Source organism: Scardinius erythrophthalmus (genome assembly GCF_964197995.2).
Source record: "Scardinius erythrophthalmus genome assembly, chromosome: 19".
NCBI lineage: Eukaryota > Metazoa > Chordata > Actinopteri > Cypriniformes > Leuciscidae > Scardinius > Scardinius erythrophthalmus.
The window spans coordinates 18,653,865-18,775,760 of record NC_138239.1 but is presented as its reverse complement, the minus strand read 5'-3'; the positions used below and the strand labels follow the sequence as shown (position 1 = coordinate 18,775,760).

The 121,896-nt window shown below is 39.4% G+C and overlaps 3 protein-coding genes across 11 annotated transcripts; 2 read left to right on the top strand and 1 right to left on the bottom strand.

Moving 5' to 3' along the window:
• Positions 1 to 1,739: 1,739 nt before the first annotated feature.
• exo1 (exonuclease 1) lies at positions 1,740 to 12,128 on the bottom strand. Its single transcript, XM_081348079.1, has 14 exons — positions 12,008 to 12,128; positions 11,410 to 11,634; positions 11,170 to 11,289; positions 10,963 to 11,086; positions 10,631 to 10,768; positions 7,829 to 8,041; positions 6,109 to 6,296; positions 5,854 to 5,956; positions 5,158 to 5,380; positions 4,809 to 5,040; positions 4,016 to 4,559; positions 2,974 to 3,057; positions 2,635 to 2,822; positions 1,740 to 2,019 (listed from the first exon to the last, which is right to left on the bottom strand). The coding sequence occupies exons 2-14, from the start codon at positions 11,568 to 11,570 to the stop codon at positions 1,929 to 1,931; spliced, it is 2,409 nt and encodes an 802-aa protein (XP_081204205.1). The 5' UTR covers positions 11,571 to 11,634; positions 12,008 to 12,128; the 3' UTR covers positions 1,740 to 1,928.
• A 401-nt stretch (positions 12,129 to 12,529) lies between these two features.
• Positions 12,530 to 15,935, top strand: yipf4 (Yip1 domain family, member 4). The gene is made up of 6 exons (XM_081394202.1): positions 12,530 to 12,954; positions 13,204 to 13,357; positions 13,453 to 13,624; positions 14,552 to 14,629; positions 14,719 to 14,832; positions 14,922 to 15,935. The coding sequence occupies exons 1-6, from the start codon at positions 12,897 to 12,899 to the stop codon at positions 15,057 to 15,059; spliced, it is 714 nt and encodes a 237-aa protein (XP_081250328.1). The 5' UTR covers positions 12,530 to 12,896; the 3' UTR covers positions 15,060 to 15,935.
• Positions 15,936 to 16,365: 430 nt separating this feature from the next.
• birc6 (baculoviral IAP repeat containing 6) lies at positions 16,366 to 117,668 on the top strand. Of its 9 annotated transcripts, none has more exons than XM_081347621.1 (74): positions 16,366 to 16,768; positions 21,574 to 21,755; positions 25,756 to 25,893; positions 31,800 to 31,993; positions 32,512 to 32,623; positions 34,438 to 34,520; positions 34,687 to 34,909; positions 34,995 to 35,164; positions 35,263 to 35,321; positions 35,439 to 36,932; positions 38,760 to 38,909; positions 39,344 to 39,569; positions 39,851 to 40,011; positions 40,138 to 40,269; positions 40,367 to 40,498; positions 40,748 to 40,914; positions 41,221 to 41,354; positions 41,790 to 41,951; positions 42,035 to 42,166; positions 42,316 to 42,413; positions 42,982 to 43,129; positions 43,271 to 43,407; positions 43,512 to 43,646; positions 43,879 to 44,066; positions 44,163 to 44,465; positions 44,688 to 44,787; positions 45,541 to 45,755; positions 45,885 to 46,093; positions 46,770 to 47,116; positions 47,225 to 47,444; positions 48,828 to 48,964; positions 49,046 to 49,183; positions 51,341 to 51,471; positions 51,617 to 51,748; positions 51,913 to 52,128; positions 53,358 to 53,541; positions 53,635 to 53,835; positions 54,260 to 54,393; positions 54,974 to 55,133; positions 55,219 to 55,335; positions 55,708 to 55,865; positions 55,988 to 56,114; positions 56,715 to 56,825; positions 57,067 to 57,197; positions 57,270 to 57,421; positions 57,528 to 58,093; positions 58,430 to 58,605; positions 58,910 to 59,006; positions 59,086 to 59,280; positions 59,392 to 59,592; positions 59,768 to 60,047; positions 60,172 to 60,428; positions 60,634 to 60,742; positions 61,301 to 61,525; positions 61,885 to 62,773; positions 63,990 to 64,133; positions 65,664 to 65,793; positions 67,886 to 68,017; positions 68,422 to 68,583; positions 69,052 to 69,225; positions 72,687 to 72,883; positions 73,037 to 73,337; positions 75,404 to 75,621; positions 78,207 to 78,371; positions 78,453 to 78,618; positions 99,797 to 100,013; positions 101,120 to 101,265; positions 104,088 to 104,198; positions 105,308 to 105,525; positions 106,943 to 107,104; positions 107,539 to 107,616; positions 108,244 to 108,432; positions 116,523 to 116,657; positions 116,733 to 117,668. In XM_081347621.1, the coding sequence occupies exons 1-74, from the start codon at positions 16,567 to 16,569 to the stop codon at positions 116,910 to 116,912; spliced, it is 14,802 nt and encodes a 4,933-aa protein (XP_081203747.1). In that variant the 5' UTR covers positions 16,366 to 16,566; the 3' UTR covers positions 116,913 to 117,668. The 9 variants fall into 9 exon arrangements, with proteins under 9 accessions (XP_081203747.1, XP_081203746.1, XP_081203745.1 ...); XM_081347620.1 differs by having other exon boundaries at positions 43,512 to 43,658; positions 44,166 to 44,465; XM_081347619.1 differs by having other exon boundaries at positions 43,512 to 43,658; positions 51,620 to 51,748.
• Positions 117,669 to 121,896: the final 4,228 nt, after the last annotated feature.

Genomic DNA, 121,896 nt, shown 5'->3' with positions numbered 1-121,896 from the left:
TTCTATAAAATACAGGTTCATTTAATCGGCATGAAGTATAAGCATGAAAAACAATTCTACACTTATTTCTGATGTGGAAGCTTAGTGTATGAGGCCAGTGCTTGGATGAGGCCAACAAGGATCCGTTAGTATCAGTATTGTACCACTTAAACTGGTTTGATCTTTGTTTGAGGAATGTGAGTGCCAGATAACTATTTGTACTCAAAAGCACCAAGATTCTTCTGATAAGTCTCTAAGACAAGTGTTTCTTTATGAGCACATGCATTTTTTGTGAAACAGACTTGATAATGTGAAGTGTCCTTTGATGTCCTATCCTAAAGGAGGATTGAGGCATGAGGCCTAGCATTGCACCGGAGGCACGTGTTCACTTCTACACAACATTCCGGAATCAGCCTAATAATGTTCAACCCACACACATTACAAATACACTAAATTATTCATTTAATTGGAATTCAAGTGAAACTCCAATTCCAAAACCGTAACATATTTCACATTGCACATATATGCATTGCTGCGTATGATTATAAATATTTCCTTTAATTCACAAGTTCACCCTTACATATAATTGGATATAGAAAAGGTATGCAGGTGTGCTGTTTGAGGGGAGGGCTCCAAGCTCGGAATTTGGCCTGAACCCATAGTGCCCCACCACTCCTGGTTGGGATAGGAAATATTTAAGAGTGAGGAGTTGAGGGTGGTGGGGGAATGCTGGAAAACTGTCGTGTGATAGGTCAGCTATATATATATATATATATATATATATATATATATATATATACAGTATATATACTTTCTCTCGTGCTAATTAAGTTGATTATCTGAACATGCTCCTTCCGAACTTTGTAAATAAAACATAATTAAAGGCTATAAATTATAACAAGATGGTTATCCAGTGAGATCTTAGGGGGGGAAAAACAGCCTAAATTTGGCTTTCAGTACATAACAAGGGGACATCATATTTACATATAAATGGTAATTAATTTACATACATTGGAATCCAAATCTCAAACCATATAGGTATAAACCGAGTTGGACCCCCTTTTGCCCTCAGAACTGCCTTTGTGGCATACGATTCAGCAAGGTGCTGGAACACAGATTTTGTTCCATATTGGCATGAAAGCATCACGCATTTGCTGCAGATTTGTCGGCTGCGCAACGATGAAGCAAGTCTCTCCTTCCACCATATCCCAAAGGTGCTCTATTGGATTGAGATCTGGTGACTGTGGAGTATACGTTGTGTAGATGTTCTGGTGCGACATCACAAGATCAACAAGGTGCTTGGAAGAAAGGCAAAAGAACTATCAAAATGGTCAGAAACTGGAGCTGAAAAAAAAAACTTATTTTGCCAACACGTTAATTATTTTTCAGCGCATAGGCCTTCATCAGGGATAAAAAGTATACTATACACTGTGGAGTATAGTGTACAGTGAAATTGTCATGTTCAAAAAACAAGTTTGAGATGATTTGAGCTTTGTGCGTGTTTATTTGAGTTACTGTTGCCTTTCTATTAGCTTGAACCCGTCTAGCCATTCTCCTGCGTGAAATATGCCTTGTTGATGCCAGAGGTCAGAGAACTGCAGCTCACTGGATATTTTCTTTTTTTGACCATTCTCTGTAAACCCTAGAGATGATTGTACGTGTTGTACCATGCCATGTTCAAAGTCACTTAAATCACCTTCATTCTCAAGATCAAAATCCACTGAATTAGCACATAATCAAAAAGCAAACATGACCACGGTAGAGAATCATGTTTTTTTTATTACTAGAAATAAAACAAAATTCACAATTATAATAAAAAATTTATTTGATTTATGATAAAAAAGCATGAACATACATAGTATGTTTGAAAGACTGGCTGTTACTCTTAAGAGAAACAATTATTTGATTGATAAGATGACATCATTCTCCGACGAGAATCTCTATCTGCTTCAGTAGTTTCCTTCAGTCGTTTCCATCACATTCTCCCTGACTGGTGACATCGGCTCTCCTTTCTTGGATGCACTTAACTTTGGATTGTCCCTTAAATAAACACATGCACAGACATTTAATTACATTCACATCAAAGCATGCAGCCACAGACAACTTAACGTGCTATATTCAGTCTGTTCCTATGTAAAGCTAAAGCTATCATGAAACTTTAAAATAAACCACATAAGTCTTAACTACTTTTCAAATGCCAAAAATTGAGAGACGCAGCAATCAGACATTTCTCCAGTTTCTCTTCAGCCCTTAAATTGACCATGTTTATTTCATATGTTGATTAGCCCCTCCCCCTTCAAGCCTACCTCAGGCCCTTAATATTCATCTCAAGTCTCAGCATTGCATAATGGGAATATATTTCCTTTCAGAGTGAAATAAACACCACCCTTCTCTAAACTACTACAATGACTCTCACTTTACCCAAACAATCAGTAACACCTCTGTTGTTCACATAGAACTAATGGGAGTCGTGCAGTAACCCAGTTGATGTCTCTTTGTGTTAACATGTTTATCCTGCTGCCTCTGCTGGCCGCAGCTGGTACTAACAGCCATGAATCAACAGTAAAAGATGAATTGGAAAGTGTGAGGGCTTGTCTTCAGCCATATTGAATCATTTAGTTACATAAACACATACTTACAAACAGGCTAACTTACTTCTTGAAGCTGAAGGCCCCCCAGAGGCCGCTGATGGTGGCCTGCAGGCCTGGACTGTTCTCATTGTTGACAGTATTTTTTTTCCCACTCTGTTTCTTCCTCAGACCGCTGGGCCTGGCGGGAGCGGAGGTCTCAATTTTACCACTTTTACCCTGCCCACTTGGACGTTTCCGGGACAACCCTGAGACCTAGAACAAAGGTGTAGGAAGTCAGACTGAGGGTGGAGGTGGGGAAAATTGCATCAATGTTTAATTTTTTTCCCCTCCACTCTACTGTATGCAAGGTGTCAGGAAATGGAAATGCAGACTGTGGTTTTGGGTCATGATTAGACGGACGTGCCTTTGTTCTGTTCAGAGCAGGCTTCAGCTTGTCTGTGGGAGAACTGCTTGCGCTGTTGGAGACATCTGAATCGCTATCCTTTTCCTTTAAAGAGAATAAAAAAGAAAAGAGATAATCAGATTTTTATCTGAGTGGTGTTTGCCTGTGGAAAACCTCTATGATGCTGGGGGTGTTGTGGGTGGTTGCAAAGGCGTTGCTGATAAACTATCATCACGCTATATAAACTATATTATTTACACGCTATGATATATAATTGATAAATGGCAGATAATAAAATTCTGTACTATTTTGTCTAAATATATTACAAATAATACACAAACTAAAAATCAATCATTTTAATGATATGTGAACTCTAAGTGGATTTAGGCATCACATCATTATAATGTACAGAATAAAAATGAATATTCATTATGAGATGTGCTAAAGACACATTTAACAGTGTTATTAAATTAGTTTTTTGAAGATGAACTTTTTAAGTTAACATCTGACAGCAAAGGTAATCTAAAAAGTAAACGAGCAAATGCACAATTAAATATCCAATATCAACTTAAAGAGATTATAAATATATCATACATCCCTAATATTAGAGAATAGAATAAAAATAATAATAATACTTATTCACTATTGAACTTTTTATGATTTCTCTCATTTCTATGAAGTTTCCAGACCTGCACAATACTAATTAATACACATTTTAGCAAGCACATTAAAGGGATAGTTCACCCAAAATGAAAAATCTGCAATCATTTACATTTGCGATATTTCTTATGTGGAATATAAAAGACATTTCAAAGAATGCTGGAAACCAAACAGCTTTAGTTACCGTTGACTTCCATTGTATGGGAAAAACAAACAAACAAAAAAAGACATTTCTCAAAATATCCTTCACGTGCCACAGAAGAAAGTCATACACGTTTGAAATGACATAAGGATGAATAAATGATAACAGAATTTACATTTGTGGGTGAAATATATCTTTCAAATATATAATTCCAAATATGAATGAATAATAAAAAATAAAAAAACAAGGACATTTACTCACCTTATCAGACTTGTCCTCTGTGACTAGGGAGTCCTCCACACCAGCAGAGATGCTGCTAGACTGAGAGAAATACGCACTGTCCTGAGACGGAGGAGACCCAGGAGATTTCTCTGCATTCTCTGTGCCCTCTACAGGAGAGGACGAGAGAGAAAGCCCAGATCCTGCACAGGAGAAGCTGCCCTTCTTTCTGTGGAACTGCTGCAGGGTGGACAACCCTGAAGGTGTGGAGGATGACCGGTGTCTGTCTGTGGTGACGGTGGGTGGATGTGAAGCAGATTTACTGAGTTCTCTGGTGCTTCCTGACCAGCTAAAGGCTCCAAGACCCAAACTAGCAGGCCTGGCAGAGTGAGAGGGAGATGCAGGTGGGCTGGACAACTCATCTTTGGCATGATCTCTCTCTGAGTCAGGGTCCTGACACAATGCTGGTGTGTCTTCTCCAGATTGTGAGGCACACATCTCTAGAGACTCCACAGACTGAGGTGAATCTTGTTTTGGCGAGTCTTCCTGTGCCTCTGTCTTATTGGATTCACCATGACAGAAGAACCTGATGGAGATGTCAATCATTTCATTATTGTCAGCAGAGGTTAAACTGGGATTTTGGAGGTGAAGGAACAACCAACAGGTTTCCCAATACATGTAGTACTACATATTTAATGCCGTTGTGCCACGTGACAGTCAGGCCCAATTTAACCCTTGATTGTGTGTGTAATGAGAAAATTAAGGTCTAGCAGTAGTTATTTGTGATAGCAACAGTATACATTCCTTTGGTAAGTTTCCCATCATGCTCTTGTACCTGCTGCGCGTGCCCTGCTCTCCAGTGCCCTCTTCTGATCGGTTCCTCCACTGCAACAATGTTGCAAAACGATTTCGAGGGCGAGATTCTCCAGCAGTGCTGTCACACCCCTTCTCCTTAGAGACACTTGTATGGGTGGCCAGAGGCTCAGTAGTGGGCGGAATTTCAGGACAGCGTCTCTTTACACCTGCTGAGTACTGCCCTAACAGGTCGTCCACAGATAGACTTGTGTCTTTCCGAAGGAAAAAAAAAGGACAGTTTTACATATAAACATGTCCCGTCTGGTGTCTTATTAAATTAATCAGTCCCATCCGTAAGACTCATATTCATGGCACTGAGGTCTGCTTACCTTCATGAGGTCTTTTAACCTGTGATGCTCTTTGGGGCAATTTTAGACTCTGCACGCTGATGATCCTCTCTTTGCCCCTGGTGGGAGGGGGTCTTTTGGGGGAGGAAGGACTCTGTGTCTGGGAGCCACCTGGTTCATAGTTCTTGCTCCAAATACTCATCTGCAATGAGCCACTTTTGTCACATCTGTCATTCCAAGTACTACTGCGAGCAGCTTTAGAGGGCTGGAAAGGAGGAGAAGTAAACCCCAGGTATTATGCTACAGTGTTGTTATTGTTAACAAAAACTAAATTGTTTGAAAAGTGAAATCAGAAATAAAATAAAAAAACTACGAAAATTAAAAATGTTACATAACTGAAATAAGTTAAAGTACTAAAACTGCTAAAACTACAACAATAAAAGCTAGGTAACACTTTATTTTACAGCATCTTTGTTACACGTACTTACTGTACTAGAAATAAGTACAGTAAGTACATACATACATACATACATATATATGCTATTATAGGACTTAATATTTTGAATTAGCTTTTGGTTACACTTTATTTTGTGTATACTATTATATTTATTTCTTTGTTACAGCGTAATTCACATTGTTATTTTAGCTTAATATATATTTATAAAGCTAAAATAACACTGTTTCACTGTGAAATGAACCAAAAGTTCAAGCAAAAACACATTTAAGGGACCACGTTACCCGAGTGTGAGGTGCGTCAGGGTTGAAGTCATCTATCCTTTGCATTGTGTTAATGTCTAGATTCCCAAGAGCCATTTCCAGCCCACTCTCATCTCCTACATTACTGTATTTACTTGGTTAAGTTAGAAACAGAGCTTTGTAACACAAACAAAAACATTTACAAAAGTTTAGAAACAGCTCCAGCATCTGTAATGCAAAAGCAATTAAGTGAAAATGTAATGTTTTTTTTTCAATTTATGACGGCATAAAAGATACGTTCCTGCATAGCTGAGAGAAGCAGGGTCAATGTGATCCGGGTAAGGGTTCAAAGGAACCACCTTCCTCTTCAAGGGGTCAAAGACCAGTTGATACAGAAATGTGTTGTCGGCTTTTGTGAAACCCTCAATGTACTTGTTTGGCACAGAGATGTCCATCTTCAGGTACTGGCCCATCTTTTTTATCACCTGCATAACAGATTTAGTTGGTTTAGTTACATTGAATCGTGCTCAAATGCTCACAATTCTGCATTTGTTCCCATAATTAAAAGGATGTTCAGGTTCTCCACTAAAATTTGTTTTAAAAGCTGGGAAAATAATTAAGTGCATTTGTGTGTGATAGGGATGCACTTATCATGATTTTTTTATTGCCGATTTCGATTTTTTTACAAGCAGATTGGCAGATTCCAATGTCGGTTGCCATTTTTTTTCATTAAGCAAATTTATTTGTTGTTTTGCACTTTAACATGCCAAACTGAACTTAAACAAAAAAAATCTCTTTAAAAAAAATATCTAATCCCAACAAAGATGCTGCACACATGTAGCATGAGCAATTGTTTTTGATTTACATTAGATTGTATAATTTCAAGATTTAAAGCAAAAACAGAATGGTCTGACTTTCGATTTGTGAAATTATGCTACATAAGACACACCTGCATAAAACAAAAACAAACAGTGAGCTTGGTGTGGTACAGTATTTGCTCTACTGGCGCATCTGTGTTCTTTCTTTGTGTCCGTATTCAACGTGTTCTGTCTCTGGCCAGTGTTAACATCCTGTTTACAGACTTAATAATATTTCCACACAAATTACATTTTGGGAAATGATTGCAATGCAGTTTGTGCTCAAGTCCGGAATAGAGATCGGCCAAAATAAAATAAAACACGATTCCGATTTATTATGCCTGACCAGTCATAGTCTGAATATGAAATAAGCTTCAAACTATAAGGTGGTTAATTGAGCATAAACTAAAGATGTCCTGAGCCGATCTTAAAGATTGGTATTGGGGCCGATTAAACTTTTTTTTTTTTACTGAATGATATCAGCTATCCCAAGCCTGATCCTTTATTTTACATCAGCTGTCATGCCGGTGTAATGCAGTAGGTGGCGGTATGCACTTTCAAGTGGGTTTGCCAACCAGCGACCGCCATTACAAGGAAAAGAAGCTCAAATGTGCCTGTGATGCACAAGAACCAATGAGGTCTGTTCTAGCGTGTCATAAACAAACATTCAAGCTTCCGTGTTTAGTGTACTCGATGCACACTTTTGTAAGAAATACAATTTATATCAGTAGTCCCATATGCAACAGTCTGTTTACAATATCTACCATTGTAACGTTTACATATCCCAATGTCTTTATACAGTGTGTGGATACTCCCCTGAGAAACTTTCTGCACAGCACTATATACACTGGATTAATTTTAATAACTTTAAATGTACTTGAAGTGTGCACCAAGCACTAAGAAAATACAAGTATCAGATTGGGCCTCGGTATCGGCAGACACTCAATATTCAATGACTTGGATCAGAGGCACAAAAAACCTGATGGGACATCCCAAGCATGAACGCAGAGTGTCACTTTGAAATCTTGCCAGAGCAAGAGGGACGTGATAAAACATACCGTTTCAGTAATATGATCAGTAGAGCAGAAATATATGTGCACATATGTAACTATTTGTTGTGGCAGCATATAAATGTTTCTAACCTATTTTTTTTCTCTCACCTTCAGAATATCTGGGTTATTTGCCATCCTGAGAAGCTTGCATGCCTTTCCGAGACCGATGCCGTACAAAGACGGCAGATAGTCGCAGCCAGAGAGGATGCACATGTAACGGAACTTCTCCTCTGTGAAGATGTTGCCAAGCGACTTGCAACGGCCCAGGTGACACTGGTCAATCTCCAATCCATTACCCTGTTTATCCATCTTTAAAATCACCTGCAGACAATGCAAATAAACAAATAAAACACTGAAAACTAAATTAAGTCACTGTCCCAAATGTCCTCCAGCATGTCAGTCAGCATCCCCCAGTGATTCAAAGGTTTATAATTCAAGTTAATTTTTCTAAACCATACCAAATCTTTTTGTTGTTGTTTTTTGTTTGTTTTAAGCATAACTAAACAAGTCTCCTTAAATATTTTTAGATGCTTAAAGTATGGTAACCCTTTAAAATAAGGTTTCAATAGTACACATGTACTATCATTTTATAATCTTAGCTTGTGTTCATTTCATAAATCAAAAGCTGTATTTGTTCAAATTAATGGATCTGAGCTCACACAAACTAACAATAAACACATTTATTTTTTAATAACTAAAGCTCAACAAATACAATAAATCAAACAAAGATAAATACATACAGTAACAAATGATTTAATATTATTATAAATTAATTTTATTTAATGCACTAATCAAAATTAAATAATAGGACCTTATTGTAAAGTGTTACCAAAAGTATATATTATATTTACACATATACACACAGTACCGTTTAAATGTTTGGGGTCGTTAATTTTTTAAAATGTTTTTGAAAGAAGTCTCAGGAATGCAATAATACAGCAAAATTGTAAAATACAGTACAACAGCAATATTGTGAAATATTATTACAATTTAAATAACTGTCTTCTATTTTAATATGTTTTAAAATGGAATTTATTCCTGTGATGGCAAAGCAGAATTTACAGTAGCCACTTACTCCAGTCTTCAGTGTCACATGTTATTATCTTAAGGCTGAAATACACTACACAACTTTTATGGCTCGTTTCCACCGAGCGGGACAGTACAGTACGATATAGGACGGTAAACCCTGATCCGGCTTGCGTTTCCACCGCCAACAGTACCCTTTTTTTTGTACTCAGTTGTTTTGTCTATGTTGTTACCATCAATATATGAATCACTGTTTACATTTAATGTAATCATTAATAATCAATCATTCGCAACTATTGACATTCAGGCTAATTTTCCACTTATCCAGGACAAGTGTCAATTTCAAGCCCTGGATAATGAAAGAAAAATTAATTAATCAAGATTTACCTCAGAATGTGGTCTGCTAACGATCATTTACCTCAGAATGTGGTCTGCTAACGATCATGGTTGGTTTAGCTCTGATGCGATTGTCGCCTGTCTCCATTTCTTCTCAAACTTTGTGACTTCGTGCCTTTGATTTCTATTGGCTAGTCAGTGTATGTGACTGTACTGTAATGTACTGTATTCAGTAGTAATGCGTCATACACATTATGCGTTCTAAAATCGGCTCAAAATATCAAACATGTTTTGATATCCGCCGACTGCATGGAATCAGTCTGAAGCTAAAAAAAAATCAAGAGTCTGAGCCGATCATACACTACACTATTTTCTATTAATTCTGTAAACTCCAACTGTCCAAAATTTGCAGACTTTAGGCAACTAATGTCGACTTGTTCAGACAGCAAATCGGGTCAAAGATCTGAGCAAAAGTCGTGTAGTGTATTCCAGCCTTTAGACAAATTGATCATGTTGTAAGGATGTTTAGATGCTTTAAAAATACTCTAATTAAAGGGATAGTTCACTTTGAAATTAATTTTTGATATGTTTTAGCTTACCTCAAGGGCATCCAAGATGTACGTGTCTTTGTTTCCGCAGTAGTTTCAATTTTGATATTTTTAGGTCAAACCGTTCTTGTCTGTCAGTCATATAATGCAGGTCGATGGTCACTGTCTCAAAACACAAGCACAGAGTCCAAATTAAAACAATTCCCCATCGTCCAAATGAAACAATTCCCCATCATAAGTACACATTGATGGCCTAAGACACGAAACGAGCGGTTTGTGTGAGAAAACGAACAGTATTTATATCGCTGTTATCTCTTGAAAACAGCACACGTCCAAATGATCTGACGGCGCGGGCGGGTATAGATATATACATAGATGTTGCCTTGGCTACGGTTTCGTTCCAATGAACTGCAGTAGCGAAGGCGACATCTAGTGTATACATCTATACCCGCATAGATATATACACTAGATGTCGCTTGGCTACGGTTTCGTTCCAATGAACTGCAGTAGCCAAGGCGACATCTATGTATATATCTATACCTGCCCGCGCCGTCAGATCATTTTGACGTGTGCTGTTTTCAAGAGATAACAACGATATAAATACTGTTCGTTTTCTCACACAAACCGCTCGTTTCGTGTCTTAGGCCATCAATGTGTACTTATGATGGGGAATTGTTTCATTTGGACGATGGGGAATTGTTTTAATTTGGACTCTGTGCTTGTGTTTTGAGACAGTGACCATCGACCTGCATTATATGACTGACAGACAAGAACGGTTTGACCTAAAAATATCAAAATTGAAACTACTGCGGAAACAAAGACACCTACATCTTGGATGCCCTTAAGGTAAGCTAAAACATATCAAAAATTAATTTCAAAGTGAACTATCCCTTTAAGACAAATTAGTTTTTGCTATTCAGACTTGCATGACACCAGCCAGTGGTCACAAGTCATTGCAAGTGTATTCTTTATCCTCAATCAAGAGCCTCTGCACTGATACCTTTTTGCAGCCAAAGGCCAGCAGATCTGAGTCCTCTGTGATCACTGCCTGAGCGATATCAGATTTGTTCAGGAAAGCTAACTGGGCGTCTGCTTCATATGGAGCAACAACACAGTCCACCCCACGAGTCCTGGCGGCCTGAAAAACAGCAAAAAGATGCAAATGAAAAGATGCCAACAAACAGAACAAGAGAGGAAAATCTTCATTGATCAGTTTCTAACATTGTGTTATTAATTACAACATTCACTATTAAAAAATTACTTCAATAAATATGTTATTTGACTGATTCCAAAACAAATATTGTTAAAAAATATCAGGTGCAATGGTCTCACCTTAATGACATCATGTGCCATGGATGGGGTGATATTAACACTGCGGGTAAAACATTCTCTGGCTTCTGATAGCTTACCCTCCCGCAGCAGCTGTTTGCCTTTCTGCAGATTTGCCTGTCGACGCCTGTTAGTAAAATATATATGAAGTAATCTTAATTGTCAACTAACTTAATTAACTTTTCTCTCTGTATTTTGCTGAGTTCTTACTCGCGCCGGGACTTCTCCACATCCTGTTTGGAGGGCAAGTTGCGTCCGTCAAACACCAAGATGGGCTTCACACCAAAAGAAAGCAGCATGTCCACAAACTTCATACAGTAGGATACATACCTGATGGACACACACAGAATGTTAAAATGAAAAATGCACATTTTAACCTGCAAAATTATGTTAGGCATCACCGAACAACTTAATTACTTATATTGCATGCAAATAATTGAAACAACGCACTGATCTGTAGGTTCCCCTTTAGCAAGTTTCTCTGCACATGAAAAAGCTCCTTTATGCAGCCAGCAGTATGTGTCCACAGCCACTGTCTGTCCCCGATACTTCTTCACACTTATGGGCTCCGAAGCGTCTTTGATGAACTGCAACAGGCCTTGAATTCCCATGTTGTCTGTCTGGAAGGACAGGTGTCTGAAGATGTTGGTTTATCAGAGCCCAGTCTGAGCCACTCTATCAGATGAAGAAGAAAAAAAATAAAAAAATAATAATAATTCTCATTGATGTAACGTTATACAGTAAAACATAAACATCCTTAAAAGTCAACAGAAAACATTCCCCAACCTCCCAACTGCGACGACGTTTGAAAAATGAGAACCATTTACATACAAAACCGTTTAATACATTTAATATGTTTAACAGTTAATTCATCTGTCCGAAAGAAACTAACCGCCAAATCCCTCCAAAACAAAACACACTAAAAATTCTCGCGAAACTAAACCGATTAAACTCCACGAGGAAGAATCAGGGCGCTGTAGCTAACACCTTAATCATTTATAAATTAAACCATTGAAATTTTAGTTTTTAATGTATAATAAACACTTACCGAAAGCTTTTACTCGCGCTTTAGTGTCTGACTGTCGTTCCTGCAGAGCTTCGACTTTAGCGGCAAAACGTGACATCACTGCACAGGAGCCCTATTGGTCAGCCTGGCACAGACAGCCAATCACAGACCAGAAATGTGGAAGAGGCGGGACAAGGAATTTCACAACATCGGAACTCTCGAAAATTGTCGCGTAAATGTATTTATATATTTTATTTGGCAATATTATCAATAGGTCGTTAAAATCATATTCCATTAAAATGATTGCAAAATAAGTCAGCTTGGAATTTGATGAAAAAATTGTAAAATTGTTTTTGAAAAAAGTTTATTTTATAATATACTTATATATTATGTGTAAATATTATTATATATTAAAGTATCTGACTGACGTTACAGGGGTTCGACTTTAGCGGAAAAAACGTGACCACTGCACAGGGGCCCTATTTTTATTACTTATACTTTCGCATCGCCAATTTGCCATTACAATCTCACAACTTTATAAGTTAAGTCCATTTAAGTAATACAGAAAGATGTGACACGGTCAGGCAGGCATATGTCTCAAGGTGAACTGAGTGTCATATGTAATTCTAATTTTGCAAAAGGGTCACGTGGTGGTGCTGTCCGTCTCTGTGCTTTATATGTTTGTTGTTGGTGTCGGTGCTCATTTCTGGCGCTGGGTGGAGCGCGTGACTCCCCGTTCCGCTCTGCTCCAGGATTTGACGTGTCGCTTGTGTTTTTTCGGAACTTCCTGCTTCCTCCATGACTGTTTTGAGCCAGCAGTAGTCCGAGAGCTGATCGGTAGGAATCGTTAAACGTGGCAATGGTGTGAAGGTGCGCGATCGGCGGCGGTGTGTGATTGTGAGTAAAGCTCGTGCTGTAATCGCTGTCAGCCATGCAGTTCTCTCCCACCAACGGAGATTTTACCTTCGTCTCCTCGACGGACGCTGAAGGTACAGTAGTTAAAGGCCCCAAAGCATCCATACATCTCTGCTCTGATATGTAAATCGGATTCATGTTGAAATGATGTTGGTTGTATTTGTGTGTTGTGTGTATGATGTACACATACATTAATGCAAATATCCCCCAGTATGTGTATGGTCAAGCTTCTTAATGCATCATGACATGGGTGTTGTTTTGTTGTTCTCAATACGGATGCAATAGTCAGCTTTTTTAACCTAAAACAAACTCTTATCCACCAGAACTCAGCGGGACCATCGATGCACCAGATATCACACTAAATATGGGCCCTGAGGCCAGCAGGGACACCTATGCCACCACTTTCCTGAGGCAGAGGGGTTATGGATGGTTGCTGGAAGTGGAGGAAGAAGATTCAGAGGACACTAAACCACTCCTGTGAGTTTTTAGGACTCGATTTCTGATGTTTGCTTGATCTCACAATTGCTTTTAGAGTTGATGGTTGAATTTGTTGGTTTTCTCTGTTTGTGCAGGGAAGAGTTGGACATTGACTTAAAGGACATCTACTATAAGATCAGGTGTGTGTTGATGCCCATGCCATCACTGGGTTTTAACAGACAGGTGGTGAGGGACAATCCTGACTTCTGGGGCCCGCTGGCTGTCGTCCTGCTGTTCTCCATGATCTCCATCTATGGACAGTTCAGGGTGAGTCAAGGGTGTAGATTTAGTTTCAAAAAGTATTTTATTTTTTTGCAAAATTTTTGGTTTTGTAGTAGCTTATAACGCATACATGCTAAGATGATTACTGCAATTAATCATTCCTTTTTTTTGCATGGATTTGCATTCCATTTAACAGAATTTTCTACTTCAAAGTGCCATGGGACGTCTAACTTCACTTTACATTTTGTTCTATTGAAAGTGCTTATTTCCTATACTTTTAACATAAATTGTTTTCATCTCATCGGGCTTTTAATGAAATATACAGTCTTTTTGGATTTCAGAAAGCCAGGTTTTTCCTAATATCAATCATCATTAGAACAGAACTTCGTTTACTCAGAGAAAACAAGCATGGTCTATAATTCATGAATGTCTTGACTTTAAGCTCTTGATACTACTTTGTGCTTATATATATATATATATATATATATATATATATATATATATATATATATATATATATATATATATATATATATAATATTGGGGGGTTAACCCTGGTCCCACCCTGTAAACTTTGCCCCTTAGGTGGGACAGTCTTTGTATCTTGACCATGGGTGTGATATGTATGTGTATTCATTATGCTTGTGTACATTCTGCCATCATAAAGCAGTATCTTTTAATTATTTCCATATTACTCTAAATATGTGATTAATTTATTGAATGCGTTTATTGATTGAAAGCCCTAGAAATGATTGATAATTAAGTATTAAGTCTTAAGAAAATAAATATAGTAGTTTGCTATGCAAATAACTTTGTACTAAAGTAGTTTTCAAGAAGGTATGAAGATCAGAGTGTAATTGTTTTTCACTTCAATATTACTTTGTCACTTACATGATTTAATTAGTCAACAGAAGCAGAAATGCCCCAAATTTGGATTATCATTTTGTCATATACCCTGTTTTGACCAATCAGGTTGTTTCCTGGATTGTTACGATCTGGATATTTGGATCACTGACGATTTTCCTTCTTGCAAGAGTGCTGGGTGGAGAGGTATTTATATCTTGTAAAGCATCAGATAGCATATTATTTTTATGAATGGAAAGGGATATCCACTCATGGTTTTAAATGTTTTTTAATAGGTGTCTTATGGGCAAGTTCTTGGAGTTATTGGCTATTCTTTGCTCCCACTCATTGTAATAGCTCCACTTCTTTTGGTCATTGGGGGCTTTGAAGTCGTCTCTACACTCATAAAGGTGAGAATTAAATGTGTAACAGAATGAAAATAGTTTCTCTTAAATGTAAAAATATGGATGGATGATTTTTTTTTCCTTTTCTTTTCTAGCTTTTTGGAGTATTCTGGGCTGCATACAGTGCTGCCTCTTTACTCGTCGGTGATGAATTCAAAACGAAGAAACCCCTTCTCATATATCCCATCTTCCTTTTGTACATTTACTTCTTGTCTCTGTATACTGGAGTCTGAATTGACCACAGGATTTGATTGGCTCGTTGCTTGGACATTTACAAAGAGCACTGAGGAGAGGTGTGCAGAGATATTCCATGAAGACTGAGAAGGAGTTGGCCGTTTCTTTCTTTTTTATTTTATTTTACTCTGTTTATAATCCTATATGCTTTGGGGGATTGAGGTGTACAGACATTAGTATATTTAACTGCTTCCATTAATTTTGCACATAATAAAAAGCTGCATCTTTTACTGTGGAAGCCCTGTTTGCAGAGATCCCTCTGCCACTGAAATCTGGAGTCCTGGTTTTCCATATTTGCAAACCTCAAAAGGAAAATAAAAATGAGAACTTTATATTGTAAAAGACTATGTTAAGCATGATAGTCACATAACAGAATTTATGTGTCACCACACGTAATGGTGAAAACTTGGATTTTGTTGTTGTTGTAGGCTGTCCCAGTACATTCACATTCATCTTATCAGTTTTTATTTTTAATTTATGAACTCCACATGGGAAAAAGAGAGTATGCAGGCAATATAGATTGGATTAAATGTGTCTGCTAAGTATGGGTGCCTTGAATTGGTTGTTTTATATGGCTGTGGTGTATATTATTTATGTAAATGTAGCCAAAAAGGAAAGACTTGTAGAACACTCAATTAAAAGCAACTTTCTACCTGGTAATGTGTATACTGCAGACATATGTTACCATATTAGTTTAGCTGAAACAATTGAGTCTGGAAATCGTTATAAAATTCATACACCATGAATCAAATTAAAAATTATTGACACTGTAATTACACTCTTTGTCATGAATCTCTTTAATTTCTGGGAATAATGTTACTTAATCGCATGATTTATTGGTTGATTTAATATTCATTAAAATGCTTGGTTATTAGATGTAAGTAAGTGCTTCAACCAAAAGTGATTATGTATAGTGATTATTTCAAGGACACAAGAGTGTTGTCTTTATAATCTACTGTTAAAAAAACAAACAACATTGCAGCAGTTAGAGCTTTGCTGACCATAGCTACTTTCTTGTTCAAACTAAGCATTGTAGTATCTATCTATCTATCTATCTATCTATCTATCTATCTATCTATCTATCTATCTATCTATCTATCTATCTATCTATCTATCTATCTATCTATCTATCTATCTATCTATCTATCTATCTATCTATCTATCTATCTATCTATCTATCTATCTATCTATCTATCTATCTATCTATCTATCTATCTATCTATCTATCTATCTATCTAGTCACAGCGCCCCTTGAGGTTCGGCGGGCGATCACACAGTGACTACGCCAGTTCCGTTTCCCTGCTGAGAGTGTGAGCAGAAGCAGCCGCTGGTTTCCGCTCCGCTGATGGTGAATCGCTGCTCCTGCGGTATCGGGAGGAGGTTTACAGCCCGCAGTGGAAGCGCAGCGGTACTTCGGGTTTCAGCTTTAACGTTTTCTCGTCGAGTCGTGTCCACGGAGGTGCTACTGAAAGAGGAGGGAAGGCAGGAAGGGAAGCTAGTAGGAAGATGGCGGCGGCGGCGGCGGCCTCGCCAGGCTCGCCGGACTGGGTCGTGCTGAGGGACGGCTGCCTGCGCTGCGATGAGGAGGGCCTGCGGAGTCTGTCCTACCACCCGGCCCTTAACGCCATTCTGGCCGTCACCAGCCGGGGCAGCATCAAAGTCATCGACGGCACCTCCGGGGCTATTTTACAGGCCTCCGCACTGCACGGTGAGTTTTGGTTCGTACGGGTTCTGAGAGATTTATCCCGGCCGACCTGGATCTTATCACAACTGAATCCTGGGCTGGATCTCCTCATAGAGGAGGCTTATGGGAGATCCTTTCCTCACATAGCTCGTGATGGAGGTGGAGAGTGTCAAAATGTGCGTTTGGTCTTTTGATGGTGCAGTGTTGCGGGAATGACTCCTCTGTTTGGATTCCCGATGGAGGACTGTGTCCAAATGTTCTGTACCTTTTGGGGCTTGTTGATGGAAAGGCTTGTGCGATGAAGGACTGTTTGATAATGATCCTTCACTCAAGGGCCTCCTGATGGAGCAGTGTTTTAATATCAACTCCTTACTATTCAGGCCCCCAATGGATGGTCCCTCACTCTTGATGGGTCTGTGTGATAATATAGAGACTTTTGTGAGAATAATCGTTCGCTCTTGATGCAGTTGTTGTTCTGTCAGTGATCCCTCAGTCTTTGGGCCTCCCGATGATCCTAACTGTTTAGGGCCTCCTGGATCTCTTGTGCTGGCGGATCACTGTAAACATTGCCACGTTATTCACCAACACACAGTTTATGTACATATCAGTAGTGTTCATTTACATTACACTTATTGTCTTTAATAGTCGAATAAAACTAAATCAAGACATGATCTAAAATCTGATATGATATTGGGGGTAAAGCGGTACCAAAGCTAATCTAAACATTAGCAAATATCAGCTCGTAAAGGTGTGTGTCTTTGTCGAACTTGGTGTTAGTGAAATCCAGCCAATGTCTTAATACATGTCAGTGGTTTATTGTGCATATTATCATAGATTTCCACTGTTAAAGAAAACAATTTATTGATTTTGGCTCTAAATTAGCTGACAGAGGTTTAGCTAATCATGCTAACCGTAGCCTAGCGGTAGCCTAGCCTGCTACGGATCAGTAACACTGCTCATGTTTATGTCAATCCTGACAGGTGACAGCTGACTGTAAAATTGCTTACTACACGGATATTTATACTTATTGATTAGTTTTGTAATCTTATGTGTGGTTTGAGAAGGTTCGAGTGCTTTCTGTGCCGGTTTGTAGTTAAGCATATCATTTTGAGTGTGAGATTGACTGCTTGTGTAACGTTAGTTGATATTCGTGTAATATACACTTGTCAGACTAAGTGGTTTTATATATATTTATTTATATAGTGTGTGTTAAATGCTAAAATTGCATAATGATATAGATACATAATTACACTGGAGTTATGTATTGTTGCCCGAAGCATTATTATTCAAATGGGTTTAAACAGCCTCTCTTTCAGACTAATTTAGTCTCCCTATAATGTTTATTTAATCAATATAATTTTGTTTGTTTCATTGCTCATATGAAATATCCAGCTCATTAAATGTATAAGATTGCACGGCGAAAAATTTTAAAGAAAGGACAACTGGAAACTAAATGATGTAAACAGTGTCTTTTCGGTGACAAGTCTTTGAAGGTCTTCTGTCAAATGTTTATGTGTTTAACATTTGTGAATGTACCTTTAAGGTGCTTTTCAGATAAAACTTTAGGGCCATATTTAAAGTGTTGAACTAGAAGTTATGAGAGTGTAGGACTAATCTGAAAAAGACAACTCACCATCAGAGTTTAATTGAATTTATTTTCCCAGAAAGCGGTGACAGAAATGAAACAAGTGGAGATGTGACTCTCATCTTTCTTTAGTGTACTCATCTTTCTTGAGTTAAAACACCCATTTATTCATGGATGTTTATGAAATGCAAAGAATGATCGGTAACATCGTAGGACATTGTGATTCTTTGCTGGAAATCCCCTGTGCGCAAGAACAACAAGGCTGTATCTTTAGGCAGAAAGTAGGGACTGACACTAGTGATTTGCCTACATTTATAGACTTATTTATATGGTTGAATATTGCTGATTTGCAGATATCATGCTAAACTAACATGTTTGTTTGGAATTGCAATCAAGTTATTTATTTGGGAGTCTCGCACAGAGAGTTGCTAGCTCAGAACAGTTGACTCATGCTTGAATATGGATAATATTGATTGGAGAGGTTTTCCCTTTTTTCTCCCCTGAGTGTGTAACAGCCACTTGGGAGCAGATTTAGGGTATGGCTCTTGTTTCCTCTTTCCTCTTGTTAAGAAGTGATTTAAAATGCATTAAAGTAGACTAAATGTTTGTAGAGATTGCTTGTGAATACAGCATTTAGGCTATGTGATAACCCGCCATCAACTCTTTCTACTCATCAGAATTCAGTCATATTTTGAATACAGCGTCCTGTCATTCATGCATGGTAAACATTTTAGAATGTGATGCCAGCGTGACACGCTGATGCCAGTGACCTTTCTCACTTTTTCTTGTTTAGTGTCGGTGAATGTTCTGGATGTAGGCTATGTGTCTCAGTTCAGATTAGTCAAAAACGAGGTTATAGCTCAGAACAAGTTTAGTATTTCCTTATTTGCATTCTGCATGCGCTTCTATTCATTCATATATTTTTTTTGTAAGAAAAAAGTATTTCAAATATACCCTACCTTTCAAAAGACTTTTTTCTTAATTTTAAGAAATGTTTCTTGAGCATCAAATTAGCATGTTAGAATGATTTCTGATGGATAATGTGACACTGAAGACTGAAGTAAAGATGCTGAAAATTCAACTTGGCATTACACAAATAAATTACATTTTAAATTATATTAAAATAAAAAAAATAAAAATTACATTGTAATGTTATTTCATAATATTGCTGTTTTTGTTGTATTTTTGTTTAAAATAAATGCAGCCTTGGTTACTACTACTTTCAAAAATATTAGAAAAATCTTTCCAACCCCAAACTGTTGAATGTAATGTACATTGTAAATGTGGTTGCCTTTTAGACATTGTGAATTTTAGATTGTCATTGGCCCTGCAACTCCTTTAGTCGCTGCCTTTAGTGTCTTATTCCCTTTATTAAATTAAATAGTTTTTTTAATTAAATAATTTAAATCAAATGTAGGACGCATTTTTCATTTAATCATTATTTTATTAAGCCGTGGCATCTTTTGTCACCTACGTTTACATGGACACCTCTTGAATGAAATCATATATACAGTGAATATGTTGAATGTTGAATATGCAGTGTTTTCTGCCGTTGGCACATACTACTTACTAGGGCTGCCACTAACCATTAGCCTATATTGGTAGTAATCAGTAAATTATTTTGACAATTAATCGAGTAATCAATTAATAAATATAGACCTAAGTGAACAATAACCATTAAAATGACTTATAATTTGTTCAAATAAAGCATCAAAAGCAATTAGTAACGAGGTTTTATTGAATAACACTGTTAAAATACATAATGTAGTAGAAATATAATCAACTGTACATAACATAACAAATGCTTGCAGAGGATGCCAACGGCCTGGTGATTGTTGTTGTTACACATACAGCATGATCAAATCTTTTTAAAGACTCTTTTCCCACCATTGACAAAATTTTCCATCATTTATGAGACAATGCTTCCCCGCCATTGACAGAATTTTCCAGCTTTCTGTGTTTTCAATGTTTTACGGTAGGGGGGTCTATTATGCATTTTCTGAAAGAGTAGAAAATCTTCGGATCAAAACACTGACAAAAAAGGAGCAGAAACAAGCGATAAAAGCATTGCTTATGCACGTAGTCTTTGAGGGGAAAAAATGTGATTTTCTCAGCTTTTTTTTTCAAGATGTTGCATTTTTAATGAAACTTTCCCATATTTAGGCTAAATGTTAATAAAAAACCGGTGACCGGCCGGTTAGTAGGGGGGTCTATTATGCATTTTCTGAAAGAGTAGAAAATCTTCGGATCAAAACACTGACAAAAAAGGAGCAGAAACAAGCGATAAAAGCATTGCTTATGCACATTGTAGTCTTTGAGGGGAAAAAACGTGATTTTCTCAGCTTTTTTTTTTAAGATGTTGCATTTTTAATGAAACTTTCCCATATTTAGGCTAAATGTTGATAAAAAACCGGTGACCGGCCGGTTAGTCTCACGTACTGATTCCAACCCGGTCTGTTTTTTTTTTTTTTTACCAGTGGCACATGCAATAACGTCAGCTTCGTGTTCTTTCTCTCTTTTTTCCGACGGCTAAGTTACACAGTACACACACCCGCCTCATCTCACTCACTCGTCTCATTCGATCTGGTTCAATAGTGCTTGTATTGCACATAACTTGACTAATTCCCGCAGGTTTCGTGCTCACACCAAAAGCGCTTTTCCACTGCATGGCTTGGCTTGGCATGGCACTGCACGGCATGGCTCGGTTTGCTTTTCCACTGCAGTTTAGTACCGCTTCAAAGTGGTGGAATTATAGACTGACATACCACTTCACAGACGATGAGTGGAGTAGATTTTTATATTGACACAACAGCCATTTATGGCTCTATATTCAACAACAACAACAACAACAGCTCGTTCTGTGAGTCATACCATACATCATTACACCATTTCTATGTCGAAACTTTCCAGTTTCGGTTCTTAATCTGGTCAAGTGTGTTTACATGTCCTATCGAATGTATTAGAAAAGGTTAAACCGCCCGTTACAATCCGAATGAAGTTTCAGTCGGATTTGTCCAATTCATTACGATTGATGTGGTTACATGTGACTTTTTTGCCCGACTGTGCTACTGTTCCGATTACACACGGATTATTAGGGTCCATGTAAAAGCAGCTATTGTATTACTTGTTTAATTTTTTGACATGCATGTTATAATAGGTATAATGTAGCAAAGCATCATGATCTAAAGATTGGCACTAAGCGCTAATGATCATCCTCTCTCCTTCTCTGTGTGTTTTTTGACAGCGAAACCTGGGGGCCGAGTGAGGTGTCAGTACTTCCCAGCTGTGGATAAGGTGCTGTTTGTGGACGATTACGCTGTCGGCTGCAGGAAAGACTTGAATGGGATTCTTCTTTTGGACACGGCTCTCCAGGCCCCTGTGTCCAAGCCAGAAGATCTGGTGCAGCTGGAGCTGCCCGTTACTGAGGTAAGAAACCCAGCAAATGGATTGATTGTATGTTCTTTACGCTAAATAATGGGATTTGTCTTCATAAATGAGTGAGCTGTTATGCATTGCCTGACCCCTATCAGTAAATAGTGACCATCAATTCAAGCCTAAACAATGAGGCAGTCTGCGTTTTTAACTGCATGGAATCAGTTTATTCAGGGTCCCAATTGTGTTTGATACAAAATCAATGGTTCCGGTATTCACCGGGCTATGGTAAAATAATGACGCAGTTACAAGGTGTGTATAATTTAAACTACTTAGTCAACACTAACAGTAGCTGCTGTTTGGTTTTCATACTGCTGCTCTCCTTCTAGTCACTTCTGAACTTGATGAACCTGACACTTCTGAACTTCTCTTGATTAAAGCTCCAGGTGACAGGTTGCCAGATATCGCAAAACATATAAATATCCCATACAAAATATCCCTCTCAGTGCCTGTGCACGCGCGTGTCTTTTGCATAAGTAAAATGCATAAGTAATTATACATAAGAGACGCAAAGATGCAGATAACTATACATTATTTAAGGTTATTTCTATTCGTTACGATATTGATTCCCCGTTGCGATACGAACGTGCACTCCTCTAAACTGTAGCCTACGGGTGCTGCACTGCTCTAGCTGACTGCTGCGCCTTTTCCCCCTAAAATATCACGTTAACAACAACCCTTTAGAAAACGTAATTCCTTTGTGGATCCTCTTGATCTGCTTTCTCCATGTTTCTTTGTCAAATCTCAGTGTCTCAGTCTGCACGTGAGTTAACCACACCCACTTATTTACGCGGTGACGATATATACCGTCATACCTACCAGCCCTATCATACGATGTGACTATTGCAGATGCACTATAGTTGATTTACACTTTTGACTGGCACATCACTGCTTGACAGCACACAATGTTTAAGTCATAAAATCGTAATATTTTTCATGACTGTCTTTGAAGAACATATAAGTACAGGTCATCTGTCAGTCTTGTGCTAAGGTCAGTGTCAGTATAGCGTATAACACAAGTTTTTGTCCCTCATCCATCACTGCACAACATAAATGATCATGCACTTCCTTAGTTTGTGGTGTACAAAATTGTAGTTGTTTGAGTGCACTTGTTGATTTAGCGATCGCATAACCAGTCTGACAAAGAATGCTATGCAGACAGACTGGTCTATTGTGTCCTAGGACACTTTGAAAACAAAACTCCCAGCACTCACCACTCCCTGGCCACATACGCTAATGTGTGAGAACCAATGGATCTTGTACACTAATGGGCACACTTACCTGAGATGGTCTGAGACTCAAGTATAATGTTGTTTTTACAGTTAAAATGAAATGAATTGCTTAAAAAATTCATCCGGGGGTTGTCATTTCAAGAGTATGCACCATATGATGTAGTGGAAACAAGGGTCATGTCAAGCATGCTTGATTTGTCGTTTGATTTGTTAAATTGGATACATTTGTGGATGTTGAGGCTTGGTCTTGGCTTTATGGGTGATTTACCATGCATTTTAAGATCTGGTTTGTGTTTGAAATATCATAAGGCAGTCTTTGATATGCTGAAGTATTCTTCCCTACAAATTGCATCATAAATGTTTGTGTTTACCACTTCTGTCCAACATATTTGTTTAACCTTATTCTAGATAATATCACGTCCACACGTTAGTTCTGTACCATTTAATTAGTATTAGACCACATCAGCATTGTTTGTTGAGATTACCTGCCTGATGAAATGATAAAATTAGATAATTAATTAGATAAAGTATTTTTATTGAATATTGTGCAAAATAAATAAAGATAAAAAGAGATACACTACTGTCCAAAAGTTTAGTTGTTTTAAAGAAATTAATACTTTTATTTACTAAGAATCCTTGCATTAAATTGATCAATGCTGCTTTTTGATCAGTGACATTAAAGACAGTTATAATTTTAGAAAATATTTCCATTTCAAATAAATGTTCTTTTGAACTTTGAATCCTGAAAAAAAAATTAATCAGCACAGCTGTTTTCAACATTTTTAATAATAAGTAATGTTATTTGAGCACTAAATCAACATATTAGACTGATTTCTGAAGGATCATGTGACACTGAAGACTGGAGTAATGTCTGCTGAAAATTCAACTTTGCCATCACAGGAATAAATTACATTTTAAAATAAAGAAATGGTAATAATATTTTACAATATTTCAGTTTTTACTATATTTCAATCATATAAATGCAGCCTTAGTGAGCATTAAAGACTTCTTTCAAAAACATCTTGCAGACCCCCAACCTTTAAACAGTATAGTTATCTACATTGTCGTCTGCAGTTGGTCGGCTATTAATTCATTATAATAAATCCATTGTCTCTGTTTCTTTGAGTGACTGCTTTTTAAAGAGACTAGAAATAAACATGTGGCAGTGACATAAGTATCATTCTTCTAATGCTTGAAATCCAGTTTTGATCTATGTGTGTATTTGTCTGATGATATTTTTGCATACACAGAGGCTATTGATGTCAAAACAGACTTCTGCAGGCCGCGAGCTGTTCCTCTAAGCAGCCAGATCTGTTCTGCTAGGTCACATGAGTTAACTTAGGAGTTCCCTAGTCTCAGTCATGTGACTCAACTTATTGCTGTTCAGAAAGGCCATTCATAAACGTGTACACTGAAATGTGAGAACTGAAGTGTAAACGTGAGTCGTCACCAAAGCACTGAAAGCAAATCTGTTTGTATAGTTTTTTTTTTATATATATATAAATACCATAATGTTGATTGTGATTAGCTTATTGTTTATGGTATTGGTTTTGATATTGACATGGTAAAATGGATAAGAGAGAACGTCTTATCACACGAGACTGATACATGAGGCCTGCCTTTATGTTCAGTCTTTCTAAGCTCTGGGGCGGTGTTTTACTTCTGCAGTTGTCTAAAATTACATTGCCGTCATGCCATTTTTACGAGTTGTTTTTTTTCAACTTGTAAATTTTTCAAGTGTTTCGACACACACACATAGCCTAAATAGTTGGAAACTGCTAGGTGGAACCAACAGATACAGTATTGTTTGATATGTCAGCCGTACATCTCTGTGATGTGCTTTATTTTGAGTAATGTAAGCTGTGAACTTCCATCTGAGCTCTCAGTAAAAGATGCACAGCGTATTAAGGCGATTTGTGACAACGTTCCCCAAGTGCTTTGAACTCAGTGGAGTGAAGGATACAGTGATACCCATGGTGTCAAGATGTGCTTAACATTTACCCATTTAACATTACCCATTTGACATTTACTTGACAAGTTACCCATTTAGACTTTGCATAAAAGTACACCACCATTCAAAAGCTTGGGGTCGGTAAGAATTTTGTTAATGTTTTTGAAAGAAGTCCTTGGTTCATTTTATTTGATCAAAAATACATTTATTCCTGTAGTGGCAAAGCTGAATTTACTCCAGCATCATTACTCCAGTCTTCAGCGTCACATGATCCTTCAGAAATCGTTCTAATATGCTGATTTCCTGCTCAAGACACATTTCTTAGCACAGTTTAAAAAAATTGTGCAGCTTAATATGTGGAAACATGAAGTTCTTTTCAAGTTAATTCTTTGAATTAAACATTCAATAAACAGCATTTATTCGAAATGGAAATCTTTTTATCGTTATAAATGTCTTAATTGTCACTTTTGATCAATTTAATGAATTCCTGCAGATTTGGTTCTGTAACATCTAATGTTTCCTGCAGTAAAAAGCAGCATCATTCCTGTGCTATCGGTCCATTGAGATCAATATCCCTTAATGATTTGAAGGAGTCTAATGGTCATTTGATATCATCATGAGGAAATACAGACACGAGGAGGCCATTCACAGTGCAGTTGCTTTGAGTGTGACGGATTGTCATGTTTAACTCCTTTCCTATGAGTTCTCTGCTCTCTATTTAGGTGAATCAAATGACTTGATGGTTATATTCTGTGCCTCTGAGGTTTGGGCGGTAAGCATGAAATGAAATGTTCCTCTTGTTCCCCTGCAGGCCCAGCAGATGTTGTATGCTTGTATGGAGAAGGTGGATGTTTCCAACACAGAGGGCTACGATCTCTTTCTCACCCAGCTTAAAGAAGGCCTGGAGAATACCTCACATGAGACGGCGGCCAATCACAAAGTGGCAAAGGTGAGTCCAACAGGAAGGAGGATGCATCATTCATAAGTCATCTCACTCTTCTAAGTGAGGAGTTGTAAAACAGTTCAGTGTAGAAGTATAATTAGCCTAATGATTTATCAACCCAGCCTACTATAGGTCGCACAATCACTATTTTGATCTTTCTGTGAGAATCAGTCAAGCCCATTTCTGCCTAATTGTGAAGTAATTTATATCTCATAATTCCCTAATTTATATATTAGAATTGACTTTGCGGTTCACAATATTAACTTTACTTCTCATAATTCTGACTATGTAGCTAACAATTACGATCCTATCGCAACTTTATTCCTCATAATTTACTTTATATAATCTGACAATTGTGACTTTATAGCTCCAATTGCAAATGTATTTCTCCGAAATGATTCAAAGTCCCCACAGGACTTCATATTTTATAAGTTTTTTTTTTTTTTTCGTAATTTATTATCTCATTATTACAAATTTCTGTCTTACAATTTTTGCTTAATTTCTCGCAATTGTGACTTTAATCCCTATTTAAAACTTTATTGCACACTTTATATTTTTTCTAAAGCAGAAAACATGTTTCCATTTAAAACATATTTTGTCCTATCAAGAATTGTTTTTATTTAATTCATAGCCATATCTGATTTGTCAGTGATGTGATTGTAGGATACATTCTTAAAGTGTTCTTCAATCACAGTGCTGGTCTCTCCTTCTCTTCCTCACACACGTTGTAGTATTGCTCATCTATTCATTATTGCGCAGTGCTGGGATTTGGCTTCATGTTTCAGGCCTGCAGAGCTTCTTGCAAGCTACTTTTTCTTAAAGTTGTGTACCCCAAAAAGTTGGATTAAAATCTCCTGACACAGTCTGTGCTGTGACATGTTTGCTGATGTAATGCAGTCTGACTGTGTTGTGTGTGTGTGTGTTTGTTAATAAGCAAGAATAGTTGAGTCATGTAGCATTACAGCGTATAGATTATTCATGAGACGCATCCTCACGGTGACTGATCTGTGCAGACACACACACACTGTATTGAACAGCGGTGCTGCAGAGCCCTGTATCAGTAGCCCCGCAGTAACAGGAGGATGATCAAAGACTCCCGCTGATACACCTGTGCCACTGAAGTTTGACAGAGCTGAGGTCCATCTTAAGACTCTCTCTCGTGCTCGTGCATACTGTTCCATGTGCTGCTGTAAGAATGCAAAGAGAAGAGCACAAAGGAACACTCAGTTCACAGAGTAACGCATGATTGGGTGTGACTTTAGTTTGTGTTCGGACTCTCTGCAGCAAAACTTCACTATAGGCCGCTTTCTTCCTTTTGTTCTCTTCATTTTCAGTTTTAATGTACTCTTTTGGGATTTACATTAGAGATGCACCGATTACAATTTTCTGGGCCGATTCCGATTTCCGATTTTTCATTAAGTTTGACCTGCCGATACCGATTTTAGCCGATTCCGATTTCATTTTTTCTAACCACTTTACAGCACACACAAATATTTATTTTATATCATTTCTGTAATAGAACATTTTACAATTTGCATAGTTCACACACATCTAAAGTGCAGTGTTGTGGAAGAACCATTTCCTTTTCACATTCAATATCCAATAATTTTTTATATATATTTATTTAGCAAACGAAACGTCTGTATGGAAACAGGGAATGGCAATAAAATAATATATAAATAAAAAATAAAATAAATATAGCCTTGCAGTATGAAGATATTTATCAAAGCACACACACACAGGCCTATTGCAATCACTTCAAACTGAATAATAAAACAAGTTTAAATGGGTACATTTTCTATAAAAATATTAGTCTTTGTTTTCTTTTCTGACATAGCCTACTCCAGTTCTTGTTAAAACACGCAAATTCTGTGCATTTTGGGCACTTTTTTTGTGAAACCCTATTTAGGCTATTTTCAACCAAAAGTGTGAAGATGAAGCTCGCGACGCTCCTGCTTGACGCTCGCGCTGCTCCTGCTCCCGTTGTGAATGCACTCATATTGATTAACATATGCACGCCGAAAAAAAATACGCGCTTGCGGTCTGAACTAGGGATGGCTCGATACCATAATTTTGGTTTCGGTACGGTACCAGAACCTAATACCTCGGTATCGATACTAAATCGATACCACAGGTGACAAATAACCAGCCTCAAAATTTAAGTGAATTGAAACAATTTTATTAAAAAACACTGCTTGAAACTCTGCAGTACTGAATGTGCAAACAAAAAGTATCAAAATGTTAAAATAAATAAATAAATAAAAAACAGTCAGGGAACTTACAGTAGATTAAATTTTGATTTTGAAAAAAAAGAAAGAAAGAAACCTGAAATGATACAATTAAAATAGGTTAATATCTATAATAATTGATTAATATAGAATAATAATAGAATAATGAAATGACTCATTTTTAGCTGTCATGCATTAACAGAGAATTATCAACATTTATAGCATTTATTCATCTTGGTTTGATTACTGTTTGGTTTGTGTTTGGGTTCATATTAGTTTAATGCATTGCATATAACGTAATGTTAACATGCTAAACATGTATTAGTATATTTAAATAATAATTACTGATTGATCTAGATTAATAAATGCTATAATACGGTTAGGTCAGGTTACCTAATGAATGTTGACAAAATAGCTTAAATGTAAAGTGTTACTCTAACATTCATATTAGTAATATCCATATTACTACTATTACTCTAGATTCCTTAGATTCCTCTAGGGGTCGCACTCGCCACAGCAGCAGTGATATGCCATTCATTTTACTATCACTAATACTAAAATTAATATCACTAATCTCTTTATTCATTCAAATTCAATTAATATATGATTGTTTGAAAGTGCAAAAATTATGAGACCTAAACTTCATTGGTTCTAGCGTGTCATGCAAGCACATTTGAGCTTTCGTGTTTACCGTGTCATATTTAATTGATAAGCTTTTATGTATGTGCGCTATGAATAAAAGTCTAAATTAAAACAGTTGAATGATGGACTCACTTGTCGATCTCTGAACTCTTTGAACAAGTCAGGATGATCAAGTGACAAGTGCTCAACGTTAGCCAGATTTGATGTGTTGCCTCCCGTCGCAAATTTAAAGCAGTGTTTGTAGAGTGGTGCATTGAGGTCTGTTGCTTCACCTTTCTCATTACTTTTGTAGGCAAAGTAATGCTATATTTCACTCCTACTGCTCTCTTTTTTTATTAATTTCGGGCGTGTAGAATGAGCTTCATCTGTTTGATCCATCGTGTTCCTCCGTTGTCACCGTTTGCCGGTTGTGCGGGAACCGCGTCAGTTTGGGTAGCGCACTGCCGCCTAGCGGTGAACTTCGAAACAGCAGCGCATTAAATACCGAATTGAGCAAAATTATGATATTGTACCGTTTGAAATATAATATATACCGGTATTTTTGCAGTACCGGTATACCGCGCATCCCTAGTCTGAACGGACGTAATTCACGAGGTTTTCTACATGTGCTCTGTGTGCACGTGTGATGCTGATGTTGCGCAATGTTAATCATGCGGCGCCCGAGTGCATTTGACCGGCATAAAATCGGCATTTGTCAGACTGACCGGCCGGTCGCCGGTTACGGCCGATCACGTGAAAATCGGCCAATTCCGGTCACCAGCCGATCAATCGGTGCATCTCTAATTTACATTAAATAAAACAAATAAACAAATGAAATAATAATATTAATGTGCCAGCAGTAATAACAATACCATTAAGTGATATCCAACGAATTGAAAAATAATGACAAAATAACAAATAAACAACAAAATAAACTAAACTAAAATACAATTAATCAATTCAATAAAAATAGTTGTAAAAATAAATAAAAATGTGCCAGTAATAATAAAATGATACAAATAAACAACAAATAAAAAAATATAAAGTAACAACAAAATAAAGCATAACAAGAAAACTAATATACTGTTAAATAACTAGGTATGCAACGATACATTGTTATATCGAGATGAACATGCGACGATATGCATCATTGATGTAAACAATATGATTTGTGATATAGAGTTAGTTTTATCCAAGGCTTGGCTTACTATATTTATAAGGTAGGCTATAATTCACCCAAAAATGTAAATTCTGTCATGTTCTCACCCGCGTGTTGTTTCAAACCTATGAGATTTTCGTGCAACTTCCAAACACAAATGAAGATATTTTTTATGAAACCTGAGAGATTTCTGTCCCTCCATTTAAAATATCCATTTAGACATTCCTCTAAAACTTAAAAGATCCAAAAAAATGTTATAAAGGCATCATAAAATGAACTATGAAAACAGTTGATTGGTCTAATCCAAATCCAAGTATTCTGAAGAGACACAATGGCTTAATATGATGAACAGGTTTACAACAACGAGCATAATGTAGTAAACTTGGACATTAAAATGCTTGCGTGACACGTGAAAACATGACAGTGAGTACATTTTTTTGGGTGAACTAACCATTTACAGTTTGAGAATAGTAATTTTGACGTGCTTTCTTGCGATTAGAACTGTGATTGATTGCATTGATCATCTGAATCGCGCACATGCTGGAACGGCACCCCTCAAAGTGAAAGTGCAAACATTTCAATCACCATATCATATTTAGTTTTAGTAGTATGATTATTCAAAGCATTTTAGATAGTTGTTTCTTATATGTATAGTGCATTACCAGCGAAAGAGGCGGGACATAGTGAGCACGGGATAGTCGCAGCAACCTCTCTTTATTTTGGCTTAAAATATTGCGTTAGTATCGTATCGTGGTTTCAGTATCATGATTTGTTTCGAATAACGACATGAGTGTATCGTTACACCCCTAAAATAACATCAATAAACTTAAAAAAACAGTAACAAGAAATAATGTTAAAAAACAACAATAAATAAATTAACATCAAAATAAAGCATGTTAACTAAAATAAATTAAATAAATAGTTAATTTTTATAAAAATAAGATTAAATAAAAACTTTAAATGCAATCCATCTCCTTTCTTTCTTTCTTTCTTTCTTTCTTTCTTTCTTTCTTTCTTTCTTTCTTTCTTTCTTTCTTTCTTTCTTTCTTTGACTCTAGGGCTGATCTTGAGCTCTCATTTCTTGAGTCGCTATATCAGATGCAAAATGTGTACAGAGAACAGCGATTTCTTTTGTCTTTTGTGGACAGTGTCTACAGATCACATCTGTGTAATGAGAAAACAAGATAATCGGTTATCGGCTCCTTTATTTACAATCTGTGTTTATTAGAACACTTTATAAATGCTGATCTAGGTATTTTTACATGAGTCATATTTATCTAAGAGGGACGAAACTGATCCTAGATCAGCATTCTTAAAATAAATTGACCAGTGGCAAGTTAATAATGGCGGCATGTTTCTCCCTGCGTCCTCCAAACCATCAGTATATTACTGCAGTCCTGTCAGTTTTGCAGTGGACCATGGCATCAGCCTCATGTGCTAAAATGAAAGTAAGTGCAGCATTCCCTCGTGTAGTCATCCAAGCACCCTTTTTTCCCCTGCAATTTGGCTGACAACCAGATCGCACTGCTGTAACAATGAGCATCAGCTACGGTGATGGATTTCTCACTCACTGTCAAATGACCCCTGTCAGACCTCTACACTGGGTTCTGGAACTTTCCTGGCTCTTGGAAAGTTATTTCACATTTTGTTTGAACATGAGAGGTTTAAATGAGAGTGAAGTTCAAATAAGCCAGGATTTCTGTGAACAAGCTTGTTTAGACTTGTTCAGACTTTTCAGATAGAAATGTTTAGATGCTTTGGCCTGAAATTAGGCAGCCAAGCTTGAAAAATATTTGCAGGTGTTATAGACTCCTAAAAAAGACGTACACCATAGTATTTCCATTTTCCATCTTGCATGCCTATCTGCTGTGAATGCTGTTGAAATTGAATGTCTCTCTCTCCAGTGGGCGACCGTGACCTTCCATCTCCCTCATCACGTGCTGAGAGTGGTAACAAGTGCCATCGTGAACGAGCTCAAAAAGCTGAATCAGAATGTGGCGGCCCTATCGGTCGCCTCTTCGGTCATGGACAGACTCTCCTACCTCTTACCGAGTGGAAGGCCAGAGCTAGGTGTTGGACCTGGACGCTCTGTAGACAGGTAACTGCATGAAACATGGCCACTTCCGTTTTTTTGTGTGTCTGTGTGAGATTATTTGTGATGGCATAACAGCATTCTGAATTGTAAATGTTACCGTAAATAGGGCTTGAGAGGTGTGCAATTACTTTTAAAAACAATCAGACTTTCCATTATCACTTGATGGGTGATGGGACTTATGTTGATGAATGGACCAAAGCCACATCTATAAACCTGTAAATCGTTGAGATTTGTTGTTTTCAGCTGGTTGCAATAAGGAAAAACCTCTAAAAACACCCAGAACACCTTAAGTAACCACAATAAAACACAATGAAAACCACCCAGAACACCCCATATTCATGGTTGCAGGTTTAGCCTGGGCAAGCACATCTCATGTTTTCTAAATAAAGTGTAAAAATCTACTTTTAATTATATTGAATTTGAGGATGTAGACTCATTTGTAGGTCTGTTTGAGGTTTGTGTGCTCTTCACCAAAGATCTCGTTTCACTTATTATTGTGTGTGTTTGTGTGATATGTATAGGTCTCTGATGTACAGTGAAGCTAACAGGAGAGAGACGTTCACATCCTGGCCTCATTCTGGCTACAGATGGGCTCAGCCTGATCCAATGGCCCAGGCGGGCTTTTATCACCAGGTTTGTGTCATCACCATGGGAATGATTTTTTAAAAATTTACTCTCTCTTCTCTCTTAACTTTCTCTTCTCAGGTCCTCTTTGCTTTGCTTTTTGCGTGGTATGTTTTGTTTTTGGTTTCTTTTTTCGCTGTTTGAATGATTCCTCATAAGCCGGGCTCAGAATACTACAGGAGTTTCAGGTGGAAACTCTTGGTATTTACACCTGAAAAATGTGGTGTAAATGTGGTAACAACACGACTGCATTTATAATGTGTCCTCGTATAATGTCTACAGCAAGTCGCCACAACACAGTATCCATTATGTTTACATCCACTTCCCCATGAGGTGCTAAATCTGGCATGATGATCTTAAAAATATCTTGTAGTGTGTGATGTGCCACAATTTTCAAATCGTGTAGTGTGTGCAGGGTTTGAGATTTGATAGAAGAAAATCTGTGAAGATTCTCCTTATGTGTGTAATGCACCCAGATTTCACTATCGGTTAGATTTAAAATCTCCTGTTGTCTGATCCCGGCTTTAATGGCTGCTGACTGATTGTCAGGGTTCCCACGGGTCATGGAATTTCTGGAATGTCATGGAATTTGAAAAGGTCTATTCCAGACATTGAAAGTCAGGGAATTTTATATATTTTTTGTCCAAGTCATGGAATATCAGGGAATTTAGTTTGTTGCTTTAAATTTTAGTTTCCATTTATCAAAATGTAATTTTTCTATAACGATTTTTTTATCGCGCTGTTTCACACATCTTTCTACGGAGCCCCTGAGGGGACCTTTGCAAAAATAATAATACGGACTTTGATTTGATTGTCTGCTATATATTTGCTTCTCATTTATTAAATACAGGCAATTGGTTGATGAAAAATATATTAAAATTAAGATACAATTTATAGAAAACGAAATTCACTTTAAAGAAAGGCTTTCTACAAAACAGAACAGCTCGGTGCTCCGCAAAACAGCAGCCTGTTGTGCCGTTCATTATAGGTCATGGAAATTCATCTTTTTAGTCAGTGAAAGTCAGGGAAAAGTCAGGGAATTTGAAATTTGGTTTAGAGTGGGAACCATGGATTGTGAAAGCCGGATTGTATCACTATTTGGAAGTGAAATAATTTTGAGCCCAGACTAGGTCAACAAGAATGAAAGGAAACAAATATGAATTATTCAGACAGTAAAAAAAGAAGAAATAAATCCGGGACACCACCGTCAATTAATGTTTGAAATGGCTATTATGAGATCAAAGATCATTTCATGAATGTTTTGATTTCAGTTTTATTTTGATGTCTGGGAATTCCCGATGCTGCTATGGTACCTGATGTATTGTCTCTACTCGTGTCACCATGCATGCCAAGAAGGGTTGAGCTGTGCTGTAACCAAGGAGACCACACTACTCCTCTCACCCATGTTCCCTGTTGTCATGCCAACCGAACAGAGTGAGGGGAGAACAGTGGCTCTGTGTTGTGGATGAAAGGGTGATGCCACAGCAAAGGGACATTCTGTTAGTTCAAGACATAAAGAACGAAACTAAAAAATGTGATGATGAATTATGAACTGAGGTTACCTTAAAGGACTGTCCTGAAAATAAAGGAGTTGGACAAAAAAAGAGAAATTAAAAAAAAAAAATCAAAGCACTCATTTGCGTAATGTGACACTCGACTATTGCATTTATAGTGTGCAATGATTTGTCGTCTTTATTCACTGCACAACATCGGTTTATTTACCTGTTGTCTTTTGACTGGTCTATTTTTATCAGTTTAGTGAGGTCCCTGAATGTCTCTTTGCACTGTAGATGGCACTAACAGCTCGCTCTTCTTCCTTCTAGCCTGCATCTACAGGTGATGACCGGGCCATGTGCTTCACCTGCAGTGTGTGTTTGGTGTGCTGGGAACCTACAGATGAGCCCTGGTGAGAAGCATCCCACTAAAATCAGCCCACAATGTCACACACACTTTCAGAAAAAACACTGTTTTGAAAAGCTTTAAATAAATGTACCTTAACGAAGGCCAGGAGCTGGCTGCAATCCCTCCAATTGCTATTAACCATTCCATCACTACATTTAATGCTTCTTTAGGTCTGAGCATGAGCGCCATTCTCCGAATTGTCCGTTTGTGAAAGGAGAGCACACCCAAAATGTTCCACTATCCGTCACCTTGGCCACCAGCCCTGCTCAGTGTCCCAGTGGAGATGGTTCGGATAAAATCGTGTGTTATGGGTTCGGTAGCTGCCCTCATTTCCTTGCTACAGCAACCAAAAGGGGGAAGATTTGCATCTGGGATGTTTCAAAGCTTATGAAGGTATGTTGATCATCTCTAAAGTCTTTGCGAAAGATGCAATACGCCTGTATCTCAGTGCACTACAATGTTTTTTTCTCCTGTGCAGGTGCATTTAAAGTTTGAGGTGAACCCATATGACCCAGCCATCCTGAGGCAGCTGATCCTGTCTGGCAGCGAGCAGCAGTCTCTCACGGGCACAGAATCACGCAGACCCACGCTCTCCTGGCTAGAGGAGGCCACTTGCTGCTCTGACTTACCCAAACTAGAGGGGGACAGGTGCTAAACCCACATTTACACACTTTTTGCAAATTATTAAAAAACATCATATCCTATTATTGTGTTTATTGAACATTTTCATGTGTTTTTGTATCTAGCGATGACCAGATAGAGGACTCGGACAGCGAAGAGCATTCCAGATCAGAGTCAGTCACAGGTAAAACATTGATTTTCATGAATTAACAACATTTATTCATCACTTGTTTTTTATATATACGCCCAGTTTTGTCAATAAGCATCCTACTTATTGTTCTTCCTCCTTATGTTTTTGCAGGCCCACTGGGTCAGAAGGAGACGATGGAGGTGAGTTTGGGAGTCACAGCTCTCAGTGTCCTACAGCAGCCTGAGAAGTTGCAGTGGGAGGTGGTGGCCAGTGTGCTGGAGGACACAGTTAAAGACCTGGAGGAGTTGGGAGCCAACCCACAGCACTCACTGGGCCCCCCTAAACCTGACAAGGCAAAGGATAGGCTGACTGAGCACCACAACATTCCCTTCCCCTGCCTACTGGCCGGCGGACTGCTAAGCTACCGGTCAGCGGCTAGTTCTCCACTAGGTCCCCCTCCGTCTCGTCGCTCCATGGATAGCCCAGTAAGGACTGCTGCCCCTGAGGGGCTTGCAACAGACCAGGGTCCCATGGAAATCGAGTCCTGTAATCCCCCCACAGACCTGGGCTCCCCGAAGCTTCCACCAGCCGCCCCTGTGCATAGGACTATGCCCGTACTTCTCCTGTACAGCATCAAGGAAGCAGACGAGAAGTCTTCAGGGAAGGTGTTCACTCAAATGAACAACCTGATGAGCAAAGGACTTCATGAGGAGGGCTTCACCGTCCCGCAGATTATCGAGATGGAGTTTGACTCACATGAGCAGCTGCTGCTGCAGGACCCTCCCATCACATACATCCAGCAGTTTGCGGATGCGGCGGGTGGGCTCGGACCTCTGGATGGGGAAAAGTGGAGCTCGCTGGCTCCACGACCGGGCTCTCTGGTGCAGTGCTTGCGGTTGCCGAAAGCATTAGAAGAAGAGAACCTGTATGTGGACTCCATCACGCCCTGCAGCGATGGCTTACACTTGTTAGTCGGTCTTCAACCATGCTCCGTAGAGTCCCTTAGTGCTATCAATCAGGTAGAGGTGTTAAACACCCTGAACCGTCTGCACTCGGCCCTCTGTGCCCATCGCAAAGGACAGACATTGGCCAATGGGCATGACACCCACTCGGGCATCTCTCCTCCACAGACCCCTCTCATCCTGCCCCCTCACGACCAGCAGCAGGCCCATACTTCCAGGCCTCTGGGGGGCAGTGGTGGCGGCGGATACTTAGCACTCTACAAGTTAAATTACTCCACCCGCATCGTGACCCTTGAGGAGGAACCAGTGAAGGTGCAGCAGATTCGTGACCCACGGGATGCCGTCACGTCTCTCCTCCTCTTGCCGCCAGATGTTCTAGATGGCAGAGAGGACGATTCAGAGGAAACGTCTGAGGAGTCGACACCCTCTGGGCTCAAAAATGGCACGGGGACAGTGGCGTCCGCAGTGACAGCTGGCGCAAGTGCGGGATCAGCCGCTGGGAAGGAGAAGAGAGGAGAGGTGGCCGGACTCGGACATCTGGTGGTGACTACACAGGCGGGTTACATCATGATTCTGGACTTGTCCACCCTAGAGGTGTTAGCAAAAGTGGAGCCACCCAAGAAAGAGGGGACAGAGGAGGTGGACCCCTTCGTCTCTGTTACCTACTGCTCAGGCACCGACCGGCTGTGTGCCTGCACAAAAGGTGAGCAAGTCTGCAGTTATTGACCCTAGGGATGCTAATGTCACGTTGCCTTAAGGGGCCGTTCACATATCGCGTGCAAATTCGGTATTTCAAATGTAGGCACGCGGCAAGCGCGCTCATAATAGAAGCAATGCGACGCGCATGCGTTGGTCTATGTTCATGGTTGCATAGCAACGACAGGTGCCACGGGAGTGCAAGCGTTTCTGGAAAGGAGAAAGTGGTGCGGTTGTGCTTTCCACGTGTTTTTAAACACGACGTGAATGGCTCCTTAATGGTATCGGGTGCGGTTGTATCGGGGTAGTTTTACGAGTACATGAGCAAAGTATCGGACCGACACCCGAGTACTGGTTGACCTATTCATTTGTGATTCAACCCAGACTGTTTTGTTTACCACCGTTACATCAGGGTTCTTAATGTGTTGTTCACTAACAAGGGAACATGAGTTGTGGAGATTCACTGTGTCTTTCAGTTTAGCTTGCTGCCCACACATACCTCATCACCATCGTTACCAATAAGGTTCTTATTAACCATAGTGGTCACACAGATTTGCGCTCAAATATGGCCACTATGTCACTGGCATCCCTGAGATACAGTATGACCTTGGGAAGTCAAGGATTGAGTGCAGTGTGTTTGATCAGTGTTTTTATCTTGTTCTTTTGATTGGCTGAATTAAAGACCTCCTGTGATGAAAATCAAGTTTTTAATGTTTATATGTTTGTTTGTTTTTAATGTACTTTAAGACAAACCATGTACAAATTCATCAGTCAACATCAATGCTGAGTATTTTGTCTTTAAAACTGCCGTATACTAAAGACAGTCTCAAAAACGCATTTTGGAAACACCCCTGTTTTCGAAGTCACAAGAATGTAACCAATGCCGTCAACTTGGGCAGGGTTTAGCATATCATTAACTGCTGCGAAGCAGTGGAGTCTCGAGAGAAGCCAGGTGTAGCGTTTACTACAGTAAAGTTTACTGAGTGGATCAGGTGGTCTGAGCCTTGTTGTGAGTGAGTGGAGGAGGGGACTCATTTGCATATTCATGTATCCTAAATGAAACAAGGGTGTAGAATTACATTCAATCCATTTTAAGGCATGAATTATTTACACAGGAAGTAAATTTAAAACATGTAATTTTGGTGATCAAAGATGTGTTTTAAGGGATAAAATTATTGACAACGGGGGCAACATTGAGTACAATAGTACAGAGTCTGTATCTGTTGCTTTGGTCTATTAATAAGAATGTGTAGCTAATGAAGGAAAACTAATTGTTTGAGTGTGTCTGTGTATATTACACCTGTGAATGAGTTAGTGGGAGAATAGGGGAATTCCACCTCTGCCTTTTTTACTTTCTTTTTCTACTGTCTGTCTCTGCATTTTTTTAATCGTTAGTTGTTATCAAGACAAGCATTACTATTCAACATACTTGCAGTTAGAAATGTGTAAAAGCCCTTAACCCTTAGTATGAATTGTGTACAATTTGTCCTATGCAAATGAAGGATCAAATTATGTGGTTTGTTGAAGAGTTGTGGCTGTACTTTTTGAAGGTATCTGACTTTTCAATGTTCACCTAATGGGCGATAATACGTGAAAAAATCTCAAACCCACATTGAAGGATGTATGGAACAAAGTCATATATTCCAGAATATCATAGAAACTCTTGACTTGGCTTGTAAGTGACCAGAACATCCTAGCTTTGTCATGGCAAGCACCATTTGCTCCAGAAATTCAGAGGGATATTTTCATTGCAGTATACATGCTATATGTTTAGAAAATGTAAAACCTTTTATTGAAGTGTCAGCACAGTCATTTTTTATTTTCCTTTCTGAAGGTGGAGAGCTTCATTTCCTTCAAATTGGAGGTGTGTGTGACGATATTGATGACGCCGACATTTTTGTCGACGGCCCCCTGTCTAATAGGGCGGAGCAATTACTGGACGGAGCAAAACCCACATCGAATCCTTCGAGTCCAGGTATCACAGGTGAGAGACACATGGAAGGCATTGAACTAAAGTGTTTTTCTCTCATTTAACAATTTTTATTGAATTTCTATTAAACCATGTAGCATTTTCTACAGCACATGTTGGACCAAATGTATACAAACATATTATGGCTGGCTGTGCTATTAACTGAAGTGTTTTTGTAGGGATCAAACCGATGGTTCAATTTGCCCCTTCAGCTACCTCACATTAAAGCCTTGAGAAATCCATTGGTCCTGCTTAATTGAATTTTGTGCATTTAAAACTGATGATGCCCAGTGTGCTTTCTGGGAATTTTTTCACTCTGTTCTTTGTTCATTTTGTCATCTGATGTAGAGTATCTCCTCCTGTGTAAATCATAGCAGCAGTAAAATGGTGGTTGGCCTTATACCCATGGAAATGAACAGTACAGTAATGTGCCATGTGTCTGTTTACAGGAGTTGACCTCCTGGTGGACCAGCCATTGACCGCAGAGACACTTTCTTCTCTGGTGGAACTAACGCATTTTGAAACGCTGACGCCGCGCTTCTCCGCAACAGTGCCCCCTTGCTGGGTGGAGGTGCAGCAGGAACAGCAGCAAAGGCGGCATCCGCAACACCTTCACCAGCAGCACCACGGCGACGCAGCGCAACACACACGCACCTGGAAACTACAGAGCGACAGGTATACATTCACATACAACATTCTCACCCCCCCCCCCCCAACAAAAGAAGAGGTTTAACACACATTATCATTTAAAATGAACATTTGAATCAGATGAACAAATGAAATATTTAAAATGACATATTTTTAATAATATATTTAAGAACCATAATATCAGAAATCTATGTTAATGTTAATAAATATTTGATGTAAAAATAGCTAAATATTTACTCATCAGTAATGTTTCCATAGTGTTTTCCCCCCTTTTCAAATGTAATGTATAATATCTCTCTCTCTCTCAGCTCCAGCTGGGATGAGCATGTGTTTGAGCTGGTCCTGCCCAAAGCCTGCATGGTGGGACATGTGGACTTCAAGTTTTTGCTAAACAGCAGTATTACTAACATCCCACAACTCCAGGTCACACTGCTGAAGAACAAAGCTCCAGGCCTGGGCAAAGTTAACGGTGAGTCCCAGAACAAAATATCACTCTTTCAGCAGAAAATGAAAGTGACGATGTTTACCATAGACTAGTTTGATTTGTTTTTTTTCCCAAAGTGAATCTCTTGTTGTGTAAAACTTTGTACTGCAGAGACGGCAGTGGACAGGCAGATTGTCTTCCCCTTGTCTCATGTCCTGCATTCAAATGGAGAGAAGAATGGACAGCCACTCCTGCACGACTTCTCAGAGGACATCCAGTTCATGGACATCGAGGAGTCACCAGGTAAATGTGCAGAGGAAAAAAGCCATCTTGACCACCTGAAAATGTTATGTTAGTGTCTGTCAGCATTCTTTAAGAAATACATCTCTCTCTGTCTCAGGCTCCAGGCTGTGTCCATTCCTGCAGGAACACAAAGATGATATCTTGTGTGGGCCGGTATGGTTGTCCAGTGGACTAGATCTGTCCGGACACGCAGGGATGCTAAGCCTTACAAGTCCCAAACTCCTCAAAGGTTCGCCTGAGCATCACAAGCCATTTATAGCAACCACTTCCACCCATCCAGCAGTGTGCCAGTAGACTTACAGTAAAACAACAGTGCAGAACTGCATGCAGTATTTTACTGGCATGAATATGCAACATTAAAAAAAAGTGTTTATATACACATTAAAACAGATGTCACAGTCTTGGTCACCTTGTTGTACTTCAAACAAATGAAATCTTCCTGTAAATGTGTCCTTCTCTTTTTCATTCCACTTTCTAGGCATGGCAGGGGGAAAATATCGTTCATTCCTAGTGCACATTAAGGCAGTGAGTGATAAGGGTCTGGATGAGAGTTTGAGGCCTGTTGTGCGGATGCCCTCAGCCAAACCCCAAAGTAGTAAAGCTCACTCACTCTCGTCCCTGCTGCAGAGGGCTCAAGCCACCAAGGTACAGCAGAAAAACACTTGAATTGTAATTGACTATTGTGTAAGCCTTGACTGTAATTGTGTAAGCCTTTAATCATTCATGCTGATTTAAAACACTATTTCCTGAAAACAATGACGTCATATTTTTGTGTGCTAGTTGATAGGTTGTCTGACTGCTTTATAGACCCCTAGTGGCTGTGTAGCTACATTACTTCATTAAAGAAATGGCACTTTACTTGATCTGCTCTTTGTAATGGAGTAAGAGTTGAAAGCCATACGGTGACCACCACTACAGTACTAATTTTAATAAAATCTCTCTCCTTTTCAGGAAAAAGCCTCCACGTCAAAAGCAGATCCTCAGTCTGCCCCTAAAAAGCCTGATAACTTGCGTGGCTGTGACTTGCTCCAGGAAGTGTCTGTCACAATCAGGAGATTTAAGAAAACGTCTGTACCCAAAGAACGGTAAGAGATACTGTACAAGTATCCTTTTACAGAAGCCTTTTACACTGCATTTATTTGATCCAACTACAGTAAAAACAGTAATGTTGTGAAATATTGTTAAAATTGAAAACTATTATTTGTATTTGAATATATTTTAAAATTATATTTATTCCTGATGCAAAGCTGAATTTTCAGAAGCAATTAATCCAGTCTTCAGTGTCACATTATCCTAATATGCTGATTTGGTGCTCAATAAACGTTTATTTTATTATCAATGTTGAAAACAGTTGTGCTGCTTAATGTTTTTGTGGAGACTGATTTTTTTTTTTTTTCAGTATTCTTTGATGAATAGAAAATTCAAAAGAACAGCATTTATCATTATAAATATTATTATTTATAAATTTTGAACCAGGCCATAGTCTAACTGTGTTGTCTGTGTCTGCTTATATTTCCTAGAGTGCAACGCTGTGCAATGCTTCAGTTTCCTGAGCTCCATGAAAAGCTGCTAAGAGGTTTGTGTAAGCATGCAGAAGACGGTCAGAGCTCAGAACACTGTCAGAGTCTCATCTTGGACATCCTCTGCTGGCTGGCAGGGGTCTACTCCAACGGACCTTGCAGGTGAGACACCACCTTGAGCCTGTATTATTAAACTCTGTTTTATCTTGTGTGTCTTTTTAATGAATTTTATAATATTCCTTTAGTTTGAGAGAGGGGAAAGAGGGGCTTCTGACCAAAACCAGGAGACGGCTGACGGATATAATCAGGGCGTGCTTCTTTGAGGCCGGCCGCAGTATAGCTCATAAATGCTCTCGCTTTCTTGCACTTTGTATTAGGTAAGTTTGCAACCTTTCTGTATTTTTCTGATCTTCAGTCTTATCATATAGTCTTGTTGCCGAACTAATGATCTACTGTCCAATATACATTTGCAGATGCAATGATTTTATGTTCATTAAACTTAATGGTTGAGTGTCTGATGTTTCAGTACCGGTAAAGGAGACCCCGGTCAGCAGGGTTTTGGCCAGGCTCTATTTAAAGCTCTTCTGGATAATATGCCTTATCTGCCTGCTGCTGCTACAGGAGGTAATTTTTTTAAAGTAGTAAATATATAGTGCCTTTTGTAGTGATAAGACCATTTTGTTTAAAAAATGTAAACTTTAATTTATTAGTCTACAGCAGTGTTTCCCAACCCTGTTCCTGGAGGCACACCGACACTACACATTTTCCAACTGTTCCTAATCAATCACAACTGAATCAACTCATCAGCTCATTAGTAGAGACTCCAAGACCAGAAATATATGGGGCCGATAAGGGAGACATCCAAAATGCGCACTGCTGGTGTGCCTCCAGGAGCAGGGTTGGGAAACACTGATTGTTTAAAAGTTTGGGATCAGTCACATTTCCTATTATTATTTTTGTTAAAAACAGTTGTCCTGCTTAATTTTTGTGGAAACTGACACGTTTTTTCCCCAGTGTTGTTTGATGAATGGAAAGTTCAAAAGAACAGTATTTATTTGATCAATTTAATGCATCATTGCTGAATAAAACTATTAATTTCTTAAAAAAATAAATAAATACTGACCCTAAACAGTATACTTAAGTAATTTATCTTGTTAAAACGTTTATATTCCTGTCTGCCTTTGTCTCTCAGGATCAGTCTTCTGGTACTTTGTCCTGTTAAATTATGTGAAAGATGAGGACCTGGCCGGCTGCAGTACCGCTTGCGCCTCTCTGCTCACTGCTGTCTCTCGGCAGCTGCAGGACCGCTTGACTCCACTTGAGGCGTTGTTGCAGACCAGGTCAGCTGATCTGCTGCATTCTGAATCATACACAAACTGAATTTTGTTTAATGTACTAGAACAAAAAAGCTTTTTATGAGCATGTTAGATGTGATCATTTTAAGGAAATTAAATGGTTTTGTCATGGTTTTCTCTATTCAGATATGGTCTATACGGGTCTCCGTTTGACCCAGTACTGTTTGACCTGGAGGTGAGCGGATCTTCTTGTAAGAATGCCTTCAGCAGCAGCAGCATCGGGGTCCAATCGGACGAGATCGATCTGTCCGATATTCTCTCAGGTGTGGCAATGCATTCTTCTTCTTTGACACACTTACATTCATTAATAAATATTAAAACAAAAAAGACAAACGTTTATCTAATCTAATTTCTCATCTAATGTCAGGTAATGGGAAGGTAAACAGCAGCGGGGTGGCAGAGGGCAGTTTCACTGCTCTGACCGGCCTGCTGGAGGTCGAACCCCTGCACTTTACTTGCGTCTCCACCAGTGACGGCACCAGGGTGGAGAGGGATGATGCAAGTATGTTCACTGGTACATATCCCACTTTTCTTTTCCTCTCTATCACATCTTGTTTCTTTTACAACCAACCGTGTCATCGTGGACCTCATCTTTAAGGTGCGGTCACATTAGCTGGCAAAAAAGGTCCATTGTCAAAAGTGTCGCATGACACACAGCTTCTTTCAAGAAACTGAATTTGCATAACCAACTTGAACCTGTTGCGAAATCTGTTTCCCTATATGTTCTTTTGTAGTGAGCACCTTTGGTGTGACGCCCACGGTGACAGGGCTATCTGCTGGGACCGTTGGCGAGGCGTCCACGGCCCTGAGCTCAGCTGCACAGGTGGCCCTGCAGTCACTCTCTCATGCCATGGTGTCTGCTGAACAGCAGCTTCAAGTTCTTCAGGAGAAGCAGCAACAGCTTCTAAAACTCCAACAGCAGGTCATATATGTAGACACTCTTCATTCATTTCAATCTTGATGTCTTGATTGATTCAGTACTTTGTGACTTTATGTAATTGATCGTCTTATGAAATAGAAGGCTAAGCTGGAGGCCAAACTTCACCAGACCACCTCAGCAGCAGCCACCGCAGCATCGGGCGTTGTCAACTCAGTGCCATCCAACCCGTCCGCCCCAGGCTTCTTCATCCACCCTTCTGACGTCATCCCACCCACCCCTAAAACGACCCCGCTGTTCATGACACCTCCTCTCACCCCACCGAATGAGGCAGTGTCTGCGGCCATAAGCGTGGAACTAGCTCAACTCTTCCCAGGATCTGTCATTGATCCCCCACCTGTGAACCTTTCAGCACAGAATAAAAACGCACAGAAAGCCAAAGCAGTAAGTTCTGAAAAACTCCTCTTCCTTATATATTCGTATTGTTTAAATGTTATTATTTAGTAATGTTCAGTTCTACTTGTGCACATTAGCAGATGGCAATTATGTAAATTATGCATGTGCTATTTTCCTTTAAGGGGTCATGTTTGTTAACTTTAATGTTTGTCGTTTAACATGTGGAATGTGTTTAGCTAACGTATATGTGTGTGTGTGTTGTCATTGCAGAACCACATAGGAAGTGGCCTGGCATTGGCAATCTCACAGGCCTCTCATTTTCTACAGCCTCCACCACACCAGTCCATAATTATCGAGCGAATGCATTCAGGTACTTCAGTTCCAGAGGAAGACTTAAAATGACTTAATTATAAAAAATAAATAAACTTAGCTTAATTAAAATGCTTATTGGTTTTATTGAAGAACATCAGAAGCTTAACAAAAAAGTTGTTACAGCAGAAATACTAGAGGAAATATCTTAGCCAGTATGGGAGGAAGGGGGGCTTTAGATAATGTGGGGGGCATAAAAGTTTGAGACCTCCAAGGCCTCCAAATGTCTGAAACAATTCAAACCGCAGCACAGACCTGTCAATGTTCCATCTCAAAAGAAGAAAAACAAAAATATGTGAACGAAATGCAAGTTTTGGGTACTTGTGATCCATATACTCTACAGTACCTGCTGCAGTATTTCAATCCCTAAAAATAGCAGGGCATTCTAAAATGCTTAATGTGAAAAACAATTAATAAAGTGCTGTAATGTATTAAATGATCAAATTCAGTATACACCTTAATTATAATGCATAAAATCAGAACACTTTTACTCACAATTTCTACCCCATAACATATTTTAGAGCCTGGCATAAATGCTTGTTTTAATACAAGTTGTCTTATCTTAAAACTTTTTAAGTCATTCATTTAGAATTTTACTGAGGCCTCCTAGTGAGCCTCAGCCTTCTGGTTGATAATCACTGCTCTAGATAGAACACTCTCTTTAGTCCTCATTCTTTTGCTTTTGCTATATGCTTTGGTGCACCAACATCTTTTGATCATGTGATCTGAATTAAAAAATGTCCCTTCTCTGTAGGTGCAAGGCGATTTGTGACTCTAGATTTTGGCCGGCCTGTGTTGCTGACGGATGCGCTGATCCCCACATGCGCTGACTTGGCCTCCCTTTCCATCGATATTTGGACTCTTGGGGAGGAGGTGGATGGGAGGCGACTCGTGGTCGCCACAGATATCAGCACACACTCTCTAATTCTACATGACTTGTTGCCCCCTCCCGTCTGCAGATTCATGAAGGTTTATACAAGTTTATGATAATCAAATTTGTACAGGTCAAATAGCATTCTGCTTTGTATAAGCTTTAGCATAGAGAAAATCATTTTTAAAAGACAAATCACTGATATTCACTCTATGCCCTTCCCCCAGATCACTGTGATTGGTCGATACGGCAGCACTAATGCGCGGGCTAAAATCCCACTGGGCTTCTATTATGGACACACCTACATCCTGCCATGGGAAAGTGAACTTAAGCTGATGCATGATCCTCTGAGAGGGGATAGTGAAGCTGCCTGTCAGCCAGATCTGGATCAACATTTGTCAATGATGGTGGCCCTACAGGAAGACATTCAGTGCAGGTTGGTGAGGCTGCAAAGCACAATTAACTAAGCTGCCATTGGCATTGACTGAAGTACGCTACCATTTAGAAGTTTGGGCTCAGTAAGAAGTTTTTTGTTTTGTTTTGTTTTGAAAGAAACAATACTTTTATTCTGCATGGACACATTAAATTGACAAAGACATTTGTAATTTTACCAAAGATTTTTACTTCTTTTCTTTGTAGAAAATACTTTCTATTCATTAAATAATCCTGAAAAAATATATCACGGTTCACCAAATACAGTTTTTAACAAAAATATTTAGAAATGTTTCTTGAGCGCCACAGCATATTAGAATTGTTTCTGAAGGATCATGTGACACTGAAGACTAGAGTAATAACACAGGAATAAGTTACATTTTTAAAATATTTTAGTATAGAAAAAAGTTTTATTTATTTTAATTTGTAATAATATTTCACAATATTACAGATTTTACTGTATATTGATCAAATGCAGCCTTGGTGAGCAGAAGCGGCTTTTTCAAAAAAACATCTTTCCAACCCCAAACTTTTGAATGGTAGTGTATTTATAATTACACTTAAGTGCTAATAATTAAAAGCTTTTGTCAAATAATGGACATTTTCAGTTTTAAGGGCCTGAGTGCACTTTATAATTGGCGGAATTTACGCTGTATTAAATATGCTAATCTCTTCTGTAGGTATAATCTGGCCTGTCATCGACTTGAGACGCTTCTTCAGAACATCGACCTGCCGCCTCTTAACAGCGCTAATAACGCACAGTACTTCCTGCGCAAGCCCGATAAAGCTGTTGAGGAGGATTCCCGTGTTTTCTCCGCCTACCAAGACTGCATTCAGCTCCAGCTCCAGCTCAATCTGGCCCACCATGCTGTCCAGAGGTTGCGTGTGTCTCTGGGAGCCACCAGGAAACACCTACCCGAGAACTACGACCCCAGAGAGCTGGTCCAGAACTCTTCTACCGAGCAGCTCCGAACCATCATCAGATACCTACTGGACACACTGCTCAGCCTGCTGCACTGCTGTAATGGTAAGGGAGGCAGCCCGTGCCAATACCACCTCACTGTTTTAAAATGACATGAAATCTGAATTGACCTTACTTTGTCAAATTGAACGCTTTTCCCTCTTTCTTGCTCAGGTCACTCTGTGCCCACAGTGTTGCAGAACACGTTTCACGCCCAGGCATGTGAGGAGCTCTTTAAGCAGCTGTGTATCAGTGGGACCCCTAAGATCCGTCTGCACGCGGGTCTGCTGTTGGTGCAGCTGTGTGGAGGTGAGAGGTGGTGGGGCCAGTTCCTGTCCAATGTCCTGCAGGAGCTTTACAACTCAGAACAGCTGCTCATCTTCCCCCAGGACAGGTAACACAAAAAACACGCTCTTTCAGATGTTGTATAAAGTCTGGCACACACCAAACCGACTGTCGGGCCAGTTTTGAGTGTAGGTGGACTTAGGTTTTTTTTTTGTGTGTGTGTTCTGCACCGTTGGCTCTAGGGCAGGGCGGTATGACAAATATAACATTTAACATTTAGTGATGACATATAAAGTGTCTATTTTTAGAGATTTCATAGATCGTGGTATTAATTGTGGTATGTAAATATATCCATGTTGCACAGTACTTTTTAAAGTTCTTGACACTTCAGAGTGATAAAGAAACATGCAGGTATGAGAAAATAAAGAACAGGATGTGCTTGATGATAAAAATAGTTAAGAGCAACAAGCCATTAAAGAAGATCTCTGTTCAATCATTGTTCTATTGTGTTTGTTCTATTGTTTGCAGTTTGCTGTTTCAACCCTCTACGATACGAGTAAATAACTCACATATGCCAATACATTTTACATGAGATTACTAAAAAAAATCTTTAATTAGCCAATTGCTAGTATATTGTACAATTACAGTCACCTGTAATTGAGTTAGAGGCAAAAAGTTTAGCACAGATATAATTTCACAAAAAATTGTCAAAATGTTCATCTTGGCAAGCATCCTAGTTGGTTATTAACATAGTCGGTTATTTCTTAAGTGAACGTAAACAGTCGAGAAAGAAAACGCATGTGTAGAGTATTAGTTTATTGGATCTGTGCATTCTTAAAGTGACACTAGTCTAAGATTCCTGCTGCTGTCTGTTTTTAATGTTAATCAAACAGACTCACTGGGAAAAAAGTCACTCAATGCTCTTGCATGAATAACTTTTGTGACTTTAATAAGAATTAGTCTATATTTAATTTATACAGTGAAGACTTGCAGTTATTTTACATTTGATTAATTTATTCAATTTCTGTACCTAATCTACCTATTCGGTATCTAACTACTGTTAAATCTACCTGTAAAACCTGAAAAGCACTGTTTATTTAATTAGCATCTTTGTTCTATTGTTTATTTGTGCTATTGCTTTGTTCCTATTTTATTACAGACTCTTCATTTGACTTTAATAGTGTTTGAAATTGATATTTTATGTTATATTTATGTAAAAAAAAAATCATTTGCATTGTTCTTGCATTCCATGTAAAAAGTCTGGTAAGTAAAATAAAAAATGTACTAGCCAATGGCGTCTCAAGCTTCAATGTCTGTAGAGGACTGCTACTTTTTTCTTTATTTTTAATAAGATAATATAAAACAATAAAAACATCTATATTGTGATCTAATGTGGTAAAATAAGATTCTGGTCATATCGGCCACCCTTAATCGGAACTATTCCTAAATAAACTCAGACCTCTTATGTTAATCCATCTTTTCCTTTCCTCAGGGTATTCATGCTGCTGTCCTGTATTGGCCAAAGATCTTTGAGTAACAGTGGGGTTTTGGAGGGTTTGTTGAACCTTCTGGACACACTGCTTTCTCCTCTGCAGCAGACTACTGCAGCACAGTCCCGCAGGGCAGAAGGTGCGTGTTTGAGAGTGAGATTTTTATGTAATATGCGCCTGTGTGTTTATGGTAATGTTACAGTTTTGTGTGTGTTTATAGGTGTGTTGGATATCCCCATGATCAGCTGGGTGGTCATGCTGGTCTCTCGACTGCTTGACTATGTGGCCAGTGTGGAAGATGAAGCCACTGCAGCTAAGAAACCTCTGGGGGCAAAAGACAGAGAAAGATCCTTTTCAGGTGAGACTCTTAGGTCTGGGCAAGCATAAGAACTGGAAATTCAGTGTGTTTTTGAAAACTACTGTTCACCAGTTTGAGGTCAGCCAGATGTTTTTGAAAGAAGTCTCAGAAATCAGAAAATTTCCATTCAAAATGATTTGCCTAAATCTTTTAATTATTAGCACTTAAGTGTAATTATAAATACATAAATCTTTCCAACCCCAAACATTTAAACTTTTTTAATGTTTTTGAAGTCTTTTATGCACACCAAGCTGCATTTATTTGATTAAGAATAAAGTTAAAACATAGTATTGTGCAATATTGTTACAATTTGAAACGCTTTTCTATTTTAACATATTTTAAAATGTTATAAAGCTGAATAATTTATTTGGAATAATTTTAAGCATCAAGAAATCATTATAATATTCTGATTTGCTGCTCAAGAAACATTTCTTATTATCAATGTTGAAAACAGTTGTTGTTGTGTTTTTTGATTAATAGAAAGCATTTTAAATAGGAATATTACATTGTAAATGTCTCTGCTTTCACTTTTGATGAAATTAAGATTCGCTGGAAAAAAGTTGATTTCTTTACAATAAATAGAACATCTTACTGATCCTAAACTTTTGAAAGGTAGAGTACCAGTGATGCGCGGGTTGATCCAAAATGAGCGGGTGCCTGCGGTCACCCGCGGTTACGAGTCATCCAAAAATATTTTTAATGATATTCGGGTCGCGGTCGGTCGGGTCGTTTGAAATAAAGATGACAATTAAACCTTTGTAATTTATATAGTACTAGACACAATTTTCTATGAAATACATAGGCCTACACTTTATTGGCTGAATAACTGGCGCGAAGATGACTCACGAGCTCAGTCTGCAGGTAGAGATGGAGGCGGCAAGAGAAAAGGTGAGGACTGGGGAGAGACGCACACTTCGATTAGACTAACACATGCAGCATCTTAATTGTTAAGAAAATTAAACGAAATAAATGAATAAATCAAGCCTTTATTACATAACACTATATAGGCTATATCATACAGCATTCAGAAAAAGAACAGTTTGCGCTCCTAACTGTACGTTCACACCGCCGCCGACTTGAGCTGCAATTAAGAAGCTCTGGCCGCTTGTCAAAAAGTACGGGGAAGCTTGTTGACTCTTTGGCCGAGCAGCATTCTATGTTCGATCATGGGAGAAGAGAAGTGTCACACCATGAAATGTAAACAGAAAAAACAAGCAATACATTGACATTAGAAACCTTTTATAATGACAGCATTTTTATTACCGTTTTGGTCACATTTGGTCTGGAAAAAAAAGAATACTTAGCTATTATTATTATTATTATTATTAATAGTGAGTGCGCGCACACGGCCGGGGCTCGCTCTCTCTCTCTCTCTCTCTCTCTGCTCGTTCTTATATGCCCTGTCAAGTAGGGCTGTCAAACGATTAATCGCGATTAATCGCTTCCAAAATAAAAGTTTGTTTTTACATAATACATGTGTGTGTACGGTGTATAATTATTTTCTATATATAAATACACACACATGCATGTATATATTTAAGAAATATTTGCATGTATATACTGTGTATATATATTTATATTATATATAATTTATATTGTATATAAATATTTTATATATAAATAACACATTTTCTTAAATATATATATGCATGTGTGTGTATTTATATATAGAAAATAATTATACTCCATACACAGACATAAATTATGTAAACACAAACTTTTATTTTGGATGCGATTAATCGCGATTAATCGTTTGACAGCCCTACTGTCAAGCGCGCCCTGTTAAACTGACAGGACTTAAAAACACATGCAAATGATAAACGTCCACTCTATGATGGTTAAACTGCAATTAATCCGATAATGATAGGAAACCCAGCAGCGGCCACATCCCCCCGCACCCCTAGTTCCTACGTCTATGGCCCAATGGCGCTACGATGAGCATTTACTACTTTTAAAAAATGCGGGTCAGAAAGCGGGTCGGGTACAATATTTTCTTCTTTTTTTTTGCAGTCCGAGTTGCGGGCGGGTTAGTTGAAAACGTCGGTCGGGTGCGGGTTGTTTATACATTGACCCGCGCATCACTGTAGAGTACATAGTGCATACAGATGTTTCTTCATTGGTAATGTGTCTTTGTTTTCCTCTTTCCAATCTCACCAGGGAACCAGTGGAGTTTCATAAATAACAGTCTACAGTCTCAAAATCCAAGCAGATCCGCCAAAGGCAGCAACAGCAGTTTAGATCGTCTATATTCACGCAAGATCCGCAAACAGCTTGTCCACCACAAACAGGTACATGTGTCTCGCACAAACTTCCTTTGCCATTTATAGGCTACTTTTATACCATAACATAGCAGATGATTATAAAATCTGCACTTGAAGTCTTTTCCTTTTATAGGTATAGTGAGGATGTTAATCAATTCTCCTTTCATTGCAGCAGTTGAATTTATTGAAAGCCAAACAGAAAGCTTTAGTGGAGCAAATCGAGAAAGAGAAAATTCAGAGCAACAAAGGCTCCTCCTACAAGCTGCTGGTGGAACAGGCCAAACTCAAACAAGCCACGTCCAAGGTGAGAATAGATACTTTTGAAAACTAATTTCGTCAAATGTCTCTAAGGGGCGGTTGTTGGACAAATAAGGAGTAGCAACAGAATTCAAAGTACACATTAGCAGTGATAAACATAACCTTCGAACAGATTGTAAAGTGAACCATGTGGTTCTGTTTCTTTGGCAGCACTTTAAAGATCTGATCCGTTTGAGGCGGACAGCTGAATGGCCACGCTCCACCTTGGACTCCGAGGCGTCAGTGGCAAAAGAGACCCCTGAGGTGGAGCTCTTGCCCTTTACATTATCTCATGAGCGCTGCATCTGCGTCGTCCAGAAGCTCGCTCTTTTCCTCCTCTCCATGGATTTCACCTGTCACGCAGACCTGCTCCTGTTTGTCTGCAAGGTGCAACTTGTTTTAATCCTTACCTTTCTTAATTCAGTTCAATTAGCTAATATCACTGGGGTTTCATAACTTGGACATACATAAAATGTAAGTTTTGTTTGTGCTGTTGAATTTAGATACAGATCTCAAACTTTTGAATGGTAGTGTATTTTGAATGAAGTCTCATATGCTCACCAATGCTGTATTTGTTTGATAAAAAAAAATCCAGTAAATGCAGTAATATTGTGAAACATTAATACATTTTAAAAGTAGTGATCAATTACTACAATGATCCTGCTGAAATCAGGTGATGCTAAACAGCATTAAAGGGTTAGTTCACCCAAAAATGAAAATTCTGTCAGTAATTACTCACCCTCATGTTGTTCCAACCCCGTAAGACATTCGTTCATCTTCGGAACACAAATTAAGATATTTTTGATTTAAATCTGAGAGCTGATCACTCCTCCATAGGCTTCTAAGTGATTGAAACTTGCTGGCCCAGAAAAGTTATTAAAGAGATCGTTAATATAGTCCAAGTGACTACAGTGGCTCAATCTTAAATTTATCAAGCGACGAGAATACTTTTTGTGCGCAAAAACAAACAAAAATAACGACTTTATTCTACTATTCATTTCCTTCTCTCTGGGCCTCATAGTGTTTTTGCGTAGCGTGTCTGTGCACGTCATCACGCATCACACACATGACAAGCGTCGACCAATAGTGAGCCTATGTGGTGACGTGCAACACAAGACACGCTACGCAAAAACACTACATAAACTAACTCAAGGCTCAGAGAGAAGGAAATGAATAATAGAATAAAGTCGTTATTTTTGCTTGTTTTTGCGCACAAAAGTATTCTCGTCGCTTGATAAACTTAAGATTGAGCCACTGTAGTCACTTGGACTATATTAACGATCTCTTTAATAACTTTTCTGGGCCAGCAAGTTTCAATCACTTAGAAGCCTATGGAGGAGTGATCAGCTCTCAGATTTAATCAAAAATATCTTAATTTGTGTTCCGAAGATGAACGAAGGTCTTACGGGGTTGAAACAACATGAGGGTGAGTAATTACTGACAGAATTTTCATTTTTGGGTGAACTAACCCTTTAATTTGAAATAGAACTCTTTTGTAACATTATAAATGTCTTTACTGCAAGACATGTCCTTGTTGAATAAAATAATTAAACTTTTGAATGGTAGTGTATATTTAGTAGACCATGCCTATGTTCTAAATCTCATCCACTGCTTAGGTATTGGCCAGAATAGCAAATGCAACACGACCCACAATCCACCTGTGTGAGGTGGTTACAGAGCAGCAGCTGGAGAGGTTACTGCTGTTACTGGTGGGGACGGACTTTAATCGTGGGGACATCTCATGGGGCGGAGCCTGGGCCCAGTACTCCCTCACCTGCATGCTGCAGGACATCCTTGCAGGTTTGTGTTTTAGGTTTTAAAAGATGGTCTCAGCTGCAGAGTTCAAAGTGACCCACGGACGTTTTATATTTAGATGTTGTAATCTGTTTTCAGGAGAGCTGTTGTCTCCGGTGTGTGGGGATGGGATGGAGGGGGCGGGGGCTGATGAGGCCGGTGCCGCCTCTTCCTCTGTGGTGGTGGATTCCGATGACTCTCTCCCCCAGCCGACCCCCATCCCACTCGTTGAGACCATTGATGAGCCTCTGGGACCAGATATCATCGCAGGTACACCCGGGACATCCTCTGTGTTCCAAAGTGCGTTGGTAACCCCGCCCGAATAGCACGTCACCTCACACGGACCCTCACCTTTCTTTTATTTATGATGTTTATTCGTTTTTTTTTTCTCTCTTGAATGAGCTGCATGTGTGTTTTTTGTGTTTGCTTTTGTATATAATATGTAATAGTGGTACAATGCAGTGGACAGGGGGTTGGAACAGTGCAGATGATTTTGACTTGGTCTATAGTCATTTAAAACCTACAGTTGTTAGTCATTTTATCATTTATTATAGGTAAGATTTTATGTCAGCGTCAACATTCATTTAAAATGGGTCAACGATCCACTGTTCGGACGCCCTGTCGGTCTAAGAGGAGTGTGACAGCCTGACAGTGGGCTGTCTGTATAGTTGCTTCTCTTGGTGCGCTGCTCTTGCAATATTAAACGTCTTTTCGTTGCCCAAAGGTGCTCCTCCACTATCATCTTTGGAAAAAGATAAAGACATTGACTTTGACTTGCTACAAGACTTGATGGATGTTGATATTGATCCTTTAGATATTGATTTGGAAAAAGATCCACTCGCCGCCAAGGTTTTTAAGGTATGGACCTTTCTCTTTCTCTCTCTGTTCTGTAGGCATTAGGGGTGTAATTGTTCAAATTTCTCACGGTTCTGTCCTCACTGTTTTAGTTTGGCTTTGCAATTACTTTGTACATTGCTAGCCCAATACCCATATGTTTGATGTCCATCGTATTGCTGATATTTTCTTTTCAGAGTTGTCCAAAATTTCTGTAAAATACAGCACACTATAAAATTACTGACATTTATATTGAGAAATGTCTGAAAGTACAGCGATTCAGTGACAATTCTATAAAAATTCTATAATTACTCTTGAAAATAGCCACATTACAATTCACACACTTATTCTTGTCATTAGATGCTATAAATGTTCATACAGAACCGTGGGAAGTGAACTGTACGTTTCACCCCTATACTGCATGTATTATGTAATCGGAGATCAGTAGTTGAAGTTTGGTTGTAATATTTAGAGCTGATTTGCACAAATTCAATGTATTAACCCCTTTCCAGTAGAGTATCTTTCTTTTTTTTTTCTCAGAGATGAGTGTCTGAGATTTTTTTTGTTGTTGTTTTTTCTTTTTCTTTCATGTTCTCTCTTGCAGCCGATCAGCAGTACCTGGTACGATTACTGGGGTGCTGACTACGGCTCGTACAGTTATAACCCCTACACGGGGGGCGTGGGCATTCCCGTGTCCAAACCTCCTGTGGCCGCCACGGCAGAGAAGCCTGGATCTCAGAACCTCTCAGTGTCTGTGTCTCAAGGTGAGAGACATTAATCAAAAATACATTAATGACATAAAACTTATAATAAATCTGAGTGCTATAAAACCTTTATTTTTTATTCCAGCACTGGATGCTCGACTGGAGGTGGGATTAGAACAGCAGGCAGAACTTATGCTGAAAATGATGTCAACTTTGGAGGCAGATGCAATATTGCAGGCGCTGACATCCACTTCTCCTTCTGGTACAAACACAAAAGGAAACACCAACAGATATTTGTGTCTATTGTGTACAGGGTTCCTACAGTCATGGAAAATCTGGCGATATCATGGAATATTTTTTTTTTTTCAATCAATTTATTACATTAATACAATCTTAGAGTCTATAGTGAGTATAATTTTTCAAAAGTCAGTTCTAAAACATTTCTTCAGGCAGAAATTGATAATTGTAACCTTTACATAATGATTTTTGATAATTCCAAATCAATATTAAAGTATTTTTCCATAAGTGTGGGGAACCCTCTTTTGTTTTTGTTTGTTTTTTATAAAATTATTTGACTTCATTTAACTAGCATCACCCCTTCTCTTCATAATCTTTTTTTCCTCTCTTGTTTCAGTGGCCCAGTCTGCAAACGGGACAGATGACTCTCTTCTGCGTGGGGGGTTCCACAGCTCTCCGTCTGCCAGCAGTCTGATGGCACAACCTTCTTCCATTCCCATGTTGAGCACCTGCTTCAACAAGCTCTTCTCTTTACTCCAAGTGCATCATGTTCAGGTACGGGCACAGTCTGGTTTTGTTGCTTGAATTTACCACTGCTCTTTCCCTATTTCCCTAAAATCTAACTTACAGAATCACACCATCTTACTCAGACCATATTTATCTCTCTCTCTCTCTAGTTGGAGTCTTTACTGCAGCTGTGGTTGACTTTGAGTTTGAGTTCCTGCTCCGGAGGGTCAGAGGAGAGCGGCTCAGACATCTTCCTCTTCAACTCCAGCAGAGTGCCCACAATCCCTCTTAACCAAGGTGTGATATTCACAGACTGATTGAACGCTTTGATCTGAAGATATTCTCATATTTTTTGAGCAGCTTGGATAACTGTTGATTTTAAATAAACTGTTGGTTTTATGGGGTATTGATACTAAGGATACAAATTAAAACCCTATCTGTTGTTATTTTCTAAAACTTTAAAAAGCTTCAATATCACTAGCTACATAAACATGTAAACACCTCAATTGATCCGATTGAGCTCAATCTGAATGAAATTGTACCGATTGAAGGAGGTGGTGTAGACCGGAAAAATAGCAGGAAAAAATTTAGCATGGAAACGCCTGAACTTTACAAATTTTACAAAAAGGAGACTGAATATTTGCGAAAATATCTCTAAAACATATGGCAGCTTTCTTTTATATATGTTATCAAGGGGAAAAAACGTCAGGTGGCTTTCTCCGGTTCTGAACTAAAAATTTTTTGAAATTATGAACAAGAAAGAGAAAGAAAATAATGGAGAGCAATGCTAATGAGCTAAAGAAACACAGAAGTGAGTTAGATCACTCACAGTTCCTTATGTAGTTCAATAAGTAGATTTTGTAATGACTAACTGACTGTAACTCTTGTCTCTCTCAGCCTCCATCAGCAGTTTCCTGTCAGTGCTGGCCTGGTACCCCAACACTTCTCTGAGAACATGGTGTCTTGTCCTGCACAGTCTCACCCTCATGACCAATATGCCTACTAGTGGTGAGTATCTGATTGGCTGAGCCTGTCTTTGTACCTCCTGATGTGTTTCTGGCCACACTTAAATGTGTGGGTGTTCCCAGGGGAGACCCGTGATTCTATATGTGGGTTTTCTCTGGTGGAATCCTGCCAGCTCAGCAGATCTGTGTTGTGTGTCCCTGCTGCAGCCTGATTATAAAAGCAAACAGCCTTGTAACCCACTTTCAGATTAACTGCGCTTATAACTTGTTTGTGACATCTGCAGCCTCCAGCAGTGGGATGGGTGTGCAGGAGAGCACAGCCCAGCAGATGGTGTCTGACCCCACACTTGTGCACGTGCTTGTGCGCTTCCTGTCTGGAGGAAACCCTCACGGCACTAGCCAGCACAGCTCACAGGTATTGAGCTTTTAATGAACATGCACACACATGACTGATTTCATAGAAGTATATTTGGCAAGTGCCTCTCAGACTCCTCTTCCTCTCTCTTCTCAGGTCGGCCCCACTGCAACACAAGCCTTGCAGGAGTTTTTAACCAGGTTGCAGGTGCATCTGTCCTCCACATGTCCACAGATGTTCAGTGAATTTCTGCTTAAATTGTTGCACATTCTGTCTACAGAGAGGTAAATGATTGATCCAACATTTATGTAATTGAACTGGTGCTTGTTAAAAATTTGTGATTTTGTTTTAAATAATTGTTTTTTTTTTTAATCTTCTTTTTTTTTATAGGGGTCCATTCCAGTCCGGTCAGGGTCCATTAGATGCACAGGTTAAGCTTTTAGAGTTCACCCTGGAACAAAACTTTGAGGTCGTTTCTGTGACCACCATCTTGGCCGTCATCGAATCAGTCACCTTCCTGGTTCATCACTACATAACTTGTTCAGAAAAGGTGGTCTCACGCAGCGGTTCGGACAGCTCTGTGGGCGCCCGTGCTTGTTTCGGGGGCCTGTTCGCCAATATCATCCGCCCCGGCGATGCCAAGGCTGTGTGTGGTGAAACCACACGAGACCAGCTGATGTTTGACCTCTTAAAGCTAGTCAATGCTTTGGTGATGCTGCCACTTTCGGGTGATCGGGAGTTCAGTGGGAGGCTGCCCCCAGCGGGCGGAGCCACTGACAGCGTATCAGATGAAGAAAAAGTGTGTGGAAGCAAAGAGTGTGGGGCGGCAGGCACAGCTCAGAACCAGGGACCAGCAGCGGGTGTCGCAGACCTGGTTTTGGCCAATCAGCAGATCATGAGTCAGATCTTGTCGGCTCTGGGACAGTGTAACAGCAGTGCCATGGCCATGATAATTGGTACAGAAGTTTATTTAAAATGAATAAAATAAATATTTTATATTAATAATTCTGCTCAAATTTTTGGGTCAGGAAAATTCTTTAAGAAATTAATTACTTTTATTCAGCAAGGATATATTAAATTGACAAAAAGAGACTGTAAGGACAGTTATTTTGCAGGATTTCTATTTCAAATAAATGTTCTTTTCATCCTCATCTATTCATCAATTAATTGAATTGCTTTCAACATTAATAAGAAGATATTATAAATTAGGATATTTCAAATATTTCAATGGTAGTTTATATTGAACATAATGCATTCATTCCTTTTCTGATGTGTTTTCTCTCTGTGTCTAGGTGCTAGTGGGCTTCACCTAACTAAACATGAGAACTTTCATGGTGGGTTGGATGCCATCTCGGTGGGTGATGGCCTCTTCACCATCCTGACTACTCTAAGTAAAAGAGCCACATCCGTCCAGGTCATGCTGCAGCCCATTCTCACCTACATGGCCTGTGGTTATATGGGCCGACAGGTACGACTCGGCACAGAGGAAGTGAGAGACCACAGAGTTTACTCTGTGATGATCTTAAGAGCCAGGACTTTTTCACACATTTTATTATGCAAAATTAACTAGACACCAACAAACATGATCTGTGCTTGTATGTTGTGGCCTAAAAAACATTAACACATATTCAAACAACTTTTCAAATTTTGGATTTCAGTATTTAAAAAAAGTACTTTTTTACCCCCCCCCCCCCCCACACACACTAAAAAAGCCCTCAATATACTGTCATTGCATTTTGTGAATGCTGAGTGCTTTTATTATTTTTTTACAGGGATCTCTATCAACATGTCAGCTCTCTGAGCCTTTACTGTGGTTTATTTTGAGAGTGCTTGACACCAGCGAGGCTTTGAAAGCCTTCCATGACATGGGTATGCCAGCACTAACACTTTCAGAAGAGATCATTTTTGAACTGGTGTGTATGTTCTGACTCTGTGTGCGCACATTTAGGTGGTGTTCAGCTCATCTGTAACAACATGGTCACCAGCACGCGAGCCATCGTGAACACTGCACGCAGTATGGTGTCCACTATCATGAAATTCCTGGACTCCGGACCTGGAAAAGCAGCAGATGGCAGCCTGAAAGCACGAGTGCTCACCTCAGAACCAGACAACGCAGAAGGACTGCACAACTTCGCCCCTCTTGGTACTGCAAGCACTCTTTATTTTAAGCCATAAACTCTGCCTTTTCATATAAACATCAGTTTCTTAAGCTTTAAAATGATTTCAGTTCATAGTTTCTGCTGTTCCCTTGCAGGCACCATCAACTCCAGCAGTCCCACAGCACAGCCAGCGGAAGTGCTTCTGCAGGCCACGCCCCCACATAGACGAGCCCGTTCTGCTGCTTGGTCCTACATCTTCCTTCCTGAAGAGGCCTGGTGCGACCTCACCATCCACCTGCCCGCTGCCGTTTTGCTGAAGGAGATTCACATACAGCCGCACCTGGCATCCCTTGCCAGTGAGTGTAGCCGTGTAGCCCTGCCCACGATGCAATATCTTTGGTCCAAAACCCCACTTGACACTGCTGTATATTATATTTGGCCCATATAAGAAGCTTTCCATACTATTGAGGACTATTCTAATATCTTTTAGGATACTAAATGCTTCTCTTTCTCTCTCTCTGTCCTTCCCAGCATGCCCATCCTCAGTGTCTGTGGAAATCAGCGCAGACGGTGTGAACATGCTTCCCCTGTCAACCCCAGTCATCACTAGCGGTCTCACCTACATTAAGTTCCAGCTGGTAAAGGCAGAGGTGGCGTCCGCTGTGTGTCTGAGGTTGCATCGGCCGCGGGACGCCAGCACTCTGGGCCTCTCGCAGATTAAGCTACTGGGCCTGACTGCTTTTGGAAACACTTCCTCTGCCACTGTAAACAATCCTTTTCTTCCCTCTGAGGACCAGGTCTCCAAAACCAGGTATTGGAAATCACAATTTTTTTCACCAAGTAACATCTAAAATAATCAGTTTAGTAAGTTGTTCAATTTCCTATTTTAAGTCTCCATCTATTGTAATATCCCAATTTCTCTCTCTCTTTCTCAGTATTGGCTGGTTACGGTTGCTGCATCATTGTTTGACTCACGTTTCTGATTTGGAGGCCATGATGGCCAGTGCTGCTGCTCCTACGGCAAACCTCCTGCAGACCTGCGCCGCCCTCCTCATGTCCCCGTACTGTGGCATGCACTCGCCCAACATCGAGGCGGTGCTGGTGAAGATCGGCCTCCAGTCCACACGCATAGGCCTCAAACTCATTGACATCTTGCTGCGTAACTGTGCTGCTTCTGGCACTGATTTGGCCAGTAAGACCCGCCCACTCGTTTCCATTAAGATTGTTTCTCCTCAATGCTTGACTGCTTTATCCCAATTGTAAACACTATCATGCTGATTATGTTTAGGCTAGTTTTGAGTACAGAAAAAACTATGTTGTCTTTTATATGATTTGACATCATGATTTAGTTGGGCTTTCCTTTTTATCTGATTGGTGGTTATGTTTTTTTATTGTAGATCTGAACAGTCCGCTGCTCTTCGGGAGGTTAAATGGCCTGTCGTCTGACTCAACCATAGACATCCTCTACCAGCTTGGCACTACTCAGGACCCCGGTACCAAAGACAGGTCTGTAATGGAGTTCATTACAGAGTCCAGAGTCATTCCTGCATGTTTATTCTCTATATCAGTGGGGCTGAAAAGCCCAGTATATATTTTTTTTATTTATTTATTTTTGAAGAATGGAGTACCATTTTAGAAGTCATGAGATGTTAAAATGTAAATAATAGTGGAAATATAAGATATTTGTTTACTATATATCTTTTTAAAATATGACTTAAAAATGTCATTATTTTTTATTGTAATTGATGTTTTGTCATAATGACAACTTAGTATCTCATTTTGAATGGTTTCATAATTGACCTTTATCTCATGATTTCCATTTAAGTCATGATTTTGACTTTTTATTTCATTTTCACGTTTTACGTCGTCATGATTTACTTTTTTTATATTTCATGTAGTGGCAATGGGCATCCATATATATATTCCACATTTCTGTATATTGACTTTTAAAATCTTCTAAAAGCTACTCTGTGTTATACTGTTACACTTGTACAGGATGAGTTCATACATACTTTTTTGTGGTTTCGGAAGTCTTCTGATGGCTATGTTGTGAATGTGTTGTAGGATCCAGGCTCTGCTACAGTGGGTGTATGACTCCTCCCGGGTTGCAGCCCTGAAACAGAGTTCTCCGTCAGGCTACGTGGGTCCGAATGCTGCGCCCTCACGGGAATACGGGTTGCTCATGCCGTCCCCGTCACACCTGCACTGTGTGGCGTCGGTCTTATGGCACAGTTATGAGCTGCCAGTGGACTACGACTTGCCCGGACTGCTCAACAGAGAGCTTTTCGAGTGAGTCCACACAGATAAACACGCATTCTTTTTGCGGTCTCGCAGTACAAATTGTTAAAGTAAAAGTTTTGGATGAATGTATGATCATGCCTAAGGTGTGTTTTGGCACTCTGCATTTGGAGAGGCTGAGAGTAGATATTCCGCTCTTACTTTCCCGCACTCTTCTATATTTCATCCTCACTTCAGGTATGAATACTTTATGCGTACCAAGTAGAGGAAAGTGAAACAACCTTTGCTTTGTACGTGGAGCAAATACAACTCTGACGGCCTTTAACACAAACAGTTGTGCATTAGTAAATCATGAGGTCGTTTTTGAACTATTAATTCAAGAGCTTCTTCTTTTTCTCCATCTCTCGCAGGTTGTTGTACAACTGGTCCATGTCTTTGCCCTCTAACTTGGTTTTAAAGAAGGCCGTGGATAGCTTGCTTTGTTCCATGTGCCATATCCACCCTAGTTACTTCTCTCTGCTCATGTCCTGGATGGGTATTGTGGCGCCCCCTGCTGCCCAGACAAATGCACAGTGCCGTATGGCCATGACGGACGATGGCAAGAAGCAACATGACTTAAACAGTGCCGCCTCCCTCACAGATGACTCCAAACATGCTCGTACTCCAGTAATCGTGCCCATCTCCCTCTCAGAGTGCCAGCTTGTGACCCTGGCAGCTGCATCCCAGTCTCCTGGTGCTATCCAGCAGCTGTTGGATTCCGGTCTGCCTTCCTTGCTGGTTCGCAGCTTAGCCGATCTTTGTTGCAACCTGTTGGTCAGCGCGGACCTTCCCTTGCCTGCAGGATTCTCCACACAGGCTGAAAGACGTCCATACGCACACAACCAACTCTCTTCATCCTCAGCAAACAGGCCGCCATTGTCTCCTGAGCTGGCAGCACCCGTATTGCGGTTTCTAACAGAAGTAGGAAACAGTCACACCATGAAGGACTGGCTGGGTGGGCCAGAAGTGAACCCGCTCTGGACAGCACTGTTGTTTCTCCTCTGCCACTCTAGTGCCAGTGGGGTCGCTAATGCCAATGCAAACACCAGCAGTAGCAGTATTTCTGGGCACGGTGCATCGGCCAGCACCTCACACGCCAGCGCCGCACCTCACATCTCAGGGGCGTCATACTCACTGGCGTCAACGAGCCGAAGCAGTGGACTCACCACCCAGCAGAGGACAGCCATTGAGAACGCCACAGTGGCTTTCTTCCTGCAATGCATCTCCTGCCATCCAAACAACCAAAGGCTCATGGCACAGGTGTGTTTAGGATGCTTTTTCGTTTTACATTTTTTATAAACGATGAATAAGAAGGTATTTTTTTAAAATAAATAATGAATAATTAATAATAAAAGGATTTTTTTCACATATTAAAGGGATAGTTCACTTTGAAATTAATTTTTGATATGTTTTAGCTTACCTTAAGGGCATCCAAGATGTAGGTGTCTTTGTTTCCGCAGTAGTTTCAATTTTGATATTTTTAGGTCAAACCGTTCTTGTCTGTCAGTCATATAATGCAGGTCGATGGTCACTGTCTCAAAACACAAGCACAGAGTCCAAATTAAAACAATTCCCCATCGTCCAAATGAAACAATTCCCCATCATAAGTACACATTGATGGCCTAAGACACGAAACGAGCGGTTTGTGTGAGAAAACGAACAGTATTTATATCGTTGTTATCTCTTGAAAACAGCACACGTCAAAATGATCTGACGGCACGGGCAGGTATAGATATATACATAGATGTCGCCTTGGCTACTGCAGTTCATTGGAACGAAACCGTAGCCAAGCGACATCTAGTGTATATATCTATGCGGGTATAGATGTATACACTAGATGTCGCCTTCGCTACTGCGGTTCATTGGAACGAAACCGTAGCCAAGGCAACATCTATGTATATATCTATACCCGCCCGCGCCGTCAGATCATTTGGACGTGTGCTGTTTTCAAGAGATAACAGCGATATAAATACTGTTCGTTTTCTCACACAAACCGCTCGTTTCGTGTCTTAGGCCATCAATGTGTACTTATGATGGGGAATTGTTTCATTTGGACGATGGGGAATTGTTTTAATTTGGACTCTGTGCTTGTGTTTTGAGACAGTGACCATCGACCTGCATTATATGACTGACAGACAAGAACGGTTTGACCTAAAAATATCAAAATTGAAACTACTGCGGAAACAAAGACACGTACATCTTGGATGCCCTTGAGGTAAGCTAAAACATATCAAAAATTAATTTCAAAGTGAACTATCCCTTTAAATAAATATCTACACACTATAAATTATATCTACTACTACACGTTGAATATATATTATATTTTATTTGAGCCCTGTTTGTACAAAATACCCAAAGCTGTGATACTTGGCTACTAGATATTTCTTGCATCATACACTTCGTACAATCAACTGAATACTTTTAGAAAGAGATTAGTGCACATTACATTGAACTGGATTTTTCTTTGTTTGTAAAGGTTCTGTGTGAGCTGTTCCAGTCAGCTCCTCAGCGAGGGAACGTTCCAGTCTCAGGAAACATCTCTGGATTTATACGTCGGCTTTTCCTACAACTCATGCTCGAAGACGAGAAAGTTACTGTCTTTCTTCAGTCCCCCTGCCCGGTAGGTATACATACACACACACACACACACACACACACACACACACACACACACACACACACACACAAAATGCCATAACATGTGCTTTGAAAATCCATCTAAGCTGAAACGTTGCTCTTTTGAGCCATTATTTTATTTTATATAGAAGTTGTTTTGCTTGGTTAGTCTGTTAAATGATTTATTACTGTTGCTGTAAAGCTCAGAAAAGCCTCTCCGCTTACAAGGAAAATTACCCTGACCTTTACATCATCTCAGAGGGATTTAAACCTCCACTGCTTCTGCGCTGCTGTTCTTTTCAAGGCTTACTGTGCTGTTGTTGTAGGTGACCACTAGGGGGCAGATTTATCCTCAAAACCTTGTCAGAAGTCCCCACTCCACACACATTGCCGGATGTTAGGAGTACTTGTACTAAGTTGTTTAGCTGGAGAAAATGGCTAGTTTAGTAGAAAATAAAGAGTAGTTTGTCCGAACAGTAGTGGAAGGGGCAAACAGAGTGTTTGGGAAAATCCTTTTTGCAATTCTGTTTGGTGCCGCTAGTGGCGAAGCAATTATACACTTCACCTTTAACATAATCTAAATGTTGGAGGACATAGCCAGCTCACCCCTTTGATGGCACATAGAGTTATGCCTCTTCTGCAGCTGCCAAACCGGAACGAAGCCAAATCGTAAAGACCCAAGATGTCTTTTTTTAGCTGGCGAGTCATTCACTCCGCTAAATTACTGTGGGATCATGTGCGTTTCAGATCAGATTAATCATCAGGCTTTCACAGACAGTCCCGACAGAGGGGCTCTTAAAAGTTAATGTTTACACATTAGATCAAGCCAGAGTGCTGATGATCCGGGGCGTCCTCTCAAAGGCAGGGACGTCATTTTTCAGACCTTTTTCACCCTTTCAGACGCACCTTCAACTCCATCTCCGAGTGGAATGAAGATGTCTGGAGTGTGGATCGCCCATTTGGAAAGGGGAAATCTTCAGAGATGCTTTTGTGGTTCTTTGTTTTAATGTCATGTCATATATTGATTTATTTTTCTTTTTATTTGACATTAGCAGGACTTCCAAATGCCATTGCTTTCAAATTCCTCGAGTTTGTTTTTCTCCATAGCTGTAGTGTTATAAAAGAAACTTTCATAATCAATATACTTAAACACTCCAATTATATTTAAAGCCATTTTACATTCTTGAAAGATACAGAGTTGTAAGACAAAAGAAAAGATGGATTCTTTGTTCACAGTGAAGAGAAATAAAGATCACTCACTTAAGATTAGCATGCAGATGTGACAGAAATGTAATATTTTTTTTAGTGATAAGCTGAGTCACCATGTCCCTTTTGGAAATTATTCTATAGGTCCATTTAATGAGAAATTCAATATCTCACCTAAAATATAACACCTACATGAATATAACACCTAAAGATCATCTTTATGCAAATTTCAGCAAATATGCTTGTCCATGTACTCATATATGAGTAATATAGTCACACACTATTAACTTGACCTGTTTCATTCTGTTTTTCTTTTTCTCTGCTTCAGCTGTATAAAGGACGCATTAATGCCACTAGTCATGTGATCCAGCACCCCATGTACGGAGCGGGGCACAAGTTCCGCAAACTGCATCTGCCCATCTCAACCACACTGTCTGAAGTATTGGACCGTGTCTCAGGTATGAAGACATTGTAATACAATACCGTTCAAAAGTTTAGGGTCAGTAAGATTTTATTTTTTATATACTATTTCATTCAGCAAGGATGCATTAAAGGGTTACTTCAGGATTTAGCATTAAGCTTTGTATTAGTAGAAAACCTGTAGTATTTTCGAATTACCATGCTTTCCACCTTCATATCCCCCTGAGACAAGAGATTTATGTATTTTTTGTCTGGAAAAAATCCTCCGATGACGCAAAAATCGTCATTTTGCGTCATCGGAGGATTTTCTGGACAGAGGCTAAAGACTACAGCCAGTAGAAGGCGTTGTTCCGCATGTTTTCAGCCCGCCCATACAGGGTGGGATCTCACTCAGAATGTACACAGTGTCAGCCGTCTTTCTTTGGAAGCTAAGCTAGCAGGCTCTTGTTCTGTGGAGAAAGCTGAATAATAGGAGAAAGCTGAGTAAGTAACCATCCTCCTTTTCCTGGACTTGTCCGGCGGGCGAGATCGTTCAAAATGTCCGGGATTCAGCTTTTGCTTTCTGCGGTCGCCATTCATTGTTTACATGCACACCTTTCAATCTAACTGAATTCATTCCGATTGGTGAATTTGAATGTAGTGTTTACATGAACGCTAAACAAGTGATCGGTTGATGTGCGTTTTACCATTGCTAAGAAAAATTCCCGCTCCTCCGTGAGAGATGCGAGACCCGGCGCGTCTCAGTAATGACGCTACCGGCCTCGCGCTGTTCTCCCGCGGCCGGCAGCCTCGTCCTGCTCGCCACAGTAAACATGATGAATGAATGGCGACTGTAGAACGCAAAAGCCGAATCCCGGACATTTTGGACGATCTCTAAATCCCTCGCAAACTCATCACGTAGGCTAGCTTTGTTGTTTACAACTGCGCACTCTTACCGGTAGGCGTGGCCTCCTAAGGAAGCGAAGCAAGTGCATTCTGGGAGTTGTTGTCTTTCATCCACATAAGCCAAAAATACATTTTCTGGCTTTTCTCAGTCTAGAAAGCTCCAAATTCAAAAATTTCTTCACATTTCTTCTACTTAAATGACCTATTTTAAATACACATTCATCTTCCCAGAGGTGAAGTATCCCTTTAAGTTGATCAAAAGTTGAAAAAAAATGTATCATTGTTTTTACAAAAATATTAACTGTTTTATCATTGATAATGAAAAATTTTTCTTGAGCACCAAATATAGTTTTTACTGTATCTTTGATCAAATAAATGCAGGCTTGGTGAGCATTAGAGACTTTTGACAAAAAAAATTGGAACACTCATTGCCCTTATTTGTTTCTTTAATCTTTATTACTGAATATTTAAAGACATTCATTTTGGAAAATATGTTCCAAGAATTGTAAAATTACACTGGTATCAGTTTCAAAATGTTGTATTTGTGCCATTCTACAAAAGCGGTCTACAAATCAGACACACACTGTGTACAGTTACATTAATACATCTTCACACTCTATACACCAGTTAAGCCGAAATAATAGAAATCGCATTTCCAGCAGTCTTCTTTTATATGCACTATGCAGTAGTCTATCAGATCTGTTAGATCCAGCTTTTGCCACATCTTCAGGCTTTCAAGGTCTAATGCACAAAGCATGTAGGGCTGGAACTGCCATGTGGCATGGTCATCAGCGTGTGTGTGTGTGTGTGTGTGTGTGTGTGTGTGTGTGTGTGTGTGTGATGAATGGCTTGTCCCCTGAGACCTTGAGCGTGGCAGATATAGTCTTCGGTTCTTTTGAGACACACAGTATGTAAGGTGTCCAGTCTTGGAGCCGTTCTCATACTTACGTCACTTCCACTGATGGAAGACCCTCACAGGAAGGCAAGCGCAGCATGTTGTTATCGTTATAGATTGGTGTATCTTCTCTGGCATATTACATCTTTACCATCAATAATTCATATTATCAGTTAAGCTGACATGTCATGTACATTGATGTATATGTCTCTAAAGGGAAATGTACTGCAGGCCAGTTGAAGAACATGCGCACACACACACACACACACACACACACACACACACACACACATGCGCACACACACACTATGAAATAACATTTAAAGATCTTGCATTTCTTTACCCTTCAGACACGCCCAGCATCACAGCCAAACTGATCAATGAACAGAAGGAGGATAAAGAGAAGAAAAACCATGAGGAAAAAGAAAAGATGAAGGCTGATAATGGTTTCCAAGACAACTACAGTGTCGTTGTTGCCTCAGGTACTGTTTAACTCTGTCTTCTCACTGATGTTGCCCAATCCTGGCATCCAGCTAACAACAACCTGAAATACCCTTGCAATCACCCAGAACACCCTTTCCACAACCTAAAACATCCTAGAAACCAGCTAACAACTGGAACACCCTAGAGATTGCATTAGGATGTGCTCAAAAATCACACACAACTCTTTAACACACTGGCTACACACTGGCGATTTTTGTGTAGGCAGGCAGTTACATTTTTTTGAAATGTAAAAAAAAAAAAAAAACATTTTTCTATTATGGCTGTTCCCTAAAGTTTAACAATATACACTGTTAACTCAAGTTAGCATTGTAGTTACTGAGATCTTTGATCTATAGTTTACCCATGTTGCATCTCATCTTCATTCTTTCTTTTTATTTTTCAGGTCTGAAGTCTCAGTCAAAGAGGGCCTTGTCCACTCCTCCCCGTCCCCCGTCTCGACGAGGACGTGTCCTCAGTGACAAGCTGGCAGCTTCCTCAGGAGTCGATCCATCTGCCAAAACCATTAGTGTGCCTGTCTTCCACCTCTGTCACAAACTTCTACCGGGTACAAACACACACTCTAGTTCTATCAAGTGCTCACATTCTGTCCGGTCCTCTCACCCACTCTGTACTCTTTTGCGTTCCTCCTCATCTCTCACCTTTCGCTCCTCCATACTGATTAGAATGATAGTAGAGGTCACCTCAGTGCCTGTCCCAGTCTGCCTGCCACTTCACCTCACTGCATTTATTCAGACATGCAGAGAGTTTGATGAATGTCAATTTCAAAGTTTCATTCTATCCCTCTCATCTCTCGTTGTCTCATCTTATCCTCTGTATAGAGCCTTCAGCACTTGGTGAGGCGTTTAATTTCTGATCCACTAACATCACCAAACAGAAAAAAATATATATATATTTTTGAACTCCACTCCCTCGCCTGCTGTTTGAAAAAACGACACACATCTGATTCTAACAAGGTTCTGATTTATCAAATGAGATCAACGTATCAACTTTTTAATAAACCTTTTCTCTCCAGGTCAACCATTGCCACCGGAGATGACCTTGGCCCAACTGCTGACACTGCTGTATGAGCGTAAACTTCCTCAGGGATACCGCTCCATTGACCTAACGGTCAAACTGGGGTCAAAGGTCATCTCAGACCCTGGCCTCTCCAAGACCGATTCCTTCAAAAGGCTCCGTACCGAGAAAGGTATACAGAAATCTCACATGCAAAGACATAAGCTTAAGAAAGAGTTTGTCACGGACAGTGTTGTTGTTGTTGTTGTTGTTAACTAAATCTATATATTAAAAAAAATCATTAATTTAAATTAAGCTGATAAATTATAAATATTACAATTTTAATGGAAAATGCTGAAATAAATTTATATTAAACTAATAAAATTAGTAAAACTAAACATAAATTAAAGCTAAATAGAAAAAAACCCTAAAACTAATAAATATAACAAAAACAACAAAATTACTAAAACTTTAAATAAATTTAAATGTAAACTGAAAACATAAAAAGAAAAGAAAATAAAAGTCTATAAACAATACTATAATGACACTTTTCACGAAATGATAAACTAGTGTTTGGCATCAAAACAGATATTACTTGATTCAATTAGATTCTGATTCACAAACTCAGTTTGATTTGATTCAGATTTATTTAGGTATGTTTCAGTTACAATTGTATCTCCATTTTTCTTGTCCATGAAAGAAATTCACTCTCTACTAATGCTATAACAGATGAACCTGCTCATAGGAATCAGACTACCCTGGTCGCACTATATGATTTTAATGCACTAAAAAGTACAGGCTCATACGATTTATTCATTTGAAACTCAATAGAATGTAATTTCTTGCCATTATTCTGTTCCTACCTTGGGCTGTGTTCCTACCCAAAATTCTTCTCAGTTTTTAGCTTCCCTCTCCCACATATCCCATTTTCTGCCAGCCCAGGGAAAAAAATAGCCTGATTGTCCACGTGTGTCTGTGCTTGCGTGTGCCCACACATTTCCCCCTTAGTGTCCTGCATCGTCAGATGTCAAATGATTTTCTTTGCTCTGTCAATGATGTGTTCATGCTCTCTGAGGGATACAAAAAAATGACAGCTGCCTCCCTACCCGGTAGCCAATACTCTTGATTGGTTCTGCCCTGTTGGAAAGAGCAAATATTCATACACACATACACAGAGTTCCTCCTCAAGCTGATGATGGTCAGCTCAGGTGAATCTGCTAACACAGGCAGAGTGCTGGATGTCAGCTGTGACAGGAAATTGTCCCGACAGCATCCTAATCGGGCACGACAAAACGTCAAGCAATGAATCTCTTCTTCTGTGCAATCTAAGGGTAGATTTACACGGTAACGATGTACTAAAAATGGAAAAGTTTTTCCTTTACAGACGACAAACGCTGTGTTGTGCATGCCAGCGAGGTCACTTTGTAAAGAAACACTACGCACCTATAGACTGAACACGTTATCTGACACGCATCCTATTTTCTCCCAGCTCTTAACGTTCATTGAAGTCTTTTTTAACTCATTTAAGATTGTGCTTACAAGGATACACGCCTTGCATATATTTATAAAATATAAATCTAGTTGAAAGTTTGTTGTATGCTGTTACATTCTAGTTGCAAATTGCAAATCCGATGTAGAGACAGTCCAGCAGTATTTTACTTTCAGAGAGTACAAAAAAAGCAGTTTGACATTGGAAAGTTGCCACGTTGTGCTTTGTTAGGACACTGTGTCAGGGTGTTATATGGGACTGAACCGTAAGCTCTGAAGGTGGAGATCTGGCACTATTTGTTTACTTCGCTCCGCTGGCTTTTCCGAGCACACTGTGTTCGTTTGTTTATTTGTTTGGCTCTGTAAGAAGTCTTGAAGCAGCCCGCGTTTGATGGCACCCGTTGAGTCTGGCATCAGATGTTTGCGGTTTAGTGATGGTGCCTGGGGGACTCACCTCACCCTCCGGCTAATTGGCCATCTTAGTCGAGTCGAATCACTGTTGGCGTACCCAACCCTGCTGCTTTTCATGCACTCTTTCATCTCGCACCCCTCCGTCGAGGCGCTGAAAGGATGCTCACCAGCCCAGGGATAATTCTCTCCTCTCTTCCTGGAGTCTGTCCATCTCTCAGTGGAGGAAGTGTGTGGAAGACACTCCAACCACAGGCTGTGTTCTGAACCCTTGCTGCCTGTTACTGTGATGTGCCATCAACCTGTTGCCAGTGAGTTTGCTCCTGGACACAGACTCCAGACTTCTGAGACTTTCAGATGTGCTACGAAACTAAGATCAAATATGCCCCATTGACTTCCTTACAGCAATTGTGGAGTAAGCGTATTTCACGTTCTGCTCTAAAGTGCAGCTTTTTTGTTTTTGTTTCTCCAGCAAGAGTTTTTGGCTTTGAGTTTTACATTCCTCCTCTTTTTACTGATCTCAACATCAAAGATACAAAATCTCTGATGAAAAACCAACTAACTGAAATATCAACTGTTTATCAACTGAAAAATTATCTTTTACCATCCCCTAGAGCTTAAATCAACGAGTAATCTGTAAATATTTGTTCTTTCTCAGTTTCACACTTTTTCTGTTGCCGGCCTTTTCAAAGACAGGACTGAGCAGACTTATATCCTCTCTGGGAAGTTGCATCTCTAAATACATCCCCTGGAAACCAGCACCTTTGCAAATACAGCTCAAACAAAAAATGCGAATTTGAAATTGAATACATTTTACTTTAGTGAATGTACATATTACATATATGAACATATGTACATATTATGATCTTGGGAACTGTAAAGCTTGTGTCCTGGTTTGTGAGTGAATTATTCTTTTCAGTCAGTTCTTTTCAGTGAATCACTTGAACCAGTTCAGAATCTTAATGATTTATTGGTCAATCGAATTAACTTAATAGTTTTTAAAAATCATCATCCAGTAATCATAAATGATTGGAGAGGTCATGGAAAAGTCATTGTGTGGGATGCCTGAAACTAAATTCCAGTTATTTTAACTGTAAAAAACAGTCAGTTATGCTGCTCAATGTAGGTATTTGTTATCATATTATTTAAATGTATTTATCATAATCATAAACGCAATGATTTGTTGCACAAATAGTTTTACAGTTTACTGCATTTTGTTATTCTTCTAGTTATTTACCTATAGCAGTTTATGAATCTGAAGTCTTGCACATTCACAGAAAATATCTTACTACTTTGCACAAAAATATTGATACAATGACCTAAAGTATTGATGCAGTATTGTATGAGAAAGATCACAATCTATCAATGTATGACCTGTCTTTTTGTCTCCTTGTTTGTTTTAGACATTTAAATGTCTTAAGTAGAGACATTTATGTCGGCTGTAAACTCCATAAAGCCGTGCAATGCTGTTTCATTACTATTCTGACTGTACATTCCCAAACGTTGAACAGCCAACATTTCCTGCAACTTTCTCCTCATTCTCTTGCATTGATCCTCAATCTCAGTAAAGGAAAACCCTGATTTACAGGAATAATCTGATTTATGAGAACAGATATGAGCTCTTGTGCAGTAATGCCCGGTTGGACATCATGGTTTATGATGTGAACAATTTAGGCCACTTTATTTACAGCTAGACGTTTTGAGAGTTTATTGGCGACAGATTGAATGATGCGTTTCCTTTCTGCTCTGTTCCTGTAGATCACTGTGAGATGCTAAGTGGCTGTCCGGACGATGAACCGATGACCCCGGGTGACGAGGGTTTGGATGCTGCGGTAGATGACACACTCCTGGAGACCAGCCCTATCCAGTCCCCCTTGCAGGTGTTCGCAGGTATGGGCGGCCTGGCCCTCATAGCAGAGAGACTTCCCATGCTGTACCCTGACGTCATCCAGCAGGTCAGTATCATATTCTACCATGTTGGTAATTTTTTGTAGTTTCACTCCATTTCTGCTTCATAAGCTTGTCCGGTGACCGTACACTCAGGTTAGTCAGCATTTCTGTTAATTTGCATGCCCGCTGAGCCTGTTCGTCCGGATCGTTCTGTGCAGGTCAGCGCCCCAGTGGTGCCGTCCACCACGCAGGAGAAACCCAAGGACAGCGATCAGTTCGAGTGGGTCACCATAGAGCAATCCGGGGAGCTCGTTTACGAGGCGCCCGAGACCATCGCAGCCGAACCGCCGCCCATCAAATCCTCCGTTCAGACCATGTCGCCCATCCCAGCCCATTCGCTGGCGGCATTCGGCCTGTTTCTGCGGCTGCCAGGATATGCTGAGGTTCTGTTGAAGGAGAGGAAGCACGCACAGTGTCTGCTCAGACTGGTGCTGGGTGTCACGGACGATGGAGAAGGAAGTAAGTACCGCTCAAGTACAGGAAGCACTACTTCTGAAATTTGTTTACAGTTTAGCATTCAATTTTGTTCATATAAAGTGAATCCAAGTTTTTGGGGAATAGATGCCTGTTTCATATTCAGTCTGTGTTCACATATCCATTAGCCCTGTATGTAAGTGTCTGTTCGAGAGAGAGATTATTGATTAAAACAGAGCAGACTGATACTGTATGGAACAATGTTTTAGATTCTCTCATCTGCAACCCCTGCTTATCTATGTCCGCCATCAACCGTTTAAGTCACTGTCTCAGAGACCTGTCAGACTCAGCCCTCATATTAAACAGGCTATGACTTAGTCTTCCATTCAGAAGTGAAGGGTTGGCAAGATTTTGTAATGTTTTTATAAGAAGATTCTTAAAGGGATAGTTCACTCAAAAATGAAAATTGTCTTAATTTACTCAACCTCGTGTTGTTTAAAACCTGTATGAGATTCTTTCTTCTGTTGAACACAAAAGATATTTTGAAGAATGTTGGTAACCAGACAGTTGACGGTAGTCATTGACTTCCATAGTAGGAAAATAAATACTAAGAACTTCTAACTTACTATGGAAGTAAATGGCTACCGTCAACTGTCTGGTTGTTGTGGAAGCCAAAACGAGTCTTGTGAGCTGGGTTTGCTAACGCTACCGATGCACCCTTGTGCTTCTCCACGTCACAGTTTATGTTCTGAGATAACACTGCAATCTAGTGGACGGATTTAAACTGAACACAATGCCACTCACACGAATCTTGGATGTAAACAAATAAATAAATATCGATACAGTATTTTTGAGAATCTATAGACCTTATGTGGCCCCGCCCCTTCTCAGCGCTGCGCTCGTTGTCTTTTGACTTCTGGTCTGTATTTTCACAGCGATCTTGTGTATTTATGAATGAACGGCTCGTTTTAACATTTTCCCGGTCTACTGACATTTGTTAAGACATCTGCTTTAAACATTACAATCCTCATGATAACTTCCGTTAACTTTACATTAAGTAAATCCACTTCGAAAGCTAATTACTCCTGGACAGCAATGTCATAGAAATATACAGAGCGACTGCAAAAACGGAAGTTCAAAGACAATATTCTAAAGATGGCGGCACCCTCGTTTCTTTGGCACATAAGGTCTATACAGTATCACCAAACATAATATAGCGATATTGACGTGTATTGATATTTTCTTACACCCTTATTGAGCACCTCAAATGAGAAATGTTTTTGGTCTGGTGCTTGTGAGTGACAGTAAACTGAGTTGCTAAGTAACTATGAAGAGCATTTCAGTATCACTTATGAGTGTCCATTTCACATGTTGCCTTAATTGGAAAAGTGCTGCAACTCATTAGGGTTTAGAATTGAGACACTGTGATCCGTCTTAATGGGATAGTTCACTCAAAAATGAAAATTATGTCATCAATTACTCACCCTCATGTTGTTCCAAACCCGTAAGACATTCGTTCATCTTCGGAACACACAAAAAAAAAAAAAATATATATATATATATATATATATATATATTAAAAAAAAATTCTTTATGAACTTTTTGAAGTGTCAAAGTGGTAGTTGTGTAGTTATCAATGGAGGGACAGAAATCTCTCAATTTCATTAAAAAGATCTTCATTTGTGTTCCGAAGATAAAGAAAATTCTCATGATGAACAACATGAGGGTGAGTAAATAATTACAGAATTTTTTATTTTGGGATAATTAACACTTTAAATCCTAACATAACCACCTCAGGCCTTTATAAAAAATGCTATTTGTTTAGAGAGGCTCTCCCATGTCCACACAAACCATCATCTGATAATCAAACTTCTCTAATGGCCGTTATACATTCATACCCTACAGGCAGATACACGCGCTACTTTGCATCTCCCCTATGGGAAGCATTGATTGGGTTACTGCGTGGCTGCTTAATTGATTGGTTTAATTGAGCCTGGATTGGCTGCCCACTGTGTATTTCTGTCAGTCTGGACTGTTGATTGGTGTATTATTGAGTGCTGTAGTTTAAAAGACACTTTTCTCATTCTCTCCATTCATCTTTCTTCCTCAAGGTCACATCCTGCAGTCTCCCTCTGCTAACGTTCTACCCACGTTGCCCTTTCACGTGCTCCGGTCCTTGTTTAGCTCGACTCCCCTCACCACAGATGATGGGCTGCTGTTAAGACGCATGGCTTTGGAGATTGGTGCCATTCACCTCATCTTGGCCTGCCTGTCTGCCCTCAGCCATCATGCTCCCCGAGTGCCCAGTGGCAGTGCCAATTCCAGTGAGGTCAGTGTTAACCCACACATCATTTATGTGTCATTCAATTCACAAAAATTCATGTTAAATTCACTCACAAAAAAGTCATGGTTGTGCCAGGGAATTTAAAGGGGTAGTTCACCCAAAAAAAAAATGATGTAGGACTTCTGTTCCTCCTTGAAAACAATTTTTTTTTAATGTAATTTATTAATTCTTCTTATTATCAATGTTGGAAACTGTTGTGCTGCTTAATACTTTTGCAGATTTTTTTTTTTAGGATTCTTTAATGAATAGAAATTTCAAAAGAACTGCATTTATTTGAAATAGAAATCTTTTGTGACATTCTAGTCTGAACTTAACTGTTCCTTCTGATTAATGTCTCCTTTCTGAATAAAAATAATCATTTATTTGAACAACAACAAAATCGTACTGACCCCAAACTCCTGAACGATAGTATAGTATGTGATCTTTTCCATATGTTTACAAAGATTGGTAACAGGAGCTTTAACATCTTCTTAAACCTTATGAGAGAAATAGCAATATCTAATTTGTGAATTAATCATTCTTTTGAGTTAAATATTTTCATTGACTCAGTTCACAGAACAGAGCTGAATAATTCATTCACAGTCTGACTGATCTGTTAAAATAATCTGGACTAAAGTTATAAGTGGACTTCAGAGAAAAATAAGATTATAAATTATGTAGCTTTTTAACTTTATTTAGTTAATTTGTGTGTGTGCAGTGGAAGGAAAAGACACTCCAGTAAAGACCTTAATGGAGATGTTTTTGTCTCTCAGACTGAGACGTGTCATTTTATTAATGACTGTGGTAGCCACTCTTTACAGACTGCTGAAGGGCTCTTTATTCAGAGCCCTTGCCTTAATGAGGTGTGTGTGTGTGTGTGTGTGTGTGTGTGTGAGAGGGAACATCCGCTCATTCAGGTGTAGTGTAGTCCCATTAAAAGAGAAGGTATAGAGAGAGGATTCGGATAGCTCTTTTACTCATTACATGATTATGTGGAGTCTCACTGGACTGAAATGAAAGTGTCTTCACAAAGGACAACTGCAGCACAATCATAATGAGAAAATAATGAAAAAAACAACCATCATCATCAGACCCCCAATACCAAAGCAAATGACTCATGAAAATCAATATTCTGCCCTTACAGACAGGTTTTATCAATTTTCAAAATTCCAATGTTTAAGAAAGCCGCATAAATGATAGTCGGGTCAGGGCGGTGTGTTTGTGTGGATTTACAGTTTGGTGAGGGGTGGGTTCAGGGTTGAGGATTTGAATGGTGGCCAGTGGCCTGTCAGAATCATAATGGGTGTCCTTGGGGCAGAAGAAGTATTGGCAGAGCAAATATTAAACCTGCTCGCTCTCAGACGAAGAAGAGCGCTGCAGTCAACATGCATTTATTCTGCTCTCTCTTTCGCTTTCCTATTTGTCCCTCCTTCTATGACTAAAGATCTTTTGAACAATCTATAAAATGCTCATCCAGGTTCAAGTTCAGCCTGCAACCATTTCCCTATTTTCCTCTGTTCCTGCGATCCAAAATAAAGTACAAACTATGTAATGACAGCTGCTTAGGGAAGTTTTTCATTGTAAGAAATTCAGTTTTTCTTTTTTACCACGCTACTAGCCTATTATTCAGATGATGCACAGCTTCTGACCTCATTGTTTCCTCTCATAATATTGTGACATGCTGTCAGTCTTTAGAGCAAGCAGTACATATCAGCAGGACGTCACATCTGGAACGATCAACATCAAACACCAGAGTGAGAAAGGTGTGTGTGGAAGAGAAAGTCTAGGAAACGCATCATTCCTTTCTTTCTGTCTCTCTCATTTGGAGGAAATCAGTACTGTTATTCAGCAAGCAGGCGTTAAATTGATCAAAAGTGACAGCAATGATACTGGAATGTTACAAAAGATTTCTATCTATTCAAAAAATCTATTCTTTTGAACTTTTTATTCAACAATCGTAAAAAATATATATCAAGGTTTCCACAAAAATATTAAGCAGCGCAACCGTTTGCTCTATCTGATTTGAAAAGGTTTAAACCACCCCTTACTATCCGAATGAAATTAATCGTATTTGGCCAAGTCATTCCGAATGACATGGTTACATGTGATTTTTTTTAATTTATTTTTTTATTCCGACTGTGCTACTAGTCTAATTACAACCGGATTATTGGGGTTCATGTAAACGCAGCTACTGATAATCTTAAGAAATGTTTCTTGAACATCAAATCAGCATATTACAATGATTTCTGAAGGATCATGCAACACTGAAAACTGGAGTTAGTGGCTGTTGAAAATAAGAATAAATGAAAAGGAATACATTATATTTTAAAATATACAAAATTGAAAACAGTTCATTTTTTTAGTTGGTTATTTTAAATTCTTGGTGAACATAAGATGTTCTTTTACATGTAAAAGTCTTAAAGATACAGTAGCATAAACTTCCCGTTTAATTTGCACTGTCAGAAACTATAAGTTTTAATGTAGAACTCAATTGTTGCTTTTTTGGTGAATGACACTGAGAGGATCAGAGAAAAGTATGAGTGACTTGCTTGTGTGTGAAACATGCAGTTGAGTTTGTGTTTGTTCTGCAGCCACAGGTCTCCAGCGGGCATGTTGGTGGTACCACAGAGGAACAGCAGCTGTACTGGGCCAAAGGAACAGGCTTTGGGACAGGCTCTACTGCATCAGGCTGGGATGTTGAGCAGGCTCTAACCAAACAACGTCTAGAGGAGGAGCACGTCACCTGCCTCTTACAGGTGTGTGTGGAAATAATACAAGTGAGATTTAGATTTTACACCTGTTTGGATGTGTGATGGTACATTCTGTGTCTCTGTCAGGTTTTGGCAAGCTATATCAACCCATCTGGCTGCATGGGATCTGGTGAGACCCTCTCAGGAGAAGTCAGAGGTCACAGCAGCTCACTGCTGCCATCTGTCCTGCAGGAACTGCTCAGCCAGTCCTGTCTTATTCCCGCCATGTCTTCATACTTGCGCAATGACTCAGGTAGGACATGTTGCCACACTTGGGATGTGCTCTGTGCTTTACTGTTTGCAAAGTGAAACTGAACACAGCTTTTAAGGTGGTTGAAGAAGATTTTGTACATGACTGAGTTACATTTGTGTGTGCCTGAGAGAAAGACGTGTTATACGTTCCACCTTATGCCTTGTTGTGTATGGAGACAGCAGGTGGAGCTCCTGTCTCTGCTGAATGATCTCTCTCCCTGCCTTTTTCTGTTTGTTTTTTGTTTTTTGTTTGTTTTTTCAGAAGTTAAAGGGATAGTCTAACCATTTACTCATCCTCATGTTATTCCAAACCTGTGTTTTGTATTAATTTTTACATACTGGGGCTGTTGAGCCCCCAAACTAAAGAAAAGCACCAAAGTATCATTAAAGTAGTTCACATTACTTTTTTTCTATTCTAAGAATTTTAAAGCCATATGATAGCTTTGTCTTAGGGGGCTTTCACACCTGAGCATTTGTTTCGGAACCTGGTGAGTTTTCATCCTTGGTTCGGTTCGATTGAACACGGCAATTATGCTCGGATCCGCACCAAAACATTTATGCTCCATTTCTCGGATCTGATTGCAAACGAACAGTCTGCTTGATGTGTGAAGGCAATCCAACCCAACAGACCAACGATCCAAATGGTATTATAATTCATATAGGGAAGTGTTCTATAAAAATATCAGTAGTGTTTGATTCTGTGAGTGAGCACACCTCTTCATCATAAAATGTTGTGTAATTGCATTTCTCCGTAGGAGAATGCTGTCCTGATGAAGCCTTGATTCCTGCTCTAGCTGCATTATAACATTTGTATAGTGTATGCGTGTGTCTTGTCACTGTTAACCTCTAGACAGCGCTGGGAGATCCAGAGAGAGCGTTTGAATTTGCTGCAGTATTAATAGGAATGTAGTATATCATTTTAACAGTGGGAATGACAGCTACATTCATATAGTGTTTGCGTGTATCTCGACAGTTACAAATAAAGCCACAATAAGCTCATGGAGCGAACTTGTCAACCTTCTTGATGGATGATGCAGAGGAAACTGACCAATAAGAGGACAGTTGTACTTGCATGTGACTTTCATAAACACATTTTGGTACGCTTTGAAAGGTTGCCTTGTGAAAGAGCGAACGGAACCAAGAAAATGCAACATTGTAACAAATTAAATCCCTGTTTTGGAACAAAACAACTGTCTAAAAGTGTGAAAATGCCCTGAGAAACAGACTAAAATTTATATTTATTCACTCCTTGCCAATGCTTGGCATGTTCTTGAAAGAAGTAGCGAGAGAAGTAGCGATATCCGATTCATGACTGAATCATTCATTTAAATTAAATATTTTCAATGAATCAGTTTTGTGAACTGGATCAACAGTGTGAATGATTCTTTCATAAATCGAACTGATTAGGTTCTCGAGTTCAACTCACTGACTCAATGATTCGGTTGCGACAGTTTAACAGCCGAATGGAGGGGTGAGAATGTCTGTGCATCACATTTAATGTGATGTGTTTATCACATTAAATGCTGGAATACACTACATTACTCAAGACTACAAATCGAGGCAAAAATCTGGGCGTTCAACGCTAGTTGTCAGAAGTCAGAGCTGGTCTTCAGATTTAAGTAGTTGGAGTTGACAGATTTCATGGAAAATTGCATAGTGTATGATGGGCACAGACTGTTTTATATTCAAAGCTGATTTTAGAACGTACATTTAGCAATTTGGCGCATGTTTCTATGTGAGTTTATCAGTTTTGTAGTGTATGATGTGTAGTGTCAGCAAGTATATGATCTGTTCAGGTTTTCAAAAATGTGTAGTGTACTCCAGCTTGAATACAGAACACAGGTGTATTGACTAAGGATGTGTGAGACTAGTCAATTAAATGAATACCCTGAGATGAATAATGTAAAAAAAAAAAAAAAACATTAGAATATTTCTGCCTCAATACCATGGTTACAGTTAGTGTTACTACATTAAATCCATGGTGAATGTTGGTGATTTGTGGACTGAAAAGCCTTCTATAATTTCATTCATGGCACAATCATGTTTTTCCTGGTTTCCATGTCAGCGCTGTTTGATCTGATATGTGTGGTTTATAACAGAATTCTGCGCTGAATTTGAATGTTTCCAACTAGATCTCGCTGCGTTATTAATCTTCCGACTAATTCAAATGCTTTCTCACTGGATCTCCCAGTGGTGTGAAGTAACGGTGTTGCGTGATCAGCCCGCGAGTAAACCTGTTCTGAGCTTGCGCTGCGTTGTCTATTATTGGTTTTATTATTAATTATTAATTTTTTTCATATATAACAGAAATGGCAACTCTTTTCAGTTGGGCAACCTTGCAAAATTTCCATTTAAACGTTAATGAAGTTAGTCGTTGCGCACATCCCTAGTATTGACTCGCACAGCATTGTTTTGTGTCCTTTTTGAAGCTTCAAAGTTCCAGTCCCATTCATTCGAATGGAAAAGAGTGACCAGTACAATATTTTAAAAAGTTTTATATTCCACCGAGTAATGAAAGTCATATAGGTTTACTAAAATTACTGCTCCAACTGAAGCTCTACAGAACTAGTCATTGTGTGACTACAGTATTTGTTTGGGCACACAAAACATTTATTTATTTATTTATTTATTCATTCATTAATTCAAGATGTTCAGTTTTTTTTTTTGCAGTTCGCTTGTAGTCCTGTGGTTTAAGAATTTTCAAATCTAGGCAAAATATTGCTGGTAGTTTCTCAATTAATATGAACTCGTAAAACTGAGTATTTCCTTTGTATTAAGAGTCATGAACAAACACTACTTTGTTGCTTTATAGAACCAGACAGTGGTGTGTGAGCGTGCACTGTGAGTGTTTATTTCTTTCCGGCTTTAATTAAATAAGCGCCGATAAAACGATGAGTGTAGTAATTAGCTCCAGATATCAGCTGGAGGTTTCAACCCTACACTGGCATGGTGTGTGTGACTCAAATCAACAAGAACATCACACACACACACACAAACGTTAGCTCTCTAAACACGCACAACCAGCAGGGGGAGCAGCAGTTGGCTATTCTCATGAACAACTGAGCCAATAAAAGATTGCGAGAGAGAAACACGCACACAAAGAGTGTTTGTTTTGTGCCCTGAGATCCTTGTGAGAGTGAAAACAGGAAATGAGTCTCTCAGATCACCCCTGCTGTAATAACATCCCATCCACCTGATGAACGGGAGGGAGAAGAGATGAACTGCTGCTTCCAAAAAGCTTTAAGAAACAGCCAAGGGGCAAATAACAAAGAGTACAATATTACAGTATAGAGCTCTTTCTGTATGTGGACGGCCACAAGCACACAATTTTCATTGAGGATGTAAGGTCTGGTCTGATGCACACAGGTTCCAGCAGTCTGTGCAAACTCCTTTTCTCTTGCTCCCCATCCGCCACGTTCATTTAATACCTTCTCTCAAAGATTATTAAGCTTTCTTTCCCCAGAGGTATTGTCAAACCTGCGTCTTTTCCCGACTCACATCACTTCATCTGCATATTTTTACATAACCTTCTGCTAATCTGATGGTCACACTGTTGATAAATATAACAAAAAAAGTTTGACTCTGCTTCTCGGCTGAAAAATTCAAGAATTATTACATTAAGATTTTGAGAGTACACTATTGTACACTATTACAATTGGGCAGGGGTGTTCAGAAGTGCAGTTTTGTAATTGTGTGAAATGGACCCTTTTCACTTGGGTTTGGAACTTCAAAGTAAAGAAGAACAGCATAAACTATTTAAGAAAACTTATTTTTTATCAACCAGAAGAGAAGGTGCCAGATTTGTTGCTCTGTCTCAACTGTTTGAAGGTGATTGAAGGGTATATTAGGGATGCACGATATACTGTTATCATATCAGTTATGAACTGATATTAGGGATGTTTTTAATTGATTTTCATTGGTCTATATTGAATACACACTCCTGTTCAGAAGGTTCGGGTCAGTTAGATACATTTTTAAAGAAATTAATACTTTTATTCAGCAAGGATGCATTAAATTGATCAAAGGTGACAGTTAAGACATTTATAATTTTACAAAAGATTTCTATTTCAAATCAATGCTGTTCTTCTGAACTTTCTATTCATCAAAGAATCCTGGACTTTTTTTTATCATGTTTCATCAAAAATATTAAGCAGCACAATTGTTTTCAACATTGATTCACTGTGCAGTATCGACAGATTTTTGATTATAACAGGAGATTTCTCTCAGTCAGTGAGCTTGCGCTGTGGCTGAACTGAAACGATATCAGCATTGATTATAAAGGAAACGCTTTTACTGATATAACCCGTTCATAAATTTAAAAAAAGAAGAAAAAAAAGTGTTTTTTTCACACACTGCAAGAGTCTGGGGAGTGGCAACCAAATTAAAATGAGGGATTTAATCTGAAACTTTGTTTGACAACAGACGCAACAAAAAAATCTGATATGTCAAAATAGATCTAGGCATTTAGTTTTAAAGTATAAAAAGTGATTTAGTATTTTAAACAATTCATTTTGTTAGTTTTTTACATTTATTATTTAATTTGACAAACTAGTATAGAATTTTTAAATCAGAAAAATATTGGGTATTGGCCATAACATGAAAATATCACCCAGAATTTTAATCTTGGTGCATTCCTAGTATGCATCTATTCATTTAGAATGGTAGCTGACAAAAGAAACAAGAAAATAATACTACAGTCCTGGTATTATCAGTTTGTGTACAAAAGATCAAGCTTTTTTGTTAATGCAGCTCTATATGACATGCATTTCCTCTTCTATGTTGTTTATTTCCATTTACTTCATATCCCTGTAATAAAAATAGCTTGCAGGGGACTATCACACTCACCTACACATGGCACATATGCTAAGGCTTGTGTATTGTTAGCATGTGTTTGTGAGAAACAGGGCTGATGTGGTGCACTCATTTTGTAGGGTGGGTTTTCTCGTTCCTCTTTTCTCCCACCCGCTCAATATGGCTCCCTTTTCACTCCAACACTTTATATTTATCTCCTCACCCATGCTTTGTTTCAAAATCTAGTGCTCTGCCTACAGAGACTTTTTAAGGCATCATTGGTGTGCTGTAAGTATTGTAAAAGTATTTTGTGTGTGCGCACGCATGTATCTGTGTTGATGCGATGGCCTGTGAAGAGCAGAGATGTGAAAAAAGCATTTGTGATTCATATGTCTTTGACCACTGTGTCACGTGTAACCTCACGTGGGCGGCTTGCTCAGGATGTTGACCCCAGGGCATACACACACACCCCCTGCATTACGCCTGCAAGCTGTATCTAAACTGAATCATAAGTTCCTTATTCATTTGTGTGTGTCAGGAGTCCATGTCCATCAAAATGATGGAAGTGCTTTATTTATGGTTTGATTAAGCTCTTAGGATTGGCAAATGTGGCTATACTAGGCGCCTTTTGCAGGTGTAGAGGGTTTAATTTAATCTGAGAGGATTTACACAGAGTAAACCCTCTATATCAGCTTCCCTCTACAATCAAAGCATGTATATATGCACAATTAAAATTGAGCTACAATTATCGCTCTGTCCAAGTTTACATGAAATAATGAACACTTGAATGTTTGAAGGATTAAATACATATCACATCTGTCTTTTGGTGAAAATCTTGTTATTCTTACTAACCTGGCTCAAATGAAGAAAAAAAAAACTCAATAGTTCAGTATCAGTCAGATTAAAGCTTTTACATTATATTTTTTGAAAAGACCAATTGTTTTAGTTCCGATTGAAATTGAACTTTAAAGTTCATGTAAAGTTCCATGACTTACTGACATAAGAGCTGGTTTAGAGAGTTTACACTGATCCGAGAGCTGGTGTAAAGTTTTCACGCTGATCTGAGTGCAGGTAGAGAGGTTTTACGCTGGTCTGAGAGCTGGTTTACACAGAGCCATTGTAATGGGGATTTGTATTTGATGATAAGCCCTGCAGGTACATGCTGATTTACAGCACAGGCCTTTATTACAGCAGTGCCCTGTGGCTTTGGAATTTATTGAGGGACCTGAGACTAAGCGTAAAGCCCTGCTAACATTTCCACAGGCAGATTTTTCTGAGCACATTTCAGTGTGACACATTGTAGCACACTGAGATAGAGGGCAAACACACGCACACACAGCAACTTAATCATTTTCTCGCAAAAAAAGAAAAAATTCAATCACGTGCTCACATTTTCAGCCGTATTTGAATTGGTTGGGAGAGTGTGTGCAAGTCGGAGGCTGTTTAGAGCGCATTCTGAAGCCTCATTCTCATGCATGAAGCCTCCCATCAGCCATTTCTACCTCTCTCTATCGCATGTGACATGAAAATTGACCTCTGCGATCTCAGAAGGCTTAAAATGACCTCCATCACCACTGGGACAAACAGATGAAAATAGAGGATTAATACCTAGTAACCATCTCTGCCTCAACCTCCTCCTCTCTCTGTTTTCTCTCTGTAGCTTTTTCGCAACTGTTTGTTGTTTCACCTGCCTCTCCTTATGGTGCGCTGAGCTCTACTAACACTCAAAAATCCAAATGCATGACTCACACTCATAGACGTGCAAGGGCAGCATATACGTGATTGGTCTACTCTGATCTTCTCGAAACAGGACCATTTAGTATAGCTAAAACATAAAGCATTTTTCCCACTCATGCATGTCATTGACAACATCCCGATTCATAGAATATCATTTTATTGATCAGATTCCCTATGGCACAGTACATCTAGTATGTAATCATGTATTGATACAAAAGTGTTTTCCTTTGCACTGAAACAACGTGTCTGACACCGCACTCAAATCAGAGAGAAAACACACACTCATATTTGTTTGTTTATCTTCCCTCAACCAGTCAGAGGATCTGTAGTGAAAAAGTGTCCATATGTCACCAAACAGCCTGTCCCCATAAGGTTCAGCATTTCGAACCTGCAGATGGGTCTCGAAGTGTCTCATTCTTTCTTTTGTTCTTAATAGAAAAATATTTTATAATTCCAATGTTTCCATTTTATTGCAGAATTCTTTCTATTGGTGGATGAGTTCGGAGGGAGTTGTTCTGTTGCCCTATTACGTTCTTGTGTTTGACCAATAGGGTCTTTCTGCATACCTGTGTCCTTGTAATCGAAAGTAGGCAGTGCTCAATGTAATTCCCATAGCCAGGTAAACGAAAGGTCTCTTGGGCCATGACTGGTCTCGCAAGGGTACGAATCTGTCGTATCGAAGAATTGTTCTCTGTGTGTCCATAGACCTGTGTTAAGCTGATGTCCATTGCATTGATATATATCCGCCAGGGGTCAGAGGTCAAGAATAAGGGTCACTCTCCCCGTCCCGAGCAGCCCAGTGTCATCTTCCACGTTGTCCTCTTTGAGACGTCAACCCTGCTGTCATATCTCTGTTGGACCCCGCCTCTCACCTCCACCTGCTTTCAACCCGCGTGGATCCGTCTCACAGAGTGGTGTAAATGTAAACAAACACTATGACGAAGAGGTTTAAGAAGGTGCCAATGATCCCCAGCAGGGCCAAGATGGACTCCTCTCGCTCCTCTTTTCCCTCTAGCGCCCGGACCTCCTCTATACTGACGGTGGTCGTTCCCATTCTGACCCCCCCACCTCTGTCTCCAGGGTGTTTATCTGTGGAGAAACAGGAGAGCAATGTGAGAAAAACAATCAACAAGATGTGGAAGCCTCTTTCCGTTCCTTCATGTGGCCCATCCGCACCTTACGTTTTCAGACGGCCACCAGAAGCACCCATCCAGAAGCCAGACCGAACGCCCAGTGGAGCGGCACAGAGGGTGAGATTTCTCTCTCCACTGATTGCCCAGCTGCGAGTGTGGCGTAATGAACACAAAAGAGGATGTCTCCCCCCACCTCTGTGATGGATTTCCCCCTCAGAAAATGATATTTCCCTGCGGAGATGCTACAACAGGGCGACTCTCGGCAGCTGAGATGATTTACTGTACATTTAAACCGTCTCACTTGCTGTTTGCCTCTGCCAAGCACACTAAACGATAGCTCTTTCTCATTCCGTCTTTTCTTAATGGTATAGCATGGTGCCACATTCATTGGAGCACACATAGAAGCGTATACGTCCAGGTTCTTACAACTAGGTACCAGAACATCAACCCCGATAAGCAGCTTGGGGCCAAACATACAGCTCGGCGAAGTGGACAATAAAGCAGTTGGACAGACTGATATAAACGGTGGAGAGAGAGCAAGACGATAAACATAGAAAGTGTAGAAAGAAAACAGAGTCTTACCCTATGGCGTGGGAGATCTGGGGGAAGATCCAGCATGCTGTGGGCTCACCACAGGAGAGGCATATCTGGGCTGACGGTAACATGAGGGCCAGCTGGCCAAACATCCGATGTCCCCGAGATAGTAAAGGAGAAAAGAGAAATTGAGAGGTAGAGAGAGAGAGAGAGAGAGAGAGAGGGGGAGAGAGAGAGAAAGAAAGAAAGAAAGAGAGAGGGTAAAAGAGTAGGTCTACAACAGCATCTCCATGAGCCGTGTGCGTTACGCAGACAACAATCTCAGTCCCCAATGTCCCTCCCCTTCGCTTTCTCGCTCTCTCTGTCTCTCTCTTCCTATCTCTCTCCCTCTAGCTTTCTCTCGCTCTTTCTGTGTCAGTATTCCAGCCTCATTATGTATCACCAGACCTTCCTTTTGTTCCACGTTCATTCAGTTCTTTTATTTTTCTTCCCAGCGTTGTTTATTTTTTTATTCTTAGCTTGAACGCCTTACACCTTTCATTCAAGGGGGGCTCGGAGAAATCCACTCCCTGCTCTCCTTTCCCCTCCCTCTCCCATGCTCTCTCTCCTTTTACCAAAATATCCCTTAAAAAAATCACTCTTCCTCCTCTCCTTTCTCTCCCTTCCTTTCTCTCCCCTCCCTCTCAGTGTCACACGCTCCCGTTCTCTGCTGTCACTCTTGTCTATCTGACCCTTTTAGCATCTGAAAGTGAGGTGTCTCAGCATTTATAATAAACACCGGCCCCCACCTTCTCTCCTTTCCCTCCTCCGTGATTTCTTTCCCTTCTTCTTTTGCGCTCCTCTTTTTCTTTGGGTGTAGAAGCGCTACAGATGCGCGCAAATGCCTCTGGTCGCTCATGAGATTGGTGACCTGCAGCTGCGAGCTCCCCACCCTGCCGTTCTCTGTCCGTAGCCGATAGCAGTCGTGTGGTTATAGGTCCCGTCTCGGAGTCTGAGAGCGCCGTGCATTGCATAACCAAGCAGAGTGACTGGTAACCGCGGAAACAGAGCGAACGAGGGAGATCGAGAGGGTGGGTGGCGAGAAGGCTCACACGTCAAATGTCTTTATTGCCAAGAACAATGTAAAGCTACAGAGATGAGGAGAACCATCCAAATGGAGAGAAGGTGTGGAATGGTGGCCATTTGGCATATTTGGGATTTGATAAATTACATATGTACATAAAACTGACATGAAGTGTCCTTGTCTTCTGATTATTGATAATCCCTGACTATTTTTCAGGCTTTTTTGATTATTTATCCTGTCCTCTTAAGAAAGAATACTAAGACCATAAAAGCCTGAGTGCATTAACATTTTTTTTGTTTGTTTTATTGCCAATAATACCAGAGACTAGGTAGGAAATGACGAGGAGATTAGGGATGAAAGGATTGGAAATTAGCTTGACTCAAACTTGCAATGGCTGCATGCAAGGCATGATGTTTCAGAACTTGCCTGCTTACTCCAGGTTAATGGACACTTTTTTTTTTTTTTTGTGTAAGTACAGCCATTTCCTCAAACTTTTTTGATTGTAAGCACACTTTTACACAATTTGTGTGGTATTTTCCAGTTAAAAATAAAAATAAAAATCCCTGAAACAAAATAAATTCACTTGAGAAGCAACACTTCACATGAAGTTATCAATTGTTTTCAATGCATTTTTTTTATCTGTGTATTTTGTCTTGCTCAATTGGCCTTTATCAAAAGACTAAATAAAAAACTCATTAAAAGTCATTTTTGTGAGGAAGATTTACGTATATATTTCATTGGACAGTTTAGAAAATGATCACATTGACATTTGAAATGAAATTTATCCCTGAACTTTAGATCACGGGCCCCTCACAGTAAATAAATGTTATTTAAGTGGCCTTTAATGCTGACAGCTTTGAAGATGAAATGTGAAGAAATGGTTTTCTTGTAATCCTCATCTACAGCACACCAACTCAAAACTCAAACGCAAGCTACCGTGAGCACAGCGTGTCCGAACACTGACTCACCCCTACCCTTGAGGAGTATGATTCTTGTTTCTTTACTCAACATCAGTGGAAATAAAGTACAACACAACCTCCACCCCCCTCATCCTCCTTGCGTACGACTGAACATTCCTTCCCCTGTGCGTTTTATGATTCTCCATCCTGCTCTTTGCTCTTATCTGGTCTCCTGTCCATTGATTTGTGTTAATAAACTATCAACCTCATTGTCCACATTAACATTTTAATAGAAGGGGAGAGAGTAGAAGATCTGTATACACTCAAGTCTGATCAAATCATATATCAGTGTTATGTGCTACATAAATAAGTTGGTTTACTTCTAGCAGCCCTCGGACCTCAGCAAAGCCAGATCAATTATTAACTGTTTTAATCTGAAATGATCCTGACCTCTGCGCAGGCGTACGATTACAGGAGGTCAATAAAAGACTATACCTACAGGCACAGCTGTACCAGTCTGAGAGGAAGTAGTTGACTAGAATCTTGAAACAGCATTTGCAACCCAATTTACTTCTGTAATGTTTTTTTTTTGTGAGTGAAAAAGCTATTCAAAGAGGAAAAAGATGTATATTGATTTTAGTCATTGGAAATTGTTTGGGTCTTGAAAAGTAGGTGTTACATAGCAAAAAGGAGCCAGGTGGTTGGAAGGGAGGGGTTGAAAGTTTTTTTAGTTTCTTTCCTTTTTTGGAGTTACATATAACAATGATGACAATCTTTTTGGAGTCATTCACTTTTTTTTTATAATAAGGTTTTCATTATACTGCTTGAACAAATGTTTTTTTTTTTTTTTTTTTTTTTCTCTCTCTCTCTGTGGATTAGCTGTTTCTGCAGTGTTAAAGCAGTATATCTTTGTTTTACTGTAGTTCAATGTCAGTGTTTCATCCTGATGCTTCCTGAGGTACAGATGGCATGAGTGTGTGTGTGTGTGTGTGTGTGTGTGTGTGTGTGTGTGTGTGTGTGTGTGTGTGTGTGTGTGTGCATTGACACATTCGTGGTTATAAAATCCTGTAGCCATAAATGGTAGAATATGAACTTTATTTTCTTCAATCATCTTCAACATAATTGTTCGAGAGTGTGTCTCATGCCAGGACAACACCCCCCAAACCCTCTCTAGCTCTCTCTTTTGTACTTTCTTTGTAGCTCTCGCTCTCTCTTTGATAATTAGTATAGGCACATTTCAGTCACCATAATGTGCAGAAATTATCGCACAGTCCAATTAAATGAAATTATCATGTGGGTGAATTCCCTCGGTCCCGGGCTCTCAGTGCGGTGCCAGAACATTTCAAACGGATCAAAATGAACCCGGCAGGTTAGAAGCCATGTAGAAATAGGCAGGATATTTTTTTCAGTCTGCTTTAAGTGGAGTTCCTTGTCAATGAGCCATTGTTTATATTCATTTATTTGTTTGTAATTTTCTCTCTCTGGAGCTGTGGATCATATAATCATCAAGCTGACAGCCAGTGGTGGGCGATTATGGAGCGACCTCATTACTGTATGTGTGTGTGACCATAATATATTGAAAAGATTGTGCTGCCTCGAAGATCTGCTCATGTTCTAATATTGATGATCTATTAATATCTGGTTCTAATCACTTAAGATCAGACTGGGAACACAAAAGGAGTAATTCTGAATAATAAACTTGGTCACATTTTTCTGTGCAACTTTTAATTCATGTAGATTTGAGCTTTTATGCAGCATAAACATTTTAATAATAAAAAAAAGAAATTGAGACTTGACAGCCCCAGTCCTTGTTTACTTTCATTAAATGGAAAAGAGTGGCCAGGAAATTATATATTATATTTATACACTCTAATTGGTTATAAAAAACTAACATGCATTCTTAAAATACATTAAAATTTGTAGTGGCAGTCATTAGGATACACCCCATGTCTTGAATCTTGAGTGTATTTATATGTAGCTTTTAAAACAGAAGTTGATGGTGTAATACAGACCTTGAGCAAGGTTCTGCAGAGACTCACAGAAATGGACAGTGGTGAATTGGGTCAGCTCTGACAAGCTTTTCAAACCTGCCGCAACATCCTGCAGGATGCACTCCTACTCCCCTCGATCAAACACCAAAAACGGAGAGAGTGAGTGATGGCTTGGAAACCTTTTAATGGATGTGTGTGCACTCATCCGATGCACATTCATGCCTTAACCCATTTTTTTTCTTCTCTAAATCTTCACCACGATCATCATTAGAGGACAAACTCTGAACAATGCACACAATTCAAATCTGACAGTCAAAACCTGCAAGATACATTATTTTTCTCTTGCTGAGATTTTTTCCCCCAGTGTACTTTCTTTTTCTCATTGAGATGTTTGTAGTGAAGGGTTGTAATAGCATTCAGCCGGTTTCCTCTGCTGTAATCTATTAATATTAGGGGTGTGCAAAATAGATCGTAATTTTAGTTTTAACGATGTGCAATCTGACATTATCGAGTATGTCCCTCACTTTTAAAAAACACGCTTAGAGAGTGCATACACTTATTGATGTAGCCTTTTCAGTTTAGCTTAGACTGTGCATGCGCATTTAGACTGCAAGCTCTCACTGCTTGATTTACTGTATTAAAATGCAGTATAAATGCCCTTGTATGAGTATTTGTCTTTTAGGTCATATTTATATCATATGATAAAGTTATTAAATCACACAAAGAGTGCTAATTTTCATCCAAATATCAGCACAATTGCAAATGTGCTATTCATTTTATATAGCAGTTTAATAAACCAAAAGTTTTCATATTAAGTGACACAATATGCCTGTTTTGCTCTATTTCGCTGAATAGCATAGTTCCAAACAAAGCCACAGCAGAACTATTTTGCGTCTCTGAGCAACACACAGCGGTGTTTCGTAATTCATTTCATTCATCGTCCATTTGAACGAATCGGTTGAATGAATGATTCAGTGACTCACTCAATAAAAGTCAAATGCTTTGTTCCTGAAATGATCAGCTGTTTGAGATAATCTGTTGAATTAATGAATCGATGATTCGCTCATTAACAGTGACTTGCCGCCACCTACTGGTGGTTTTAGTTTCATATTTAAAGTATCTTTTCAGTTTTAAAATGGTTTCATATATCAACGTTTTATTTTTTAAAAATCAAAACAGTACATTTGTAACGTAGGTTATTCATTTGTCATCTCTGAGCTGCATTAAACAGTCTGTGTAAATACATCTAAATGCCACTTCAGTTGCAGGTTCTTTGTTTCCTCTGCATTGCAAAGATGGTTTTAGTTGATACTGATTTCATTTGATTGGTAACAGCCCTATAGTGTCTTATTATTCTAATTGGATTTATTGATTAAACGTTATGATTTGACATAATAAATTAAGCATAGGCTACATTTAAATAGTCAGCTATGCAAGGTACCAGCACAGTAACACACTGATTATCGTTAGACAAAATCCCAGAAAATATTGAGTTGTTGTTGTTGCTGATATCGCACACCCCTAATTAATATATCAAATTCTGCTCTTTTAAAAAGGTGCCCTTTGTAAAGTCATATTCTCCTCTCTCCAAAGCTCTTTGACAGCATGTGTGTTCCCACACAAAATGGCAAATGTCAGTCAGAGGGCTTGTCAAAATTAATTATGCCCTCCTGCGTGGAGAGAGATAGATACCCCTTTTTACCTAGATAGGTGCACTGGAGCTAAATTGGATAAAGAAATGAGTGGAGGAGTGAAAGGAAGGATGGGAGGACAGAAATGGCATGGTCATTAAAATGAAGCAGTCACAGAAAGTAACTGGATCTCAAGATTATTTTTGCTTTGTGGACTGTAGGGTGCTGGTCTTCAAACTGTTTTTTTTTTTTTTATTGGTTTATGCTGGTGATTTAAGCACAGTTTCTAACCTTGGGTCAACAATTCTACAGAAATTATAATCAGAAATACTAGTAAAAATATTCTGCAATTCAAAAAGTTATGGTCAGTAGGATTTTTTTTTTTTTTTTTTTTTTTTAAGAAATCAATACTTTTATTCAGCAAAAATGTGTTTAATTGATCAAAAGTGACATTTATTCAATTAAAAAAAATTCTATTTCAAATTAAATTATTCTTGTGAACTTTCTATTCATCACTGAGTCCTGAAAGAATGGACCATGGTTTCCAGAACAAAATTAACTATTTTCAACATGGATGATAATAAAAAAAAAATCTTGAGCGGCAAATCAGCGTATTAGATTGATTCCTGAAGGATCATGTGACCATGAAGAATTTTTTTTGCCAGTCACATTTTTTTATTTTGGCACTTACATCAGTTGCTCAGTTCGCTGTCCAAAATCCTGCTCTCATGAGTAGACAGACACCGTGTCTAGAGCACTTGATAAACTTATTCCTCTTCAGATGAGAGAAATGCTCTGAATGATTTAGTGGCTTTAAATGATGCAGAAAGGGAATAATGCACTTTGTTATCCTTCCGTTAGCTGAGGGTTTTATAGCAGCTTTGCAGAGGAGGGAAATTACAGCCCTGTGGTCGTCACCTTTAGCTCCATCAAACATCCTTGTGTATAAACTGCCTGTGCTGGCACAGAGTTTCCTCAGATACAAGACTGTTTACCTGAAAATTACTGCTTTTGTGTAGCGCAGATCCCTCCTGTAAGCAACTCGTACATAAACGTCTGGAAGGGTGCCACTTTCTCACGAGAGTGTCGATGTTAATACCTACAATCAGATTGTCAGGGCACCAAAGTGTCTGCTGGCTGACTCCACGTGTTTAAAGTAACTCTGAGAGCCGCCACTGTCACCTGTTATCTCTCGGGTCAGATGGATTAAATCCAGAGACAGCGCGGCATTTTGAATCTGGACTCATTCTGATGATGCTGTTGGATTTGGTGTGGTACTGGGACAAGGAGTGAAGGTTTCTTTAATAGACTATTGTACTCAACCTTAAAAGTTTTCATTTAGTAATGTTCACTACTGTTTAAAATTTGGGGTCAGTAAGATTTTTTTTTTTTTTATAACCTTATTGAAAGTCTCTTCACCAAGGCTGATTAATCCTTCAGAAATCATTCTAATACGCCTGTTTGGTGCTCAATAAAAATTCTTATCGATGTTGAAAACCGTGATTTTAATAAAAGATGAATGAATTTGATGAATAGAAAGTTTAAAAACTTGAAATAATGCTAATTCATGCTAATTTCCTTTAGTTTACATTTAAATTACCTTTTCCATCATCTAACGCTCACGTAAATTTAATCTTTAATAATTTTAATAATAATTGAAACACTAATAATTAAATAACAGTATTAAATGTAATCTTTGGCAGATGTCATAATAATTTTTTTTTTTTTTTCGTACTCAATAAAAAATCTCAAAATAAATATCAATTTTTTTCATGACGTTTATTAAAATTGACAAATTCGGTTGTAGCATTTACTTGTAGTGTTTTATTTTTACTTGCTTAGATAGTAAGATGGCAAATAGTGGAGAATTTTAATATCAGCTTTTTATTGGTTATCAGCAACAATCAGTTGATCAGTTTCAGGCAGAAGTTTAATATTGCAGCATTTCTATTCTAGATGCTTGTGCATTTTAGTTTAAGTTATGGTGATAAATAAACCGTCTTTCAGTCTCTGCTCATGTCTTTGGCACATGGATCAGGAGCTGTTCTCTTCAGTGTGTCGAGTCAGTGGTCGGGTGGTGCCATCAGTCCATGTCTCGCGTCTCAGTGTTGTCTGTGTCAGAGAGATGCAGAAGTGTGAAAGGGAGATGCAGTAGCGCTCATCTTGTTTTATTCCTCGTTCTGTTACATTATTGATGGAGCGCTTCTCTGAGCTCTTGCTGCATGTGTCTTTCTTTCCAGCCGGCCCTCATGTGAAGGATTCTCTCTTGCTTGCTCTCTCACTTACACACACACACACACACTCCAGACAGAGGGAGGAGTCTTGTGCCCTGAATGATTTGGGAAGCATGATTTTTGTGTCAGTCATTAGACTCCAGGCCCAGTTCCGCTCTGTAAAGCGGCATTTATAATCAGACTCCTGTCAACCTGATTTACTTCAACAAAAGTGTGCTAGTGTTACTTCAAACACACCAAAAAAATAAAATAATAATAATTCACACACATACATACATATATATACAGTGAGGAAAATAAGTATTTGAACACCCTGCTATTTTGCAAGTTCTCCCACTTGGAAATCATGGAGGGGTCTGAAATTGTCATCGTAGGTGCATGTCCACTGTGAGAGACATAATCTAAAAAAAAAAATCCAGAAATCACAATATATGATTTTTTAACTATTTATTTGTATGATACAGCTGCAAATAAGTATTTGAACACCTGTCTATCAGCTAGAATTCTGACCCTCAAAGACCTGTTAGTCTGCCTTTAAAATGTCCACCTCCACTCCATTTATTATCCTAAATTAGATGCACCTGTTTGAGGTCGTTAGCTGCATAAAGACACCTGTCCACCCCATACAATCAGTAAGAATCCAACTACTAACATGGCCAAGACCAAAGAGCTGTCCAAAGACACTAGAGACAAAATTGTACACCTCCACAAGGCTGGAAAGGGCTACGGGGAAATTGCCAAGCAGCTTGGTGAAAAAAGGTCCACTGTTGGAGCAATCATTAGAAAATGGAAGAAGCTAAACATGACTGTCAATCTCCCTCGGACTGGGGCTCCATGCAAGATCTCACCTTGTGGGGTCTCAATGATCCTAAGAAAGGTGAAAAAACAGCCCAGAACTACACGGGAGGAGCTGGTCAATGACCTGAAAAGAGCTGGGACCACCATTTCCAAGGTTACTGTTGGTAATACACTAAGACGTCATGGTTTGAAATCATGCATGGCACGGAAGGTTCCCCTGCTTAAACCAGCACATGTCAAGGCCCGTCTTAAGTTTGCCAATGACCATTTGGATGATCATGGGAGAAAGTAATGTGGTCAGATGAGACCAAAATAGAACTTTTTGGTCATAATTCCACTAAACGTGTAAACACCATCCCTACTGTGAAGCATGGGGGTGGTAGCATCATGCTTTGGGGGTGTTTTTCTGCACATGGGACAGGGCGACTGCACTGTATTAAGGAGAGGATTACCGGGGCCATGTATTGCGAGATTTTGGGGAACAACCTCCTTCCCTCAGTTAGAGCATTGAAGATGGGTCGAGGCTGGGTCTTAATGACCCGAAGCACACAGCCAGGATAACCAAGGAGCGGCTCTGTAAGAAGCATATCAAGGTTCTGGCGTGGCCTAGCCAGTCTCCAGACCTAAACCCAATAGAGAATCTTTGGAGGGAGCTCAAACTCTGTGTTTCTCAGCGACAGCCCAGAAACCTGACTGATCTAGAGAAGATCTGTGTGGAGGAGTGGGCCAAAATCCCTCCTGCAGTGTGTGCAAACCTGGTGAAAAACTACAGGAAACGTTTGACCTCTGTAATTGCAAACAAAGGCTACTGTACCAAATATTAACATTGATTTTCTCAGGTGTTCAAATACTTATTTGCAGCTGTATCATACAAATAAATAGTTAAAAAATCATACATTGTGATTTCTGGATTTTTTTTTTAGATTATGTCTCTCACAGTGGACATGCACCTACGATGACAATTTCAGACCCCTCCATGATCTCTAAGTGGGAGAACTTGCAAAATAGCAGGGTGTTCAAATACTTATTTTCCTCACTGTATGTATGTATATATATATATATATATATATATATATATATATATATATATATATATATATATATATATATATATATATATATATATATATATATATATATATATATACACATACATATTTGCATAATTCACAGTGGAGTCCTATTATAAGAGGGTATTTTTGTCTCGCTCTTTATCTGCATGTCATGAACAGTTATGCATTTCTGCACGTTGTAAATAACCAGATTCAATTTTAACTTACCCACTTCTGCACTGCTGCTGGTGTGTCTTGTCCCGCCTGTCCTCGAGATCTTTGTTGTCATGGTGACAAACAGTTTCCACCACATGCTCTGAGAACTGTCACACACACTGCATACCCCTAAAACGTTTCTTCATGGTTCCGGTGTGTGTGTGTGTGTGTGTATGGGGCCTCGTAAAGGGGCTGTATTATACTGCCCTACAGAAAAGACATTTGTTACAAAAGAAATAATGCTGTTCATTTGAACATTCTGTTCATCAAAGAATCCTGGGGGGGGGCATGGTTTCCACAAAAATATTTAGCAGCACAACTGTTTTCTACATTGATAATAATAAGAAATGTTTCTTGAGCAGCAAATCAGTATATAAGAATAATTTCTGAAGGATCATGTGACACTGAAGACACATATGACACTTCTTTTATTTATTTTTTAAGATCTCTCTCTCTCTCTCTCTCTCTCTCACACTCACTCACTCACTCACTCACTCACTCAGAGCTTCTGTTTGAGGCTAACATCTTTTATAGACTGAGACATTGGGGGGAGAGGTCAGTCACAAAGGTCATAAGGTACAAAATGAAGAATCGATTAATGCTCGTGGATCAGTTTGAGTCCAGATGACCTGTGACCTTCCTGGAGTCTCTTCCTGGTGAAGAGGGAATGGATGGATGATATTGTTCTTAGAGCGCTGTGAGGAGTTTGACTTGAGACTATAGTATTATCTATAATAAAATAATTGTTTTTCTCCGCCTTTTCCTTTTTCTGTTTTCTTTCTTGTCCTCCTGTCTCGTCTTCTTTCTACTTTCTACTCCCTTTGTTTTCTCCTTTGCTCCACTTGCCTCTCATCTTCGGTTTTCTCCTCTCCTCCCGTTTTTATCCTTCCTCTCATCATCTTTCCTGCTTTCTCTTTTTCTCTAATCTCCTCTCCACCTTTCAGAGCTCCATCGTCTCCTTTTCCTGCTTCCTCTTCTCTTGGTCTCTTCTCCTTTTTCTCGTCATCTCTCTTTTGTACTTGTCTTTTCAGCTTTGTCATTTTTTTCTTGATTTCCCCTTTCCTTTTTGCCTATTGTCTGATCTTCTACCTTTCTTCTCTCTCTCTTTCTTTCTTTCTTTCTTTCTTTCTTTCTTGTTCTCTCATCTTCTTTCCTCTTTTCTTCTTGCCTCCTCTTAACTCTTTTCGGTCTCCTCCTCTGATTTTTGTTCTCCTCTATTCTCTAGCATTCTCATCTTTTTGCCTTTTTCTGGTCTTCTCCTCTACTATTTCCTTTCTTGTCCCCCCTTTTTATTTCTCATTTCCACTTGTCATTACTTATCTCCTCTACTGCTTTCTTCTTCCTTCTCATCTCTTCTACTCTGCTCTGATGTCATCTACTTTATCTTTGCCTCCATTCTGTTCGCCCCTCCTACTTTCTGGTCCCTTCATGTCTCCTTGCCTGTTCTCTATTCTCTTCTCCTTCTGATGTGTCTGCCGTCTTCCCCTTCTACATCCTACTGTCCTGTCGTGTCCTCCCTCCTCTCTTCCTCCATCATCTTCACTCTTCTCTGTGCACGGCAATGGAGGGAAGGGGAGCTGACGTATGTGTCCTCTCAGCTCTCACTAACATTGTTTATCATCCACCCAATCCAGCATGGAGCGGAATGTCTGATGAGGTAGAGAGAGGGGCAGAGAGGAGGATTGGTGTGCAGTAAATCAGTTAGTCTGTAAATGAGATGAGAGTGAAGGAGAAACAGTCTGAGCTGAGGAGAGCATGAGGAGAATCTGGAACATAGACTGACATTGAGATAATACAACACGCACACTAAACGCTCTAATCTGTGTTGTCCTCGCAGTGAGCGCACACTCAAATAAAACCCTTTGAAAATAGCTCCTTTGGGTGTTTAAAATTCCTTTCTTCTTAAAGTGCCCCTGTTATGATTTTTTTGAATATTCTCTTTCATGCAGCGTGTAATATAGCTGTTTGTGAATGTACACGTTCTGCAAAGTTGTAAAGTCGAAAGTGCATGATAAATAGTTATTGCCTCCCAAAAGAAAGAATCGACTGAACCACCAATACGAGTTGTTTTTTAATTTTTTTATTCGAATCCTATTACTTTACGGTTCTACGTCACTAGAAGATACATTTGCATAATGTCCGCCCCTGTTGTACGTTGTCCGCCCTCGAACAACTTGACCAGCCCACAAAACGTCATTTTACTGACGACTGATTCGCAAATCTCGGAGTTCGACGCGGGATTCATAAAGCGCTTGCTTTTTGTTTGAGAATCATTGAAAAATGTGGTGATGTGCAATGTATATTATGAGAAAATGAAAGTGTTTTTTGGCCTTTGCCGCATGTAAACTTGTTGTAGGAGACCTCCAAAACAAAATTAGTAACCTTTAAAATAGCATAATAGGGGCACTTTAAAAACACACACAAGTCACACAAACATGCACTTCCTTACATTCAACTGCACACTGATAATATGAGCCTGATTATAGTGTTTAGCTTGAAGACCCTCAGTTATCTTTCTCTGTCTCGTTCCCTCTCATCCTTTATTCTCTCACTGTCCTCGTTCTGGCTTTAAGACTCCGCCGTGCCACAAAAGGATTATCGTGCCTTCTCCAAGCAGGAAATACATGCACAAACAGCCCTTGTGCCTCAAACGGGTCCTTATAGCATCTCAGCATGCTCAGTAGAAGATTGCTTGTGTTTTATGCTCGTAAAAATGGAACATAAAATATATTTTGTGAATATATTTACTGACAGAATCTTTTTATTTTTGAGGAAACTATCCTTTTAAGCAGGTGCTACACAAGTGTTCTTCTTTGTATATTTATAAAATGCATGCAAGACGACTCTTCCGTTTATATAGCATTTCCTTGTCCTGAATGATTTCAACTGTTTAAATATTTGGAGGCTATGATGCTCCTAAAAACTTCTACATTAAAAACATCAACCTTGAGAGGCTGAATATGTGTGTGTGTGTGTGTGGATCGGCCCTTGTTTCCCTCTGTCCTTCTGTCTTTTAAGAGATGTAATCGACTTTGTCTTTAATAAGTGTCCTGCCTTAATACGTAATGTCTCTCTCTCTCTCTCTCTCTGTCTCCTGCAGTTTTGGACATGGCGCGTCACGTACCCCTGTATCGTGCTCTGTTGGAGCTGCTAAGAGCCATCTCCACCTGCACCAGCCTGGTTCCTCTGCTCCTGCCGCTATCAGGAGACGCTGCCGAAGAAGAGGAGGATGAAGAACGCACCGAGTGTCAGACCTCTGTCGGCATGTTACTGGCCAAGATGAAGACCTGTGTAGACACCTACACCAACCGCCTCAGGTGCGCTCTTCCTCTCTCTTAGACACACACACACACACACACACACACACACACACACACTGGTCAGTCAAACTAAGGGACAGAGGACGGGCTGAGTGCCTGCTGATGGATGGATGTTCACCCTGTGACACTCACTGTCTCTGACCTGCATGCAAAAACCTGACTTATATCCACAAGATGTAATCTGATGCTATAGCCACAAGTCAAAACCTTTGTTTCACCAAAAGAATAACACACAGTGACGGCTAGATCAGTCAGTGCTCCTCTGTTGCCCCTGAAAAGCCTCCAATCTCCAGTGACCTTCACACTGACCTGAGCTTCTGCTGTTCCAAACCTGTCCATTTCATATAGTGTGTATGTAAAATAGTGTAGATTAGGATTGTTTTTCCCACTGTTTTCACTCGACCCAACAACACATGCACATTATGAATTACAATTTTAGCAATGTATTGTCAAGGAATAATATTTATATTTTACATTACATTTTTTTTTTTTACAAAAAAGGTTTTAGGTTTTTAATTTAAAACTTGAAACTAATTTTTAAAAGGATTTTATTTTTAGAATTTTTTGATGTTTTTTTTAAATGCATATAAAAATAAAGTAATGCGTGCACCCTTGAATGACAGCACCATCTTAATTACTCTCCTCTGCGTCATTTACTGACAAAGGACATTTATGATTTCATGTCCTCTTTCTCCTTTGTCTCTCTCTCTCTTTCATGTTCCGTCCTCCTGCTTAATGAAAGATGCATGTTGTGAGGGTGTGTGCTTAGCTGCAAGACAGCTGGATGTTGTTTTTAATGGTTTACTTTGGGACAAGTCACGATCTGCTGCCCATTTGATGCATTCAGTGTCTATAGCACCTCTCACGAGCAGCGCGTGTTTGTTTCAGGGCTGGCGACGTGAGAGGTTGAGAAACTCTTGAGGACATGCCGTTGTTTTTTTTTCTCTGCCATTTTTGTGGTCCACTCAACCCAACACTGAATATGCAATGAAACATTTCACATGTTCACATGCACACAAGCACAAATATAGACCCCTAATTAACAAGTTATAGCGTCTACAGAAACAGAAATGTGACTCATGATGATTCTTTGTCCACCTTAGGTCAAAGAAAGACAAAAGTAAAGGGGTAATGAAGGCTGAGACATCTGATCCTGAGCCAGAAGGCCTGACGCTGCTAGTTCCTGACATCCAGAAGACTGCAGAGATCGTCTATGCTGCCACAACCAACCTACGACAGGCCAACCACGGTGAGAACAATCTACTATTTCCCAAATGCTTCCGTTAGGTGCTGTTTATTAAATAATCATGGAATGGTTACATTTTTAATAACTTTGATTAAAATACTTAACAGATGGGTATTTAATGAATTTCCAGTTTAGAATCATTGACTAATTTTTCACTTGTATTTTTTCTACATTTTAGACACTACAATAAAGTCATCAATACACAATTGAAATTTAGTGACCAATAAAATGTTAAAGGGTTAGTTCACCCAAAAATGAATATTCTGTCAGTAATTACTCACCCTCATGTTGTTCCAACCCCGTAAGACTTTCGTTCATCTTCGTAACACAAATTAAGATATTTTTGATGAAATATGAGAGCTGTCTCACTCCTTCATACAGTAGGCTACTAGGTAATTGCATTTGCCAGCCTAGAGAAGCTCTTATGGATTTGGAACGACATGAGGGTGAGTAATTAATGACAGAATTTTCATTTTTGGGTGAACTAACCCTTTAAACGAATCAAAACCATTGTATATTTTAGCTTCTTCAACAAAGTTGCTCTGTCTAGATTCCAGCTCCTTGTTCATTCTCAACCAACTTCATAAAGAGCATCCTGGGGTGGTTTTGCACTCATTTAGTCCAACTCATCCATTTAAAATAAAATGCATACGTACAATTTTAAAAAGTTTAAATGGGGTCTGTAAGATTTAAAAAAAAAAATTAAAGAGATTAATTCTTTAATTCAGCAAGGATGCATTAATAGTGACAATAAAGACTTATATTGTTACCAAAAAAAAATCCTTTTCAAATAAATGCTGTTCTTTTAAACTTTCCTTTTATCAAAGAATCCTGAAAAAAATCATCTCTTTTTTTTGGGCAAAAATATAAAGCAGAACAACTGTTCTCAGCATTACGGTTTCACCAAATCAGCATATTTAAATGATTTCTGAAGGATCATGTGACACTGAAGCCTGGAATAATGACTGCTGAAATTTCAGCTTTGCCATCACATTAATTTGTAATTAATTACAGTTTTTTTTACTGTATTTTCTATTAAATAAATTGAGCCTAAATAAATGAGCATAAGAGACTTAAAAACATTAAAATAATCTTACCGACCCCAAACTTTTGAATAGTAGTTTGTTTACAAAAAGATTGATCTTACCCAAATCTTACCCATGAATTTTACTGCACCATTTAAAGTCAGTTTCCCTCTAAAACCCTTTTAAGAAAAGCTGTTCATGCTCTGTGTCTCTGTAGGGCCTGATTTCTTAGGTGCTCAAGACTTGAATCAGAGCACAAGTGAAAGCAGGATAGTGCTGGATGTATATTGGTCAGTCTGCAGAGTGATGGTGTGTATTTCACAGGCTGAAGACACACTCCTCTCTTATCTGAGGGCCCCGGGGGACATGGAGTGACTGTTTGCTCTGACAAAATAAGCCAAAGAGAAACGGCTCTTCAGCACAGAGCCCCACCAGAGGCTCTCGAAAGCCTGATTGCGTTCTCGAAGGACTTTTAAATGGAGAGTCAGCTTTACTGGGCAGTTTCGTTTGTCAGACTAGACTTAATCTATGTCGTGCTAATTCTTTAAGATTTGATCCAACAGCCCTTAGTCATGACCAGGGTGCATTTCCAGACAGGGAGGTTGTATGATCAAGTTTAGTCCCTTTTACGCTGACCTCATAAAAATGGATGTGACCATGACAATTCCTAATCCTGGGGTTTAAAGCTCTTGAGAAGTCACATCTGTTTATTAACATTTCCAAACTGTCTTTCTCAGGTCCTCTAGGGCAAAACTAAGAGAAATTATTTGTATTAATTAACAGAAAGTATTTGTTCCTAAGGCAGAAACCCTTGTCATCAGGTGTGCGGGAATTTCCTGCGTCACTGTATCTCCACATATAACTATCACCCTCCCTTGGGTATCTCTTGCTCTCATTCTCTCTGTGATGAGTGAATGAAAGGGGCGTTAAACGTGGTGAGGCGGATCAATGCTGCTGTCACCATCCATAAGGAAAATCTATATGATAAGAGCAGTGAGACATTACTTACCACCCCATTTAACTGCTTAATTAGTAATCCATCTTTTTTTTTAACCGCCAGAGACTGCGCAGTCAGGGTGTCTGATTGGTCGAGAGTGGTTTCTCATGGTTCGGTATCGATATCGCCATCAGTATCGTGCACTGATGTTAGTGGGATCTATCGATGTCGGTTGGATTTTATGTGGCTCGTATCCAAAGCGCAGCTGTTATCGGCCATGTTAAATGCAATGGTAATTTGATTGGCTGTCACAGTGCATGTGCGTGTGAGGAGGGACATGTCTCTACACCCACTGCGGAATGGGCGGAAATGCCATAAAGCTCCATAAATATATGAAGTTTAATTGTGTTGTTACTCTAACGGCCTCTATCCGCAGGTCTAATATGTCTCACTGGAGTGGTGATGGTCTGCTGGTGCCGTTGTCATTAGTCTGGCGCCCTCTCGATAACAATCTGAATTGGGGGAACAGAAATGCAGCGACTCATTTGTGTAACAACATGACATTTCGTGCTTATTGTCATTTATCAAGATAATAAATTTGCAGTCAAACGCGTCCCATTGGGAGTCTTTTAATTATCAAGTCAAAAATTTGATCAGAGTGGGCCTTTTTTCTTAGTAGTGTATTTTGTTTACGCAGAGTTACATACACTCATTCAGGTTACTTTGCCTGAGGGATGTAGGGATGTGTTGGTTGTTTAGAGATGAGAAGATGGAAGATGTGACCCACTCGAACACTCCCTCAGGCTACTCTGAAACACACATTCACACACTATTTTTTGATGTGTCTGTCTTCTGTTTCTCAGAGAGGAAGATGGCGGAGAGCTCTAAGAAGGCAGCAACAAGGCCCAAACCGCTGTCCATCTTGCGTTCAATGGAGGAGAAATATACAGCAGCAATGAAGAAGCTACAATTTGGTGAGTCTTGAACTACACATCTCTGCTAGTGCTCGAGTTTTTACTGGCTGATAAGACTAGAGAGCTTGTATAATAGAATTGACTCTTTGAACAAGCATTTTATTAAACATTTTACACACTATTTTTCCAAATAATTTTGAATATTTTAGGGATGCAAGGATATCGATACCATATTGGTTAACAACCTTTTTTTTTAAGTCATCAGTTTCCTCTATTTTTAAATTTCGATTATCTTTGCTTTCATCTATTACTTAATTAAATTATTCTTTAAAACACTAATAATGTAGTTACACTGTTTATATTATACGTTATAATGTTTTAATGCTTAAATTCACTTGTAGCATTTAGAAATTGTTTAGAAATTTGTATTAGCTATTTATTTGTTTTTTGGTCATAACATGAAAATAAATATCAACTTAGCGGTATCAGCCAAAAGTTTACTATTGGTGCATTTGTTCAAATTAATATTTAACAACACATTAATATATTTATGGTTGTTTGTTGCTTAATGGTCACATTACATGCAGGTAAACAAAATATTCCAAAATAATAATAATAATAATAATTTTTATTTAACATTCTTATGTTTTAATTAATTACTAGCTTTTCATTAACACCAAATGGATCACAAACCCTGATTTAAACCTATTTTCCCTTTTATTTTTTATTTTTACATTTGTACCAAATAAATAGTCAGTGGATGGATGGAAATTGCTGTTTTCCCTTCAGCTGCTTTTTTCCCTTTAAGTGCACTAAATATTTGAAGGAGCACAATGCATCTGAATTGAAATGGGGAGGATTGTGTTATCTTGCTGGTAGAATGGCTTTCCTTGTTGTCATTTCACATCTGTCTTTGCTCTGATTGATGACAAGAGTTTTGTTCTGCCAAAAATGATTTAGCCCAACCTCAGACGAATGAGGTAATCTCAACTGACGTGACTGTTAACATGTCTGCACTGGCTCACACAGAACAGACCCTTCAGAATGCACAGTATGCCTGTTTCTGGAGGAAATGTGATGAAACGTGAATCTGATCATATCTTTCAGGCGTATTGCATTGGCATTGTGAATGCTGATAACTAACTGTCCGTGTGTGGTCTCTTCCACAGACACATTTGAAATGGTGTGTGAGGATGAGGACTCTAAGCTGGTGTTTAAGGTGAACTACCATTACCTGTCTCAGGTGAAGAACGCCAGCGATGCCAACAGTGCCGCCCGTGCTCGACGATTAGCACAGGAGGCGGTCACGCTCTCCACCTCCCTCCCTCTCTCCTCCTCCTCCAGTGTGTTTGTCCGCTGCGATGAAGAACGCCTCGACATCATGAAGGTATGGATAGACACCCTCAGCCCATCCACTGACACTCTTATATTTAAAAAAAGAGATTGTTGTTGATTCGAAAAACAGATCAATTTAGGCCACATCAGCATCTTAAATTAGATTAAAAGCACCAATTGTGGACCAGAATACATCTCATATAGACGGCTAAGATTTATTCCAGAAGCATTCATGCAATCAACTACATTATTAGCAGCGATGTCAGATTTGTAAACGAATCATTCTTTTATACTGGTTATTTTTGATGATTCTGTCAAACTGATTCACAGAGCATTTGTTGATCACTAAAACTCTGTGGAGGAATTATGACAAATTTAACTCAATATATGCAAAATGCAGATGGATGAGCATGATTAATGGCATCATATTTAATAAGTATATTTTAAATATTTATTGTGCTTGAGTGATAATTGCAACAAGTTAAAAAAATACAAATTTTATAATTTTACATATATATTTTATCATATATATATAATTATATTTTTATTATATATACATAAATGAAAAATAGTGTGTATGTATGTGTATGTATATATATATATATATATATATATATATATAAACGACTTAGAATTCATATAAATTATACATTTCTTTCTATACATTTTTATAATTTAAAACAAGTTAATATTCAAATAATGTGAATCGATTAATTGCACAAATAAATGAATAAAATGAAAGAATCGGATATGTCAGTGCTTTTAATGAGAGCAGACCAAGAAAGACTCAAGCCCTGCTGTTTACTGTGGGTCAACATGAACCTTTCGATCTCTGCTGCATGACAAAACAATCCCAGCAGTCACTTGCTTGTCTCGTTGTCCTCTGGTCTCTTGCACACACACTTAAGAGTGCACATACTCTTCCTAATGACATTTGAGATGTGTTTTTGACCCTGGCTGCTTTCTAAGTGTGTAAATGTCAATGTGTCTGGCTTGAGCTCGGACAGGCCAGACCACAAGCAGAGCCCCAGTCAGACTGGTCACTCACTGCTCTGTCTGTTTACACTGACCCCTAACAGCGGGCCAGGCCTCCTCAACACTTCATACAATTGTAATGGACATTAACAGTAAACTGAGCTTTGTGAGCTGTGTGAGCACAGCTTTGTGTGTGTGTTTAGTGTTGCGTTTGAATGGTCATGTCAAAACAGTCTTTACGCCTGAGTGCAGCTCCACTGCCTGCAGTGGAGAGAGATTTACTGGGTGGCATACTAGTCCTCCGATCTGCCTCTCTCTGACTCACATCTCTGCCTGTATCTGTTCATACGCCCTAGCTCTCTCTACAAACATGGTTTAGACACGCACAATCATTCCTGTGCTGTTCAACACAATGCTTTCATGTTCATTTTTGTCACCTTTGAATGATTGGAGGCTTGCCGTTTTAATGGCTGTTTTCATGCTTTTTCTTTCAGGTGTTGATAACAGGGCCCGCAGACACACCATATGCCAACGGCTGTTTTGAATTTGATGTCTACTTCCCTCAAGATTACCCAAACTCCCCTCCTCTTGTTAATCTGGAGACCACCGGTGGCCACAGCGTCCGCTTCAATCCAAACCTCTATAACGATGGAAAGGTTAGTGTTTTCATCACGTTTTCTCAGATTTTTCAGTGGCCAATACCGATAAATAGACTGTAGGTTATAAATATGAAAATAATGTTATTATATTGTTATTTTTACAAGTGTTTTTTACAGTTAGTGTTGGTATGGCAATAATGTCAAAAATGTCTGAATATTGAATGAATAGAAATACAAAAATATTTTTATTTGTATTTGATTTATTTATATTTGATTCTTTATTTATTTTTATTATTATATTTTACAAAAAAAAAAGATTTTACTGCCAATGGCAATAATCTAAAAAATACAGACTTTATTTGCCTGTTTGATTTATAACTATCAATCCCTAATAAGCTTCCTCCTCTGACTTGTAATCATTGTTTAGTTTAACCATATTTTTTTGTCTTCTCTTCATCTCCACCTGCTGTCATCCCTTCGGTAACAACCAGGTGTGTTTAAGTATCCTGAACACCTGGCACGGGCGTCCCGAGGAGAAATGGAACCCTCAGACCTCTAGCTTTCTACAGGTGAGCCAAATCCCGTTCATTTGTAGTTTCTCTTTCTTAAATAATAAGGTTTTTTTTAAGCTGTCCTTGACTCTCCTGTTCATGCTCATTAGTAAGGAAGGATTTCACTTCCGATACTGATACTGCACAAGTGAGGATGATTATTTTCGGTAGTTTTGAAGCAGTGGAATGCCGGAGAGAACACCTCTTATTTTTTCTTTTCTTTGAGAGCATTTTGTCATATCACCTACACATCGACCATTAAGCATTTACAACATTCCCATCCTGGCTTCCCTACAGTAATTATCTGCCCACATCTCAACCCCTCCTCCCTCCCTGCCTTCCTCCCTCCATCATACCTCTCTAAATAATAGGCAGGGGAGCTGTTTCACCCTGTAATATTGATCTGATCAGGCTCTGCTCCTCTCTCTCCTCTCACTTGTGCTCATGTACTGCTGCCAGCAGTTCATAGAAATGTCTCCATTGATTAGTGCTACAGTTAGTGTCCAGCCGATCAATAAATGGAAATCGGGCACTGGGACAGTAGTGCTTTGGTCACAGAGAGCTGTGTTCTTTTCACCTTTTCTCCTGATCTGTGTGTCTTTCCACCTTGGATTTATAACACATGTGTGTGTCTGTCTATTTTAGGTGCTGGTATCAATCCAGTCTCTGATCCTGGTGGCTGAGCCATACTTCAACGAACCAGGTTACGAGCGTTCCCGGGGCACGCCGAGTGGAACGCAGAGTTCCAGAGAGTACGACGGAAACATCCGGCAGGCCACCGTCAAGTGGGCCATGCTAGAACAGATCCGCAACCCTTCACCCTGCTTTAAAGAGGTTAGATATCATTCATCACAAACACTAATCGGCTCATGAAAGGGTGCCCGAGGTTCATGCATGCACATATAAACATTGGAGAAAATATTTGGGGGGGGAATTCTATATAATACAATATTTATTATATACATATGAATAATTTGTGTATGTGTGTGTGTATATACACACGCACACACATACATACACATACGTTACATGTATATGTTATATACAGTACTATTCAAAAGTTTAGGTCTGTTGGGAAAAAGAAAATGTTTCAAATAAATGCTGTTCTTTGCTACAGAAATAAATAACATTTTTAAATATATTTAAATAGAAAACTGTTATTTTAACATTTATTACATCAATCTCTGGGGTGGTGTGGCGCAATGGATAAGACACATGCCTTTGGTGTGAGAGACCCGGGTTCGAATCCACTGTGAGACACCAATGTGTCCCTGAGCAAGACACTTAACCCCTAGTTGCTCCAGAGGCGTGCGACCTCTGACATATATAGCAATTGTAAGTCGCTTTGGATAAAAGCGTCAGCTAAATGAATAAATGTAAATGTAAATCTACCCTCCTTAAGTCTAATGACAAATCAAAAAACTGACTTGGGACAACTTTGCTTAAAAACTTAAAATTTAAAAAATTACTTTGCATAAGTAGTCGTACCATTTTCTGGGACACTTGGAATTTAGCTCAGGAGCATTCCAATTTCGTTTGTAGATGTTATTACACACCTCTCAATAAAATCTGAAAATGCATATCAGAGCAAAAACCAAGCCATGAGGTCAAAAGAACTGCATGTAGAGCTCAGAGACAGGGTTGTGTCAGGATACACCTTTATTGAAGGTTCACAGAAGCATGTAGCCTCCATAATCCTTAACAGAAGAAATTTGGAACAACCAGGACTCTTCCTAGAGCTGGCCTCCTGGCCAGATGGGCTTTGGTTAGAGTGGTGACCAAGAATCTGATGGTCACTCTGGTTGAGCTCATATGGAGATGGGAGAAATTTACAGAAGGACAAACATTGCTGCAACACTTCACTTTTCTGGGCTTTATGGCAGAGTGGCCAGACTCAAGCCTCCCCTTAGTAAAGACACATGAAAACCCACTTGGAATTTGCAACAAAAAAAAAGCACCTAAAGGACTCTCTCAGACTGTGAGAAACAAGATTCTCTGGTCTGATGAACCTCTAGTTCCAAGTATCATGTATGGAGGAAACCAGACACTGCTCATCATCAGTAAGGTGGGGTGGTGGTGTTTTTCAGCAGCAGGGAGTGGGGGACTCGTCAGGGTAGAAGGAAAGCTCAACACAGCAGTAATGCATCATTCAAAACTGTAAAGGGTTTACTTTTATTTGTGTACACTCACAATAACAACAAAACATGCTTTTGTTAAATAAAAAAAAGAAAAAGGATGTGCTTTCTGCCATCTCGGTCTCCCTGAACTCTGTGATAGACTACTTGCCTCACAGACATGAAACACATATCTATTTACAGTGTGTATATATATATATATATATATATATATATATATATATATATATATATATATATATATATATTTATAAAAAGTGAAGCGCTGTGAATACTTTCCGGATGCACTGTGTATGTATTTGTATGTATGTTTATATTTTTATTAGGGCTGTCAAATTTAGCGCGTTAATAACGCGTTAACGCAAAATCATATTAACGGCACTAATTTTTTTAACGGACGATTAACGCAGCGCGTATTTTCTGTTTGACCCGTGGCCCAAAACCTAGTTGGAGAAATGCAGATACACAGTGTTGGCAACTTAGCCACATTGCAGACCCCTTTAGCAATTTTTTTCCCTTCAACAAAGCGCCCAAACCTTATTTAGTTTCTGAGAATATACCGGTACCGCCGGTACTGCTCTCCCAGCACGCGCGCGCCTCTCTCTCTCTCGCTCTCTGCGTCTCACGCGGAGGAGCAGCGCTTTAATTCAGTTAAACACAGATATTATGTTGCTTCTCTAATTTTACAAATATAGCCGAAATCAGAGCACGGATATTGTCTTTAGCTTATGTGTATTTGATTTCACCAGACGACGGCTCGATTATCAGAATTTTTGTGCAGATTAACGTCTTGGAAGGGAGAGCTGGTTATGTTTATTTGGTCGCGTTTCAGTCACCATTTCAAATTCATTCCGTTGTTTGACAACAGAAACAGTAAAATATACGTTTTATTGAGAATGTATTGAGAATTTAGCTTCATCAAAATGGGCACAGAGAGAGACAAACTACAATGTAATAATAAATGCTAAATGTACATTTAGCATTTTCAGAAGAGCTGCCCTGTCATGCAAAAATCTAAACATGTTTGTGTTAGTAAATTGCTCAGTGCAAAGAAAGAGAAGTAATGGGAACCTGGTATTTCTTTTTTCTTTCTACATGTGTCTAATAGACATGAACAAGTTCTTTGAAAAACATCTATGACCTTTGAAACATGTCTCGTCTTCATGCTATATTGACTATGGTTTCAATAATAAACATACATTTGCATAAAGCATCTATATTTATCAATGCCCACGTTGATTAGAGTATTACAAACTTGAAAAGTATTAATTTAAGGTATATTTAGAACAAATAAAAAATGTGCGATTAAATGCGATTAATCGCGAGTTAACTCATGACAACCATGCGATTAATCGCGATTAAAAATTTTAATCGATTGACAGCCCTAATTTTTATATATATATATATACATACACACACACACACACACACACACACACACACACACACACACACACACACTCTCTGCATCCGGAAAGTATTCACAGCGCTTCACTTTTTCCACATTTTGTTATGTTACAGCCTTATCCCAAAATGGATTCAATTCATTAGTTTCCTCAAAATTCTACAAACAATACCCCATAATGACAACATGAAAGAAATTTGTTTGAAATCTTGAGTGTTTCTTCAAATTGATTGGAGTTCACCTGTGGTAAATTCAGTGGACATGATTTGAAAAGGCACACACCTGTCTATATAAGGTTCCACAGTTAACAGTGCATGTCAGAGCACAAACCAAGCCATGAAGTCCAAGGAATTGTCTGTAGACCTCTGAGACCGGCACAGATCTGGGGAAGGGTACAGACAAATTTCTGCTGCATTGAAGATCCCAATGAGCACAGTGGGCCTCCATCATCGGTAAATGGAAGAAGTTTGGAACCACCAGGACTCTTCCTAGAGCTGGCCACCCAGCCAAACTGAGCAATTGGGGAAGAAGGGCCTTAGTCAGGGAGGTGAGCAAGAACCCGATGATCACTCTGACAGAGCTCCAGCGTTTCTCTGGAGAGAGGAGAACCTTCGAGAAGAACAACCATCTCTGCAGCACTCCACCGATACATACATGCATACATGCATACATACATACATACATACACCACACCACACATAAAAAAAGATAGGATATATATATATATATATATGCCTGAGGGTTTTTTTTTTTTTGTCTACTGTGTCAGCAGCACATTTTGAGTTGTCCTATCTTTTTTTTTATCACTTTTAGATAGATAATGATGTTCTCCACCCTCTCATCTTCTACCCTCTTTGTTTTGATTTCCTTTTGTCCTTGATATGGCCCCCACCACTAGATAGCAATCATCCATATGCTCAGTGAAAAGAGAGAGAGGAGAAAGGAGCTGCCTGAATCAGAATATAAATGAGTGAAAATACTGAGTTTTTGAACGAGGGATACGAATCATGAATGTGCTAACCCAAAAGTGTGCACTCATCAAATTATCAAACATAAACTCCATGATCAGACCAAAAGCATGCATTGAACTCTAGAAATATGGGTCATGAGTGTGTATTTTGTGTGTGTTTACTCTCTCAGTCTGTCATATAGTTGAAAAATCAGTAGCCAGATCAGACTACGTGAAATCACACCACACACTGGCATTATCCATCCATGTCATCTTAGGTCTAGTATGGGTATTTCAGCTGGTATTTGTTAGTTTGATGTCATGCCTAACGGCTGCTTCGCCGCCTCAGGCAGTTATGTGGCTGGTACATTACCTCTGTATCCCACAGTGGACACTAAACAGGCTGTTGCCATGGCAACCAGAGCATTGTTCGGAGGGATAAAGGGCCGTGGGGCTGTCGTTTGGGCAGAACCGAGTCAGGCTAGGCATCGACTGCTATAACACAGAAGCTCGTATAGGACTCATCATACTTACTGATGAATTATGTATTGGCCCAGACAGAATATGCATAATTATGTGAAATGGATTTAAATCTCATATTAGTTACTGAATATATTGAAACTAGGCAAAATGTTTAATAAACAAACATGCATGGAGCTGAGGATGTATAAAATGTGTGGACTGTTTGTAGACTCCATGGGCCTGAATGTAAGGTATTGAGGGCAGTTTGAATCATGGGAGCTTTAGTGTAGAGCTTTTTTTGTTGAGAGAGGATCTCTCTCTCATCCCCTCGGACATTTGCTTTCAGCTCTTTTAAGAGAGACCTGTGACGTCATCTACATGGAGATTGAAGTTGGTTTTATCAGACATAAGTTCAGCAGAATCTTAAATAGCACATGGACATTTAAGGCCCGATATACTCACGCCGAAGTTCTTTTTCGTTCTTCCTTTAGGGGGTAAAACGAAGTTCAAATTATGTGAGCAGCGATATACTGTTATTGAACATATAACGCTGCCCACACTGCTGAGTTCGTCCTTCGATTTTGCTTGAAGTATATCGGGCTCGTAGGGTAATTTCCAAAACCTAGGTAATTGCCTACTACTAGGCTTGCTGCGATTGTCAGTGTTACTGGTGTTACACAGTGTTCAGTTGCACACCGATTACATCACTTGCCCACCGTGGCATCGCCCCATCATCGTTCGCCCCCAAATTGCTGCTAATTCGTAAAATGCGCACAGGCATTCATGAGCGATTTAAAAGCGAGGTGGAAAAGAGAGAAACTCCAATGGTGTTGTGGCAGCATCCTTACAGAAGATAGAACCTCATTAATGAAACTCCACTCATAGTTGATTCCGATAGTTTAGAGTTTTCCTTTAGCCTGTTGTAGGCACAATGCAGCGCAAGCAATTGTAAAATAGTTTTTTTTTTTTTTTAATTACCAATTTTATAAATACCAATTATACTAAAATACCATTTTTTTGTGTTAAATGAATTTGAATTATTTAAAATCAGCATTTGCAGGCACAAATATTTAGTATGCAAATTTTGGCTAAAATAATTCATTTTTTAAACACTTGTGTGTGGAATGAATTTTAATAATTTAAAATCAACATTTCTATGGCTGCTTCTGCCATTGGACTATATGAAACAGTGTTTTGGAGTGTAGTACATCCATACAGATTCACACACACAAAGAGCCAGTCATGCATGGTAATAAATAGTGGGCTGCTGACTTCAAAAGAGGAAACACACACTCGCTCCTGCACAACAACCTTACACCGTAACTACGCTCATGTTCATTTTCTTTTAAATGGCATTTCTGTTTCTAACCCTTTTTCATCTCTCTCTCTCTCTCTCTCTCTCTCTCTCTCTCTCTCTCTCTCTCTCTCTCTCTCTCTCTCTCTCTCTCTCTCTCTCTCTCTCTCTCTCTCTCTCTCTCGCTTTCCAATATCATAATTACACATGTTCTAAGAACTGAATGAATATGAAACAAATGCAATATTATGGGAGAGGCTGTACCAGTCACATGTCTGGGTGGTTGACCTTTGTGTGTTTGAGAGAAAGATAGATTTATGAAGGATGGATGGATGAAGCGAGACAGCAAAAGAGAGAGAGATATAAGGCCGGTGAGGTTGAGCTCAGAGCCAGCGAGTAATGTGCAGTGGCAGCCGGGGTTTCCATGGCAACACTGGCAAGACCATCGATCACATGCACTCATTCCTGAATCCCTCTCGCCTGCGCTCGGTCTTTTCCCCCCAGAAGTTTGATCCGAACAGCGTCTCGCTTTTACAAGCAGGTTAAAGTGCACATCTCAATCCTGGGAGAGACTGTGTGTGTTAGTGAAGACACAACAGGTGGATTTTGCAGAAGCTGTTTATAAGGCTGTTTTCCCACTAGAGCTTTTGGTGTGGATTCAAGAGTATTCTGCGATTGTTCAGTTGGTGTGTAACCTGTTTTTTTTTATGAATTTTGTTACTTACAGTTGAAATTCAAATGGCATCAAGGTTTTTCAAACATGGATGGTATTTTGCTTTTTGTATAGTTTTTAGTACTCATTACTAATATGAAGATTTATATTATGTTTTGAGAATCACACAAAGCATACATTTTTGTTAAAACATTACATCTTTATTCTCAAAAAATTGACAAATTTATTTCCATAATATTACAACTTTGTTCAGAAAACATTAAAAATTTATTCTTGTAACATTATAACTTTATTCTCAAAACATTGATTTGATACTAGAATCATAAAAAAAAAAATGTTTTAAGTTTTTCTCAAAGCATTGACTTTTGTTTTGCAAACCATGACTTTATTCTCACAATATTAAAAGATTTTTCTCAAAACAGTACAAAGTTGTTCTCGTAGCATTATGACTTTATTCCCATAACGATTACAACTTTCTTTAAACATTATACATTTATTCTCAAAACATAATTTGTTCAAATTTGTTCACGTAGAATTCCGGCTTTCTCAAAACATTTAAGACTTTTTTGCCAAACAAATCTATTCTTGTAACATTACGACTTTATTCTTGAAACATTTATATATTTATTCTCAAAACATTACAAATTTATTCTCATAACGTTGACGTTCTCAAACATCTTTTTTTCCCTCATAACATAACTTTTTTTTCTTGTACCATTACAATTTTAATCTCATAGCCCCACAACTGTATTCTTGCAATTTTGACTTTGTTGTAATGTTGTGACTTTTGTTCTTGAAATGACACAAAATGAAAAGTTCATGAATTGTTTAGATCCTAATTCTGTTTAATACTTTAAAATGAACTAATAGCCACTATCATAACACATGGTGCGTTCAAGTCATCTTGTAAAGATCGTATTTACAAGTTGAGCGCACATGAACGCCACCACAATGTCGTAAATGCCAGTGGGGAGGTCGGGATTTTCTTTAATCCCCGATCTTTACGAGTTGGGGGCGTGTCAGTGAGAAACATGGCGGAAAATCAATACTTAAAGGTATTTAGCTGTGATATTGTCAGGCTTTTCTATTTACAGCTAAGTAAGCTAATTGCCTGCACAGAATATGATGGCATTATAATATAACAATGTAATAGCTTATAGTTTGCAGTGGCTTCATAAATTAACTAAAAACATAAAAAGCCTATGCTTTTTAAAAAATCAAAGCACACCTGATGCACATATATTTGTTCTTCATTTTTTAGAACTAGAGTTTAAGAACCTTACTGTATTTTTTGTGAGATTAATTAAGAGAAAGTACACCACCATCTTACTCCGGCGAAAGTGACTTGAACGCACCCGCCGTCGTAAACACGACTTCCCACCTCTTAAGTACATATTTCCCAGGAGGACTTGAACGCACCAAAAGGTGGTACAGTGGAAATCCTTTTCAGGTGGTACAAAGTTTGTTGTTGCTGTTTTAATCAACCTAAGAACCACTCCCGGTGTCTGGGGAAACGACTCTGATTCTGTTAAATCAGGGTGTTGTGACTGATATTAACAACTTTAATACACCGTCACTCTGTATGACGTGTTTAGAAAACAAAGAGAGGAGGAATATCTAGGAGACGCGGAATGAACGAGTGAGTCAGCTCTCGCCTTTGGACAGATTCGGAGGAAGTGTGTGTCTGTGTGAGCACGGAGTTCTTCTCTTTCCTGCCTATGGTCTTTGTTACCGAAAAGGTCACTTAGTTTGTTCGTATTAACATGCGCGGACAGGCAGTGACTGCTGGTAATCTGTTTGGTGCGATCGGTCATCTGGTCTTTATGAATCCGATAGGTCACTGGAGTCTCAATCTGAAGATCAGCAGATGGTTTTCTAGTGCTACTAAAATTTAATATGAGGTTTGCGTTTGATTTATGGGCTCTGTGGGAACTGATACAATTCTCTTTTCCAAGAACACTGATAATGTGTTTTTTAACACTAACCGCGTGCGTGTATTTGTGCAGGTGATCCATCGGCACTTCTATATGAAGCGAGCGGAGATCATGGCGCAGTGCGAGGGCTGGATCTGTGATATTCAGCAGTACAGCAGCGATAAGAGAGTCGGCCGAACCATGTCTCATCACGCAGCTGCGCTAAAGGTACAACACTGTCATACCAATGTAAATAGTGTCATTTGTTGTCGTTTGGAAACTGATTCCATGTGTTTTTTGCAGAGGCACACAGCTCAGCTCAGAGAGGAGTTGTTGAAACTTCCCTGTCCTGAAGGCCTGGAGCCGGATGGGGAGGAGTTTTCCGAGAAAAGCGCCTCGCTCATGGTGAAAGAGCTGCCCGGTCAGGACGCAGAGAAGCAGACGGACAGCCCAGACGCCCACTGTAGCGACGGCCAGCTATGATCCCCCTCTCCCCCTGAAGCCCCGCCCACCGCCTTTGACTATCCATTGATATTGAAAAAAAGACTGGATGGCTTTGGTGATTTAAGCCATCTTTTTGTCAATATTTGTATGTAAGAATCTAATTATGTAATAGCATAAAAAGAGAGGACAGACAAAACCAAGAAAATACGAGGAAATGAATCCGCTAACACCCACCGACACAAGACGAACCGCTGAAATCTATGCTGCGCCCTGAAGAAAACAAAAGAGATGAGAAAAGATCTTTTTATTTACTTGTAAAAGAGTATACAAATTTTTTGTGCTTTTTTTTCTTTTTTTCCCAAATTGTTAAATAACCACTGATTGATATGTTATTAAACTTGTTTATGTAAACAAAATGAAAGATGAAATCACAGTATATATAAGGGAACTGCCTTTAGTGGAGAATGTTTACCAAATGTTTTGTTAAATTTTTTTTCTTTATTTTGGACTGTTAGTGCAAGGACAGTTTGTACGTGAGAATATACTGGTCATTCTTTAAGCAAACTATTTAAAAGAAAAATGTAACACGCTCCCATACCCACTCTTCAGTTCCCACAATCCTCTGGTGACCCTCTGACAGTGCTTTTGGTTTCTACAGACTTGTGTACACTTCAATAATAAAGCCTGAATCGGACGTTCCTGGATGCTCGTTCAGGCTGATCAATAGCACGTTTTATTTTTGCCCTCTCTCTGCTTTTAAGTGCAAGTTTAATAAATGCAACCTGTTTTACTTTGCTTGGATATACTAATTAATGTGGTTCTGTAGATTGTGGTGAGTGTTTGTGCATGTGTAAGCAGAATTCACTTTTATTTTCTCACTTTCTCTTAGTTATAATGGAGGCTGAGCAATGATCAGTTTTAAAATCACTGTCAGCTTACAAGAGTAGAAGTTTTTAAAAATGTACTAGACAATAAGACTAATTAAACATCTGAAGTATGCAAATAGTGCATGTGCACATTCTACCTATATGGAGGCCTTGACCTTCTTGACTATATCCAACAGTTAGAATCATAGTATTCCATAATTGTATTAAATTGATATTCAAAGTATTGTAGTGAAATTCCCTTTAAGTCATTTTAAATGCAAAAAAATTCTGCACTCATACCAGTTACCACAAGACATTTAGAATGTTACAAAAAAATTATTTCAAATAAATCCTGTTCTTTTGAATTTTCTCTACATCAGAGAATCCTGAAAAAAGTGTATCACAGAGTGTCCACAAAAATACTAAGCAGCACAACTTTTTTCAACATTGATAATAATATGAAATGTTTCTTGAGCACCAAATCAGCATATTAGAATTATTTCTGAAGGATCATGTGACTAGATTGGAACACACTGGACTAGATTGACTAGATTGGAACACATTGGAAGTAGCATCATTTGGGCCCTTTCGATTTAATTTTGTCTAAATTTGTATTTACTGTTTATTTTTAGAATTGCATTTATTGTTTTTACCTTTTGTACTTTTTATCTACTTTTAAGGCCCATTCTCACCAATGACGATAACTCTAAAGATATAGCTCTAAACCACAAATTCTCAATATTAAAGAATAGCAGAGTCCACACCACAGCTATAATGATAACGGCACAGAGAAACTATATCGTTGGAATCACTTTGAGAACGTTCTCTGTTACTAAAGTAACCTCTGAGATGACGGGAATGAGTACTGATTTTGATTAGATTATAGAATAATGCAGTGAAACTGCACGAGAACTGTCCTCACTCTTCGGCACATAGTCGTGTCTTGGTTTGAGGATGACCTTACAGTCGTTAGACCAAAATTCAAGGCAAGAAGCACTCACAGAGAGCGCTTGTCAGACACCCACTTGCTTGACAGATGCTAAGGCTAGCAGGAGAGCGGTCTTTAGGGAAAGGGGCCATATTTCGGCCAGCTGGAGTGGCTCGAAGGGAGGGCCCTGAGGACCATAGACAGGTCCCATGTAGGAATCGTGAGGGGGTGGGGCAGGTTTAGCCTCCTAGACTCCTTCAGAAAATAATAAAATAATGTGCACTGCTCTCAGCGAGAGTCTCACCAGTTTGTACAGAGGCCTTGATCTGAGTCCACCTTGGTGGTTTATGTTGGACACCACTGCCATGTTGTCTAAGACACGATGCCCTTTCAGATCTGGCTGGAATGTTCTGAGGGCCAGAAAGACTGCCAGCATTTCCAGGCAGTTGATATGAAGCCATTTTTCCACGCTCGACCAGGAGCCAGAAGTCGGCCTGCCCTCGCATAGAGCTCCCCAACCTGTGTTGAAAGCATCTGTCGAGACCATCTTCCTTCTGGAGACCCTTCCCAGATCCACACCTGATTGGAACCAACGAGGGTCCTCCCAAGGGGTCAGGGCCACGATGTAGCCGTGATCAACCCTGATGCGGAGGCGTCTGCCAAGCTTGGGCTGGAACTCGAGGATTCAGTACTGTACAGTACTGTAGGGGCTGCATGTGAAGCAGGCTCTGCTGAAGCACTGGTGACGTGGAGGCCATGAGGCCCTGCATCCTCTAAAACTTCCTAAGGGGGGTTGAGAACCCAACCTTGAAAGATGTTGTGAGCTGTTGAATCATCAAGGCTCGTTCTTGCATGAGCCTGGCCCCCATTTGGGCTGAATCGAGAACTGCTCCCAGAAACGAGATTCCCTGGCTGGAAAACAGTGAGCTCTTAGCTGTATTGATCCTGGGTCCTCTGGTGACCACACCCTTGAAACAGGGAGGCCTGCAAGCGAATTGCAGCGAGTAACCTTGTTTTACTGTTTTCAACACCCAACTTGACACTCCGGGGATGGCTTCTCAAACCTTGGCCTGGGTGGCCAGGGGTTGAAGTCATTCGACTGGTAGCTCGAAAAAAACTTAACTCAGAATAAAGTCATAACATTAGCAAAATAAATTTGCTATTATTTGGATTTTTTTTTTTATGATTCTAGTATCAAATCATGTTTTGAGAATAAAGTTATGTTACAAGAATAACGTTAATGTTTTGATAATATATTCCTAATGTTCTTAGAATAAAATCAAAATGTTTTGAGAACAAATTTTTTATGTTTTCTGAACAAAGTTGTAATATTATGGAAATAAATTTGTAATTTCTTTGAGAATAAGATGTAATGTTGTTTGTGCTATGCTGGGGGTTGGCATTTGTGGTAACTGTAAGAGGTTGCTCTCTTTTTGAAAATGTTTGTTTTTTATTTTGTTTGCTATAACAGCGGTCAGTTGCATGGGAGCGTGAACATGAACGGGCCCAAAGCTTGCAGCAAACACATTGCTTCCAACACCCGGAAGCATTCCAGCATTATCTTAGGGCGGGGACCTTAACGCTTCGGAAAGGGGTAGCGTTTGGCCTAGCGGGTACGCTGTTGAGGCCAAGGCTCTGGTTTGGGCTGAGCGGTCTTAGGTATAGGCTTCACGGTCTGCTGAGTCGGCCCATTGTTCTGGCAACTGGGAAGGAAGTGTCGCATAGCCTGCGATGTATTCTTTGCAGCGGTAAAGTGCTCAGCAAAACCGTCCACCGCCGGGCCGAAGAGGCCAGTGGGAGACATTGGGGAGAGGAGGAAAGCAGACTTACTGTGCTCATCAGAGAAGTGCAAGGGAGCCCTGCACGAGCCACACTCGTGGCGCGGCATTTGCAACAATGCCACTGGAAATTTGCTCTGAATTTGCTCTTAAAGCAACAGACAAGCACGTGCTTAGAATGAGCAGAATGATATCCACTGGTGTGGATACTAATATATTTATCGTTGTTGGTGTGAACGTGTCTTTACACAGACTTTTTTTTTACATTTAATGCTAAAAAAATACAAATCACACAAATCAGGCTTTAAACAGTAGTCAACATTTGATGTGGATCAAAACCTTTCATCAAAGTTAAACAAGTTATACAACTCTAATACATCTCCGAGTTGCCTTGAGGTGATAAAATCTCTCCGTCTCCTGCGTCGTTCCCCCTATGTCCATAGGGCTGCCCGTCAAAAGTTAGTTTACTCTCACGAAACGTTGTCTGTCCCAGCTGTTTGGTGCCATGCCTCTCAGTGGCGACGTCATCGATGCAAACCATGCCCATCACATGCAAATCTGCGATCCTTGGTCTGTGTGGACAACACTGTCACCCTTGACAATGCACTAACCAGGACATCATTCATGCTGCTTAACATTCGTTCATTAAATAACAAAGCCCTCCTTATCCATGACCTCATCTTGGAAAAATCACTGGATTTTTCATGTCTTACTGAGATATGGCAGAACCAGCAAGAGTTCACAACTCTCAACCATGCCACTCCCCCAGGTTATGGCTATATCCAGAAGCCTCGCAGCCTTGGCCGTGGTGGCGGACTTGCTGTTATCCATTATGACATCCTATTCTTGGTCCCTGTGCCTCTCACAAAGCAGTGCACCAAACGGCCCATCACGTTCAGGAACATCAAACGGGTGTGTATTTCCATGCTATCTGACTCCCTAGCGACCCACCTTGCCACCCACCACCCCTACCAAACAGTTGATGGCATGGTGGAACACTACAACCGTGCCCTCTCTCTCAGCCTGGACTTTGTAGCTCCTCTCACCACGCGTTACGTGTCTTTCTCTCGTCCTGCCCCCTGGTTCACCCCTGAGCTCCGCAGGATGAAGACCATAGGACCATAGAAGACCCTCTGCTCCAGGTTCCTGGATTTTTTCCAGCAGAATGTGGACACCATCCACCAGCAGCTCCAGTCTCCTGGGCTCTCCCCCTGCCCCACACTGCCCCAACAGGATTCTCACCACTCAGCTGCCCGCTCACCTCAGTGCTGCCTATCTGCCTTCTCTCCACTGGATGCCGACCAAGTAACAAAACTGGTCATCTCAGCCAAGACTTCAACCAGCAGTCTTAACCCAATGCCCACAACCAAGGTCTTCCCATCCTCTGCTACCCAATGGAAAACATAATAAATGCATCTCTTGTCTCTGGTGTGGTACCATCCAGCTTTAAA

Coding starts and splice junctions, on each gene's coding strand:
- birc6 (XM_081347617.1), top strand. CDS start 16,567: ATGGCGGCGGCGGCGGCGGCCTCGCCAGGCTCGCCGGACTGGGTCGTG. Junction 40,915..41,220: donor AGAGGGCTCAAGCCACCAAG/GTACAGCAGAAA, acceptor TCTCCTTTTCAG/GAAAAAGCCTCCACGTCAAA. Junction 59,281..59,391: donor GCACAACTTCGCCCCTCTTG/GTACTGCAAGCA, acceptor GTTCCCTTGCAG/GCACCATCAACTCCAGCAGT.
- yipf4 (XM_081394202.1), top strand. CDS start 12,897: ATGCAGTTCTCTCCCACCAACGGAGATTTTACCTTCGTCTCCTCGACG. Junction 13,358..13,452: donor GAGGACACTAAACCACTCCT/GTGAGTTTTTAG, acceptor CTGTTTGTGCAG/GGAAGAGTTGGACATTGACT. Junction 14,630..14,718: donor CAAGAGTGCTGGGTGGAGAG/GTATTTATATCT, acceptor GTTTTTTAATAG/GTGTCTTATGGGCAAGTTCT.
- exo1 (XM_081348079.1), bottom strand. CDS start 11,570: ATGGGAATTCAAGGCCTGTTGCAGTTCATCAAAGACGCTTCGGAGCCC. Junction 8,042..10,630: donor TGGCCTTTGGCTGCAAAAAG/GTATCAGTGCAG, acceptor CATTGTCTGCAG/GTGATTTTAAAGATGGATAA. Junction 2,020..2,634: donor GGGGCCTTCAGCTTCAAGAA/GTAAGTTAGCCT, acceptor TGTTTATTTAAG/GGACAATCCAAAGTTAAGTG.